We start from the raw sequence: 121896 nt of genomic DNA on the forward strand, positions 1-121896 counted from the left end.
TTGAGCATAGTTCCAAATTGCTCTCCAGAATGGCTGGATGTGTTCACAATTCCACCAACAATGTATCAGTGTCCCTGTTTTCCCACATCCCCTCCAACATTCTGCATTATCTTTCCCTGTCATTCTAGCCAATCTGACAGGTGTGTAGTGGTATCTCAGAATAAGACAATCCTTTCTTAGAAAGGCAAATTTATGTATAAACATTGTTAAACTCAATCCTATGTATGCAATTGAACTTTAAGTACATTTATCATTTAATACAAGACTTGTCATTAGCCAATACAAAAGTAGATTTTTTACATAAAAATTAGATATTTATTTTTGTTGATTGGTTAGGTGACTTTAAAAAATGAACTTCCATCCTTAGCAAGCACCCTTGTAAACTATCTTACCATTTTCTACTTCCTAATTATATATCTTCACTTTATTTTTATTTTACATCAAACTATGTTATAATAAATTTGATGTGGAGCCAAATTTATGTTAAGCCAAATATTGCAAACCTTTGTTCAAATAAAAAAGTCCAATGTCAAAATAATCTAATATGATTATTATATTGTTTTATCCACCTTCCAAATTGTAACTTTTTTCATTAAAGTGATATTTGTATTTAATGAAATTTGTAAAGAAGTGTAATATGAAGTCTTGCAGAAAACAATACACATTTAAAGTCTTGTTGGATTACTTCTTTTCAAATCTAATAGATATCCCTTTCAAAATATTCATAATTTTATATTTAGAGCTTACATAATTATAAATAAAATAAAATTTTTACTTTATAATTATATGTAATATAAATTTACATTTGGGGCTTTGGGAGGGATCAAAATTTATCATTATCAATATTGTAAATGCTTAATGAAAAAATGAGTATTAAATTATTCTAGGGAATTCACAACACATTCTTGTTGTTCAAAGGGGTTCATGTAACAAAAATTTTGAGAATCACTGCAGTGCACCATATAAGTCAACCCCTTGTCATTTGACCAGGGTATAAAGAGGTTTACAGCCATTACTCAATTGCCATTTTCTCAAGTTGAGAATTAGCTTAAACTTCTGTGCTGTTAAAGAACCATGTTTATGTGCTAAACTGTCATATCTATGTCAGTATGCAGCATAGAGAAAGCAATCAGAGAGAGAACCCCTGGAAAGAAAAGAGATTACTCTAGTTTGTTTGGGTTTTTTGCCAGCAATCTGCCAGCAGGAGATTCAAAATTCAAACTGAGAAAAGGGGAAGGTTTATTCTAATAATATCCGAGGACAGAGAGAGGAAAAATCATTCACTGGGGTTTTCTGGAATAATGAATTAATTTGCACTTGGTTATCATGCAGTGAGGTGAACTAGTAGCCATTATCTATTACACACACACATATACACACACAAAGCTTAAAGGAGAGAATCCCAAGGAAATTTCAGCTGTCAAAAGGAAGAGAAGAATTTATAAAGTGACACAGCCCAAATCTGGTTGATTGGCAGGACCTTTTCATGATGGAGCCTGTTAACCCATTGTGATCTCATTCTTCTCACATGTTCAGAAAACATTTTTAAAAATTTATTATTCTAGAATTTCATCAATGACTAAAGGTAAGCTCATTTGTCTTTAGTTCATAGAATCTATTCTGTTAAAGAAAACAACAGTACCATCTATGTTTTAGGTACAAATTTTTCATTAATATAACATTATCATTTGAATTATTTTTCCATTAGTTTCTATTGAATGAATATTCAACATTATCTATACATTCTTACTTAGAGAAATGTCCCAAACTGGCATGTCTTTCTCTTGTGCACATTTCTACCCCAAGATGATAAGAAGCAATATTTTTAAAACTCTTGAACAAGGAAAAGATTACATAATATATAAAATACAAGTTAAAAATACAGGTTGACTATATTAAATTACTTCCTCTCTTGGGGAGGGAGAAGATAAGAGAGGGAAGAAGGGGGAAAAAAATGAAACTTAAGATCTTACAAAAATGAATGTTGTAAACTATCTTTAAATTTAATTGAAAAAATAAAATACTATTGAATCAAAAAATATATAAGTTGGAGTTTATGTTCCAGAATAATAGTCAATATTCAAATTTTCTCTCTGTTACTCTTCTTTTTTTTTTTTTTAATAACTTTTTATTGATAGAACCCATGCCAGGGTAATTTTTTACAGCATTATCCCTTGCATTCACTTCTGTTCCGATTTTTCCTCCTCCCTCCCTCCACCCCCTCCCCCAGATGGCAAGCAGTCCTTTACATGTTAAATAGATTACAGTATATCCTAGATACAATATATGTGTGCAGAACCAAACAGTTCTCTTGTTGCACAGGGAGAATTGGATTCAGAAGGTATAAATAACCCGGGAAGAAAAACAAAAATGCAAGCAGTTTATATTCATTTCCCAATGTTCTTTCTTTGGGTGTAGCTGCTTCTGTCCATCTTTGATCAATTGAAACTGAATTAGCTCTCTTTATCGAAGAGAACCACTTCCATCAGAATACATCCTCACACAGTATCGTTGTTGAGGTATATAATGATCTCCAGATTCTGCTCATTTCACTTAGCATCAGTTCATGTAAGTCTCGCCAGTCCTCTCTGTATTCATCCCGCTGGTCATTCCTTACAGAACAGTAATATTCCATAACATTCATATACCACAATTTACTCAACCATTCTCCAATTGATGGACATCCTTTCATTTTCCAGCTTCTAGCCACTACAAACAGGGCTGCCACAAACATTTTGGCACATACAGGTCCCTTTCCCTTCTTTAGTATCTCTTTGGGATATAAGCCCAGTAGAAATACTTCTGGATCAAAGGGTAGGCACAGTTTGATAGCTTTTTGAGCATAGTTCCAAATTGCTCTCCAGAATGGCTGGATATGTTCACAATTCCACCAACAATGTATCAGTGTCCCTGTTTTCCCACATCCCCTCCAACATTCCACATTATCTTTCCCTGTCACTCTAGCCAATCTGACAGGTGTGTAGTGGTATCTCAGAGTTGCCTTGATTTGCATTTCTCTGATTAATAATGATTTGGAGCATATTTTCATATGTCTATAAATAGTTTCAATTTCTTCATCTGAGAATTGTCTGTTCATATCCTTTGACCATTTATCAATTGCAGAATGATTTGATTTCTTATAAATTAGAGTCAATTCTCTATATATTTTGGAAATGAGGCCTTTATCAGAACCTTTGATTGTAAAAATGTTTTCCCAGTTTATTGTTTCCCTTCTAATTTTGTCTGCATTTGTTTTGTTTGTACAAAAACTTTTCAATTTGATATAATCAAAATTTTCTATTTTATGGTCAATAATGATCTCTAGTTCTTCTTTGGTCATAAATTCCTCCCTCTTCCACAGGTCTGAGAGGTAAACTATCCTATTCTCTTCCAATTTATTTATAATCTCATTCTTTATGCCTAGGTCATGAACCCATTTTGACCTTATCTTGGTGTACGGTATTAAGTGTGGGTCAATGCCTAGTTTCTGCCATACTAATTTCCAATTTTCCCAGCAATTTTTGTCAAATAATGCATTCTTATCCCAGAAACTGGGGTCTTTAGGTTTGTCAAACACTATATTATTAAAGTTATTCGCTGTTTTGTCCTTTGAACCTAACCTATTCCATTGATCCACTAGTCTATTTCTTAGCCAATACCAGATGGTTTTTAGTAACTGCTGCTTTTTAATATAATTTTAGATCTGGTACAGCTAGGCCACCTTCATTTGATTTTTTTTTCCATTAATTCCCTTGAAATTCTTGACCTTTTGTTTTTCCATATGAACTTTGTTGTTATTTTTTCTAGTTCATCAAAGTAGTTTTTTGGGAGTCTGATTGGTATAGCGCTAAATAAACAGATTAATTTAGGTAGTATTGTCATCTTTATTATATTTGCTCGCCCACTCTGTTACTCTTCTTAAGAATTTTTTGAGTAATAATTTTTTTTTCCTTTTTGATCTGATTCTTCTTGTGCAGCAAGATAATTATATAACTACATATGTCTATATTGAATTTACATATATTTTTGACTATGTTTAACATACATTAGATTACTTGTCATTTAGGAGAGGGGAGTGGGGAGAAGGAAGGGGAAATTGGAACACAAGGTTTCGCAAAGATCAATGGTGAAAATTTATCCTTGCATATGATTTGGAAATAAAAAGCTTCAATTTAAAAAAAAAATTCTTTGAGTAAATAAAGCAACTGCTTCCTTCAGATCAAAGTCAATCCTTTCTGAATAAAGAAGCTGCTGGTCCTAGGCAGGTCTTAGTTTACGGCAGTCTCTAGAAGGGGAAAGAAGAGAGTGTGTAATAAAAATGTTAACTAACCTAAAGGTGGTATTTGTTATAAAGTTCGGTTTCATAACTCATATGTAAACATGCTGGTATGATTACATATGTACAACTTGCTTATTGGTGGTAATAGTCTTAAATATTTTTTTAATAATAGCTTATTATTTTCAAAATATATGCAAAGATAGTTTCCAACATTTACCCTTGTAAAACCTTGCATTCCAATTTTTTCTCTCTCCCTTTCTTCCCTCTCTCCCCTAGACAGCAATCCAATATATATTAAACATATGCAATTCTTATATACATAGTTCCATAGTTATCATGCTGCACAAGAAAAATAGATGAACTTTTGATCCAGCAGTGTTACTACTGGATTTATTCCCAAAGAGATTTTAAAGAAAGGAAAGGGACCTGTATGTGCAAGAATGTTTGTGGCAGCCCTCTTTGTAGAAGCCAGAAACTGGAAACTGAGTGGATACCCATCAATTGGAGAATGGCTGAGTAAATTGTGGTATATGAATGTTATGGAATATTATTGTTCTGTAAGAAATGACCAGCAGCATGACTTCAGAAAAGCCTGGAGGGACTTACATGAACTGATGCTGAATGAAATGAGCAGGACCAGGAGATCATTATATACTTCAACAACAATACTGTATGATGATCAATTCTGATGGACCTGGCCATCTTCAGCAATGAGATGAACCAAATCAGTTTCAATGGAGCAGTAACGAACTGAACCAGCTACACGCAGCTAAAGAACTCTGGAGATGACTATGAACCACTAGATAGAATTCCCAATCCCTCTATCTTTGTCTGCCTGCATTTTTTATTTCCTTCAAGCTAATTGTACACTATTTCAAAGTTCAGTTCTTTTTGTACAGCAAAATAACTGTTTGGACATGTATACTACTACTGTATTTAATTTATACTTTACCATATTTAACATGTATTGGGCAACCTGACATCTTGGGGAGAGGGTGAGAGGAAGGAGGGGAAAAATTGGAACAAAAGGTTTGGCAATTGTCAATGATTTAAAATTACCTATGCATATAACTTGTAAACAAAAAGCTATAATAAAAAATAAAAATTTTAAAAAAATTTTAAAATAGATCAAAAAAGGAAAATATTTGAGAAAAAAAAAACAAAAAGCAAGCAAACAACAACAAAAAAGCTATGTCGTGATCTATACTCAGTCCCCACAATCTTCTCTCTGAATGCAGTTAGCTCTCTCCAACACAAGTCTATTGGAATTGACCTGAATCACCTCATTGTTGAAAAGATTCAAGTTCTTTAGAGTTAATCATCACATAATCTTGTTGCTGTGTACAGTGGTCTTTTGATTCTAATCATTTCACTTAGCATTAGTTTGTGTAAGTCTCTCCAGGTCTTTCTGAAATCATCCTGCTGATTGTTTTTTATAAAACACTAACATTCCATAACATTCATACTTATTCATAATTTATTCTGCCATTCCCAAACAGATGGGCAACTACTCAGTTTCCAGGTTCTTGGGGGTCCTTCATTCTTGAACCATGTTATCATGGACATCATGGAAAGTAATGGCATGACTTGCAAATGAATTAGATTTAAGTGAGGGAGGACTGGGCAAAGTCAACAGACTCATTCTGGGTCCAGTGGCAAAATATAGATCAGTACTACTGGAGCTGGTCCCAGATATGTTGTGCATGATGGCACATTTATAACATATGTTGAATTGCTCACTGTCTCAGAAAAGGGAGAAAGAGAATTCAACTGAACTCAATTCAAAGTTGTTTTTTAAAAATGAATGTTAAAAATTAATTGTTTCACATATAATTGGGAATAAAAAATTAAATAATTTTTTTACAAATTTGGTTTTACCCTCAATCTGTTTCCTTAAGAAAACCTGTCAAAGGACACAAAGACCTTTTAGATCAGAGAGACTTTAAATTTTTTAAAAATTGTTTCTTAAAATTCCATTAAAAACATGTAAAATGTTTCTTAAAATTTCTAAAGAAAATGAAATGAAAGTTTTTAGAAAGCTACTACATTTCTTAAAAATCAGTTCAACATTTGCTCTTTTCCAATTTTGTGTTACTTCTGTTCATCACAATTTTTTATATATCAAAGTGATTCAACTATTATACCTAACTGATGGTATAGTTCATTTGAGCTAATGGACCTAAAGCCAAAAGCTCTGTTAGAATTTTACTTTTCTTGGTCATCAATTCCTTATTAGTTATCTTTTAACCTTTCGGTTAAATAGGCAAAATGAAACCATCAGGTTTGCCTTCTCTCTAATCAACATTGTTCTATCTATCCTAAATATGAATCCCATACTTTCTTTGATCCTCTTATTTTCCCCACTTTAGTGCTTAGTTAGTCTTTATTTAAGTTCAGTTCTTATTTTGTCCCTAGCAGACTCAACTCATTCTGACTTTATGTCTCTAACATAATCTTTACTTTGCCACTTTCCTATATTATTATTCTGTTATCAGCTCTTGCTTCCATTTTTATACACATCTTTTAAAAAGTTATTATTTAAATATTTTTATGCCTTTTGTCTTTACATTATTTCTGTACCTCCTAACCTTATCCAGAGTAGATCTTTTCGTATTATAAATAAAATAGTGAAATAAAACATCATATACATTAGCTACGTTTGAGAATGTGCAGCTTGCTAGGTGGGTCATGATTAATGTCAAGTTCATATAGAACAAAATTTGATTTAGAGAATATAAATGATAAACTGATACTGGGTCACATTTAATTCAAGCTACAATTTAATTAATGCAGTGAGTGTGAACTGGTCAACAGTTTTAACTCTAACTACTATCAATCTTCACTTGCCTATTATAACATGTGAAGGTGATGGGCTGTTGTCTACCCTACTATCAACAGTTGCATTTTTTTAAGAGTCCTTAACAAAATGGACAAAAAGAAAAATACTTTACTTGGAAATACTGCCAGTGCAAAAAACAAAAGAACAAAAAATTGATGTAGCAGAACATTATGAATGTGGGCATAGTAATTTTAAAATAGGATGAGATGTCAGAATGCCAGAATTGATAATTGCTATTGTTATTTAGTCATCTCTGATTCTTCATGACCCTCTTTTGGGGGCAAAGATACTGGACTGGTTTGCCATTTCCTTCTCCAACTTATTTTCCAGTTAAGAAATTTGAGGTAAACAGGGTAAGATGACTTACCTAGGGTCACACAGCTAGTGTCTGAGACCAAGTTTGTCCATTGTGCCATCTACCTGTCCAGCCTCTACAGTATAGGATATTATAAAACACAGATGACATAAAAGAAAAGAGTCAGTTATACCAGCTTTTTGTAATTTGTAAACAAGGAACAGAATTGTTACAACAATATGAAATGGAGTGTCTTTTAGCTGAATGGATTAAAAATTGTGATCAAAAACATATTTTTCTTGGGAGAACACTCATTCAGAGGGAATCTTCAAGTTTATTTTAAAGAAAGTAGAAAGGAAGGGGAAAATGAAGAATTTTTCTACATGTGTTTGTGGTATGGAGGAAATGGATAAAACCTATGTAGTGTGATTTGAGAAGGGAAACATTTGTTACACAGAAAAAGTAACCTTAAACTTAAAAAAAAACCTGAAACTTTGTTTCAGATTGTGTAAATAGAGACCTAAAAGCTGACCAGTCTAAGAAAAGTTTTACTGATTTCTCTCCTAACAGAAACTCTTTCTATATTAAATCAGGATATTCTGATTAATCTCCTCCGAAAAATGCATTATCACATAGGATTTTTTTACAACTCCTGAGACCCCAAAGTGAATGCTTTTTTCCCACAACTACCTGATGCATTTGTGCCCTATCTACATTTCTAGTTAGGTTAGTCAGGTTAAGCAGCCTAACCTGAGAGACTGATTAAACTTTCCCCTCTGCCACGTAATGTCTCTCCAAAACAGTATATATTTGAATCTTCCTTAATTACAAATCACCTGATAACTGCTGATCAGTTAATTAAACTTTTTATCTTCTAGCTTTGTCTCTTGATTTATTGACCTCCAGTGAAACAGATCAGATAAGAGGAATTACTTTCCAGGAGTTATTTTAAGACCCTTGGCTTGAATCACTTTAAAAATCTAGTTCAATTGCATAACATTAAAATTACTAGAGAAGTGGCCAACACAGATAAAAACTCTAAATATTCTAAAAATCCTATTGTTTTGAATAAAATAATCAAAGAAGGCACATATACTGCTCAACAAAACTTTAAGGTGGATAAAAGTCTTATTTTAGAAAAAGGAAGTTGTTCAACACTTAAATTTCTAAGAAAGAAAAAAACTCAACCTGGATTTAAAATTTCTAAGGACAAATCTAACATTTTTATTGAGAGATAATGTTTGTTTCTTTTAATAATAGCTTTTTATTTTCAAAATACAAGTAAAGATAGTTTTTAACTGAGAGGTAATGTTGACAAAGATTTTAATTTAAATCCAGTGTTTCATGGGTTTATGGGTTTTGAAATCCTTACACTTTATTGGACTATAACCATTCATTTCTTTTAATTCATTGTTGATAAAATAAGAAAACATGGGGGACTAAAGCATTTTTCAGACCAAATTTCAAATTATTTTAGCCTAGCTGTAGAAAAATATAGCAAAGTAAAGAGAACTAGGTGGTACAGTGGATAAAGCATGAAACTTGGAGTCAGGAGAAATTGAGTTCAAATCCAACCTCAGATGTTTATAAGCTCTGTGTTACCCCCAATACTTCCTCCCACCCAAGAGAAAATATTACCAATTAACAATCTCTCATTTAAAACTTTGCTAATTTTAGATAATGCCCCAGGTCATCCACCTAATTACACTTCGTGGGTCATTTATCAATATGAGCATTCATATTTATTGAGTAGATAAAGCTTTTTTGTTCCTATCTACAATTCTAGTCTTCTTACACCTTATTTCCCACTGTGTATTCTTAGGTCCAGTGATGCTGGCCCCTTACAGTACACAAACAAGACAATCCATCTCTGTGTTCCTTTGTCTGGCCATTCCCCAAGCCTGGAACACTCAGGCTCTCTCTTTATAGCTGCCTATTAACTTTTTTGGCTTCCTAAAATCCCAACTAAAATCTCAGCTTTTTGTTTCATTATTTCCCCTTTGAGATTCTAGACCTATTTTTTTCCAAAATGAATTTGTTATTGTCTTATCTAGCTCTACAAAGTCTTTAATAGATAATTACTATGCTGATAGTAATAAATCTGTAAATTAATTTAGCATTTGCTTAATAGAGCACTTGTTCTATCACCATTTATATTACATCAGCATGGTCCAACCCAGAATGGTGAATATTTCTCCAAACAATTAAATCTTCCTTTATTTCTATGAAGACAGTTTTGTAGTTGTATCTATATAAGTCTTAAGTTTATATTGGTAAATTAACTCCTGAATATTGTGTGCGTTTTGTAATTATTTTGAATGCTATTAATCAGGAAGAAATGACTAAAATAGAAATGCCATGCAAAATAATTGCAAATCCTGTATATTTTTATAATAATTTGGTTAGTTATCCATACATGCACATTATTCTTTTCAAACAAATCCCATTTTTCCTCTTTGTGAATGAGTGGATGAAAGAGCATTTATTAAACATTTACTATATGACAGCCACTGTGATAAGTACTGAATTTACAAATGGAAAGATGAAATAATATCTGTTTCCAACAGGAGTTGACCTCCCTATTGAGTAGGGAAGAATCTCAGAGAGTAGAACCCAACTATAGGGTGGATAGAAAGGCCTAGATATCTTAAAGGAGTCACTGAGGGGAGGATGGCAAGACTCAAGAATTCTTAAGGGGAGCTCAAGAATCTGAAGCTATAGCAACAGGTCAGAAAGTAAGCAATAATAGACTATAGTACACAATGGCAAGACGAACAGAAAAGTCTTGTTCTCCTCCATCTTTCATCCAGGAATGAAGTTGGTGATTCACAACTCATTCAAATAGCATCATTCCTCAGGGTAGAGGGCCTAAGGAGTCTGATCCATAACCTTTAGCAAGTAGGGAATTTGAATAGAATGAAAATTTTGGATTTTCCTAGGGATAGAAGTGGGATCATTTCTCAGGCAAGAGAAGGGAAGGGGCCACTGGCAGGGAACTTGAGGAAGAAAGATCCTTATGGTACTTGCTCTGTTTTCCCTCTAGCACCTTGACAGAAATGAGAAGTTCAGAATGGTGAAGGAGGTAAGAATTACTTCTGTTGAAAACTATTCCCTCCCATTGTTGGAAATACGTTTTTCTTTGGAAAGGGGATAGTTGGCAGAAGAAAGAGTAATTTTTGGTCATCAGAATTGGATCAAAGGTGCAAATGAAGGAAATACCTTTGACAAGAACCACTTCTTTGCTGGAGACTAGAGTAGAGGAGAAGAGAATAAAGGAGAATATCAAAGAGTTTTGAAGAATAGGGTAGGGGAGAAGATGTGTCTTTCAAGGAATAATGTGTTTGTTTTCAGGAAAGTGGAAAATGAGGTCCTTTCCTGTGACAGATGTATAAGAAATTTAAAAATAGAAGTTCTGGAATAGTCTCTCTGGAGAGTATGATCAAGAATCCTTAAGAATAATGAAAAACATTACCAAGAAGTAGTAAGGGCCCAGTTGAACTATGACATCCCCTAGGCTATCTTCAACAAGAGTAATTGTTACTCATAGGTTCTAAGGTAGCTCATAGGTTTATACTTCTAATGCTTGAGCTCATAAAACCCCCACCAATGACCATTACCTTAACACAAATAGCTAAAAAGCAAAGATGACAGAATAAAAATAATGGACTCGAAAGATTAAGACTCTAAACTTGAGGTACCCGTTCCCTGAAATAGGCACGATGTCCACAGTGAGAATATAAACTTAGAATACAGCAATATTGAGGCAAATATGAAGAGAATACATAGGGCCAAAGCAACTTGTGCCTCTGGTACTCCAGGGAATCAGTGATCTTTCTTTTCTTATAGAATACTTGCCACAGTTCAAGTCCCAAATCTCTTTGGAGTACATGCCCAGGTCTCTTCTCTTCTTTCCTGTAAGTGATTATGCTCCTTGAAGCTACTTCCTCCCTTGAGTGACTGCCTTTCTGTCTGTACAAGCATATTTTGTTTTATTGTGTTTCACTTTATTGTGCTTTGTAGATTGTGTGTGTGTGTATGTGTGTGTGTGTAATGTATTTTTTTAAACATGTTATGGCAATCTTATATCAAACAAGTCATTTGGGACATTTTTTCCAACAGCATGTGCTCACATCATGTCTCCATGTCATATTTTAATAATTATTGTAATCTATAAAATTTTTTTCATTATTATATTTGTTATAATGATCTGTGATCAGTGATCTTTGATGTTATTCTTATAACTATGTTGGGGCACCATATAAAATGGTGAATTTAATAATAAATCTTGTGTATGTTCTGATTATTCCATTGACAGCCATTCACCTCTGTGTCCCTTTATTTGGGCCTCCCTATTTACATTTTCATATAAAAAAAGATTAATTTTTTAAAAGTGTATATCTCTGCTCTACTGCCGGTTTCTACTTGAACTTGCCTGACCTGAAAAATTGTCATCTACTGAGCAAGTAACTCTACTACTAAACTTCATGGCTAGCGAAAGGGGAGGAGGGAATAAAAGAGCTCCCTCAAATCTATAAGCTCTCTGGAGAAAAAAAAATAAAGTTAAATTGGAAGTACAAAAATTCAGGAATGTCAAAGAAATAGGGAATAAAAATGCAAAGAAAGGAGATTCAGCAGTATCAAACCTTAAACTATATTCTAAGGTGAGAGCATTGTTGAAGTATGAAATGGGTAATTTTAATTATTTTTAAATTAAAAAGTTTTTGTATAAATAAAATCAATGTAGCCAAGAATAGAAGGAATACAGAAAATTAGAAAGGAACTTTCATACAGCATCTCTTAGATAGGATGTGATTGTGTTGGAATATTGCTGTGGTGTAGGAAATGACGAGCTGATTGTCACAGAAAAACTTGGAAAGACTATGTAGATGTAGATATCTATATATACATACATATATACATACATACACACTTAATTGTAGCCTTCTTGCGGGGGAGCAGTGTTTGTGTTGGAGAAATAAAGTAAAAAGTGCACAGAAGAGAACAAAAGAAAACCTAGAAAGGAAACATATTATACAAGTTTTCTTGAAATGGAAGTTTATTATTTTATATTGAATTTATATGCTGTGTACATTAAAGTGCTTTTTTTTTCTCATTTTGCATTTAAGTTTAAAATGAATAGAAAGTTTATCCAAAAATATACAAACAACAACAACAAAACAAAAAACTAGTGGACTCTAAGGAGCATGCAGTCTTAAGCTATATTATATAGGCTTTGGTTATATAAGCAAGAAGGATAGAATTTTAGAAAGGGAGAAAATAAAAGTTTATACATAAAAAAAAATCATACATCATTGGCTATAGCCAACTCAGGTTGGTCCCCTACTGGGGACAATAAACTGATTTGATGTGTTTCATAATCCAAACAAGTGTTTACTTTCTAAAAAGGGGACATAGAATTAGACTGCTCTGAATACTATTCTGATAGACATACCTTTTATACTGTTACCCCATCAATTAAAAAAAAATCTATTATATCTAGGACACTGTGGGTTTTGTTATCTTATCCTGAAACAGAAAAGAAACAGTTTTCAGAACATTTTATTTCATAATTTTTATAGCTAGCATTGCTAAAAAGTTAATTTTGTTTAACTCTTTAATTCAACGAAAAGTCATTCTTGCTCTCCTTTCTGAGATCCACTATAATAATGAAATGAGATACTTGTAGACCACTGAGTAATTGAATATGGTCATAACAGGGGAAGGATGTTCAACAAGAATATGCAGGAAAGATCACATAAAGTTGATTCAGAAGAATAAAACTCTTTTGCTTCTGAGTTGCTCCTGGTGGTTTTTCAAACAAATTTCTGAGATCATTTAGTGTTCCTTTGTCTACTTGCACTCAAGTGGACAGAAAGTAATGATAATTATAGGATATTATAGAAAATTCTTAAATGTCTTAAAAGCTTTTATAAACTAGATAGATATACCATCTTTCAAACCAAAACCTTGGCTCATCTATTTTATGTTTTGAAAAAAACAAAAAAAAATGCAAAACATTTAATCCTGATATAGTATACAAACTCAAATTTTATCAAAAATGTATTTATTGTTTGTATGGCTAAACCCAAAGCAAAGAATTAAGATAATGAGCATTATGTGAATAAGAGCAAAGACAAGATGGTGGGGTTGATCCAGGACAGTGATTTGGCAAAGCATAACCAGACAAGGTTTAATAGCCTCCTGGCTTCCATCTCTCTTCCTCTCTTCTCTCCATACAATTACCTAAGACAAAGACATATACATACATATTATATAGAAACACATATGATATATATACATATATGTCATTGATTCAAAATTTTTTAGTGGCTCAAATATTATCCTGGAGTTTACAGTCTTCACCAACATGGCTCCCTCTTATTTTTCTAGTGTTTTTTCATATTATCCTGTTTTATGCATCAACATTCCAGTCAAACTGGCTTTGATGGCTTTTCCCTGTATACCTACCTTTACTTTTGACAGTCCAGCTTCCTTTCCAGATAAACAATTTATATTATTCACCTTCAAATATTCTATATTTCAGGGAAACTTGACTCAACATTTCATATTCCCTCTCTTGGGATCCCCTGTCTTGTTCACCCTCACCTTGCAAAATACCTAGCTCCTTTCAAAGCACAGGTTACTTGAGACCTTTCTTGATTCTTATCTCTTCTTATTGAAATTACTTTAAATTATTTTATGTATACTTCATATTTACTTTTCTGTGTGCATATATTCTTCTATCAGAATCTAAGTTCCTTAAGAGCAAGGACTATGTCATTTTTGTTTTTTGAAAAAGATCTTTGAACATTGACTGTTGAAATGATTTGAAATGAATAAGCTTCTTTTTCTGAAATATGAACTAATCATCAAATATAAGATGGTTTGAGAAGGGAGAAAATAGGAACTGTGGGAATCAGGGAAGGCTTCTCATTCAATATAGTATCTGAGTCAAACCTTGATGAAAAGTAAGGATTCTAAGAGGACAAAGTTCTGGAGGAAGTGAATTCTAGGAATTCAAGATAGTGTGTAAGTAATGAAATGCTGAATTTAGAACCTGGTTTGGCTAAACTATATAATGTGTGTGAAGAGGAATTACAAAATTACAAGGTAGCCTTTCCAGGAGCCATTAGGAAGGATTTCAAATGCCAACCTCAAGAAAATTTTTTTAACATCCTGGAAGCAGTAGAGTCTGAAGGTGCGTGAAGGTAGACTCTACTCAGAAGTTTAAGATTATTTGGCAGCTGTCTGAAGAATGATTACATAAAGGAGCCTTTCCTCATCCCTTTTAATTCTAGTGTCTTACCTCTGTTAATTATCTCTAACTTATCTTTATATAGCTTGCTTTGTACATATTTATTTGAATGTTATCTCCTCCCTTGAGGACAGGGATTGTCTTTTGCCTCCCTTTTTATGTTTCTAACACTTAACACAGGGCTTGGCATATAATAGATGTTTAATAAATATTTGTTGATTGATTGATTATTGATTGAGATAGACTTGACAGAGGGATTCTAATTAGGATGCAATAATAAAGATAAGAGGTGATCAAGACCCAAACCTGGTGTCATATGAATGGAAAGAGAGACTAAGATAGAAAAAGTGTTGTGAAGATAGCAATGACAAGACTTATAATGGATAGGATATAGGGGATAATGGTTATGAAAGAATCAAAGATGACTCTGATGCTGCAGATGTGATGAGGTGTGAGAATTGAGGGTAAGAGATCTCCTCTGGTCAATGTCTCAGATCCCTTGCAAAAGAATTTGCAAACCCAAAGTCTGTGGCAAAAGGGGAATTTATTTTCACTAAAAAGACAGCTTGCTAAGACAGCTTTCTCAATGTGCAAAGAATCCAGTTAGGATGACTTTTGCAAAGGTGGACTTACACTAAGAAGAAAGTATCTTCATCAGTGGGCTAATTACAGAAGGATAAATAGCTCCTGATTAGGAATTAGGGTGGCAAAGATTCCAGTTTCAGAATCCTCTTTTATTAGCCCTCTGAGGCTTGGGCCTTCAATTCAATTCAAAATTGAATGAAATTATTTAACTGGGAGTTTGAGCCTCTCAAAAGGATGTTGACTGTGGCCCAGATTGAGATTTCCAATTAAATGAGATTACTTATCATGAATGGGTGTGGCCCCTCCCCAAGTTTGAGATCCAGGAACACCCTTCCCCCAAAGGGAGATGCAGTTTCAGGACACCCCCCCTCCAAAGGTTAAAGGGGACACAATTTACATCAGATTGATTGTTTTCTACACTTGTGCAAGGAATACTTCAAAAAGAACAACACATCCCATTGAAATAATAGGAGATAGTAAATATGTATATTTGCTAATAAATATATACAAAGCAATTTACTTATAGAATAAATTCTATATTTGGGAAATAATTAAAGAGGGAAGTTAAAAGTAATATAATAATATAATACACTTTTTGAATTGTACAAAATTATATATTGCAAATGGAGAGAATCTTATCAATCAAGTAATTAGAGACACTAAACCAGTAACAAAGAATGCATCTAGCCCCAAGAGCTGAGAAAAGACACAATGAGGAAAGGCAGCTTCAGAACAAAAAGAAGCATGACATTGAGGTTCTAAAAGAATCCTAACAATGCCCTTACTGGGCTCAGAGAGAGAAAGAGAGAGATCTCAGAGGATGAGAAGACTATAGGAAAAGAGAAAAGAACAATTATTTAATTAGAAATGTGCTCATATGTGTTCTCCAAATTAGAGCTTACCTCCCTTAGGAGAACATATGTGTGCAAGGGAAAAGTATGTCCCCAATTTGGAGGAGTGTTTTTATTAGTAATAACCTTACTATGTTACCCAAGTAAATACCAGTTACTAAAAACCAATTTATTCTGGTTGGCTATTTGATAGTCATTAGGGGCAGCACAGTGAATAGTGACTTAGAGACAACAGTAGTAGAAAATATATGTGGGACAGTATCAACCAACAAAACAACCAGAAACTCTCAGAGTAAGAGAAAAGCAAAAAGGAGTTTATTACAATCTCAGGAAAAAGGGCATCTCCTATCTAACAATATGTTTATTGGTAAAAGAAATGCAGAGTAAAAACTGCATAACACAAGATTAAATAGTCTGAATTCAGAAGCCCCTACTACCCTGCCTGGTCTTTTCTTCCATTTTGGAGGAAAGTTCTGATGGCTTACATTCAAATTTCTTAAATGCTAATTAAGAGATGGTGGGAAACAGGAAGAGAGAAACACCTGCAACTTTTTTTTTTTTTTTAGCTATAACTCTATTTGTTATTATAAAGTCTCAAGTCACAATTAAGGTACATTTTAAGGCTATATTCTCATGAGAGTGTCTTTATTTTATTTATTTCATATATACTCAACTCCTTTTCTGGAATCAGAGTAATGAGGGTGAACTCTGAAACTGTGTCTCCTTTGATCTATAAAAGAATCACTCTGAAACTGTGTCCCTTTCAATCTGTAACAGAAGGGAGATTCAGAGTCTCAGGCCCTCCTCTGGGAAAGCATATCTTTCCAGACAAGTTAAGAGGTGTCATTCAATTGGAAATCTTTGTCAAAGCACCTTCCATTGATCTTTTGGGGTGGCCCGGATCTTCAGGAAATTCCAGACCGAGAAAAAGCCTTCAAAATGATTTTATTCAATTGGGGATCTTGGTTAAATCACCCTCCATTGATCTTTTGGGGATAACCTGGACCCTCTTCAGAAAATTCCAGATTTTGAAAAGATCTTGGTTTGATAATCAACTGAAACTGCCCCCAACCCCGATTTGCTCATAAAATAGGTTGCTGTTCACACACTTTTTGCAAATCTCTTCATTAAGAATTTGTCCCTCTCTTCAACAATGAGATGAACCAAATCAGTTCCATTTGTTCAATAATGAATAGAACCAGCTACACCCAGTGAAAGAACTCTGAGAAATGAATGTGAACCACTACATAGCATTTCTAATCCCTCTGTTTTTGTTTTCTTGCATTTTTTATTTCCTTCTCAGGTTAATTTTATATTATTTCAAAGTCCGATTCTTCTTGTGCAGCAAAATAACTGTATGGATATGTGTGTGTGTGTGTGTGTGTGTGTGTGTGTGTGTGTGTGTGTGTATAATATTTAACATATACTTTTTAAAAAATATTTTATTTTATTTTATTTTATAATAACTTTATATTGACAGAATCCATGCCAGGGTAATTTTTTTTACAACATTATCCCTTGTTTCTGTTCCGATTTTTCCCTTCCCTCCCTCCACCCCCTCCCCAGATGGCAAGTAGTCCTATATATAACATATACTTTAACATATTTAACATGTATTGGTTTACCTGCCATTTGGGGGAGAGAGTCGGGGGAAGGAGGGGAAAAGTTGGAACAAAAGGTTTTTCAAGGGTCGATACTGAAAAATTACCCATGCATATATCTTGTAAATAAAAAGCTATAATTTTTTAAAAGGCATAAATAATTCATGTTTTTTTAGGACAGGGCAATTTACTTCTGTGAATTATTTCCATGTTTTAAGAGAGCAAAATGGAATTTGAAAATAAAATTTACAAAAAGTGTTAAAAAAAAAAAAAAAGATTTGCCTGCTAAGGAAATTCCTTCTTATCAAACAATTAAAGTTGCCATAAACAGATTTTGGGTTTGTGAATTCTTTCACTTTGGATCTGCCCCAAGACCAGAAGGGATTCTCACATCAATTCCCACATATCAGTTCTCTACCACTAGAGGGACTGACTCCAATTAACCTTAAGTGTTTAATCCTTCATGTTTGGAGTTCATCTGAATTTGTTTTTCTTTTAAAATTAGATCTACTTGTCCTAGCATCAATGAAGAGAAGTAGTTCAGGGGTGCTGAATGAAGTGAACTGTGAAAGTTATCTCACAAGATGGAGACAGTGTTCTAAAAATTGAGAGGTCAGCTGTGCCCCAGGGCCAGGTTTCTTTCTCCAGAGAGCAAGTGGGACCATATAGTCCTCTTTTTGTGAGACTAAGTTGAAGCCACCTTGGCACTGAAACTCCCATACAAGGTAATTTAGTAATCCTAAATATGTGGCTGGGTTGAAAGTTTTTCCTCATTTATAATTTAGAATATGAGGTCATTTGTCCTGACTAATCTGGGCAAAGATCCAGCCTATAGGGAGTGTTACCCAGACCCCTATATAATTCTTGTTTTTTAACTGGGTTCCACCTCTCCTTGCCTAACTGCTTGTTAAAAAGGAGATGCCTTTTCTCTCAAGATCATAATAAAATTCCTTTTTGCTTTTACCTTGAAAAATCTCCTTAATTTATTTGATTTGTTTAAGACACTGGTCTTTGTTCCACACAGTGCCAAATAGAAAGGGGGGAGGAGAATGTCAATATGTAAAGTTGTATAAGAATCCCTGCAGACTACATATTAACTTAGTTTTAAAATGTAATGTTATCTATGCTTTATTGTATTTTTATTTATTTTGTTAAATATTTCTCTGCAGTATCCCTTAAGGCTACTCTATCGGCTCACCCATTGGTGGCCACAACTAGGCCAGCTCATCTGCCTTTGGGCTCTAACCTGGATCACACAGAGCCAGACATACCAGGAGATGCAAACATCCTGTCTTTATTCAGTCATCTTCTCAGTGGGGGTAGCAGGAAGCAAGAGCACAGGAGTGCAAGAAAGAGAGTAAGAGTAAAAGAGTAAGAGAGCAAGCTCTGCTCAGGGCTGTCTATGCTGCCTCTTTTCCAGGATTGTCTGGGCCCAGCCCACTCAGAAGTGCATAGGCGGAGTCCCAGAGGGAGTCTTCTGGAGTTAGTGCTGCATCCCAGTAGGAGATCTAGCAAGAGGACACACCCCTCATCATCTCCAGAAACCTATAGCAGTTCCTTAACTCCTGCCAGACAACCTCCTGTCTCAGAGGCCATGCCCCTTTTTTACCTCCTGGGCCCACCCTCCCAGCAGACATGGTATACAGGCTCTGTAGTACATCGCAAAGGGAGAGCAGTGCCTCATTGCCCCTAACATCTCCCCCTTTTTAATTAATAAGATTGAGTGTTCTCATGTTGAAGAATGAGAAGCTCTTCCATAAGCATCTCTCTGGAATTTTTTAATATGTATAAAACATCTTAGCAAAATAGGCAAAAGCGAAAGAAGCAACAATACAAATATGGCTACATAGAGCCTGTCTGGCAAGGTTGGTCATCTCTCTGCTATGGCACTGTTTCAGGCATTTAAAGGTTGTCTCTTTCTCTTCTTCTTCAGCCCCTGTCTGAATAGGGGAAACTTTCCTTGTTCTTCTTTCTGGTATCCAGTGGCCTTCCCCACCAAGATCTTCAGGACATAAATATCCCAGTCCTCTCCAAAGTACTAAGGATGGACCTTGCCAATGTCCTTCCTCATTCTTTCAAAGGATCTTTTGAATGTTCTCTGGCACCTGAGGCGTTGTTTTCATGGGGCCTAGTTTTCTGTCCTGTCTATAAGATTGTGCCAAATGTATCATTCCTGGAGAGGCCAGTATCCCTATCCAGGTACAAAAATTTGTAAAAATATAAGGTCTTATCCATGTCTGCCTGTGTGAGCCATTGGGGGTTCTATCTACTTCCTCTCCCTTTCTGTTTAACAAGGGTAGCCTTTAGAGTATGATGGGCCCGTTCCACTGGCCCTGTGGATTATAGGGAATCCCTGTAACATTTAATGGAGAACGTGGAGAGGAAGGTAGCCATCTGCTTAGAGGTATAAGCTGGACCATTGTTGGCCTTTATGGTATTAGGAACTCTGTAAGAGGAGAATCAACTATACAAATGTTTAATGACCAAAGGAGTGCTCTCATGGGAGGCCATTGTAGCCCAAAGGAATTTAGAAAAGATGTCAATACAAACATGGATGGCCACACAGCTCCCATGTGTCACACCCATTTGCCACAAATCATTGGAGAATAAACCCCGGGGAATTAACTCCTTTACTATATCCCCTGGGGCCAGAAGGATGGAAAAGAAACAATCTTGTATGTCTGTTACTGTAATTGGCTAGCCAGTGGGTACTAGAGTAGGAGTTGGCATGCCAAGCTGTAGGGCTCCCATAGGGTCAATAGTAGCATTAATGGCCCTAAGGTCCACTAGCATTCTGAATTTTCCAGATTTTTTTCTTTATGATAAATACAGGACTATTCCATGGGCTGGACATTGGTTCTATATGTCCGACCTTCAACTGTTGTTGCACAATTTCATGTAAGGCTTAGGCTTTGTCCACTGAGAAAAGTATTGGGGTACCCAAATCTGGGTGTTAGATTTCCATGTTAATGGTGTGAGCATGATATGAAAGTAGGTGCCCTAATCCCCAATGACCCCAATTAAAAATCCTGTGGACGTGGTATATAAACCAAGGCCCCACAAGCCTATGTCGCTGTCTCATAGATTGTACCTGAGACCTGCAATCACCAGGGGTTGGAATATCCCCTGTTTGTCTGCAAATTGCCAGGGCAGGTCTTCTACTATAATCCCTTTAAATATAACAGCCTTAAGGGCATCCTTTGAAAGGCCCTAGAGCCAACATTCTCACATCTCTTTCTCATCTCTTCCAGGACAGCCTCCCCATCTACAGTAAGAATGGCCTTCTAGCAATTAGTATTAGTATTCTTCATTGCCAATTTCTGTATAAGAGGGCTGGAGATTTCTCCTCTGCCCACTGACCTCTCAACAGCCACCTGTAGGCGGGCCACAAAATCAGGAAAAGGTTCATCTGGGCCCTGTGTAATTCTACTCATGGAGGCCTTCTGCTTACCAGAAACTTGAATTTTGCTAAATGCTTGTTGGGCACATTGGGACATAGCTGCATATACTTCTACATCATATTTCATTTGATCCTCATTTCTTGCATACCTTCTGGTTTTCTGTATCATTTGTTCTAACCTTGTCTAGAAATCTCCAAAGCCTCCACAAGGGGACGCAGATGGAGCAGATGGGAGACATATCTCCTCAGAGAGGGTCGGGGATGGAGGAGAAGGTTCAGAGAACAGAGGTGACCTTCCCTCTGTTCGCTTTCTCCTCCTTCATCTCATCACCATCTTTTTTTCTCAAGGTCATATGTCCCTCTTTTTACTTTCTCATTCCTCATCTTATCCCTGCCTCCTCCTGTTCTGTCATATTCACTTCCTGCTTCTTCCTCACTACCCCTTTCTTTTTTGTCACATCTACCTCCTTCGTCTTCTTGTTTATTTCCTGATTCTCTCCCACAGCTAACTTCCACCAGCTCCATTTTATGGGAGCAGCTGGTCCCAGTGAGTGCTGGTTTACGACCCTCATTTGTTTTATGACTCTCCATTTGCACTTCATTATCTACTTTTAATGGATTGCGGCTTGCACCTCTTCAAGTACTTCTGATCATTTGATAAATAAGGTGATGCTGTTCTGGGATGGCTCCCAGCATTTTCTTATCATAGGAAGCCATCTGATTACTTACTACCTCCCACTTTTTAAAATCAATTTCCAATCCTGCTTGCTTTACTATTCTATAAACTTCTTTCCCTAGCCCCTCCTAGTCTGGGACCCTCACTATAGTTTGTCTCATGCCAAACGTTCCACTTACTAGAGCAAAGTTCTGTCTCTCTTCTCACCCTGTAGACTTGTTACACGGTGAGGTCCTAGCTGCATGGTACCTGTTAGGTCACCACTTGTAGTGTTCTTTAAGGCTACTCTATCTTCCCACTCCTCGATGGCCACGACTAGGCCAGCTCACCTGCCTTCCAGTTCCAACACGGATCACACAGAAACAGACCGACCAGAAGGTGCAACCATGCTGTCTTTATTCAGTCATCCTCTCAGTGAGGGTAGCAGGAAGCAGGAGCACAAGAGAGCAAGTTCTGTTTAAGGCTGTCTAAGCTGCCTCTCTTCTGTATCAGGGCAAAAATTAGGACAATTTTTTTTCCCTTTTAACAGAATAATTTCCAGTTGAAAATTAATAGAGAGAACATGAGCTAAACTTTCAATGATTTTCCCTAAGATTCCAGAGTGAATAGGCAGAAAGAGAAAGTTAGGTCTTTAGAAATCAAGTTTCCTGATACATGAACCTAAATCTGAGAGTTCTAAGAATGATTTGGGGATGGGGGAAGGGAAGTGAGTGCTCCCAGCCCTAGACTAGAAGCAAGATCTAGTTTTTACTTTTTTTTTGCTGAGGCAATTGGGGTTAAGTGACTTGCCCAGGGTCACACAGCTAGGAAATGTTAAATATCTGAGACCAGATTTGTGTGAAGTCTGGATTATCCCCCTGGAGGCCTCAGAATCAGCTGGAGTCAGTTAAGCAAAAGTCCTTGGTCTTTAGGAGGAGAAATGAAGGGGATGGACAAGATTGCCACAAGCTCTCCACAACCTCCCTTCTCTTTGTCCACCTCCAAAGTGACTTTGGCTCCTCTCATTCTACCCCCTAATCCCTCCTTACAATTCTCTTAACCCCAAGCACTGAGCTAGCATTAACTGTGAGAAGAGAAATTCCAAATATGCTAATAGAGTTATTGTCCAATAGGTTTAGCCTTAAGTGCTTGGTTGTCCGATTCAAGTGCACCTATTCAGAGTTTCAGCCCTTTACAGATTTGCATTCAAGTTCCTCTAGGGCTGGTGCTCTATCCATTGTGGCACCTTGATTTTTACAGTTTTAAATACAATAAAACTTTATTTTAAAATGTAAAAATATTCTTAACTTACAGTCATACAAAAACTTGCAGTCCTTGGATTTAATCCGCAAGTTGTAGTTTGCTTTAAAGGTTTATTATGAAAAATAAAAATGAGATCATATAAGTAAATAACTAATATGCATCTAGTATTTTAAAGTTATCAAAGTTAATTAATTTTATTCTATTTCTTTTTAATTTACTAATTTTTGGAGACAATCAGGATTGTGACTTGTTCAAGGTAACACAGCTAATAAACACGTGGGGCCAGATTGGACTAGATTCTTCTGAGTCCAGAGTCACTTCTCTATCAAATTGTAATGACAGGGAAACTGAGGCAAGTAGAGACTAGTTTAAATTTAAAGTGGAGAGTTTAATAATAAGTCTAGCTGACAGAAAGGGAATATTGTCCAAATCATTTGGTCCAGAGTGACTGGAGAATAGTGTTTATATAGCAAAGCAAGCAGGTGATACAGAAGCAAAAAAGAATGCAGTTAGGTCATCAAGCAGCAAAAATATATTTCTCATAGCTTAAAGCAATAACCAGATGCACACAATGATGGGAAGAGGTTTGGGATATATACAATAGTGGGAATAAAAGGATACATACAATTATGGGAATGGGTTTGGGATGTATACAATAATGGGAATGGGCTTCAGGAACTTTTCTATTTTAGAAAACATTTTGCAGATGTGTTGAAACAAACCAGCAGCAGAACAAAAACAGGAAGGGGCATTCTTCCACTTGTCATTTTGAGCTATGGCTAAGTTCAGGTACTCATGAGAAACTTACAGGATCCTTTTTGGTTCAACAATCCCCACTTCTTTTTGGGAAAGATTCAAATCCTAGAATCTTCTATATAGCTTAAAGTTTGCATAACCATTATTCTAATGGATTCGACTTGACGCTGAACAAATGAGACAAGGTTTGAAAGCATATAAGGACCAATTGTTACTATCAGGATAAAGAGTAGGAATAGGCCCAACAGGGACATAATAAAGGTAGTCAGCCAGAGGGAGGAAATGAAAAGGGACTGGTACCAGTTCTGTTCTACTGTCTGTTCCTTTCTGGACTCCAAGTCTTTGCGGACCAGAGCCAAACTTTCTCTGATCACCCCAGAATTGTTGGCATAAAAACAGCATTCTTCATTCAGGGCAGCACAAAGTCCACCCTGACGGATAAGTAACAGATCCAAACCTCTATGGTTTTGTAGTACCATGTCGGCCAAAGAGTCAACTTGTCCTTCCAATTTAGATATGGAGGACTTTATGTACATGAAGTCCTGGTTGATCTGGGCATTTAATTCAGCATACCTCATACTACTTTTGATGAGAGCTTTAGTACTCAGGACTGTGGTACCAGCCAAACCCAACCCCACAAAAAGGGGAAGGAGCTGGATTGCTTGGCATTGTCCATAAATTTCAGGGGAGGAAAAATGGGTGCTGAACCAGCCCCGACCGTCCTCACCTGGGAGAAGAGACAATTGCGGAAACACAGCCACAAGGATACAGAAAGGATTTGGGTTGCTGCGAAAAGTCCCAGTATATATACATTGCACCAGACCATCACGACATGCAAACCAGGAATTCTTGGAAGCTTGGTACCAGACCATGTCATCGGCTGTGGGTGTGGTAGGTATCACAATTAACGTACTGGGGTTACAGGATTGGAGGAGAGGGTCTGACGGATCTGTAGATGATGTAATTAAACAAGTACCAGTGCCCTGGATGTCTCCAAGAGTAATTTTGAATGGGTCCCACTCACATGTCAGCTGAGTCTGAGTCCCAATAATCTGGTCTGCTAATGCTAACCCAATAAAATAAGGAAGTTGGGAATCAAAACAGATCCAACAGTCACTTGCCAGCTGAGGATTGGTATAATTAAGAATGAGGTGGACACTGGAAAGCATGTTTAGAAAAGTGGCAGAGATTTCAGGGCTGTTAGGCTTTTGAACCTCGTGTGAGGTTAAATCTGCAATTTGGGAAGAGGAAATTGGGTTTTCCATAGATCTAACACTAGGTTCCATGGGTACCTCATCAGGTTTGGGGTTTAAGATGGAAGCAGTTGGTGCTAGTTCTACCATCCACGGTGCCAAAGGGCCTATGGGCCTTGGCTGGCGAAGATTAGATCTGGTAATTTCAATGAGACATCCAGAAGTTTGAGAAGCTAATCCAAAAGGACGAGGTATATTCCAATAGGGGTCATGTGGGCACCTAGGAGCAAAGATAAGGGATCTCTTGGGATATGGACCCCATTGGTGGGCAGTGGGTCCCCAGACCTGAATGGGGCCAAGGAGTTCAGGCTGATGTACAGGACAATTTAATGTTCCCCATCCTACCTCACAGGCACACGGAACTGAACAGGAGTAATTTTTGTCAATAGTACATCCCTCCATATCTGGGGCACAAAGAGTAGGACCCTGCCAAAACATTCCTTCCTTTCTAACTTCTGTTGGGCAACCAACATGGCTCAGGGCTTTTAAGTTGAAGGCTTGGCCCTGTTCAGCCTTGTCATTGTTAGGCAAGTTGGGATCAGTATCTATGAATTGGGCAACCACCTGGCCCCCAGACCCAAGAGTCCAAAGATAGGCACAATGTGAATGTATAGTCATAAGGAGAAGAATGCAGAAAACTTGGGGTGAATACATACTGTCTGCAGTCTTTAAGGATATCCCCAAGGAGTGATGCTGAATTCACACTTTTGGAGAATTGGCAGGAGGGGCCCCTGTGAAAAAGTCACAGTCCCATACAAACAAAAAGGGAAATTACAAACAGAAGGAGTAAGAAAAGAATTAGAAGGACCAGCCCACCCACAATTTTTCAACAATTTTCCATAAACACACAGAATCAAGAATTCAGGAGTGAGACAGTCTTAGTTTCAATGGGTCCTCCAAAATCTCTGTCGTTCACTCTGTAGTGACTGCAGGTTTTAATCTGCTGTAATGGATCCAGAAGAGGATGGATTCAATTTTCACAGTGGGTGTAATGAGGACTATAGTGTAAGGTCCTATCCACTGAGGTTTGAGACCAGTTGTAGAGATTTTCTTTGTCAGCCGGCTGATAGGAATGCGCTGGATCAGCCTGGAACTGGAAGAGCCTCTCAGACAAGGTGCAACAGGTCCCTCTGAGTTTTATGCAGGTTCTGGAGGAATTTGATGAGGGAGGAGTTAGAAATTTCATTAGTTAGATCCTCTATGACTAAAGGAAAGATGGGTGGTGGTTTACCAAACATGATCTCAAAGGGAGTTAGCCCTATTTCTTTGGAGTACATCTAAGAGGGCCAATGGTAATAATGAAACCCAAGAATCTTGGGTTTCCATGACAAGTTTGATAAGAAACTCTTTAAGTTCTGCCTGCATTTTTGATAGAAATTGGACATAGAGTCCAGAAGATTTGGATTCAAGTCTCACCTCAAATAGATAATGGCTCTATGCTGTTTGTCCTTTCTTCTCAGTGAGGACCAATGGCATTACATACAGATGATGTCTTGACTTTCTTGGGTGATGTCTTGACTTGCTCATAAATTGGAACTGAGTCAGAGGTGTGCAGTTTATCTTCCAGAGATATCAGATTCTACTGGCAATCCAAAAGTCAAGATGACTGGCAATGGCTCAGAATTCAGTAGGTGATGTTGGTCTTTTAAAAGTCACCGCCCCTTCAGTGATTAAGGGCTAAGGAAGAATTGAGACAAAAGATGACCTCCTTTGCTATCACAAAAGAATTGACTTTGGAGAGGCAAACCCTTAGAATTTCTGGCCAGATTAGAAAACAATTGCTATTTACACTCACTCTGAGCCATCAAAACCCAAACAATGAACAAAAGAGGCTTGGGTTGGGGCTTATCGTGGGCCACTCAATGAAAACCAGAGTGATTGGAGTTGTAATTAAGTAGCTCCATTTAAATCACAATAAACTTTTTCAAAGCTTGTTTTTTCAGGGCTATATTTCAAGATGAGATAAAGGAAAACTGCTTAAGACAAAGAATTAATCATCAAACATTTTGGAAACAAAAATAATAAAATAAATAAGTAGGAAAATTTTAAAAACCTAGTCTCCAAATCCTAAAATATTTTACAAAATATAAAGAATCAAAATTTAAGGGTATGACTTCTCATTTAGACAGAAGGAAAGAAGAAGAAAAAGAAAAAGAAATTTCCGCACTGGGGAGGTCCTTAAACTGATGAAATCACAGATCTAGTCTATATCTCTCCCAATATTAATAATCTTTTTTTTCTCAAGTCATTAATACTTGCTAATTTTCAGTTTTCTTCATAATATTCCAAACTTACCCACTAGAATTCAATCTTGATGTCAAATTAGCCCTTGGTATTCTTTCATTTTGCAAAACAAAAACATATTTACCCTGGAAATTTATTAACAAGCATTTATTAAGTACTTTCCGTGTGCCAGATATCAAATTAAGTGAAAGAGATACAAAGAAAGGTCAGAAGTCCATTCAAGGAGAGCAATGGGAGGAAACAATATGTGAAAATTATACATACATGATATAGAGTAAATGGGAGAGATCTCAGAGAGAATGTACTAACAGTTATGGTAGGAAGGAGTACAGTAGATAAGATTTAAGCTGTCTTTTTTTTTTTTAACATATTTTATTTTTTTCCCCTGTTACATATCAAAAAAATTTTAGCATTAATTTTTTTTAAATTTATTTTTAATATACATTGTTTTATGAATTATGTTGAGAGAGAAAAATCAGAGCAAAAGGGGAAAACCATGGATAGATTTTTTAAAAAGCACAGAAAAAAGAAGGGAACATAGCATGTGTTGATTTATATTGTCTCCTTAGTTCTTTTTCTGGTTGCAGATGGCATTTTCTGAGCAAAGTCTATTGGGATTGCTTTGGATCACTAAACTGCTGAGAAGAACCAAGGCTTTAATGGTTGATCATCACACATTCTTGCTGTTATTGTATGCAATGTATTCCTGATTCTGCCTGTTTCACTCAGTTCATGTAAATCTTTCCAGGTCTTTCTATAATCAGCTTGTTCATCATTTTTTATAGAACACTAATATTTCATTACCTTCATGTATACAACTTGTTTAGTCATTCCCCAATTGATGGACATCCTTTCCTTTTCCAATTCTTTGCTACCATAAAAAGAGTTTTTAACATTCATTTTTACAAGATTTTAAGTTCTATATTTTTCTCCTTCCTTTCCTTACCCTCCCCTCTTTCAAAGATGATAGCCAATTTGAAATGGATTATACATGTGCTATCAAAATATATTTCTACCTTAGTTACAGTTATGAAAGAAGAAACAGATTAAAAATAGGGGGAAAAAACATGAGAAAAAATAAGGTGAGAAAAATATATTTTGATCTGCATTCTAAATCCATCAGTTCTTTATCTGGTTATGGCATTTTCCTCTATGAGTCTTTTCTTGAATAATTGTGTTGCTGAGAAGAACTGAGTCAAACATAATTGGTCATCACACAATGTTGCTGTTACTGTATACATTGTCTTCCTGATTCTTTTCATTTTTAGGTTGAATCTTGAAGGAAGCAAAGAAGTCCAGGTTCAAGAAGGAAAGAATTCCAAACATGGAGAAAGCCAGTGTTTTTTCACTGACATGACACATGAAGTCAGAACTTCCTCTGTCCACTTGCCAATATGCAATAAGATGGAATAAAGAGTTCTGACTGGGCCCAAGTATCTCCTCCCAAAATACCTACTTCTTCCATCAACTCTGGGAAATTTCTGACTTGCATCAGATCAGTCCCAACTTTCAAAAGCCACTCAAGTTACTTTGTAATCCTGGCAGTGCTAACCAGCTCTCAGGTATACCTTAAGTATATTGTGACATGTCCTAAGTTAGGATGAAAGGAACTTTGTACTATCTTACAGACTGGCCAGCGTCCTCACTATATCATTTACTTGAACATTAATAAATCATGTCTAAGCAAATTTACTATGAGTGAAAGCCATATCTTGAACATGAATTGTGTCTCTCCTTAAATCTGAATGGTATGTATAAAATGTTAGAAAAAAGCAAACTTAAGGTATCACCTCATATTCATCAAACTGGAAGGTATGACAAAAGGAGAAAATGAAAAATGTTGAAGGAGGATGTGGGAAAATATTATGTTGGTACAATCATTCTGAAAAGTCATTTAGGCCAGGATGAAAAAAGTTACTAAACTGTGAGTACTCTTTGACCCACTGATACAATTACTAGGACTAAGTGCAAAAATATTTTTTAAAAGAATGTATGTGTACACAAATATTTATAGTGATATAAATTGTGTCCACTTGATCTTTGGGGGAGAGATGGACCTGGGTTAGAGAAACTCTAAAATCCCAACCCTCCTGACCTTTGGGAAGGGCCCCCACCTTCCTATTCATAGGGAAACTCCCAGATGGTGATCTCCACCTACAATTCAATTGGAGGTCTTGGCCTGGGGCATAATGATCACTCTTTATTGAATTGAAAATTAATCCCTCACATTCATCTGGAGATGGCTCCCTAACTTCGGGTCACAAAACCCAAATATAATCAAAGGCTGAAACTACAAACCTTTTCTAAAAATCCTAATAGGATTTGGCCTGCTGAGGAAGTTATTTCTCAATGTAAACCCATCTTTGCTAAAACCTAGCTTTGCTAATCCCTTTGGAACTAGCCCTCTGGGAAGTTATTTCTCAGTGTAATAAACCCATTTTTGCCACAAACCTTACCTATTGGAATTGTGAATTCTTTTGCAAAACCTGTGACCAGCCAGAAGATCTCAACCCTCATTTCTCACACCTCAACAATAGTAGCTATTTTTACAAGGGCTAAAAATGAGAAATTAAGATATCTTAATGGGGACTGTCTAAACAAATTACAACATATGAATCTAGTGCAATATTTTGTACCAAAAAAAAAAAAAAGACAAGATAATTTCAGAGAAAAATGGGAAGATTCTATCAACTGAGGAAGATCAAGGGGAGCAAACTTAAAAGAACAATTTGACAATAATATAGAGAAAAACAACTCGGAAAGACTTTAGAATTCTCATTACTCCTATAATATAGCTAGGAAACCAGAAGATAGAAGAAATATATGACTTACCTCCTGCTAGAGAAGTAATAAATGAAGAAAGAGACACATTTTTGTGTCTAGGCAATATAGGAATTAGTTTAATTAGATTATCTATATTTATGATGAGAGTTTTCTTTTTCTTTTCTTTTTCTTTTTTTTTTTTTTCTTTTTTTTTGGTTATTGTTCAAAGAGGTGAGGGAATGGGAAGGCCAGAATATAAATCTTTCTGAAAATAAATTTATTTGTTTTAAAGAAAGAAAAGCAAAGTCACAAGCAAGTTGGATAGATGTAAAATTGGAAAGATATTAACTAAGAAATACATGGAATAAGAAGGCATAGAGTTACAATTTATACAGGTAAAGAGAAGATCCATATCCATGAGACCAAAGACCCAGGATTGTGAAGACTTTTTTCATTTATATACAAGTGATCATCTCTGAATATGAATTGTAAAGTATGTGGGTGTAGGTATATGTGTTATAAACACACATATTGGCTTTTATTACCAAGTATAAAAATGATGCTAAAATCCTGTAATATGAATATATATCAGTACTAATTGCATATGACACATGTTTATTAAATATTTTGGTCTTCAATGCTTCCTATATATTCTACAAAAAGGTTTTTCCATCCTTCTCTTTCCGTGGTTCTTCTGAGTTTTTTCCATTCATGTGTAGGTAACTCTGTAGCTATATATGCAAGTCAACATCATTATGTTCTTTACTATACCAGTGGTTCTAAAACTTTTTGGTCTCAGGACCCTTTTATTTACCCTCTTAAAAACTGTTGAGGATCTTTCCTCCAAAGAACTTTTGTTTATGTGAGGTGTATGTAGAGACTGTATATTTCTTGAATTAAAAATTTAAATGATATAGTATTATGAAAATAGCTTTTACCTCAGAGACCCTCTGAAATATGCTCACATTTCTCTAACACACATTTTTAGAACTACTAAGGACCCTACAAGCCAGATTATACCCAACAGACTATGGACTATACTCTGAGAAACACTGCTCTAAACCAAAGCTTTTTAAATGTGGGTCTTGACTCCATATGGGGTCATACAACTGAATATGGAGGGATCATGAAATTGTGATTTATTTTCAGTAAATATTTGATTTGTATATTTGACTTTATACACCTATATGTCTAGAGTCACATATAAATTTCTTATGTGAATAGGAGTCATTAGCAGAAAAAGTTTAAGAAGCCCTGCTCTAAACAACTCCAACTTCATTTTTCTCAAGTAGCACTTCACAGACATTTTGTCCCTGAAATTTTTGATATTCAAGAGACTATTTTCTTGTTCATTGTATACTCTTTGGATAATGTACACTTTAAAATTATCTAATCATTGAAAGGGCAGCTGGGTGGACAGTAAATAGGGCTCCAGGTGTGTGGAGTCAGAAAGATTTGAATTTAAATCCAGTTTCTTAACTGCCTGACCCTAGACAAATTACTTAACCTGTTTGCCTCAGTTTCCACATATGGAAAATAGAAGGAAATGACAAACTATTCTAGAAGTTTTGCTAAGAAAATACCAAATGGGTTCATGAAAAATCGGGCATGACCATAAATAAACAATGACAAAATCTTTGAAAGAGACAGAATAGTCATGAGTAGAAATACAATGAAGAGAATCTGTTACATTCCTATTGTTTATCACATTTTCTCATTTTGTCATGTATGTTAGAAAAGGCCCTGTAAGGAAGCTAGCTATAAATTCACTAAGAGCAGGAACCATGTAGAAAACCTCTTTGAATTCCTCATAGGATATTCAGGACAATGCCTCAATAGAGTCTGTTCAACGAAAACAGTAGTACCTTTATTCACAAAGAGGATGCATTTCAAACTCATCTTTTGTTATCAGAAACTTCACGACTAGAGGTAGAAATAGCATTAGTTGTTAATGCAAACATTCCAGGATCTGTATTCCTTCTTTCTTCCAGTGGTTCCATAGTAGGGTCTCTCCTTCTCTCTCTGTACTCAGATCCCTTTTATTGAAAGGATCTTTGTTTCCAGAACTAGACAACCTCCTTATTATTCTTGTTAACTGATTTATTGTGGTTACAAAGCCTCTGTTTTGCCTCAATCTCTAACCTCTTTTCTCACCAAATTCATATAAAAAAAGTCATTGCTTTTTAATCTTATTTTTGATTCTTTTAAATTTATTTTTATTTCTGAATATATATCTCTCCACATGTCTCACCCAATAAACCATCCTTTTATATCAAAAAATTTTAAAGAAAGAAAAAAAAAGCATGTAAACAAAACCAATATATCAATCATATTTGACAGAATAAGCAGTATTCCATATCTATGGTCCCCAATCTTTGCAAAGAGGGAAGAATGATGCAGTTTCTCCACTTCTCCTCTGAGATCAACCTTGTCCATCCATGCTGATTACACAGCATGGATGTAATGGCTGTTTACATTGTTAGAGGGAGCATGAATATTGGTTTCCTGGTTCTGCTTGCTTCACTCTGCATCACTTCATATAAGTGTAAAAAAAAAAAATCTAGGTTCTGGCCAAAATGACTGCCCCAGTAAGTAGGAGATCATCTAACCCCAGTGGTATTCTAGTGCCCGCTCTAACTCCTCACAAAAGACAACTGCTGAATTTTTGGTTCCATTTCAGAAATCCATAAATGCTACAAAATGGCTTGATTTTTGTTTTCATTTAGATTTAAGAACATGCTAATAATGGGGATTAAACCTAAAAAGTGTGTTCTGTGTACATTTATTTTTGGAAAGTTAAAGTAAACTTTTATTAAGCATGTATAAGGATCTGATTTCATTGGTATAGGGACTTCCAAATGAATTCCATCTTTATAAAGGCAGCTTTTCCTCAGTTCAGATCTAGCCTCAGACACTTCCTAACTATATTATTTTAATTATTAATTATTCCTTTGTAAAAGTTACTATGGTCTGTAGACTAATCCCATGTCTTGAAAATTAATCCTAGCACCGGTTGACTGTTCCCATTGCCTACAGTCTGGTTGAGCAAAGTGCCCCTAAGTTGAGCAAAGTTAAAATATGGGGGTCACTCAGATTATTTTGCTAAATTGTTGACTTTGCACACAATCTTCACTACACATCCTACTGTAGCCAATATATCAAGATGATATCTTGATCTAATTTATCATTCAATAATCAAATATTTAAATATCTAATAGATGTTGAGGATGCAAAGACAAAAAAAGAAAGAAAGAATTTCACATTTCATAGAGGTCTGTTTTATTCCTACTAGAATTTTTTGTATGTATTTTAGACTTCCCTTTATTCCAACCCCCTGTTTATAAGTAAATCCAGCAGTAGAACTAAAACCAGATTCCGAAATGAATGTACAAACTTTATAGATCTCCCTGCAAACCCAGCTACCCCATGCCCTTTTAAAGATTTTTACTCAAACTTCTCCTATTGCCTTTCCTCCTTCTAAATATTGCTTTTAAGATTATTTACTTATTTATCTTTTTCTTCTTGCTTGTGTGGAGCTCACAATAAAAACAATTCTTCATGATGCTCCTTTCTTTTACTTATTTTTTTTTTTTTTGTATTATCAAGTATACAAACCTTATTTCAATCAATAAATGTCTACCAAGTACCTACTATGTGCCAGGCACCATACTATGTACTGGGGATATAAAAAAAGGAAGAAATTAGTTTTATCCTCAAGAAACTCATTCTACTGGCGGTTGTTGTTTGTCCTTTGTTCTCAAAGAGGACCATGATCCAGATGACTGAAGATGATTAAGATTAGTTAAGAAATGAGGTAGAAAATCAGTGATTGGATGTTGCCTAAACCAGATTGAGATTTGTTAAAGACCTTAATTAACAAGGCCAAGTGTAATGATCGCCTATTTAAAATCAGCCAAAGTCAGGAACTCAGGTTAAGGGAAAAATCTTCAGTCTTTATTCAAGTGAAGAGGTGAAAAAAGATTGCGATAGCAATATGGGCAAGAAGGATTGCGATAGCAATATGGGCAGCTGCGACAGGAAGCCAGCTAGCAGAGCAAGTGAGGGCTGAGCTCTCCTCCCCTTCCTTTTTCACTCCCCTGCCTCCACCCACCAGAATTGTCATTTCCTATACAACACATCAGGACTTGCACAAAGAGTGGGCGGGGCCATTCTTTCTCCAAGCTTATATATTAATAGAGTATGGTCCAATTACTATTTAGCCTCATGTGCTTGGGACCTCAGTGCATCAACTCAAGCCTCAGCCCATTACAGCCAAGATCTTCTATTGCATCTAATGCCATCTCCAGTCATCTTGATCTATATCTGCCACTGGACCTGATGGTTCTAGAGGACCAGATGATTCTAGAGGAGAAAGTGAATCTAATGACCTTGCACAGCACACCTTCATTTAAACTAGTTCACTTGCACATCAGGACATCATCTCCTTTATATATTGGTCCTCTTTGAGAACAAAGAATAAATTCCTCCTCATTGAAGAGGAATGGGAGCTGCCCCAAGAAAGATACAACTAAAATGGCCAATACAGCTTCTTTTTTCCCCCTTTATCTTTCTTCTTTTCCTAGGATATCATACTCTTTACCTTCTGGTATTTTGTCCAAAGGAATGTAAATTTTGTTAGAATAAACTTAGCTAAAATTAACCAAAATCACTCTAGCTTAAATTGATTGATTTACAATAAATCTCAGGCCAAGTTATATTTGGTCATTCTTTGAGCCCTGCTTGACTCAGAGTAATGTAAATAACAATTGTTTCTGTTAGGATTAGGAATTTTGCTACCTAAGTATAGATAGAGAGATAGATGTATATGTATGTAGTAGATTTTTGATAAAGTAAAAAAGGCTATTCTCTAGTAGGGGAAAACAACATGCAAACTAATATATACAAAGCAAGCTATATGTAGGATACATAGGAGATAATTAATAGAAGGAAGACACTGGAATTAAAAGGGGTTAGGGAAAGCTTCTTGTACAAGGGAGGACTTTTGTTGTGGCTTAAAGGAAGCCAGGCAAGTCAGTAGGCAAAATTCAGGAGGGAATGCATCCCAGGCATGGAGAAGAACCAGTCAAACTGGAAGGAGTCCAGTGATAGAGGGTTTTGTTTGAACAAAGACCTGGGTGCCAGTATCAACAGATGGGAGAGGACACATGGAGAATAAAGCAGGATGGGACTAGGAATGACTTTGAACATGAAAAAAAGGACTTTGTATTTCATCTTAGAGGCAATAGGAAGCCATTGGAGTTTATTAGGAGAGAGTGACATGATCCAATCTTCAATTTAGGAAAATCACATTAGCAGATAAATGGAAGATGGATTGGATTGGATTGGATGGATTGGAAGAGCTTTGAAGCTTTGAAGGCAGGGCCATCAGCAGATTCTTGTGTGAGGTGTTGAGGGTCTCTACCAGACTGGGACCAGTGTCAGGAGAGAGAAGGGAGAATATTTGAGCGATATTAGAAAGATGATATTGACCAGCATTAGCAGCTATTTGGGATATGGTAGCTGAGAACAAAATGGGATCTCTGGGGATAACATCTATTTTGTTAACCTGAGGGACTGAGAGGATGATGTTGCCCTCTGCTGTTCGTTCTTTGTTTTTGAAGAGGACAGATGACATCACAGGGTGATGTCTTGACTCTGGTATGAATTGGATTTAAATGAGGCAGTTACAAAAAATTGGCAGCCTCACTTTTGCTTCCAAGTCCAGTGGCAGGATAAAACTCAAGATGATTAACAATGGTCTCGGGATGCTGTGGATGGCTTTGACATCTTTTATGTTTGACCAAGTCTTAAATTCTCCACCTTGACTACTTCAGCTGCCTTTATGACCTTTGGAATAAACTGTTACCATGCTACCAAGGGAAATTAAGGGCTGTCTACCCCAAGCAGGTTGTTCTCTAATACAACAGGGAAGATAGGAAGGGGGCAAATGGGTAGCACTGGGTCTGGTGTCAGGAAGACATGAATTCAAATTTGGCCCTAGACATTTACCATATGTATGTTTCTAGGCAAGTCACTTAACTTTGTTTGCCTGGTTAATGAGCTGGAAAATATCTTTGCCAAGAAAAGCCCAAATGGAGTGATTGGAGAGTCAAATGAAATGACTGAACAACAAAAGGAGGGGGAGGGTCTGGGGGAAAGAGAATGAGTTCTGTTTTGGACATAATGAGTTTAAGAAAAATATATAACATCCAGTTTGAGATGAAATTAGAGCTCAGAAGAAAAGTTGGAACAGGGTAGATTTGAAAATCTATAGCACAGAAATAATCATTAAATATATGGTTGCTGATGACATCATTAAGTGAAGTAGGTAGAAGAAAAGAGGGCTTAGGAGAGAAGCTGAGGGAGACCTACATGATCTCATTCTCTCTCATCTATTATTTATGATCTTTACAGATTACTCCAACTGATCTCATTTCTGGCTTCTTAACTGAGTCATATTCTTTGTTGCTTTAAATTCCAGCACTTTAAACGAACCTTTTGGATCTTTAATCTGAAGTCCTTTTGCTAGCTCTATGGTCTCTTTCTCCAGTTACTTTCCCCAACAACTTTTCACTAAAGAAACTCTTGGCATTTTTGCTTGTGAAAAATAATATTCATGGTTAACTATCTTCCTTCCCTTTTCCCCCCTTCCTTATTCTGAGATAATTTCAGGGAAAAGAACTCCAATATACCAGATGGCTAAATGTGAATAAGTTTTCTAGGATCAACAATTCAAACCAATAAGCATCTCCCCAGTGCCAGGCTCTGTGCTAAGACCTGGGGATAAAAAGAAAAGCAAAAATCTAGTATTCCTGTGATGATGTCATCAATAATTGGGTTTAGTTGGCAGAGAGAGATTGGGGCATTGATGGAATTGTTCCCTGGAGCATCCAGGGAAGGGTACAGATAGAGAAACATATAATCTCTTGGTCCCACTTTCTGTGGAGGTCCCCCCCCCCCCCGTGGGTGGCCTCACTTTGCTGTCTCCAGCTAAGAAATCCAATATGTCAAACTCCTGAAGTTAAAAGTTCCCCCTATACATCTGCCAATGGCATCTTTGCTGAATCCTTCTTGAGGTTATAGCCCACCACAGCACTCTGCTTCATGGTGTCTTTCCCTTCCCCCTTCCCTCTTGTCATGTGTATTTCTCCTCTCAACCCTGGCCGTGTCTTAGGGGGAATTCCTTTTTTCTTGGCTAATTGTGAGTTCCTAGGGAATTTGTCTTTTCCATCATTAATTTTTAAAACCCTTTTTCTTACTATGTGCTCTCCCAACTCTATTTCATATTTACCATTCCTGATGTCTATTGTATCTGTTCATTTTGTTTGTAACTTCCTCTAAATAAATCTCTTTTGCCAAATAGAATGGCCATTGTAAATTCTTCACAGGACCCAACCCCAACATTTGGTGCTTTCCTAAATCATATCATTTGGTGCCTACAACAACATGATCTGCTCTGAAGAAGCCCACAGTCTAATGAAAGAAACATATAAACCACTCTGTACAAACTAGATAAAAACAGGAGATAATCATTAAGGGAGATCCCAAAAGGCTCTTTTCTTCCACTTCTGCTTTTTTAGTTGAACACAACAACAATGAAAATAAACATGCAATAAAGCCAAATGTAATTGTTATAAAGCTTTTCTCTAGAGTGCCTCAAAGCATTTTGCAAAATATTTTGGTGAAAATTATAATTATTTTACAGCTAGAGTCATGGGTGCACAGAGGTAGGATTATTCAGTTTGAATCTTAAATATTGAAGTCAGATATTCAGAACTAGTTGGTTCATTAAACTATCATTCCCTTTCTTTTAAAAACAATAAAATATTAGATTGTGATATCACAAAATTGTTACTGACTAAACTTTATTACTGGGGATAGTGTCTTGAAAAAGAAAAGTTTCAATGGCAGATTTGTTTCTAAATTTAAAAATTGCTCAGAGAAATGTTACAAAGTACAAAACTCAGAAAGAGTTGGATTAATATTAATCACTCAACAATTTTTTTTGAATACTGACCATATTACTTGGCTCACTGAGAAATATTCAAAGTTAAGATTTTAACTTCTGAAATATAGTCAGTTCTAAATGCTTTCCAGTTCAGGACACTCTTAGTTGCTCAAGTCAATCTGAATTTAAGAGAAAATGCCTAAGACAGCAAAACTGAGGTCTTTATTCAGGGCATGTAAGTTGCAGGATACCAGTGGAGGGAGTTATGAACAGGGTTTAGATAGAGTACTAAGTCAGGGGATTGATCAACATGCAGGTGGGAGAAGTTAGGCAGAGGAAATGGGGCTGCAGGTGGACAGAGGCTGGACATGCTTTCACAAGGTAAGAGTTTTGCATAACTATTGAAAAGCTCCAGAATCCAACAGGGGAGAATATAGAACACTTACAAAATAGTTGTACAAAATACAAAAAAAATACAAAAACAAAATGAGGCTGGAAGTGATAAATGTCTGATCAGCCTCAGACAATTCAGGAATCAAATGGGAACCAGGTCAAATTCAGTCTACTAAATTTGACACCTGGGTAATTTTCTGTAGGCATACTACATATGAATAAATTTATAAAAATAAAATTTTACTTTGACATTGTACACATGTAGATTTTTCAAGAAAACCTATTACTTGAAGAATCATGGTTACTATCATCATCATTATTGTTACCTGAAGAGCATTTCTTAAAATTCCTTCTCTTCAAAAATAACATTTAGAGGACAATAATCTTGTTAGGAAAAGATGTAGGGGCCTCTTCTGAGAAAAAAATGAGCTCGAAAGTCACCGGAATTTGAAAGAATGGAGCAAGGGGCTGGAGAGATTGCCTTGAAATGAAAACCGATTTTCAGCTTTCTCGAACACAAATGTAGACCAAGATTTCTCTTCCTCTTTGCATCTAAGATGAAAGTTGGATTTGCTCCTCCCATTCTGTTTAAAGTTGTGGGTGTCTTACGGCACGTTTAATTTGTCATTCTTAATTTCATTGGAGAAGATAGAAAGGACTCTCGCCATCAGGAGATTGAGGCTGGGAACAGCGCTGCAGGCAAGGCTGGGTAAACCTAGGTAGAATTCATGAGTAGACGTTTCTTAGCTGAAGGAGTCGATTATGACACAGCAGTTAGGACCTGGGGAGACCTGGGAGGGAGTTGTGGGGCGAAGCATCAGGAGCGCGCCGGGATGGACGTCCTAGACATTTTGACTTTAAAACAAGAATCTAACTGTTTATTTTTATGTTATATCAAATTTTATGTCATATCTGATACCGTATTTATTTTTGCTCAGCAATTGCAAGAAGGGATGTCATCTTAGATACGTTGACATTAAAACAAAGAATACGCAAATCAGGAATAACATCCAGTGCAATATATTTCTATCTATTTTTGCACTCGCCAGGCTTTCCACCCTTTAGGCTTCAACCCAGAGCTAGGAGTGATGAGGGGCTGGCGAGTGAGTATTGTACAGTTCCTGGTATAGACAGCCACTCTGGGAGGCGGGAGTGGAGGGGGGGATTGTAATGATGGTGAAATCTCTCCCATACCAATTTTTCCTTCCTCCCGGTCAGTGGCTCCCACTGGCGGGTTCATGCGTGGGGGTTGGGAGTGTGTCTGCGTCTGCCATCCCCTCGTGACTATGACCGTGACCCGAGGGGGGGGGCGAGTGGATTTAGGGGATTAAAGCAATGGGAGGAGGTCGTGGGGTTGGTGGCGGTGGTAGTGGCGGGGTGGGAAGATACGGCTTTAAAGGCTGGGGGCGTTGCAGAGTGTGCGTCAGCTAAAGGCGGAGGGGGCGAGCGGTGGGCACTGGCTGTCTGACAGACAGACTGACGTTCTGAGTGATAGACAGACTGACTGTGGAACTGAGCCAGCTGGAGAGTTGGGGGCGGGCGCAGTTGTGGACGCAGCCCGGGAATAGGACGGCGGGCCGGCGCAGTTGTGGGCTCCGGGCGCAGCGAAGCCTAAGAGCCTCGGTGTCCCTGCCGCCGCCTCCCCCGCGGCGGCGGAGGAGGAAGGGGACGGTCGGGCTAGAAGCGATCACAGCTGGCCTGGGGCGAGCCGGCCGGCAGCTCTAGCCCCAGCCCCAGTCGCGGCTCCTGCTGCAGCGCAGCCGCCTCCAGCTCCATTCATTCTCCGAGGCTCCGCCTCCTCCCTAGCTCTTCTCCCGTGAGTCCGGAGGGCGCGCCCAGACGAGGTGAGTGAGACTCGGGGTGGCTTCCTTCCTCGGGCCCGCACCTCCCCCCAACCCCCACATTCCCTTGGCCGTGTCCCCAGCCTTGGCACTCCGATCTCCGGGAAAAGCTCTCCACGCCCCTGGAGCGGCGGACTGACGATCCAGGCCGAGTCCGGGAGACCGCCCCGGCGTGGGAGGTGAGGGGCAGCCGTGCGTCCGGCCCCAGGTGCGCCCAGCTTCGTCCAGCTTCGTGGAAGCTCCACCATTTTGTGTGAGGAATTTTCTCCTCCATTCCACTCTCTATCTTCTTAGCTGGATCTCTGCAGCTAGTTACCCCTCTTGAGCATCCCTTCCCCTTTCTCCTTGTCACCCCTACTTGCCAACCCCCAGCCTATTCCCGGTGAAGGGGTGAACATACCCTATCCTTCTAGTCTCTGTCCTTTGGGGATGTAGGACTGGCCATGTGGATTTTTAGTCACCTTTAAATACTCTTCAGTTAGTCATCCAGAGCTTCTTTTGGATTTGCGAACTCGTTTTTAAAAATGTTGATAAATATTTGGATATATTTGGCATGCTTTGTAATCTTTATGTATTTTGTTTTATGCATTTTAAAACATTTTGGGAAAGGATCCATTACCTTCACTATACTTAGGAAAGAGACCGAGAATCTCTAGATTAATGGAGGGAAACTTAGGATCCGAAGCATTGATTTCTCTCCCCTCAACCCCCCTCAACTGTGATTTCTTGACCATTCTTATCTTTTTTTTTTTTTTTCCTTTTTTGTTTTGTGTGTGTCTCCGGAATTGAGCAGTGTTCGGCACGTAGTAAATACTTCTTAAGTGCTTGTTGACTGGCCGCTTCTTTAGAGTCCTATAAATAATTTATCAGGATCATCCTGCCCCTCAGGAAAGCAGTGTATGGAGCCTTGAGCTCACTAGATGACTTTATGGATGAACTTAAAAGTTGGGGTCATAGTTATTTCTATTTCTGTCGGAGTGTGTGTGTGTGTGTGTGTGTGTGTGTGTGTGTGGGCGATTGAGTAGTCCTTCGCTCAGCTAAAGCAGTCAGAATATAGAAAACGGATGTACATTTTCTTTTCTTTTGTATTCTCTCTTATCATTCCCTTCCCCCCTACTCTCCCCACCCTTCCCTAGATTTTGATATTCTTAAAAATAGAATGAAATGAATGTATACCTGGGTAGGGGTTTGGAGTTTTTTTTAACCTCCTGAAAAACGGGAGAGGGATTAGAATTAAAATTAATTGGTCCAAATTTAGAGACCGTTTAGGAAAAGTTTATGTATGTTTTAGTATATTAACACACCAAGTGCCATTTGTTTGGTTCCTGAAAATTTTCAATTCATGTTTATTTAAATGTAATATTGTTTATGTATCTTACTACATTTATTGGACTACCACAGAGAAATATTGTTTATTTGGGACATAATTTGGATTATATCTGGTAATATAGAATTGGAATGATGTGCAGAATTTAAATCCTAGAATGTTGATTAGTAGTTGTTGCATAATGCCTACATTTTGTATAGATTAATTTTGTGGAGGATTCACCAAAATTGGTCTGTTCCAGCCACTGCTTCTGTTATTCTACATTTCAAAGTTGACCTTTGTAAGTGATGATATCTTGGTTTTTGTCAGGAGTATTTACATGGCTATTATTGTTTACTGATAGGGTAGAACCTACCAGGGAAGATGTCAACTGGAGGAGAAGAACCTACTGAGATATATTTTGGTTTAGTTTTACTCTTTGGGGAAAGTGAGAGGAGTTGGGGAAAATTCCATTGTGATGACTTCCAGATACAATGATGAAAATTTGTAGTTTTGTTGTTAAAAGCTGCCATCTTATAAGCAACCCAAGAAATAACTAATAAGCTATGAATGATCACATTGACTTTTTACAGGGATAGTTCTCATAGCTCATAGGTTGTAGGTTCCTAAGAGGTTTTTATATTTTATATTTAAATTCATTAATAATATAAATTTGAAGTAAGAATGTAGAAAATTATATTCAGCACGTCTAAAAAGGAGAACTGATTAGCTTTTCCCTTAAAGCTGCCTTACTTCTAAAGTTTGCTAATATTTTTGCATGAGATTGCCCAGATCATAACCACAGAATCAGTCATCCTTGACTTCTTCCTATACTTCATTCTCCCTTCCCTTATTTTTAAATGGTCAAGTTTTATTCATATTAGCTCCTAAATATCTCCTATCCAAACCCATATTAAATCAGTCCTTTATCCCTTCTCTAGCATAAATTGTTAAAATAGAATTCTCATTTGTCACCAGCTTCCAGTCTTTGTTTTTCTTATATGAAGATTTCAACTAATTTCCCCAGGTTATAGGGCTGATCTCCCCTGATCAAAAAAACCTTTCATGACTCCCTATTTAATTAAAAATCTAGACTCTTTCTTAAAGAACTTATATTTTACTGGGAGAAAACATAACTTGTACATATATGCAACAAAGTAATTGGGTGGATGTGTCCCTAATATCTGGTGGATCAGAAATGGCTTCCTGTAACAAGACATTTGAGCTGAACCTTGAAGGAGCTAGAGCATTCCATGTCAAGGACACCCTGTGCAGAGGCTGGGATTTTGGCTAGATAAAAATTGGGCATGTGAATGTGGGAGTAATGTAGATTCTGTCTAGAAAGATAAGTTGGAGCCAAATTGGGGGAGGGGATGGGGAGAAAGAAGAAATGCCAGAGGCAGAATTTAGTATTTTTTTTCATTGTAGTAATAAGAACCTCCTTGAGCAAAAAAGTAACTTGGTCAGACCTGTGCTTTAAGAATATCAGTTTGGCAGCTGTGTGGGCTAGTGGGCTATTGAAACAGCTGTAATCCAGAGAAGAGAGGAAGAGAGATTCTTAAGTAAGGTGGTGTCAAGGAGAGAAGAGGATGAATTCTAGGGATGTTGTAGAGGCAGATTCAGCACTTGACAACTGAATGAATATGGGGAGAAAAGGAGAAGAAAAAATTAAGGATGCTTCCAAATCCCTCTCTGTAGAGAAGTTGGAAGGATATTGGTATTCTTGAAAGAAATGGGGAAGAGGGGTAGGTTTTAGGGAAGAATAACTTTTTTTTTTTGTTTGGAAAATGTTGAGATGTCAATGGGACATCCAGTTGGAGATTTTCAGAAGTTAGTTGGTGTAGGACTGGAATCATAAGGAGATGAGAAATGTAGATTTAAGAATCATTTGCATGGAGATAGCTTTCATTGAGTCAAGTTGGTGGTGAAGTAGATAGAAAGAACATTGCCTGGAAAAGTTCAAAGTTAATCTCAGATATTATTCATACACATTAGCTGTGTGACCTTAGGCAAGGTTTGTCTAAAATGGGGATAGTAGCACTTACCTCCCAGGGTTGTTGCAAAGATAAAAGGAGATACTTGCAAAATGCTTAGTAGCAAAGTGCCTGGCACATAGTAGACCCGTATATAATCAGAGTAGTATCACAAGAAACATACGGGTAGGAAAAAACAGTCATACAATTTCAGAGAGATCAAGAGGGTGAGTATTGAGAAAAGATTATTAATTAAGAATAGAACATTGACATCCAAAGCCAGAATACTAGGGATTGAGAGGAAATGGAACCCATAAGTATAAACAGGTTGGGGTTTTTTTTCCAGTGGGATATAGTGATAGAAGAAAGACCTACTCTATGGATAGAATACAGTGAGGGTTTTTTTTTTTTAAAGGGGAAGATCTGTTTGTGGATAGCAGAGAAAGAGTGGATTAAAAGAGATTGAAGCTTAGAAGAGGGAATGATTGAAGAGATAAGAGACTAGAAGCAATATCAAGGCATAAGTAGGTAAGTTGGCTTTGATAAAGAGAAGGATCACCTCTTTGTCTGAAGCTGAAACAAAGGAGCAGGAAATTGGGAAGTGATATTGAGGAAATTTAAAATGTAGAATTGGGAAGAAGAGAGAACTCAATTACACCCTTAATTTTCTCGATACATAGGTAATATTTTGTGCTGGGAAGAATGGAGATGATACGTGTGCAGGTGGCTTGGGGTGAATCAATTTTGAACATCTGTGGAGAATGCAATAGGAAGCCATTCAGGGAATAGTAAAAAGAATTGCTCACTGTATAGCAGTGAGGGCCCAGTTGAAATAAGATGATAAAAAAAAAAATTAACCATCACAGTTCTATGACTTCCTTCATTCTGAGATGGTGGACTGGTCAAATTGAAGAGCAAGGTGAGTATAGTGTGTTCAGCTGCGGCTGATCAGATCAATACAAGCTAGGAAAGCTCTACCATAGGTTGGGCACAAGTAGTCCTTGAGAACATTTGGAGTGAAGGATGTCTAAATTTGTAATTTCATATTTCTTTTTTGCTACTTCAATTCTGCTTTGCTCCTAAAGAACAGCACCGTCTTTGACACAGGCTCATTAAGCGGGAGTGTCCTGTGCCAGTGTCCCTGTGTCTCCCATTCGTTTCAAAGTTCTTCAGAAAGAATTTGATCTTGTCTTTGAATTGCTTCTTCTGACCTATATGAGCTTTCTCTAAAATAGTTTTTTAGGCTAATGTAGATTTGGCATCGAACAGTATGGCCAGTCTATTGAAGGTACATGGTCTGCAGTAGAGTTTGAATGCTCAGAATGGATCTTACTGTCCACTATCTTATCTTGCCAGGTGATCTTCAAAATTTAAAATGGTTCAAATGAAAGACATTCAATTTCTTGGGGTGGCACTGGTAGTCTGTCCAAGTTTCAGAGGCATACAGCAATGAGGTCAATGTAGACCTTCATTTGGGTAGTCTCTTCTCTCTTACACTTTTCTGTCTATGTATACTCTAATAATGATAAAGTTCCTAGAGTTGCAAGTATTATTTTCCCATATAGTAATATAAATGATTTTAATGTTATTGAATTCTTTATGATTTCTATTTCATATTTATCTTTTTATGCCTTGCTTGAGTTCTTTCTTTGGAAGTCATATTTTCTATTTAGCTTTGATTTTTTTCATCAGGAATACTTGTCCTGTATTTCATTAAATATCCATCCCCCCACCCCCCCAGGACTGTATTCAATTTTGCTGGTAGGTTATTAGTCCTAGCTCCTTTGCCCTCTGAAATATCATATTTTAAGCCTTCTTATTCTTTAATGTGGTAGCTGCTAAATCTTAGGTGATCCTGACTGTGGCTTCATAATATTTGAATTGTTTGTTTCTGGATGCTTGTGAAATTTTCTCCTTGATGTGGGATCTCTGGAATTTGGTCATAATATTTCTAGGAATTTTCATTTTGGGATCTCTTTCAGGACATTATCAATGGAATCTTGTTCCACTTTATATTTCTATTTTATTCTTTGATTCTAGCATATCAGGGCAGTTTTCCTTGATAATTTCTTGAAAGATATGTAGACTTTGTTTTTCTTGATCATGGCTTTCAAATGGTACAGTAATACTTAAATCATCATCTTTCCTTGAAATATGTGTGTGTATATTGTATTTCATAATTTTCCCCCCAAAGTGATTTTTAAAGATTAATAGCTTTATATTTATCAAAACACATACAAAGATAATCCTCATCTACCCCTCCAAAACCTTGTGTTCCAAATTTCTCTCCCTCCCTCTCTACCTCCCATCTCCTCCCAATGCAATGCAATACAGATCAAACATGTGCAATTCCCCCAAACACATTTCTACACTTGAACACAGTTATTTTTCCATTAAGATAGTTCCCATTTTTTTCTATTGATTCTTTTCAAAGTTTCTTAATGTCTCATGGTGTTACTAGGTTCCCATTTGCCCAATTCTAATTTTTAAGGAATTATTTTCTTCAGTCAGCTTCTGTACCTCTTTTTTTCCATTTGGCCAATTCTACTTTTTAAGGGGTTCTTTAGTGGATTTTTGAGACCAGGGTCCCAGATCCCTTCTGAGTGCCTGCTCACAGACACTCTTCTTTGATTTAGAATTATTTGTTTTGGCAAGCACTAATGCTCCTCTTCATCCCGAGATTGCTATTTAGAACTGCCTATGAGCAATGCAATAGAATCTTGAACCCAGTGTCAGCAAAGGGTTCCTTGTACTCTTTCTAACCAGTAGCACGACCCTTTTTAGAGTCTGTGCTGAGAATTTCTGAAGCTACTGCTGCTGCCATTGCCACTACCTTTTGACACAATCATCTCCAAGGCTTGTTGGAGTTGAGGAGGTAGTGTTATTGCAGCCTGTACTATGCTTCAGACTTTTCCTGCCAACTTTCTAAGTTGTCTTGAGTTGGACAATTATTTCATCCTGACCTTTCATTGGTCCTGCAGCTCCAGAATTTGGTTTAAGAAAATATTTTGACCATCAAAAGTTGTTTGGAGGGCAATTTGGGAGAGTTCAGATAAATTTCTCCCATCGTGGCTCTTCCAGCCTTAAGGTTTCTAAGAGAGGAAAGTAAGACCAGACATAGAGGGTGATGGACAGAGACAGAATAACCAGTTTTTGATGAGAACTAAGAATGGATACAACAAAGAATAGTTCAGGAGAATGGTGGATTATGGTCAAAGGTTTTTCAGTATTCTGGATGTTGGAATGTTCAGCATTCTGGAATACTGTCAAGGATATGATCATCTGTCCCTGTGTGCAGTTGAGATAGAATGAAGATGGAGGTCATTGAAGTTGAGAAAGCCGATTAAACTGGGAAATCACAATATATGGGGAAATTGACTTGTGTAATGAGGTCCCCAAGGATAAAGGCAGGAGGTGAGAGGAAAACTGTTGGAATCTTTACAAACTGCTAACTCATTAGAGTTGATAGATTATTGATCTGCTCTTACAAGAAGATGTTTTGGGCCAGAACCTGAAACAAGGTACTAAGTAGAACTAATTGATACCATGCTTGTGTTTGCACCTTTACTCATTGGAGTTCACACGTTTGGGAAATTTCAGGGTTCAGTATGAGCTATCTGAATTCACATCTCCCTTGAAGCTCTTAGGGCCAGAGAGCACTATGGGAGAAAACCCATAATCCCATTCTCTCTGAAGAGTCATATATAAGCCAGTGAAGAGTGATTCATTCCAGAATATTTTCCACTTGGCTGGCTGGTGGTGGAAGAAGAGTTTTCAGAAGAAGAAGCTATGAGTCGAGAGCTCAGTGAAGATTGAGAAGGCTCTCTCAGAGCAAGACAGATTCAATGTGGTGCTGGCTCTGGAGGCTGAAGGACAAAACCTTTGGATTTGGAGACATTCGGAGGGACCTCTTGGAACCAAGCAGAGAGAGAGGCCTCAACTAACCAGGCTACTTTGGAAGGAGAAAATAAACATTTGTATTTTTACCAGCTGGCTGCATTTGGTATAATTATTGATCTGAACTGATACTAAGGCTGCCTTCAAGAAAACCTCCCCCGAGAAACCTACCCTTTCCCCCAGAGAGAGCTATTCTATTTATTCTAAAAGAAGAAAATCCCCACAGAAAACCAAGCCTGATACTGAACTCCTTGACAAAGAAAAGAGAATGTTTTGGGGGGCTGCCATGCCACTGGAATTTGTGTAGTGATATATGTATATCTGAATGATGTGGATCTTGGAAAAGGAAAGGTAAATGAATGGAGCAGGAGAGGAGGGAGGGTCTGGCAGTAGAAATCAGGAGAAATTAGATGCCTTCTCCTTCTAGTTTATTGTGTTGGAGCTATGAGAGAGAAGGTACATCCAGTACTAAAGAGGGTGGTAATTCATACAGCCTTTTGGGGGTAAGACAGTGAAAAAAATAAGTCTGTTTATTGTAGAATAATGGTTCATATCTATCATGTTCTCACAATAAAATATAGTGAGATGCTAGTGATTATAATAGCATTTATATATTACTTTAAGTTTTACAAATTGCTTTACAAATATTATCACATTTTATTTGTCTTTGCAACAACCCAGGGAGATAAATAGTGTATTATCCCCACAGATTAGGAAACTGAAGCAGAGAATGATTAAGGATCACACAGAGTCACAGCTAGTGGTGTCTGAATCTGGATTTGGATTCGGGTCTTCCACAATCCAGATCTAGAGTTCTATCCATTCCACAGGGTGAGAATCTCATTATTTTTGCCTTTCTGTCCTTAACTCTTAGCATAGGCTGGAAAAGTAATAGTTCATATATTTGAAAAGGGGATTTATTTTTCAAATAACTTTTTATTGATTTTTGTTGTTATACCATTTGCATTTCAGTTCCTTCCAGTGAGTCATCCCATGTGACAAATGAATATTCAAAGAAGAGAAAGAATAAGAAAAAAAAAATCAACCTAAAAAAAGACATGTCTTTAAACAATAATTCCAGTAGCAAGCATTTATGTTTAAACAGTAATAACTCAGATAATAAAGATTTATTAATGCTTTAATGTTTCTACAGGATTGTACATATGTTATCTTATGATTCTTAAACAGTAAAAAAGATAGTCTTAGAACTACCCTGGTCTCCCAGGTATTCTCTGCATAAAGGCTGGCCCTGTGTAGGACTTTCTGTATCTGCGAGCTTTTTGTTCTCATTAAATTCCATGCTTTGTCAAGCCGTACCATTTCATCATATACCATGTGATAGAATGGCCAACATAATTAAATCTGTGTTATTGCATTGTCTGTGGGATCTGGAAATGTTTTTCTTAACTCTCTTAGAGATTGAGCATCATTTGTAAATGGATGGGAAAATAACAGTAGCTCACATTTGCATAGCATTTTCTTCATACAACTCTGAAATATGTGAATTTAGAACTAGAAGGAACTTGAAGGCCATCTGGTCATATTTATTAGGTATCTACTATATCTCAAGCACTGTATTTACAATACAAAGAAAGGCAAAAGATAAGAAATTGATGAGTTTCAGTATTTAATCTTAGATGTGATTTTATTTCTTGTGTAATAGTCTAATTGCTACTTATATTAATGTGAGAAAACTATCGTATAGCCAATAGTAAACAACCACAAGCCTGGTGGTAAGAATGTTATCTTTCCAATTGACTTTCTGTTACTCTGCTCTAGTTGTTACTTTATCTAGCTCTAGATTGGTTTGGATTAGTGTTGGTGATGGGACTCTTGGATAGTGAAGAATCTTAGATTTTGGGAGATAATTGGAACGTGATTATTTGAGAAAAGTCCTGAATCCCATTTTTATGGAGCCTTAGAAAGTGAATTCTGTCAAATCTTAAACTTATACACTATTGCCTTCCAAGTTTGGGAAGTAGGCTTTACACAATTATGACCTGTTGGTGCTTTGGATAAATTGTTGCACTTAAGAGTCAGAAAGTCTGAAATTCCAATCTTGACTCGGGACTCACTAGGTAGTTTTATGAACGTGGGCAAATCATTTAATTTCTCTCTGCTTTAATATCCTTGTTTGTAAAATGGGACTAAGAATGGAACCATTCCTTATAGGATTGTTGTAAGGATGAAATAAAGTATTTTGTAAACCTGAAAAGGTCTGTATAAATACTAATTCTAGTTGTTTTTTAGTTTTTTAGTTTAGAGAAATTGAAATTAGAAGTGAATAGCCTTGGGGCAGCTAGGTGGCTCAGTAGATAGTGCACCATCCCTGAAGTTAGAGGACCTGAGTTTAAACCTGGCCTGAGACACTTAATACTTCTTAGCTGTGCCATCCTTCAACTTTTGGTCCCAGGAATCCTTTTTACTCTTAAAAATTATTGAGGACTTCCCCAAAAAGTTTTTGTTAATATGAAGTACACCTATTGATATTTTATTTACTATATTACAAATGAAAAATCTTAGTAACTTGATATTTTTGATGTGGACCCTCTGAACCCTCCTTGGACCACACTTTGAGAACCATTATAATACCATATTGGTTTATTTATATATATATTTTAATTTTTTCAAGAAATAAACTGATTAGCTTCTAGAATTGCTCCACTGGAATGAAAAATCTGACATCTAATTAGGTTTATTTTTGGCTATTTTAATTGTGAGTAGTTCTATAGCAGAATTTTTTTAAAATCCCATAGTGTTTTTTTATATAAAGGTCTTAGCTGACAAGTTGACAGAATTTGGTCAGGTTTATTTTGCTTCCTTTGAATGTGTTTGACAGAGTGAAGTGATGATGGCTTCCTAAAAAAAAGACAGTGAAAATTTTATATCTAAATTCTTTTTCTAATTTTCATTTCATTGTTTTTGAAAATAGCACTTTTAAAAATATCATTTGAAATATTATGCAATTTTACATATTTAACATGTATAGGACTGCTTGCCATCTTGGGGGGGGGGTGGAGGGAGGGAGGGGAAAAAACGAAACATAAGCAAGTGCAAGGGATAATGTTGTAAAAGATTACCCTGGCATGGATTCTGTCAATACAAAGTTATTATTAAATAAAATAAAATTTAAAAAAAAAAGAAAAAAAAAGAAATATTATGCAATTTTGACTATTTTTGGATATTAGCAAAACATTTTCAAAATAATAAAAAAAGTGCATAAATTGAAGTACTGTCATTAGTTTAATCTAATTGAGATTTTTATTTGAAGTGATTATTCTATATTTGGTATTTTAAGAAGATGATGATGACATTTTTAGATTTGGGTAATTATCATGAGTTCTAAAAGTTTAGACACTATCTTTAAAAAAAAATACTATTTTATAGATTGTCAAAAGAATTAAAACCATTTAATGAGATTGACAATGAACACTTAGATTTGGAAATCACCTGTACTATTGCTGTCTTACCTCCATTTAAAGCTGTCAGTTCCCTATCCCTTTACCAAGTCATGTGCTTGAGTAAATTAATGTTAAAATAAGTTTTTATTTTATTTGCAATAACATGATATCCAAAATTTAATGGCTTATCTTGGAAATAAAATGTGAACTCCCTTAAGAGCAGGGAACTAGTTTTGCTTCAGTTTTGTTTTCTCATATATCACACAGTACATTGTTTTGTATGTAGTAGGCTTTTAATAAATGTTTAACCTGAAAGTAATTAAACTCTGGCTGTATCCCAGCCCTATGACCCTTCTCTCCCACTACCTTTTACTACAGTGTTTGGAACTCAATACTTTTTTCATTGAAACAATTTTTCATAAAACTTTCTGATTTTTAAAAAATTATTATTAACTTACCACACATCAATGACATAAACACTTCAATATACTAAGAAAAATATGGTGTAGTGGATGCCTTGATGGAATTAAGAATTAAAGAGAACTGGGTTTTAACTCTGTTTTACTCTGGGCCAAGTCATGCAGTGTATCTTTACCTCTGTTTATTCATTTATACCATTAGGGAATTAGACTCAATGACCCAGGGCACTTTTAAACTTTAAATCTACGGTTCTAGTTTAAAACATTGAAATCAAGAACTTGTTCCATTTCCTGGTTGGAGTTCCTGTCATGTTCTCAAAATTGATTTTTTATTAAATTGGTTTCTTTCATTTCTTCTAATACATGCCAAGACCACTAATTAGAAGGAAAGGAAGCATGGAAAGGCAGTGTGAAAGGCTAATTGGTTTTGGGGCTAGTGCTTTCTGGATTGAGTAGAAGAGACCCCAGCCCAGTGGGAAAGAGACGTATATATGTTGATGGGTTGGAGACTACCTGCTTTACTCATGAAGATAGAGGAAGTTGGGAAATCTGATTTGTTACATGGAAATTTTGTTTACAACCAATTTGTCTAGAATACAACCAGTCTTGACATTGAGAAAATACCTCTAGTTTGCTTTCAAAATTTTCTTGTTCAGTTTTGTCATAGTTACTATTGCTAGATTGTGTCTATTAGTCCTCTTGGTCAAGTTTCTAGCAATGGTCCCACCCAGTGTGTACCCCAAGGTAAATGAGAAAATAGAGAATTCTTATTGTGGGAGAGGAAAAACATTGCATTCATCTCTTAAAATAATATACCACGAAAAGTAATTAGTGCTTGGAACTTTACTATTTTACTATATAGCTATTATTGTAGCTATAAATTTTTTAATCACATTGGTGTAATTTACTACAAACTTATGAAAAGTCACACTTAGGTAAAGTAGGCCTTATTTTCTTTATTGAAAAAAATTCCTTTAAATAGTAGCTAGGTGGCACAGTAGATAGAACATTGGGCCTGAAGTCAGAAAGATTTGAGTTCAAAACCAGCCTCAGAGACTTTGTAGCTCTGTGGCCCATGGCAAGTTACTGAACCCTATTTGCCTGTTTCTTCATCTGCAAAATGAGCTGAAGAAGGAAATTGCAAACCACTCCAGTACATCTGCCAAGAAATCCCTAATTGGAGTCATGAAGTCAGATTAAAAGGATTCAACAACAGCAAATGTCTACTATGGAAGTACTGTACATTTATTTAAAGAGATAATAAGCTCAAGGAGCTTAACTGTGGGTGACATCACCCAAAAGGAGGCTGGAAAAGGGGATAGGGTGGGATGTGGAGGTAGTGCTAGGCCTTACAACTGGAAAGGACCTTAGAGCCCTCTAGTTAACTAACTCCTCATCATATAGATAAGGAAAATGAGAAGGTTTTTTTTTTTTTTTCCTGGCCAATGGTCATACACACTAGAAATAGCACATTGGTTCTAGAGTCTGGGTTCAAATCCCACCTCTGACTTTGGACTAATCACTTAATTGCATAGACCTCACAGAAGGGTGTTGGACTAGGTAGCCCCCAAAGTGGAGTCCAGATCTAAGTTTGTCCTTCTGAATTACAGAATCCAAGATGATATTATAATTGAGTGTTAAATCCTGTGGTGAACTTCACAATCTGGTTCCAATCTGTCTTTCTTGATTAATTTCACATTATTCCCCTTAGAGTTCTCTACAGCTTGGCCAAATTGGCTAGCTTGGTATTTTTCATATGTGACATTCCTGTTTCCATTTTTAAAAATGCCTTACTCTAGGCCACATTTTGTTGGACTTTATCTTTTAAAAATATTTTAATACATTTGTATATTTAATATGTTTGATGCATTTTTACATACATTTATAATCTACCCATCCCCTCTTCCCCTGGAAGGCAAGAAGCCTTCAAAACAACTCATGAATAGTCCAGAAAAACAAATTGCCACATTGGCCCTGCCTGAAAATTATGTCTCTTCATTTTAAGTCTTTCCATCTCTCTGACAGGAGGTGAGCAGCATTTTTGATTTTTGCTTTTTATAATCTCTTGACTTAGCATTTGTTTTGATCAGAGTTCTAGAATCTTTAAAACTATTTTTCCTCTGCAGTATTGTCAATATGAAAGTTATTTCCCTAATTCTGATCAATTTACACCACATGAATTCATTTTACCCCATATTTTATTATTTTATTTCATTGAATACTTCCCAATTTCATTTTTAAAAAATTTAACATTCATTTATTAAAATTGAATTCCATTTTTTCTCTCCCTCTCAGAAGAATATTTGATATATTATCAAATAATATATATCAGTTGTACATGTGAATACATGCAAAACATTTTCATAATAGCCATTATCAAAAAAAATACATAAAAAACAAGAAAAGTTAAGTGAAAAAAGCATTATTCAGTCTGCATTTGGAATTCATCAATTCTCTCTCTGGACATAGATAGCATTTTTCATCATGGGTCCTTTGTAATGATCTTGGATTATTTTGATCAGAGTAACTAAATCTTTCATAGTTGATCATCATTACAATATTGCTATTCCTGTTTACAATGTTCTCCTGGTTCTGCTCTCTTTACTTTGTATCAACTCATATGTTTTTCCAGGCTTTATTTTTTTTTAATAAAATTTCAATTATGTCTTTAAAAAAAAAAAATCACCAAAATTTTACAAAGTATCGAGAGCCATACTACATAATCTTAAACAAACAAACAAAAAAAACCTCTGCAATATTGACTAGTAAGCACATCAGCAGTCTGAAAATTTGTGCAGTATTTCACCCATGGATCTCTCACTTTTTAAAGAGATGATGTCTTCAATTTCTTTTGAAATTGTTTCAAGCTATACTTGTTCTTTGTAATTTTGCAACAATCACTTTTGATTTTTTTTTTTTTTTTGTAGTGGTTGTTTCTATTTACACTGTTTTATTAATCTTGTTATTGTTGTCTTTTCTCAATTCACAATCCATCAGCTCATCTACAAATTTCCATTCTTTTTTTTTTTTTCATGTTCAGTTATGTGTGACTATTACCCCATTTTTGGGTTTTCTTGCAGAGACATTGAAGTGTTTTGCCATCTCCTTTGGCTCATTTTACAGATGAGGAAACAGGCCAATCAGGTTAAGTGATTTACTGAGTCACATAGCTAATTGTCTGAGGCTGGATTTGAACTCAGGTCTTCCTGACTCCAAACTATCCACAGGATTATCTAGCCACATCTTTAATAATAAGTAATGTTTATATCATGTTTTAGCATTTGCAAAATGTTTTATACATGTTAACTCATTTGATCTTGTAATATTTTATTCAGTTCTTTTGTGTACATTATAGAGAAAATACTGATCAGCCAGAGAACTTCCCGAGGAGCATAGTTACTGTTAGTTGAAGTAACTGAGGGTATTTGGCCTAGAGAAGATAACTTTTCAATATTGAAGGTCATCCATGTGGAAGAAGTTAGATTTGACCTGTTGACTCTGCAGGGCAGAATCAGCAATAGTGGGTAAAAGTTAAAAAGAGACAAAATTAGAAGTCAGGAAAACTTGTCCAGAATTGTAATTGGTCATTTCTGTAGATAGTGGATTTCTTTTCTTGGTGATCTTTAAACAAAGGTTGAATAAGTCCTCATCTGGTCTGGTATTGTTGGAATTCCTTTTAGGGTATAAATTGGACTACATATCTTCAGAAGTCCCTTCCAGTTCAAGTCTATGATTCTGTGAAATGTCTAGACCAAATGGATCTTTGTGGAGAACCTTTAAATGCCAACGCAAAGAATTTTTATTTTATCCTTAGGCCAGTGGAGAGCTGTTGAAGGTTCTTGAGAAGTATGATCATAAGATCATAGTAGCTAGGATTCTCAGGTGTGACCTGGCCAGGGTCACATAGGGATAGAATTGGAAGCAGGCTTTGATTTGATGCTCTTTTCACTACTAAGTTACTTCACTAATGGCATAAACTTATGCTTAAGGAAGAACATTTTGATAGCTTTTGTTTTACCCATAGTTAGCTTTTAATAAGTATTTGGTAATATTTTGGTATAAATAATACTTGGTAATTAATATTTGGTGATATTCAATAGGTGTTAATAACATGTCTGTAGAGAATAGAGGGGAGGAAGGAGAGACTAGCCAAAAAATTCTAGGAAAATTAGAGAAGAGAGAGAGTACTGCTTGCCAGAAGTAATCAGAGAAGGCCACGTGGAGTAGGAGGAACTTAAGCTGAGTTTTGAGTGAAGACCAATCAACATTTATTTGGTACTTGCTGTATATCAGGCATTGTGCTATAGGTATATGTGGGGATTATAAAGACAAAATGAAACAGTTATTGTCCTCGAGGAGTTTATATTCTGTTGATAGTGAGATAGATAAATTGTAAACTTCGAGGAAAAAGCAAGTATGCCAAATATGAACCAAGAAAGGCAGTGAGTGATATGAAATAACTGGAGTGATTTTCAGATGGGCTTTTAATGCCCAGTTAGTAGTTATATTTTATCTTAGAGGTAATAGGGAGCCATGGAAGGTTTTGAAGCAAGTAATGGCATGGTCTAGCCTGTACCTTAGAGAAGTTATTTTGGTCAATGTGTGATGGACAAATTAGTGAATGATATCATTGAAGATACTGGAGGTATGGAGATATTTGAAAATCCAGGTGATAAGCTTCTACTTTGTGCTCATATGAGTGGAAAGAAGATGATTGTTGTAAGGTTCAAATTAGGACAAAATATAATTTAAAAATAATATTGATACCTTTTGTTGTTAACTATCATTTCTAAATTTCTAGGCATTCCTCTCTTCCCTGCTGAGTATTCTTTTTTGAAGAAGTCATTAGAGAAAAATAACCATACTATGGCTGTTTCTGGCACTGTATGTGTGCTTTGTGTCCTGCCTTAATTTCCTGCTTCTTTCCTGAGAAAGGGAAATGGGGGTATGTTTTGTTATTGTATTTATATTATACCAATTCACACCAATTTATTCTTGTTCTTCAGACTCATTATTGATTTTTCATTTCCTGAGAATTTGGCTTCCTTTTATTTACTGATCTTTGAATTTTCATAGTTGGAGTCATGCTGGATATTGTTTCTGATTCTGCTTATTTCATTCTACATCTTTCATATTTCTCTGAATTCATTTGTCATTTCTTCCTGCATAGTAATACCCCATTGCATTTATATACTGTATCATATTCAGCCATTTTCTAATCAAACAACATTTTGTTTCTAACATTGTTACCACAGAAAGTGCTGCTATGAAAATTTTGGTGTATATTGCAACATTTTGTCTTTGACCCTCTTTGGTCTATAAACCCATTAGTTAATCATCAATCAAAGGTTATACTTTGCAGGGTTTTTTTGAGCTTTTGGTATATATCTTTTGGCCATTTATGTATTAGAGACTGGCTGTTGGATATATATATATATTTTGGATACCAAACCCTTGTCAGAGAAATTTGAGCAGCTATTTCCCACTACATGACCACTTGTTATTCTAGAAGCATTAATGTTGTCTGTGTAACTTTTCAGCTTTTGGTTCCCTCTTCTGCTGTAGACATAGTATTATGTTTTTTCAGTTACTTTACTAAATAAAGTAGCACAGTGAGCTAATAGAGTGTTGTGCCTGATGTCAAAAAGACTTATCTCCCTGAGTTCAAATGTAGTTTCAAGATACTTATTAGCTGTGTGACTCTGGAAAAGTCACTGTTTCCTCACCTATAAGATGAACTGGAGAAGGAAATGGAAAACCATTCCAGTATCTTTTGTCAAGAAAACCCCAAATAGGTGTATAGTGAATCAGACACTGAGAAATGATTTCCTCTTCCTCTCCTTCAACTTGGGGAGTTTTTAAATTTCATTTTTTTGTGCTTTTCAAAACTTTTTCTCCCTTTATTATCCATCTTCTCTTTCTTTTCTACTACACCTTCATTCTCTGATCACCCTGAAATGATCTTTGTCTTCTTCATGGGATCAAATCTTCCAAAATAATCCATTTTGAGTTCTCCCCTCTAGATACTTTGTAGCACTGCGCTGTCAGGCTTGCTCCTTGGATCACCCTTTTCCATTGTACCATAGGATTAGAATGTAGTACATTATTGTAGGTATCATGGAATTTGGTGCTCTGTGATAGGGCCCCTCCCCCACCAGTCCCTTATTACCCAGCCCACCTAAGATCTATATTCCATTCTTGTTGCTCTTTTTTTTATATAGTTGCCTGGAAATCTCCTTTCAATATCTGTTCTCCAACTCCAGCTGTCTGTGTTGCAAGGAGTTTCAACTTTCTACTTTCCCCTTGCCCCTGAACAAATAGACTTTTAAAGCCCTAAATCTCCCAGGCCTTATCTGGTGTAGGTTCTCATTTCTCTTCACCTGTAGGACAATGGAATCGGCTCCTACCTCCAAAGTAAGGCTTTAGTTCCTTTTCTCCCCTTTTAAATTCTTACCCTTCTCCCTTCCCTCCCCAACTTCACTTCTCTTTCTGAGAACACAGAGTTCACCTTCCCCTCATTGCTAGTTTTTGATTTGACCTTCACAAATCATCTTCCTACTCCTCTACTTTTCCCACATTGTCATGTAGAATGTAGTCTGACAAAAGAAGTTTTCACCTGTCGACAAGATGTTCTTTCTATAATGTCCCCTATCTGCCTCTTCACTATTACCTTTACCAAATTTCTACCTTCACTCCTGTCACAGGTAGAAAAAAGTCTCTCACTGGTTGGTCTCTGTCACTCTATTGTAGTCATTGCCTGCTGAATTTGTTACTCCTGCATTTCTGGTGGTGGTGGTAGCTGAGAGGCAAAACAATCTCTTCAGTTCTGGTTTTCATTTTAAAAATGTTTTAGACTCATCCTTTATTATTGAATGTCCATCTTTTGTCCTTTGTGGTTAAGCTCAGATTTGAAGGACAGGTCTTGAGCTACTTTACTCTTTGAAAAACATTATGGAATAAACCTTTTTCTACTGGGTGCAAAATGTTAATTGAATATCTTTTTCTTTGCCTTAGAAGGTCTCTAAATGGCTTACAGAACTTATTGTTTCTGAATTGAATTGTTAAATTTAGCCACTATGTGACTTGAATTTGTAGTCTTGGTTTGTTATTTGTTTTTTCTCTGGAAAATTTCACTTTCTATATTTGAAGGTTCTAGGCAGTTTCCTTGTATTACTTACTTCATTATAATAAGGTATTTTTTGTCCTGTTCTCTTAGTTGATCTGTGTCTTTAGATTGCAACCTCTGCTCATCCTGTATGTTTTGTTTGCATAATGAGCATATTTTCTTTTATTGTTACTTTTTTGCTTTTCTTCTAGGTTGTCCTTCAGTTTTGTGTATTTGTCTTTCCATACTATCATTCGATTATTCATTTTTTTGAATCTTACTGCTGCAGATTCAAAATTTTCTATTAAATAATATTCTATTAAAAGTAGTGATTTTTGCTATCAAGGATATATGTTGGTAGATCTGCTTTTATCTTCATATCTCTTTTAAGCCACTCAGGAATAGCATTGTTCTCTATTCTTCTCAAATTCCAGAATTCTCTGTCTCATCAAGTGTTGGATCATTTCCCTTTATTAGGCATTATTTATTAATAGATGCTTGAATTTGTTTACTAGATTTGGAGTCCATATTTCTTTCTGTTATTCTTTTTTTCTATTGGTCTTTGAGTTTTCTTCTTTCTGAGATTTTAGTCTCCCCCCTCCACTTATTTTCATCACTCACTTCCTAACTGGATACTATGTATGTATGCAGCCTTGATGAAGTGCTGCATAGTCCTCACATACATAGTATCCTGTCTTGGTGACCTGTCCCATTCCCTCTGTTCTTCTGTTCTCTGATCTCTAACCAACAATTCAGAGTCTTGCAGCTTTGGTGTTTCTGAGTTGTTGCCCCTGACAAGCTTTTGATCCTGAAAAGCTGTCGTGGAACTAGCTTTTAAGGCTGGAGTAAACTTCCATGGCCTGAAGCCAGTGTCTCCATAGCATTGGAGAAAGGAAGGGAAACTGATTTGAAACAGTAGGTTTTAACCTATGGCTATGTCGTTTCCTTGGGTTTGCTAATGCAGCCTTACTGCTTCTCATTGAGGTAAGTGAGGGATGCTGAGTGAACTCAGGGTCAGTGAACATAGGTTCTTGGGTTTTTGGTTTGTTTTTATAGGTCTCCTAGATTAGAGAGTCAGATGAAGATCCTTTATGTTTGGTGTATAATTTCTGTGTTTTGTTTAGTTTTGTTTTTTGCTAAAGCAATTGGGGTTAAGTGACTTGCCCAGGGTCACACAACTTGGAAGTGTTAAGGGTCTGAGGTCACATTTGAACTCGGTCCTCCTGACTTCAGGGCTGGTGTTCTAATCACTGCACCACCACCTGCCCCTATAGTCTCTATTTTTGATAGGTTGTAGAGATCCAGAGGAAATGTCTCATCCTATATCTTGTTGCTTATGTAACCTGGTGGATCAGAAGTTAAAAATAGTTTAGTCATTTTTCTTTTGTACAAATGCAGATTTTTATCCAAAACTATTGGGGCTCCCCATAATCCCTCCACTAAGTGTTCCTCTATTCTTTTTTTGTTTTTCTTTGCTAATTTCTGAGTTGAGGTAGAACCCCTATTGTTTTTTGTTTTTTTTTTTTTTAATTTTTATTTAATAATTACTTTATATTGACAGAATCCATGCCAGGGTAATTTTTTTACAACATTATCCCTTGCACTCGTTTCTGTTCCGATTTTTCCCCTCCTCCAACATATATAGGACTGCGAACCCCTATTGTTTTAATAGACTTTTTTATTAGTGAGTTGGAGTATTGAAATGTATGCCCTTTTGCAACTTGTTAAATTATCCCCTCTATTTGAAAAAAATCTTTTAGTTATGCCACTTGAGTAGTTTAAATGTATATCATACTGTTTTGTTTTGTTTTTTGCTTGGTTTATTTGCTGATTTCTGTTGGATTTATGTTTTGATATATTGTGGGGGAAAATAGCCTTATTTCCCACAAAAAGCAGACTTTACTTTAGGTAGAAGGAAAAAAGAATTTTTCTAGGCAGGGCTATGTTTTGCAGTATTTAGATTTATAGATCCAATATTGAAAACAAATCAGTCCCATGTGCCTCTTTATCATTTGACATCCTAGATGTCATCCAATTGAGGCAGTTATTTTTCTCTCCAGGATTTTAATCTTCGAGGAGGAACACTCAAGGTGATATTTGGAGCATTCGTGAATGGAGTTACTAGTTACCTTGTTATATTCTTATTATATACCTTATCACCTTTCCTCTAGGCTTTAGGAGAAACTTCTTGGCAAATGAAGTTGACAGTGAAGCTGGGATTTATTGCCGCATAGGTGGATTCATTTGATGATTAAGAATCACTATGAAAGCTGATGGGGAGCTGAATAAATAGGATCTAAGCTGGGAGTGGGAGGAAAGAAAAATAGATAATTGGTCCTGAAAAGGGCAGCCTCAGACATTTAACTAGCTGTGTGATCCTGGACAAGTCATTTAGCCCACTTTCCTCATCTATAAAATGAGTTGGAGAATGGCAAACCACTTCAGTATTTCTTGTCAAGAAAACCCCAAATGGGGTTATGAAGGGTCAGGCATGACCAAAACTACTGATGATGGATCAGAAGATAGTCAGTAGACAGATGGCTGAGGAATTACTTTACAGCTATCTGCATTTATTTGAGTTAATACAGACTTTGTGCAAAATACTCATTGGTGAAATTTATCTTCTTTACCTTGTCTTGAGCTAGGCCTCCTGCAGTAATATAGTTAAGCATTAATTTTCTTTGCATTTTAGTTAAGGATTTGGTTTTTGCACAACAAAACCCCATAATTTTGTGTTTACAAACAATACATTTACTGTTTAAACTATTTAATTTTAAAAATGGTCCTAAAGTTATCTAAGACTGCTAAATATGCACACAATTCCTCCTGACTTTAGAGTGAGAGAGAAAGCATCGTAGAATCAGAAATACTGTATATATTTTAAAAGTCTGGGTATCCTTGGAGCTAGGAGAAAGAGATAATTTTAGATTAATTATATAACGTTGAAAAGCCCTGGGTAAAAAGGAAGGATGGAGTTTCATGGGGTGTTGGGTTTAGTCATTTTGATTTGGATTTTCTGAGCTGTTGTAAGCTGCTTCCAAGTGATTACATAAATAATATGCAGTAATCTAGGTCAGGCAGTAGTTGCTGACGTCTTCATTTTAAAGGGTGTTATTTTCATTTCGATAATATGCAAGCAAAGAATAAATGCAGGGCTATCCAGGTATAAAGTGCATTTTTCTAATTATTATGCATATTTTCTCTTATGATGTCTGTTATACTGGACACTGATTGCAACACTCATGCCAGTGTGACTACAGTAGAGTTATTTTGATTCTGTATGTCCTACTAATTGTTATCATAGTTATGAAATTGATTGATCAGGGGTTCACATATCTTGTAATGAAATCTTTAGATGGTCTAAACCAAATTCTGTGTATTTGTTCATCCCAGTAGAATATAAACTCCTTGTGGGCAGCACTTTTTTTTATATTTTTAGTGCCTTGTGCCCAGTAGCCATTTGTTAAAATACTCTAGTGGATGGTGACTAGCTTACAAAGTAGAAATTCCACATTTAATAGTTATTGTGAAGCTTTATCAATCAGAGCCTCATTCTTTTTCATCAATACATGGGAATAAAAATATCTGTAGTGCTTAGGATTGCTGTGAGGAATAAATAAGGAACAAATGAAATCGTATGCAAAAGGCTTTGTAAGTTTTAAAGCACAATTGTATATACATATAAATGTCAGTGATCAGAGCAGCTAGGTAACACTATGATAGGATGTTGGGCTTGGAGATAGGAAAAATTCAAATCCTGCCTCAGATACTTAATAACTGTATGATCCTGGCCAAATCATTCAACGGTTTTCTTCTTCTTTAGCAATCTATAAAATGGGGATAATTAGAGTACTACCTCTCAGGGGTGTTGTGAGGAGCAAATGAGATAATATTTGTAAAGTGCTTGGCAAAGTGCCTGATACATATAAAGTATCTTCCCTTCCTCCCCCCTTAATACTTTAAAATGTTTTAGGAGATCTAGGATAGTCAAAAGCTATTAACTCCCTCTGACTTGTAACAGAAGAGAAACTGGGTGATTGGGAACTATTTTATTTTATGGTTTTTATTTTTTGTAGCTTGTCTCAGCAGTGTTGTCCATTTATGAACTGTGGTCCTGGGGCCAGCATATTTGATATTAGGGGCCATGGAGAAGGATATCTTTGTACCCTACAGACTTCAACTTCTTAAGCTTCTCAAGAAACCTAAGGGCATTCGTAGGTTGAATTGAATGGATTGAATTCTTTTATGTGACCAAGAGTCACAATATTATGTTTCAATCCTAGGCATCACTTTTTAGGAAAAACAAATTAGACTTTGTCTAAAAGATAGGGACTGGAATGGTAAAAGGACTAAAGAGTATTTTGTGATGAGGTATTCAGCCTGAATAAAAGACTTAGTGTAAATAGACAAAATGACTATCTTTTGAAGGGCTGTCTAGTATCTTTTCCTTGGGAGTAGAATCCTTTGAAGTCCAGCTACTTCTCTAATACTAGAATTTATTAGAGCCACTTAGAACCTTGACAGCTGGTTATCAAATTTTAATTGTGAGAATTTATACTTCAAAAATTTCTTTAAGTGTTATAAATCAGGTCTCAGTTATTGTTCTCAGTTATTGTTTTGTTGATTGTTTAGGCTTAAGAAAAATGCTAATGATGCAGATTATATTAAAAGGGTACCATAAGTATTTTTTTTTCTTCTGGAGAGGCAGTTGTTAAACATTTGCTAGCTTAATGCTACTTATGGCAGTGCTTCCTATATTTAAGTGAAATTTATTTGCAAAATGTCATTTGATACATATAAATTTTTTTAATAAACTCTGATAGAATGTCATTTATGTATATTAATGGCTTAAGTACCCTTAAATGTTTGCTACGTGCCTTCTGGATAAGTGTTACTTACTGTCCTAATAAAAATAATAAACTCAAAACAACCTTATTATATAGTATAGTTTAATAGTACGAACAGTAGATTTGGTGATAGAATATTCAGCTTACGGCCTGACTCCAAGTCTTTTTCAGTTGTTCAAGGGAACATTTCAACACTTGCTCACTTTTTGCTCATTTTTATAATTCTCCTGTCTATTCTCTTATATGATCTCTTGTAAAGGAAGTATATATCGATTATAAACTATTATTTTATTTCATAAAGATTTCAGTATTCTTTGTTTTAGTGCCTTTGTATCATTTTTCATTCTCTTTCTTATAAGAATTTAAAGTTAGAAAGCACTTCAAAGATGGTCATTTTAGCTCAGCTTGAGGTGCAGTAAGATTGTTCTCTGTTAAAACCTCAACAAATGGCCTTTGTCTTGGGCATGGTTTTCTGAAGACTTCTAGAGAAGGGCAACCCACTCCTTCCTCCCCCTTCTAGCTAGCCCCTTCCACTTAGTTATTTATTTGTTTCTTTACTTATTTTTCCCCTTCCACTTTTGAACAGTTCCCACTTGTTAGGAATTTTTTCTTTACATGTGTCACCCTGTGCTACTCACCTATTATTCCTCGTTATGCCTGTAGACCAAGAAGAATAACTTATTTTTTTTAATCCCACAACTCTTCAGCTTCCTCAGAGCATCTGCAGTGCCCTCACTTCTCTTCCCTAGGTTGAAAATCCTTAGTTGTGGCATTGACCCACACTTAACATCATATGTCAAGATAAGGTTGAAATGGATGTGTGATTTAGACATAAAGATATTATAAGCAAATTAGAAGAATATAGGGTAGTTTACCTCTCAGATCTGTGGAGAAGGAAGGAATTTATGACCAAAGAAGAATCAAAATTCATTATTGAACAACAAATAGATAATTTTGGCCATATTAAGTTAAAAAGTTTTTGTGCCAACAAAACTAATGCAGATAAGATTAGAAGGGAAGCGATAAAAGGGAAAAAACATTTTTACATTTAAGGGTTCTGGTAAAGGCCTCATTTCTATCCAACTGACAAATGGTCAAAGGATATGAACAATTTTCACCATTACTAGTCATATGAAAAAGTGCTCTAAATCACTATTGATCAGAGAAATGCAAATTAAGATAACTCTGACATAACATTACACAGTTCTCAGATTGGCTAAACTGACAGGAAAAGATAATGATGAATATAGAAGAGGATGTGGGAAAACTGCGGCAATAATACATTGTTGGTGGAGTTGTGAACGGATCCAACCATTCTGGGAAGCAATTTGGAACTATGCTCAAAAAGTTATCAAACTGTGCATACCCTTTGATCCAGCAGTGTTTCTACTGGGCTTATATCCCAAAGAGATCTTAAAGGAGGGAAAGGGACTCATATGTGCAAAAATGTTTGTGGTGGCCCTTTTTGTGGTAGTAAGGAATTGGAAACTGAGTGGATATCCATCATTTGGTTAGTGGCTGAACAAGTTATGGTATATGAATGATATGGAATATTATTGTTCTATAAGAAATAACCAGCAGAATGATTTCAGAGAGGCTTGGAGAGACTTACATGAACTGATGCTAAGTGAAATGAGCAGAACCAGGAAATTTTTGTACTTACCAACAAGATTATATGATGATCAATTCTGAAGGACATGGTTCTTTCAACAATGATTCAGATCAGTTCCAATGATCCTGTGATGAAGAGAGCCCACCTAGAGAGAGAACTGTGGGAACTGAGTGTGGTTCACAACATAAAAATGTTGTAAACATAACATTTTCACCCTTTCTGTTGTTTGCTTACATTTTGTTTTTTTCCTCTTCTTGATCTGATTTTTCTTGTGCAGCAAGATAATTGTATAAATATTATATAAACTGTATAAATACATTGGATTTAATATATTTTAACATATTTAATATGTATTGGATTACCTGCCATCTAGGGGAGGGGATGGGGGGGAAGGAGGGGAAAATTTGAATACAAGATTTTGCAAGAGTCAATGTTGAAAAATTACCATACATATGTTTTATTTATATATATAATTTTTAAAAAAGAAAAAGAAAATTCTTAGTTCTTTGAATCAACTTTCCTGCATGGAATGTTTTCTAGTTCTTTTATCATTCTGATCATCCTCTTTTAGATGTGTTTCAGTTTGTGTTTCCTAGAACTTGACCCTTTAAAACTAAATGCAGGCCTGATTGGATTAAGGCTGAATATAGTGGAATTTCTGATGATGCCTATGGTAATGCAGACCAGAATTAGCTTTTTGCCTGTCATGTCAAATTGTCTTTGAGCTTGCAGTTCACTGAAACCTTGATCTTTTTCATAGGAATTGTCTTGGTTGTTGTTTAACTGACTTTTCGTGGACCATGGCATATCAATACAGTCCCCAGATTCTTCTTGGTAAAGATGCTAAAGAGGTTTACTATTTTCTTCTCTAATAAGTTAAAGTAAACAGATTAAGTGACATGTCCATGATAACAAAACTAGGAGGTGTCTGAAACCAAACTGGAATTCAGATCTTCCTGATTCTAACTTTGGTGCTCTTTCCATTAAGCTACCTAATTACCTTCATCTTTAAGCATGCATATGCTAAATGTAAGATTTTAAAGATGAGGAAACTGAAGCAAAGTAAAGAGCATAGGGTCACATAGCTTAATGAGTTTCTGAGGCCAGATTTCAACTCAGGCTTCCTGACTTGGTGTTTTATACATTGAGTCAACCTGCTAATTTGAAAATTGTTGGATTATATATTTTTCAGTCTATTTGTAGAGTGTTTCAATCCATTGGAATTGGCAATTTAAGAAATCATTGATAAATCAAAAGAAGATAGTTTCTGTTCAGTGATGAGATTTGAAGCAGAAGTGGAAAAGCAAATTTCCGCTCAGCGCTCTGATCTGTTTGGAAAAATAGAAACCCCAGTCATGACTTTAATTTAGAACCATGGCCATCCCTCAATCACTTGGTGGCTTTATATACTAAGTCCTCGGTAATTTTGAAGAAGAAATGAAGTAGAACAAACTATGCAAGGACATAGTTAAAAACCATTAGTGTCATCTATTGTCGTAATGATTATATGTTATTCTTGAATGAGATACACTCATATCTTAATGTTATTTTAATCTTGTAATTTTGTCTAAAAGGATTTCTTTCATAATTAATAAACCTGTCTTATCTTCTACCCATGAACAGGGAATATCCTCTCATTTTGTTAATAAAATCTTAAATAGTTTCATGGCAGATATTCTGCCCTTTTTTTCCCTCTGAATGCTTTGCCTGCCCCTCCTTCTCCTGTGAAATGTGTTATTTATCTATCCTAAGTTGCCACAAAATGCTGCTGATGTATATTCTAAGTGGGTGTGAAAAATTATTTAAAAAAACACATCTATACCTTGGAAAACTGATGCTACAATCAGAAGTCTTTTTTAGTTTTCTAATACATTTCTTTGCTTTCGATTTAGCTTTCTAACTCCTAACTTTGACCCACCATCACTGGGCTTCTGCTGACAAGTTTTTTGTTCATTTGTGATTCCATTTGCAGCTTTCATGACAAAGATACTGGAGTGCTTAGCCATTACTTTCTCTAGTTTTATGTGTAAGGAAACTAAAGCAAATAGAGTTAAGAGACTTTCTCAGGATCACTCTGCTAGTAAGTGTCTGAGGATGTATTTGAACCAAGGAAGATTAGTCATCCTAACTTCAGGTCCAGAACTCTGCACTATAGCAACACCTAGCTATCTATCTTTAGTCCAAAAGCATTGGACCTCTGTGGACAGGTTCTCCTCTTCCTAGGAGATCTTGTTCCTGTCAGTAGAGAGAATTCCCTGATATCTGCTATAGAAATTTGAAAAATATTAAGACATGGGGGTGGGGGTGGGGGGGTGGAGATGGTATTTCAAGTTCCAGTTTGTAAATTAAAGAGAGTATGTGTATTTTCTTGTTTTTCTGGTTTGATGAAATATTAACTTCATCAGAGGAGAAAAACATTTTATAGATTCTTCATCTGTAAAGTGAGTTGGAGAAGGAAATGGTAAACCTCTCCAGTATCTTTGCAAAAAAAAAAAAACAAAAAAAACCAAATGGAGTCAGGAAGAGTTGGACTGAACTAAAATGACTGAGGGCAGAAACTCTTAGAGCTTACTTGACTTTGAAATCACATGGACAGGAGTTGTGGCCCTTGACACAGCCAGAGGTAAAAGAAAGCCTGCAGAAAAAAAGAATAATCTGGAAAGGAAAGTCCCTCTCATAAATTGTAGCCTGCTAAATTCATATGTAATCTTACCCTTTGAATTGGTAAGGCTTTTAAAAATTATTTCTTCTCTCCTCATCTTAGCCCCATGAGGGTTAAAGACAACATTATACTTACTGCCTTTTCAACTCTAGGACAAATTTGATTGTTATTTGGGGGAATTGCTGTCTCTTTTTAAAGGATCAGTTTTAAATTGATAAGAGTCCTGCCCTTATTGATAGTAACAGAAAACCACTCTCCAAATCCTTGTTCCTTGTTGGAGCCAGATGGAGTGGGATTTTCCTATATGTTAAATATGATGCCTCTCATCATTGAATGAGGTCAGTGGGGTGACAATCAATGAATATAGTATTAGGAACCTCTTGCTACACCTGACTTCAGAAGGTCAAGTATTAGTCTTAAACCCTACTACTTTTCTTTTTCAATTTCATGACATCACTAAAGGTAGAGTTCAGTAGAGAAATAGTAATAAACTAAATGAAACTTGGAATAACTAAAATAGATCTCTAATGTGTATTTGGCCGTGACTCTTGTCATTTAATACAATAAATTTAAACGGTACACTTTTTCTTTTACCTTTTCTTAAATAGCTTTTTATTGACAGAACATATGCATGGGTAAATTTTCAATATTGACTCTTGCAAAAACTTCTGTTTCAACTTTTCCCATCCTTCCCTTCACCCTTTCCGCTAGATGACAGGTAGTCCCATATGTGTTAAATATGTTAAAGCATATGTTAAAAACAATATACATATACATATTTATACAGTTGTCTTACTACAAAAGAAAAATCAGATTTATAAAGAAGGTAAAAATAACGTGGGAAGAAAAACAAAAATGCATCTGGAGAGCAATTTGGAACTATGCTCAAAAAGTTATCAAACTGTACATACCCTTTGATCCAGCAGTGTTACTAGTAGGCTTATATCCCAAAGAGATTTTAAAGAAGAGAAAAAGACCTGTATGTGCAAGAATGTTTGTGGCAGCCCTCTTTATAGTGGCCAGAAACTGGAAACTGAGTGGATGCCCCTCAATTGGAGAATGGCTGAATAAACTGTGGTATATGAATATTATGGAATATTATTGTTCAGTAAGAAATGACCAACAGGATGATTTCAGAAAGGCCTGGAGAGACTTGCATGAATTGATGCTGAGTGAAATGAGCAGGACCAGGAGATCATTATATACTTCAACAACAATACTATATGATGATCAATCCTGATGAACCTTGCCATCTTCAGCAATGAGATGAACCAAATCAGTTCCAATAGAGCAGTAATGAATTGAACCAGCTACACCCAGCAAAAGAACTCTGGGAGATGACTAAGAACCATTACATACAATTCCCAGTCCCTATACTTTTGTCCATCTGCATTTTTGATTTCCTTCACAGGCTAATTGTACACTATTTCAGAGTCCAATTCTTTTTGTACAGCAAAATAACTGTTTGGACATGTATATTTATTTTGCATTTAATTTATACTTTACCATATTTAACATGTATTGGTCAACCTGCCATCTGGGGGAAGGGGTTGGGGGGAAGTAGGAGAAAAATTGGAACAAAAGGGTTGGCAATTGTCAATGCTGTAAAATTACCCATGCATATAATTTGTAAATAAAAAGCTATAATAAAAAAAAAAATGCAAGCAAACAGTAACAGAAAGAAATACATTTTCTTTTAAAAAAAAAATCTTTTTCTAACTAGTATGGCAGAAATTAAGCATTGACCCACAATTAACACTGTATACCAAGATAAGGTCAAAATGGGTTCATGATCTAGACATAAAGAATGAAATTATTAAATAAATTAGAAGAACATAGGATAATTTACCTCTCAGATATGTGGAGGAAGAAGGAGTTTGTGACCAAAGGAGAACTAGAGGTCATTATGGATCACAAAATAGATGATTTTGATTATATTAAGTTAAAAAGGTTTTGTACAAACAAAACTAATGCAGACAAGATTAGAAGGGAAGCAATAAACTGGGAAAAAAAATTTTACATTCAAAGGTTCTAATAAAGGCCTCATTCCAAATTATATAGAGAACTGATTCAAATTTATAAGAAATCAAGCCATTCTCCAATTGATAAATGGTCAAAGGATATGAACAGACAATTTTCAGATGAAGAAATTTAAATTATTTCTAGTCATATGAAAAGGTGCTCCAAATCATTTTTGATCAGAGAAATGCAAATTAAGACAATTCTGAGAAAACATTACTTACCTCTCAGATTGGCTAAGATGACAAGAAAAGATAATAACAAATATTGCAGGGGATGTGGGAAAATGAGGACGCTGGTACATTGTTGGTGGAATTGTGAACGAATCCAACCATTCTAGAGAGCAGTTTGAAACTATGCTCAAAAAGTTATAAAACTGTACATACCCTTTGATCCAGCAATGTTACTACTGGCCTTATATCTCAAAGAGATCTTAAAGGGAAAGGAATCCGCATGTGCAAAAATATTTGTGACAGCCCTTTTTGTACTGGCAAGAAACTGGAAACTGAATGGATGCCCATCAATTGGAGAATGGCTGAATAAATTGTGGTAAATGAATGTTATGGAATATTATTGTTCTATAAGAAATGACCAATAGGATGATTTCAGAGGGGCCTGGAGAGACTTACATAAATCGATGCCTATGAGCAGAACCAGGAGATCATTATACACAGCAATGACAAAAGACTATAGGATGATCAATTCTGATGGATGTGACTCTCTTCAACAATGAGATGATTCAAACAAGTTCCAATTATTTAGTAATGAAGAGAGTCATCTATACTCAGGAGAGAACTATGGGAAATGAGTATGAACCACAACATAGCATTTCCACTCTTTCTGTTATTGTTTGCTTGCATTTTTGTTTTCCTTCTCAGATTTTTTTTCTTTCTTTCTAGATCCGATTTTTCTCGTGCAGCAAGATAACTGTATTAATATATATACACATATATTGGATTTAACATATTTAACACGTATTGAACTTGCCATCTAGGGGAGGCAGTGGGGGGAAGAGAGGGGAAAAGTTGGAACAGCAAGGTTTTTTTAAGGTAATTTGAAAAATTACCCATACATATATTTTGTAAATAAAAAACTATAATAATAACACAAATAAAATAAAAAAATATTTTCTATATCTCATTTTCCAATGTGTCCCTACCTCTTTCTTCCTCCCCAAATCCTTTTTTAAAAGCAAAGAAGGGGTTTGGAAAAAGCAGTTCTGCAAAACTAAGTCATCAAGAGTTTTTTTCCAACTGTAGGAATCCCATCACTCCAGCAAGAGGAAGGAAGTGTATTTTTTCATTTGACCATTTCCAGACCATATTATTATCCATTTTCAATCGTGTCCTACTTCCTTTTGATCCCATTTGTTTTTGTTTTTGTTTTGTTTGGTTTGGTTTTGTTGGCAAAGATATTGGAATGATTTGCCATTTCCTTCTCCAGCCCATTTTACAGATGAGAAATTGAAGTAACAGAGTTAAGTAACTTGTCCTGGGATCACACAGTGTCTGACTAGTAATTGTCTGAGGTCAAATTTGAACTCGAGATGAGTCATCATCTCCTGATGATGATGTCAGTCCTGGAATTCTATCCAGTGCACAGAGTAGCTACACTCTTTCTTTCAGTCTTATCTGCTCCCTTAGCAATCTTCCTTAGAGCTTATACTCTACCCTTGGGACACTGGACTTTGACGTGGTATTTTTATTTTATTTTGCTTAGAACCTGATCTCCATACCACTTTTCAACCCATCCCTATATCATGCCTTCTCCCCAATTCCCTTTTTTACCTCTTCCTTCTCCTTTGTCTTTTGTTTTCCTCCATTAGAAAACAATCTTTTTTAAGGCTAGGAATGTCTTATTTTCAAGCAAATCACAATACAGATTTATTTATCTATTTGGCTGGACTTATTATCATTTAAATTCTTTTTCCCCATCCATTTATGTAGTTGCAGTCACTGCCTGTGTTATATATTGTTTTCCTGCATATGCTTAATTCATTCTGCATTGGTTTATGTCTTTTACTGTCTTCTCTTCATTTTTATTTACTGTTATGCAATAATTACCCTTACATTCATTTCTCACTAGTTGCTCAACTATTCCCCAATGAATGATACATCTATTTTGTTATCAGTTGGTATTGTTAAAAAATATTTTGGTGTATAAGAGACATTTCTATCTTTGACATCTCAAGAGGTTTTAATTTCCATCTCCTTGTTTACCTTCTGTAGTGCATATAACCAAGAAAAGAATTAATTTATTTTTCTTACTGTGTTTTCTTAGGAAAATGGATGAAAGTAAAAGATTGATTTGTATGTAAAGTATATACTAAAGCTAGTAAGCATCTTAACAGTCTTATGTAAGAGGTCTTGCATTGCATTTTTACCAGATTCAGATTTGTTTTAATGAGTTTTCCACTTGCTTAAAAATTAATTTGGACATTCTTTTACACTTCACTGGTCATTCCACATAAATACTTTTGATGAGTTAATTTGCCTAGGGCTACAGTGAGCTATTGTCATTCAGTATGAATTTAGTTGGGCCAGTTGGTTTATCTCAAACGTACAAAAAACAATACATGACAAACATTTGACCTGACAGATTTGCAGTCATGCAACACAGAAGCTTAAATATATAAAAGAAAGCAGAATGAGCAATGAGTTTTATGGTAACATATATTTGCTCTACAAATTATCTACCTTCCTCTCTTCCCTATTTTTCCCTTAAGTGAAGGTATTAAATGTCTGCTTGCTTAGCCGGCATCTTTAACTGATACCTCATTTACCTTTTAGCTCTTTAGATTGGGGGCATAATAATTCAGCCCCCTTCCCATTCCTGTTCCCATTTCTGGCAAATTAAATAGCAATAATGGATTGAAGTGGCTGCTTTGTTTTTGTTGTTTTGGTTAATAAGGCAAGGTGAGTTTGATTCAAAGATGATCTATATTTTTAAAAGGGATAACTATTTCACTGGTTCCTACATTTTAGCTTAGAATGTAGATTGCACTGGGTAGAGAGCTTCAATAAGCTCTTAAGATAATTACAAAATAATTTAGGACTTAAGGAAACAGATTTTTTTGTCTCTTTCTCCCCTCCTTGAACTTTATCCCTTTTTTTGTTTTTTGGGGAAAAAATGAGTAGGAGATAGCACTCACACTTTCCATAATAATAACAACAATATACAACTAGTACTTATCTATCTTGTCTATTTAGCAGGCTATAGCACTTTAAGGTTTGCAATACACTGTATATATGTTATCTCATTTGTTTTAGAGGTAGTACACTTTTGTGGCCTCATATTAAAAATCAGTCTAGCTGGGTCTATTAATTAAATTAAATTTTGCCTTATTTTCAGGAATGCTTACACGTATCCATTTTTAAGGTTACTGTTAAGATCTTGTAGATTGTCCTATGTTGTGATATGGGAGCCACCTGACAGTGGTTGCTGGATATCTAACCCAGACCTGTATAATGGATCTCTTCATGTGAGAAGATGATGATATAAGGAGACTGAGAGGCAGTTGCGTTGTCTGACTGGCAGTTGCATTGTCTGATCTCTCTCCTCTTCCTTCTGCTTCCAATTTATTTCATTCCCAATCCACAAGGAACATCTGTGAAGGCTGCTTTGTAACTCCTTCAAGTTTATGATTCATAGCTGTGGAGGCCCTCAGAGAATTGACCTGCCCCTTCACTTAGACATGGTCCTTAATAATTCCCATTTTTTGTTTTATAGAAACATGATTATTTTTCCTCCCAGCATAGTCAGTAAGTTTATGCATTAGCTGTTATCTAAATCCACCTGCTAAGGTATCTGAGTCCTCATGCTAGAGACTATAAATAGCACTATAGCGGGTGTTGAATCTTGTGAGATGTCATGGAGGCAAACTTTCAAACGGAGAAAAGGACTATAGTCAGAACAGGCATTTGTCTCTCATCAGTTTGATGGCTCAGCCCTTTGATGTGTTGGTCCCTTTAATTACCCTGACTAATAAAGTCTTACCCAGTCTCTTCCCCCTTTTCTTCCCCGAGGATTATGGAAGAAATTCTCTTGGGAGGATCCTACTCATGAACAGTGTTGAGCACTGCTGCTTCTTTATTTCTTATGCTTCTTGTAATTCTTGTGTCCCTGTTCGGGTACCATATGTTGTGATACAGGAGCCACCTGCCAGTGGCTGCTGGACCTGTTGAATGGATCTCTTTGTGTGAGAGGATGATGATGATACAAGGAGAGTAAGAGCCAGTTACCGTTGTCCAACCTCACCTCTTCCCTCTGCATCTAATTTATTTCCTTCCCAATCTACAAGGAACATCTTCCAAGGCTGCTTTATAACTCCTTCAAGTGGTGTGATTCACAACTACCTGGGAGAATTGATCTGTCCCTTCCCTTAGGCATGGTCCTTAGGCAAGGACCTTAGGCATGGTCCTTAGTCCCAAATTATAGGGGTTATTGTTTTTTTCCTTTTTTTTAAATAAGGGGTTAAGTTTTAAGCAGCCTAAATCTGCCTCAAGACTTTTGGGCCACCCTATAGAAAAGTGGTCTTTTAAAAATGGATTTCCTTGTTTTCACTGAGCTAGCAATTCTCCATTTTTAAAATATCTCTTTCCTTTACTTGAACAACATTGCCTGTTTTCTTTGGTGGTAATATATTCAGACTCTATTGCAGAGTGTTCCATTGGGCTGTCCACATTGTTCTGCTTGCCAAAAAGACTTATTTTATGGAGCACTCACACAAGGCAAGCACTGATATAGTGGTGATTAAAGGATATTCTATGGTCTGTCTTAAGAACTTTTGGAATTGATTGTGTGTCATGGGAGACACTGGCACAGGACTACCTAACATCGTGAGCCCTCATCAGAGAAGGTGATATGCTTTATAAACAAATCAAAATTGAAGTAGCTCAGAAGAAAGGCAAGAAGCACAGATTTAGAGAATCCACTCTAAAAATTCACTTGGACTATTTATGCCTGACCTGTGGTAGAACATTCTGAGCTCAAATTGATCTGATCAGCTACAGATGGCCTCATTGTAACTTGACTCTAACATAGCTATGTCATTTTGGTACTCCAGTGACAACCACCAATTCAGCCTAGAGTCCTGTTTTAGGTTCCTAGAATTCTGCTCATTTAACTTTCATTCCCTATTTATAGGACTGGGCTGTGTAAACAAAAACAAAAAGCCCCTATCTTTTAGGCACTTACTATCTTTTCATAAATAAGTCTAAATCCTAATCATTCTTTAAATGGCCTGAAATAGATCCCCTGCCCTGGTTTATTTAGCTTTTTGTTTAGGTTTTGCTGCTTTAGAATGAATTTAAATTTAATTAGCAACTTAAATCATTGATTGATATTTTGGAGATGGCAATTGAGCTGTGTTTTGTTGTTTTTATTTAGCCTTTAGTGTTTATCTCAGTCCTAAATTTAAGGAAAGACTTTAATTTAGAAAGGCTTGGGTCATCTACTGCTTTACTTTCTGGAATTGAGTGAGGCTGTGCAGCTTTGCCTCACTTAAACCCAATTCATAGAAGTCATGAAATTATCTTCTTAATATTGTTGAGGTGTGAGAATTGAGCAATGGGATCCCCTTCGCTGGTGGCATATTTTGCAAACGCCCAATAAATATAGGCATGAAGTTTGTGGCAAAGAATGGACTAATTTATGCTAAGAAAACAGTAAGCTAAGAAGACAGCTTTCTTAGTAGGTAAACTCCTGATTAGGAATTTAGCAAAGGTGGGTTATATCAGGTTAGTCTTGGCCTGGATCTGGGGAGCAGTTTGAGCCACTCTATAGAGGATGTTGACTATGCCCCAGGCTGATTTCCAATTGAATGAGATTACTTATCTGGGAGTTGTCTGGGCTGGGTGTGCCTCTCCAGAAGGGTTTGAGAGTCAGGAGCATCCTTCTCTCCAAAAGGGACACAATTTGCATCAGTCCCTCCTCCCCCGCCTGCCAGTTTAAAGGGGGCATAATTTACATCATTTTCATTGGTCCTTTTTGAGAAGGAAGGAAGAGCAACTGCAAATCAGTCTAGTACTAGATAATGAGGAAGGACTGATTTCTGTGGGGATGTTAGTGGGGCTGGTATTCAAGTTCATGCTCAAAAAAAAAATAAAGATTCTTAGATGAAGAAGGAGACTATTCTAGGTAGGGCAGATCAGTAAAAGCATGAAGGTTGGGCAAAGATTGCTAGGTCTAGAAATCAGGTGGTTTGATTGGAACATAATGAGTGAAAGGTAGTGATGATAAAGAGGGCTGGTCAGGTAAGTTTGAATCTAATTGTGGAGGACTTGAAATTTCAGCCTGAGGAATTTCATGGAATTTCTATGACTGTCACAGGCAATATGGAGTTACTGAAGATTTTTGAGTTGAGAAGTGATAGAGTCATATTTGTGCCTTAGGAAGGAAGATATACTGACAAGGGGAATGATTAGAAGGAAGCAGAAAGAACAGTCAGGAGAGTGTTATGTAGTCCAGATATGAGAAGAATATGGTCCAGTCTGGAGTGATTGGGAGCCATGAGTTAGAGCTAGTGTGAAGATAAAATCGAGAAGACTTGATAACTAGATATATAGGATAAAGGAAGAATCAAGAACAAACTATGATTTTTGAGGTTGTAGTTCTGGGTGATTCCAAATGTGGCAATAATAATTATAAAGAGTGGTTAAGTTTTACAAAGTGCTTTGCAAATATCTCATTTGATCCTCATAAGAGCCCTGTGAGGTACATGCAGGTAAGCCCCATTTTACTAATGTAAGACTGAGGCAGCGATTAAGTTACTTGCCAAAAGAGTCACATAGCTAGTAATATGCATCTAAATTCATATTTAAAACTAGATTTGAGTTTTAGATCTTCCTGAATCTAGTCTAGTCACAGTGTTAGGTAACACTTTACCCATGTTAAAAATGGTATCCTTGGAAGAAGTGTTTTGGGGTTAGATAATGAGTTGGGAGGGAAGGGTAATGAAGTCTTGCTTTGGTCATACTGAGTTTGAATCTAACAGTTGGTAATGTGGAACTTGCATTCAGGAGTTAGCTCTAGAATCAGATTTATGTATAGATAGAAATATATATACATATAGAAATCCTGGGAGATGTTTCTCACTGAGGGAGAGAAGAGAGTTCAGAGGTTCAAGAACCCCACACATGCTAAGAGGGCAGAAGCTGGATAATGCTTCCACAAGAGAATACTAAGAAGGAAGAGTTAGTGTGCCTTGGAAGCCTAAGGGAGAGATGGTCTCCAGAAAGAAGGGATGGTTAACAGTATCAAAAACTACAAAGAATTAAAGGAAGATGGGGAATGTGATGAGATCATTGAATCTAGCTGTTAGATTGTTGATAACTTGGCAAAAGAGCAATCTGGGAATGCTGAGATTGGGCTAAATTAAGTTAACAAGGATCAGGGTGGGTTGGGGGAGATGGGGATTGTTGCTGTTTGTTCTTCTTTCTCAAAGAGGACCCTGATGTCAGAGAGGTGGTGCTTTGACATTTAAGGGATTTAAGGGAGGGAAGGCTGTGCAAGGCCTCCTGCCTCACTTTCCCCTCTAGAGCCATCTGGGTCCAGTGGCCAGATATAGATCTGGACTACTGGAGATGGCCCTGAATGCAAATGGGACACCTTGACCTTTTTAAGCTAAGGTCTTCAACAAGTCTCAGTTTGACTAAGATCAAAATAGAAGCTGTGAATGTAGGTGAATGTGAAAAGAGAAGATAGACTTCTAGTTTGAGAGGATGACAGGTCTAGTGAAGTTACCTTGAAAGGCATTAGGGAAGGCACTCTAAAAAAGGAATGAGGATCCTGAAGTTCCTGAAGGAGACAAGAGGGGACAGAATTGAGAGGAAGCTCAGTGATAGCTTTTTTTTGCTCTGTCACCTTAATTTTCTTAATAATTGCATTTCTCCTGAGTGGAGAAGAGAGTGACAGTGGGGTTCTGCAGAGGACAGAAGTTTGGGGCAGAGGAAAAAGCATTGTGCAAGCAGGAGAACTCAATTGTGACAAGATAATATGAATTTGTAGTGTGTAGAGAGCCTTGTTTACATGACTTTAGCAGCAACACATCTATGATAGGAGCAAACATCTAGATAAGGATGATAATAGGATTTTTAAAATTTTTCAATAGTATTTTACTTTTCCAAATGTCGAGGCATGAGAGATACACTAATAGCAATGGAGTCCCCAGACCCGTATTGCAGGTTTTCATGAAAGAATTCACAGTCCTGATCTGCAGGCAGAGTTTTGGCAAAAAGTGGGTCTGTTACACTGAGAAATAACTTCCTCAAAGGGCTAGTTCCAAAGAGGAATTTAGCAAAGGTAGGTTTTTGGCAAAGATGGGTTTACACTGAGAAACAACTTCCCAGCAGGCCAAATCCCAACAGGAAATTATCAAAGGTTTGGAGCAATTAGAGACTAATTTTCAATTCAGTAAAGGGTGATGATCAGAACAAAGTGATTATCAGATCATTTGGAGGTGGGCGATTCCCATGGGAAACCAGGTAGCTTTCCCAAGGGAGACTCAGGTGGGTGGGGAAACATTTCCAGGAATTTTCCCAGGTGGCCTACACTCCACAAAGATCAGGGGGACATTTTCAGCATTTGCTTTTATAAGATTTTGATTTCCACTTTTTTCTCCCTCCCTTTTCCCCTCCCCAAGACAACAATCAGCATGATATTGGTTATACATGTACAGTCATAGTAAACACATTTCCAAATAAGTCATGTTGTAAAAAAAGAATCGGAACAAAAGGGCAACATCTTGAAAGAGAAAAAAACAAAAGTGAAAATAGACTATCAACTTTTTATTAGTATTTAAAACCCTTCAAACCGTTTTAAATTTGCATTCATATTCCATAGTTCCTTCTGATTTTCTGATAGTATTTTTTATCATGAGTCTTTTGAAATTGTTATAAATCATTGTATTACTTAGAAAAATTTAAGTATCAAAGTTGATCACACAGTGTTTCTGTGTACAATAATCTCCTGATTCTGCTCACTTCACTGCATCACTTCATATAAGTCTGTGGGTCAGAAAAAAAGACTGGAGAGATCTCTAGAAGCATAGCAAAGTTTATTATACCTTCTCGCGAGAATCAGGCATCCCACCCATCGAGCAGCTGGGAGTCTTTCCCTTTGCTTTGCTCTGAGTTTCTCCACTTCAGGCCCATTTACCTTGGGAAGTAAGGAGAAGCCCTGGACTCTGGTGGGCTGCCTAAATCATGGCAGGGCGCCACCCGCTCGCACCCCAAATGTTCACCTACTCACCACAAGTAGTGTAATCCCGGACGAGCCCCCATAACTTTGGGTCAGAAACCATTTAATAAAAAAGACTGGAGAGATCTCTAGAAGCAAAGCAAAGTTTATTATATGTTCTCGCAAGAATGGGGCATCCCACCCATCGAGCAGACAATTGAAGGGAGGAAGCACCTTAGGGGGCAGGGTCAAAGCTTTTAATCCCTAATGCAAATTCCCCTCCCACCACTGACCCTTATCCTTATTGGCTGAGGATCTTACATTCTAAATGGGGGGACTACCCAAGAAATTGAACTTGACCAAGAAGTACATAGTTGCCCATATTTGGTTGAAATAGGGAGGATAACAAAAGAAGGGGACTTAAGTATGCCCTTAAGGGGATAGCAGGGAGGCTTTAAGTATGCCCTTAGGAGAATAGGAGAATAGGAGAATACAGTGGAGACACTGTAAGTATGCCCTTGACTTAATGCTTAAAGTCCTTCAGGCCTACTCAAACTTTGAAATAGATGAAGCCTTACTCGATTTTCACAACTGTCTTGAAAGATCTCACCTTATCTTGTTCAAGTCTTACCAGGTTTTTCTGAAATGTGCCTGATCATCACTTTTTATAGAACAATAGTATTCCATTACATTTATATATTCATCTTTCCAGCCATTTCCCAATTTATGGACATCCCCTCAATTTCTTATTCTTTGGCACCATAAAAAGAGCTTTTACAAATGTTTTTGTACTTGTCTCTTTAGGATATAGCCTTCCCAGTGATATTGGTGGATCAAAGGGTGTGCACAGTTTTATAGTCTTTTGGGGTATAGTCCCAAATTGTTGTCCCAGAATGGTTGGATCAGTCATATGTTGCTTTAGTAATAATAATAGCATCTGTGTCTGTGGATGTATGTGTGAGAGAGAAACACTTTAAGGTTTGTGAAACTCAAACATAATTTATTTATATCTTAACACTGGGAAGTAGTGCAATTGTCATCACCCATTTTACAGATGAAGATATTTAGGCTGAGGGGTTACACTTTCCAATATGTGTGTGCAGTTGGTTTCAGCCTTCTATCTATTTCCTCACCCTGAATGCAGGAAGCTAGGGGATTTTAAAATGTAAAAAAGTAAAGTGCATTACTTGCTTGGGGTCATAACCAGGACCTCAAAATGAGAGGGGAGGAGGAAAAGTCTTGTGGAGAATTACAGCCAGTAGATCAATTTAGTTGGAATGTAGAATTTCTGCCTGAAGGGGAGTATTGTGAAATCAATCCAGAAAAATTGGTTTGAGAAAGGTTTGAAGAATTTAAAATGCTAATAGAAGAGTGGGTAATCTGGAATAGAGGAAATTGGGAGTCTCTTCTCTTTCTTTGGGAAGTTCTTTTTTTTTCCTAGGGCAACTCTATATACCTCATTTCTTTGGAGTACTTTGAACTGCTGCTTTTTTCATAAAGTACTGCTCTTATCCTCTTAAGGAAGAGTTTCTTCACCCTTAATTATCAATCTCTGGAGGTTCTTATCTGTCCAACCTTCTTTGAGTCATATATACTACAGTAGAAATTAAAATTGTAAATTAATGCCCAAGTTGATCTAGATCTTAGAATCATGGCTCATGGTAAGTACTTAATAAATGTTTATTGATTGATTAAGCTACATGACCAGTTTGAAAGGGTTTTTCTAAATACCCTGAGTTTTTATCACAGACATTCTCGTTTCTTATTGATTTTATTTTATTTATACCTTTTGTTTTTACATCACATTTCTTTCACTTCCTTAATCAATGAACTTGCTACATTGCTTGCTACAAAGAAATTCTTCACTTTAAAAAAAAGTTGCAACAAAAAATGTGCTATTTACCTCCTTTCTTCCTGCTTACAATTTGTAGTTGATAATATAGTGTTTTTACAAATTTTAATCTGTTTATTTTCTCTTTTTAAGGGGATGGCATTTCCTGTGGATATTCTGAATAACTGTAGTCATGAAGAATTAGAAAGTTCTGCAGAAGATTACTTGTTAGATCTCAGGTGTGGGGACCCAGAGAATCCTGAACAGTTTCCTCTTCTCAGTAATCTGGTAAGATGATCTCGTTATGATTTATATTTAATCTAGTTTTGAGGACTGGGAACCAAATGATGGAATTAGGGTTCCAGGTGGTCAGGGAATTAAATGATGAGGTTAGTGGCAGGTTTGGAGTTCATGGAAACAAACGAAGAGGTTTGGCTCCCCTAAATCCCCTTTAGGATTGGCAAAGGTAGGAAGTTTTGGGGAACTTCTGGTGGTGCAGAGGTCCTTTGTAAAGGAATTTATGAACTCGAAAAGCTAGACTGATAAAAAGAAGTTTATTATAGGTATTGGGAAGTCAGTCTTTGCTATGATGAATAGAAAGCTGAATTCCTTAGTGGTAAGGTCCCAACAGGGGAGTAAAGTTTCTAGTAGAGAAATACTGAGAGAGATATAAAGTCTCATTAGGGAAATAGGTGAGGGAGATAAAGAGAGGTTAACAGTGAAAGAGAATATTCCAGTGGGCAGAGTTTTCTGATATGCCACGGATGACGTATTAGCTCCTCTGCAAGGAGTAAATTTAAAATTGGTTCTTTTGTAATAGAAGCCTTTGGTTACAAGCCGAGGAGACCAGTAGGTGGAGTTTGAGCTGGACTCAGAACAGACAATCTTGGAAATGAATGGGTGTTCTCTTCATTTCATTAGGATTGGTATCTCCAGCTCCAAAGTCAACCAGCCTATAACAGAATGAAGGTATTTGTTTTCCCGCAAGGTCTTTTGCAGAGGAAGGATTCAAAGAGAATTTGTCCTTCAAAGACTTTTAGAGTTTTGGGGCTCCCTTCATCAAAACCATGTTGGGAATCTTTGATACTTTAACTAGAATTTGATGTGATGTTTTAGGCATTTGTGAATTATTAGACTGATTTTAAAAAGAAAACAAATTTGAATTTGAGATGTTGGGGAGAATTTTTTTAAAAATAGCTTACTTAGCTCATTAGAACAACAGAGCAAAATAGTATGTGACATTGTATGATAAGGGCTGCAGTAGACTAAGTCCTGGGCCTACATTTAGAAAGACTCATCTTTCTGAGTTCAAGTCCAGTCTCAGATACTGTGTGATAAAAGGCAAATCACTCCTGTTTGTTTGTTTGTAAAATGAGCAAGAGAAAGAAATGGTAAACCACTCCAGTATCTTTGCCAAGAGAATGTCAAATGAGGTCATAAAAACTCAGACACTATTGGAAAAAAAAATAACTAAATTGAATGTGCTAGGCATAATAACAATGTGTGATAAAATAGGAGGTAAAAAACCAAAAATTGGTTATTCTACTGCCATATTGGGTTAAGTCCCTGCTAGCCATGAGTGTACTGAGGAATAAAACATGCACACATGATATACTAGATATATTCAGGAAAGTAATTCTAGCCAAATGATATGTTTGGAGTTTAGTACCAAGTGTTGAGATTGATGTAGTTACCAAACAGGTAAAGAATTAATTCACAATGAATTGGCAAAAATAGTTTTATTTAGGAGAAAAGGTGGTAGATAAAATGAAGAGAAACAATAGATACCTGGAATGGTAAATACTCTGAGTTGGGAGAGTTTACAATTAGAAGGGAAAGAAGTTTTAACAATTAACAATAGGAAAGACAAATTCTGTAGCGGAACTTATAATTAATCAGAAGAAAGGGAATACCCCCATAAAAATGGATTATGCCCTTGACTGACAAGCAAAGAATTAGCTAACTCTAAGAGGGAGAAAGACATTATGAGGCACAGTGGGGAGAAAGAGAGTAAAGACACCATGTGGCATGGGGGAGGGATGAAGGAAGACAACACAAGACTATAACCCAAAAAGGATTCAGTAAAGATGGTGTGAGCCGTGGACAGATTTATAGAGGAAATTTAATTTCATGGGTTTGACATAACTTGGATTTCTGGCTGGACACAAAGGGTAGACATAGAAGATTAAACTGATCTTCCCTTCCCTGCTTACTTTAGGGAGTAATTTTATCCATACTAAAGACTCTCTCTGCCAGTCAGTCTCATCTTGTTAAATTAAATTTAATGTGCTTTATGAACATTTCCCCCCATTGCTTTCTTAAGACAGTCAACAAAATAATAAATCAAGCCTTGACTTGTAGTTTGCTGATTTCTGAAAATCTAAGAGTTAGCTCTTGGGAACCAATTCACGCTAACTACAGTACACACCTGCTTCTATGAAAATATGATGGACAGAACCCTCAAAAAGTAGAATTGTTCCTGAGGAAAGTACCTGGGAAGTTGATATAGTGTAGGGCAGCATGGTAGGCAAATATTTAAATTAGAATAGGTTGAAGGAGCTGGGGATGTTTCATTTTAGAGGATAATAATGAATGAGAGTGAAAATGATGTAATTTGTGTCCCTTTTAACCTTTGGAGGGGGCCTTGAAACTGTGTCCCCTTTAATCTGTGGGGGAAGGGTGATTCAGGATCTCAAGCTCTCCCCTGGGAGATTTTGTACTTTTTTCAAAGATCTTGTATAATTAAAATGAATGGGAGAAAAATTTTGTTAAAATTGAGTAGATGGCCTCTTTGTAGTAATAGCATTTTATATACTGTTTTAAAGTTTACAAAGCACTTTACTAATATTGAGTGATTTAATCCTGCTTGAGAAGTAGTTGCTATTATAATCCTCATTTTACAAATGAGAGAGCTGAGGCAGATAGCAGTCAAGTGATTTGTCCATGGTTATCCAATTAGTGTCTGAGGCAGGATTTGAACTCGGGCCCCCAGGTTTTCTTCTTTATGTATTGTGCTACCTATCTATGTGCCCGATCAAAATAAAATGTTCACAGATATAGTAAACATAGTTAGTATTGTGCCTCTTTGTATGCATTTGTTGCATTTTACTCTTACCTATTCTCATTTCTTTCAGATTCCAATCAGCCTGTCAACTGTTGGCTTTATTCCTCTTTATGGTGGTGATCAGACCCACAAAATTCTTGCTCTTTTTGCACCAGAGGACTCACTCACAGGTATATTTATTATTATAATTTTTTAAATGAATGAATGGATTTTCTTCCAAACTTTTAGAAACATTTAAAACTAGTTACATATACATCTGTAACAGTATATTTCTAACTATTAATATAGAGAAATCCTTACTTGCCTCATAATTGCACTTTTGGTTACTTCCTTATTTATTATTCAGTGTGTGAAATTGTTTCCTTAAGTGAGCAGAACTGGCCAAAATGACTTTGTTTTACCAAGTATTAGAATGAACCAATTTGATGATATAGACCAAACTTCCAAAGAAAATATTTACAGAATTGTAGTTTGTGGTTTGATTTTGGATTTCTTTAATAGTTTTATAGACAAAGTTAGAAAGCCCTAATACTAAATAGCAACTATAAGTACATAATGCCTTGGATTTAGTTACTAATATTTTTTATTTTATTTTTTTATCTGATTCCTTTGAAGCTGTGGCTCTCTACCTTGCTGATCAGTGGTGGGCTATTGATGATATTGTGAAAACATCAGTCCCTTCTAGAGAAGGGCTTCAGAAGGTAATAAGATTGAAATGTTCTAGTTATTTTGCTATGTTAAGACCTTTCCCCCAATATAGTGTTTTAATGTAGACTGATTATCTTCAGTGGCTTTGCTCTGCTTAATCAGATTAGAATCATGGGAGATCTTTACTTTAAAAAAGACAGCCTCTTGGAAACTTAAATCTGTTATGCCTCACTATTCTTCTGGGCCTAAGTACAGTATGTTCACCCCTTCTTTGTGACTGCCTGTCAAATATCTGAAAATAACTATCATGTGTCATCCCATTCCCCATTTCTATTCCCCCTCTCCTTCCTATCCTTTCCTCCCCACCAAAGGCATGATACTGAGGTTCTTCATTATTTTGGGATCTCTCCTTCTAGTTGCTCTGTTCTTATTAAATGTCCATTCTATGTGACATTCCATCTCCTGCCTTCTTTCCATTGTTTTTTAAAAGTTAATTTTATTTTCAGTTAATAGGTATATATTTTCCTCCCCATACTAACCATTATGAATTAAAGGAAAAGGGAAAAACTTTATCACAAATTGACCTAGTGATTCAAAATAGATTCCAACCATTTTGTTGTTGTATTAGAGATAGCAAGGAGATACAATGGATAGAATGCTTGATCTGGAATCAGGAAGACTCATGAGTCTTCCTGAATTTAAATGTGACCTCAAATACTTAGTAGATGTATGACCCTGGACAACTCACTTAATCCTATTTGCCTTAGTTTTCTCATCAGTAAAATGATCTAGAGAAGGAATTGACAAAACATTCCAATGTCTCTTCCAAAAAACTTTAAGTGGGATCACAAAGAGTAAGAAATTGTTGGAAATAAGTTTTATTTGTAATATTGTTGCTGAAAATGACAGTAACAAAAACAAAGCAAATTCCAGCCATAGTTATGTCCAAAAATGTATATATCTTTTTTTTTTTTTTGAGGTTTTTTGGAAATAAATGACTTGTCTGTGTTCATACAGTTAGTAAGTATCCAAGATCAGATTTGAACTCAGTCCTCTAATTCTAGGATTATATCCATGACACTACTTGGCTGCCCAAATCTACCTCTAATTCTCCATCTTTAATATAACACCTCTCTGTCAGAAAGTGGTTAACATGCATTGTCTTTAGTACTGTGGAATTGTAGTTGGGCATTTCATTGATTAGAGGTCATTTTTGAATAGAAGTTATTTTTGAATAATGTTAGTATTGTATAAATTTTTCTGCTTCTGCTCACTTCACTCTTGCAAATCTCAACTTTCCTTGCAACCTATTTCGTTGCTTATTATGGTACAATAATGTTCCATTACATTAATATAACATAAGATATTTAGCTGTTCCCCCAAGCAATCCTTAAGTTGCCTCCCTCCCGCCCTCCCTCCCTTTTCCCTCCCCCTCCCTCCTCCTTTTTTTTGCTATTGCAGAAAAACATTTTTGTCCATATGAGTTTATTTCTTTTTTGGTCTCTTTGGGATATAAACCTGGTTAGTGGCTATATTACTGAATCAAAGGATATGTACAATTTAATGACTTTGGGGGCAGAGTCTCAAATTGCTTTTCAGAAGGGCTAAATCAATTCATACTTGTAAGCAACAGTGCATTAATATGCCTGTTTTCCCTTAGAACTTCCAACAATTTGTCATTTCCTTTTTTGTTAATCTGATAGGTGTGAAGTGGAACCTCAGGGCTTGCTGTAATTTGCATTTTTCTAATTATTAGCAATGTGGTACAATTTTTCATATGGTTTTGATAGCTTGGATTTTTCATTTAGAAAATTTCATGCCTTTCCAATAATGCTTTAGTATAGTGGCTTGTTTATGCAGAAGAAAACATTCTACTTGCATTTTAGATAGATCTGTCAAAGACATTATTTATTTATTTAGAAAGAAGCTTGGCTAGCAGAGTTTTTCTTACTAAATCAAAAAGAAAAAAAAAAGTTCCTAAATCACATTTTATATCAATTGAGGATCAAAAGATGAAACGTCACAGAAATTGTAAAGCAAAAGTACAGTTTTGGGGAATGATGAAATAAAGAGATCAGGGTTGCTTTATACCACAGCTCTTTGATGACAATATCATGCCACAATTGCTTCATTTAATCTTTGTGCTGTGCAGTATTATAAATAGCCTTCCTTAAAACTTCTGAGGTCCAGGACTATTTTTGTTTTGTGCTGCCATTTAGTAGCAATAGTATGTGCTTAAGCACATTTCTGCTTAATAAATTTTGAATTACATTTTACATCTTTGATAAGCAATGCCATTTGTGTTTTCTTGTTAATAAAAATGTTAAATAGCAAAGTAGGTGGCACAGTGGATGGACCCGGAGTTGGGAAGACCTGAGGTCAAATGTGACCTCAGATACTTATTACCTGTGTGATCCTGGGCAAGTCACTTAATGCTGTTTGCTTTGGTTTCCTCATTTGTGAAATGATCTGGAAAAGGAAATTGCAATTCACTCCAGTATCTTGGCCAAGAAAACTCCAAATAGGGTCATGAAGAGTCAGACAGGACTGAATAACAGCAATAAAAATGGCACAGGCCTGTGGAAAATACACTGGAGTATTATTGCCAAATTTTGAAATCCCCAAATCAAAGAGAAAATTTTGCTTGAAACAAACAACAACAAAAAACCAATTCAGATATATGCTGGAGTTACAATTAGAATTGTACAGGACTTATCAGCAACTACAATAAAAGACTGAAGATCTGGGATCATATCTGCCTACAATCAAAAGAACTAGGCCCATAGCAAAAAATATATTCAGCAAAATAATCCATTATATTGAATGAGAAAAAATGGACAAACATATAAGAGCCAATATCAAAAATCAATTTCAAGGAACTCAACATGGATAAAGTATCTTTTTTTAATATGAGAAATGTATATCGTGTATTTAATATTGACATTAGCAATAGGGTAGTTAGTTCAAAAGAAAGATTGGGGTCAGATTTTAGGTAAAAATAGTAATTATGTCATATAAAATATAGTATATGTATAGCTGCAGAGGAAGTATAGATATGGGCATTACAGGGGGAAAAGGGCTCATAGTTCTGAAGATCTGTTCACATCAGAAATGGGTTAAATAGGCAACACTACATATAGCACAAAGAATATAGCACCCTCCAAAATCTCTAAAGAATTAAGGGGGCAGGGATAGGCAGATAGGGAAGCCAAGAGTTTGGGAAGAAAAGGGAAGTATCCATAGTTAGGAAGAAGTTAAGTAATAGTAACGTAATAATAGCTTCTGGGGGAGACAGCAATAATTTTAAGGTTCCCCTAACTTTAGGGGATATCTGTTCTAACAATAAGTCAGTGATTCTAAATCTTCTGGCTTGGGAATCTCTGACCTTGTGGTCCCCCACCCCCAACCTTAAGAATACTATTGTTCTAACTGTCTGTGTTGGTCCATGAGAATCAAATTCCTGAGACCCTTCTCTGTCCTTATCTCTGGGCAATAAATTAGTACATCTATAGCATGAAGAACTAGATAAATATGTCTCGTTACTTCTAATCCTTGGCTAAATTCTCTTGGAATTTACACCACTTCAGTGGCATTACAATTACAATAAACTTTGCCCCTTGACTTGGAATGAGTTTAAGCCTTCCAATTCTTTTGAGACACCTAGAGATACTGGTCTGTGACCCTTAATCTTTTGGGGTCCCTCCTAACCTTAACAGTAGCAAGGCAAGTTAAGGAATAGAATTAGAGCAAAGAGTCAGCAGGGATAACGAAAGATATTTGGAGGTTAGGGGGAAAGAGGAAGAGTAGGATATCTGTGTATATGTCTACATATGTATACATAAATATGTCCTTTCTATAGCCTGCTTGGGGGAAGTGAGGGGATGAAAGGGGAAACAGTATAAAGTAAAAAAGGTGCACAGCAGAAAACAAAAGAACAATTTACAAGATGGACACTCATGAATATAATTTTTAACATATATTTTCTAGAACTGAATTTGTTGTTATATACTTTGAATACTCCCTGATGTTCTGGTGGGCACATGATAGTGTTCCTTTTTATTATTATTATTATTATTATTATTATAAGCTTAAAAATATTATTATCAATAAATATATTATTATAAATATTTATATGTTTTTTAAAAAAAGGCAGCACCATCAAGGAGCCAGCCAGGTCAGTGCAATGGCAAGAATACTATTTGGACTTATAGCTATCCCTGTGTGACCTTGAACTTGACACTCCAAGACTCAGTTTTCTCATCTATAAATTGAGACATTTGGGGTACTTGAGGTCTAGATATTTGGGAAATTTCACCATAGACTAGGATTTGTTGGAGTCAATTCACATTAACTTGCAAAAGCCAGTTATATTTTTACCATGAACATTTTCACTTTGGAAATTAGTAAATGCTATAGATGGGACCTGGGTAATTGTTTTGTTGATTGTATAGACGGAAGAAAGTGGGCTGGGGCAGCTAGTTCTTCATCTTTTAGGAGCCTGAAGCTTCCTTCCATTCAGCAAAACTTTGCTGAGCTCCTAGGGGCAGTTAGGTAGCACAATGCACTAGCCCTGAAGTCAGGAGGACCCGAGTTCAAATGTGATTTCACTCATCTGATAAGTCATTTAACACCAATTTTCTCAGCAAAAAAAAAAAAAAAAAAGAAAAGAAAAGAAAAAGAAAAAAAGAAAAATCATGGGTGGTGGTGTGGGATAGGTGCTAGACCCTCTTACACAAACTGATTACTCAAAGACATCCTCAGATATAAAAAGGAAGCATTTATTGGGTCATTGCAAGGAGAGGCTCAAACATATTAGCTGAGCAGACCATAGAGCCTCTCAGGTCCCATTTCCTAGCATTGTGCCTGGCCCTAGCAAGCTGGAAATAACAAATTCAGCTAAATGGCAAAAGACCCAAGTCTTTTCATAGGATGGACTGAAAAGGAAGTAACCGTTGACCCATGGTCAGCAATGCTGTCAACTTCATATGGGTCACATAACTTCTTGAAACCTATACCTAGGAACTGACCTTTTCTGCCCTAAAGACCCCTAAGAATAGGGATCATGTGACTATCTGAAACTTAGGCCTAGGGTCTGACCTATTCCATCTCATAGACTTTTTGAGAAATTTTTGAGAAATCTTCACCCAGTCCCATTTAGGGGAAATGTTAATAATACCCATTAAACTTAAATGTCTGTCTTGCTCCCCTCTCTCTTTTGGAGAGCTAGTTGTTATTTTCTAGTACATTACTGATTGTGGAACTTTCATAGTGTCATTAGTCCACAATCATTCATGTAAATCAACCATCTTATTTCAACTTACTCGAGCTTTTTTCCCCCCATGTTACATATTGCATCTTATTATCATATCCACTTATTGTCTAGCTAGTATACATCACTTGTTTTCAAGGATAGTATGAGAGTCTGTCAATGGTTTGGCAAAATCTAGGTACATTATAGGGTAGCTAGGTAGTATAGAAGATGTGATAGGCTTGGAATCAGGAGAATCCAAGTTCAGAAGTTCTCAGATACTTCCTAGTGGCAAGTCTCCTAATACTTATCTGTAAAATGAGCTGGAGAAGGAAATGGCAATCTTTTCTGTGCAAGAAAATCCCACATGAAATCACAAAGAGTTGGATGCAGCTGGTTGACTAATTGACAACAGGTGCAGCACTTTCCTCATTTGTCAGTGTAGTGTTCCTGTTGAAAAATAAAAATGAGATTGATATAATGGAGCCTATTCTCTTTATTCTTTATGATCTCTCACTCCCATCTCTAATGTGTTATAGAATGTTGCCTGGAATTGAAATGAAGCTATTTTACACGCTTTACTCAACAATTTTTTTCAAAATTAGGACAGTATTTTCAAAATTAGGACAGTATTTCCTCCTCCCTGCTTCTGTGGTTCTCTCTCATTATCCAGGACCTTTTAAAGGTTACAAGTCAGTGTGTCAGCCTATCACACCTGTCAGATTTTTTTTTTTTTTTTTTTTTTTTTTTTTTTGCTGAGGCAATTGGAGTTAAATGACTTGCCCAGGGTCACACAGCTAGGACTTGTTAAGTGTCTGAGATCAGATTTGAACTCAGGTCTTCCTGACTTCAGAGCTGATACTCTATCCACTGCGCCACCTAGCTGCCCCTATCAGATCTTTTAGTACTCTGGTAAGGTGCTATATCTGGGCTTCTTGGATTTCAAGTTAAGCCTGCTATATTAAATAGAGTTCTGAACTTAGAGTTGAAACTTTAGATACCTTTGTAAAGAAGTGTAGTCTCCATATGAAAGCGGGATTCCCTCTAAATGGTGAGGTTCTTCCAATATTTTCTTTTTTACATAGCATTATGTTGACTTCATTGTGATCCAAACTTTAAGTCTTTCTTAATGAGATCCACAGTTAAAATCCACAGATAAAAATCAAAAGGATAGTAAAACATACACCTTGTTTCCAAATTGAAGTACAATTGTTGGGCTAGTTGATTGACTTGGTTCATCAGCATCTATGCGATAGGTCTTACAAATAGTGAGCATATTTTACAGAGAGGAGGTATTTGTCACAAGGACACATTACTCAGTATTGCATACCTGCTTTTAAACATTTCCTTCAGGTCTGTCCTATTTACCTGCTTTTCTCTTTATTTTATTGCCATGAAAAGGTCCCATTCCTCCCATTCTCTTTTAGTTTAAATGCATAATCTCAGGAGGAAGTAAAAGTCTCATTATGAGGGTTTGGGTTCGATGGGAAGGGATTTGGGGAGGTCCATTACAGAAGGTAGGCAGTTTAAGGTGGCCCCAAAATCAAAGCTGTTTGTAGTTTTAGTAGTCACCCTTAGTTGGCAGGCTCTGGACAATTTATAGTTATTTATGGTCTAAGAGAAACATAACTCCAGCATCTACTACTAACTACAATCATGGTCCCAGAAATGGTAGGAGCAAAGGCTGGAATTGCTTGTAGGATGGGGAATGTCACTCTCTGAGTTGGGAAATCGTGTAATCTTATTTGACAAATATTTATTAAGCACTTAGTATGTGCTGTGGATACAAGTACAAAGTCATTCTGTTAGGTTAGGTGACAGAGACTATTTTATTCATTTTCCTGTCAGGCAGCCTCAGTTCCTCTCTTCCTCTCCTTTCTTTCCTTCTTTCCTCCCTTTTTCCCTCCCTCCCTCTCTTCCTTCTTCCTTCCCTTCCTCATAGCAATGGGATCTTTAAATCAAAGGATATGGACATTGTAGTTAATTTATACATGTATTTTCAAAATGTTTTCCAGAATGATTGGACTGATTCATACTTACACCAACAGTGAATCAATGTGTCTCCTTTCACAACCATTCCCAAACTGATTATTTTCCTTCTTTTGTCATTAATGACATTAAAAATAACTCCAAACTATAAAGAACTTAAGTACAGTTTTACATACAATCCTCTTATTTGTTCATTTTTTAAAATTACTTTTAAATTGATAATTAAAATTTAAACAATAAGAAATAGAATCCAAGAGAAGTGACTTTCTGAGGCTATGTAGCAGCAAACACAAATGTTATATATATTTATTTGTGTGTCTTTTGTTTCTCCTGATAAAAAGTAAACTCTAAAGGGAGGGGAGTATTTTCTTTTTGTATCCTGAGCACCTAGCAGAGGAACCAACATGTTGTAGTCAGTTGATAGATACTTTAGCCAATATTTCTTTTTAAAAATTTCTGAATAAAGTTGGACATAGCTATTTGGCATCTTTATAGAAAATGAAAGTAAGATATGGAACAAAGCATGTTCAGTTTCTGTACTATCTAGCCATGGATTACATGGATGTTACATGGTATATGTTGACAAGTAGTACAAGATGTGCTCCACAGGTTGCCATCCATGCTGCCACCATCATCTAAACTGAGTGTTAAAATCTCTTTTTTGCATTAGATGTTAAGGATGGCAATAATGTCCTTTTAAGGCCACTGTGATATAAATGGGGAGGTCAAGTAGTCTCATTTGTTCATAGTAGCATTTATGCCAACATGAATAAATTTGAAATGAGTTCTTACTTTGGTAAGGTAGCAGACATCATACCTTCGTGGGATGGCACCTAAAATTTTTGTTTGAATGTAGGGCTTGGAGTAGTAGTGGAAAGAACATCAAGGACAACTAATGTAGGGACCTCTGGAGAGGGAGGCAGATGAAGACCTTGGCTATTAAAGAAGAAGAGGAGCATACTTAGGACAAACTTTTTTCTTGGATCTAAATATGATTGGTGCCTATCAGTCTATTAAAGTAGTGGTATTTAGAATGGATAATAAATAATGTATTTGTAATTTAGTGAAGTGTATTTTAAAAAGTGAGTTAATGTCTTTTTTAAAATATAGAACAACTATTTTTAGATAGGTCTTCCCAAAATCATCTCTTGGAAATTAACCCCTCCTTATAACAAAGTTAGTGACATAATGACCACACCTGATGATGTATGTAACATTTATTGTGAGGCCTTATTTAATTAGAACTGATAGGAATTTCAAGAAGCAGGAGCCAGGAACAAGGTGAGTAGCCACATTCAGTCTGCTAGAATTGATGTTTGACTCTTCGTTTTAGGTGAGCACCCTTGGGGAGAGAGTGGTGCTGTATGTTTTAAATCGAATAATTTATAGAAAACAGGAAATGGAAAGAAATGAGGTCCCATTTCTATGCCATAGCAGTACAGATTATGCTAAAATTTTGTGGAAGAAAGGTGAAGCTATTGGATTTTATTCAGTTAAACCTACAGGTGAGTATTTTCAAATATATTTATATCTACCAAAGCAGGTTGCTCTATTAATAAAAATATGTGGTTCTTATTTAATTATTCACTTGAATTCTAAATAAAGTTATTTTATTTAGTACTTGCTAAGGGCATAGTTCCCCCCACCCCCCAACTAATCCACAAAATTGAGAATAAGGAACCTTTTTTTTTCATCAGCAAGTTTTAAAACTTTTTTCTTTTAAACTCATTTAGTTGTTTGCTGTCTGAATTTCAATGAAGGACAGTAATATCAACAGCATTTAGGTAGAATTCTACACTCTATTAAATGGAAACTTTTCCTTATATTATATTTCCATTTTTAAAAATTTTAAGCTGCATATATTAAATATTTACCTTATTTTGGAATAAATGCAAAAGGAGGTAAGAATATATTAAAAAGTTATTTGTGGAACAGTTCTAATGACTGGGAAGGTAAATATTTTCTGTAATTGTTTTTGTTGTAATAGTTTTTTACACCATAGAAGGTATTTTAAAAGATAATTTATAATGTCTTTCAAAATGTCTTCATTTTGGTGTTAAGTTTAGACTTGTATTGCTGAAGAAAAATTCCCATGGAGATTTAAAGACTGGTTGTGTTATAAGTAGGTAACTTTGAACAAAGCAACTATATCCAACTTGGAATGAATCCAAGGCTGTACCTGGGTTCAAGTCTCTCATATTTCTGTTCATTTTCTCAGAATAAACAAGCCTACCTTTCTAGTTAATCATAGGAAGTATTTTCTCCTTATAATTTCCATAATCATCGGCCCCATTGATTAATCCAACTCCATTCTCCATTTTTCCTTTGTCTCTGTCAGTTTCTTGGCCCTACCACTTCAGAGATCCTCTTCCATGAATTTCTCATTGCCACTCTTCCAACCTTCTGTTCTTATCCCCTTATGACAATACCTTGTTTCCTACCTATTACAACCCTTGTTCAATGAGATCTGGATACTGTCTCCTAAATCGATTTTGATATAACTGGGTCTGTGGTTGAGAACTATTTTATAGCCATCTTCTCCTCATGCAGCTACACAGTTCTATAATCCTCCCTTCATGCATCTACACAGTTCCTTAATTCTGGCAAGTTAGACTTTTTAGTAAACAAAGGCCAATAGAATCACTACTTAGCAAACATGCCAAATAGTCGTTGAGCAACAATTGATTGCTTTGCTCAGTTTTCTGATTCATTGGGCTTAAATTAAAACCCCTTTGTTTTGATTGTTAAAATGTATATTAAAAGTGTATTTTTGCTTTAAACTGATTTTTAAAAAGTGATAAATTGATTCCCATTTTCATGATTGCAGGAAGCATGTGCACCTCCTATCTTACTCAAAGTTACCAGCTTCCAGTGCTTGACACAATGTTTGTAAGAAAGAAATACCGTGGAAAAGATTTGGGGCTACTGATGCTAGAAGACTTTGTTGATTCTTTTACAGAAGAAAAACTTGGTTTACGGTTTCCCCTATCTTCTTTTATGCATACAGGTAAATGTATTTTTTCTTTTAATTTTTTTTACTGTGGTCTGGAAATTTTTATACAATAAAAGCATCTCTTAAAATCTTAATTTTATCCCAATTTTAACATTTAGAATTTAAATTTCTCATATATATATATGTGTGTGTGTATTATATATGTATATGTATTATAGCCATGCTAGGTTCTTTGGAAACTCAAAGCTTAATTTATTTCCCTAGCATGTCATTATCATATTTTAAAACTGCCATTTAGGGTTCATTGGCCTTCTACAAAGATTATTATTTATAAAGTAAAGCCTATAAAAATAAAACTTTGTTTTTCATTGACTTCCACTATAATGTCAGAAATGCATTATCCTGAAACATTTTTTCACTGGAAACATTTTTCCCCTAAGGCAGTTCATCTAGTTGCTTTTAGAAGAGACAGAGGCACAGCCAACTTAGGCTGATAGCATAGGGATCAAGAGTGGAATGCCTATCCCGAACTCTGTTACTTTTGGGATGACATCTGGTGCTCTGGTAAACAACAGGTGCTCTAAACTTTTTGCTACAGTAATCCTACCCCCAGTGATTGATTATTTAGGAGATAATTCAGTGCTTCTATTACTTTTCCTTATAGTATGATTTCTTGATTAGCCCCTAACCATCCTAATCTTGATTTCTTTCTAGGAGTATAATAATTAATAAATTCAAAGAGTCTTAATAACAAATTATAAATTGAATTAAGTTGGTTTGTATGCTGCTGTCTTATTTTATTTTTTAAATAATACTTTATTCCCAATTGTATTAAAAAACAATTTTCAACACCTTTTTTTTTTAAGTTCCAAATTATTATTCTTTTCCTTTTTTGAGATGGGAAATAATTTGATATAGGTTGTACAAGTACAGTCATACAAAACACATTTCTGTTTTAGTCATAGTGTGAAAGAACAAAACAGATTAAAAAACCCAACATAAAAAAAAAAGAGAAAGTTAGTATACATCACTCTGCATTCAGACTCCATCACTTCTTTCTCTGGTGAGTGATTAAATCAGTAGTGATTTAATACTTTTTCATATGACTGTAGATAGCTTTGCTTATTTCATCTGAAAATGGCTTAGTGATATCCTTTAACTATTTTTCAATTAGGGAATGACTTGTGTTCTCATAAATTTGATTTAGTTCTCTGTATGTTTGAAAAATGAGTCCTTTATCAGATATGTGCTATGAAGACTTTTCCCCCAAATTAGAAATTAGTATGGCAGAAACTAGGCATTGACCCACAACTAACACCCAATGCCAATAAGGTAAGGCCGAAATGAGTTCATGATTTATACATAAAAGAGTGACATTATAAGCAAATTCAAGAACAAAGGATAATTTATCTCTCAAATCCATGGAGAAGGAAGGGATTTGTGGTCAAAAAGATCTGGAGTACATTATTAAATACAAAATGGATAATTTTGATTCTATTAAGTTAAAAGGTTTTTCTATAAATAAAACCAATACAGACAAGATTAGAGGGGAAGCAATAAACTAGGGGAAATTTTTTACATTCAAAGGTTCTGATAAAAGCTTCATTTCTAAAATAGGGAGAGAACTTACTCATAAGAATTTAAGATATTCTCCCAATTGATAAATGGTCAAAGGATATGAACAGACCATTTTCAGATAAAAAAATTAAAACCATTTCTAGTCATATGAAAAGGTGTTTTAAATCACTATTGATCAGAGAAATGCAAATTAAGATAACTCTGAAGTTACCACTATGCACCTCTCAGATTAAGATGACAGAAAAAGATATTGATGAATGTTGGAGGGAATGTGGGAAAACTGGGATACTAATATATTGTTGTATTATCACACATCTAGTAGAGTTGTGAACTGATCTAACCATTTGGGAGAACTATTTGGAACTATGTCCAAAGGGTTATCAAACTGTGCATACCTTTGATCCATCAGTGTTTCTACTGGGCTTGTATCCCAAAGAGATCATAAAAAAAGGAAAGGGACTCACATGTGCAAAAATTTTGTGGCAGCTCTTTTTGTAATGGCAAGAAACTAGAAACTGAGTGGATGCCCATCAGTTGGAGAATAAGTTATGGTATATGAATGTTAGAGAATGTTAGTGTTCTTTAAGAAAGGATCAACAGGATGATTTCAGAAAGGCCTGGAGAGATTACATGAACTGAGGCTAAGTGAAATAAAAGAAAACCAGGAGATCATTATACATGGCAACATCAAGATTACATGATGATCAATTTGATGGATGTGACTCTCTTCAACAGTGAGATGATTCAGGCCAATTTCAATGGTCTTATAATGGTGAGAGCCATTTATAACCAGAGATAGGACTGTGGGAACAGAGTGTCGATCACAACATAGTCATAGTATTTCTACTCTTTGTTATTGTTTGCCTGAATTTTGTTTTCTAAGTTTTTTGTTTTTTTTTCTTTTTGATCTTATTTTTCTTGTGCATGCTGATATTTGTGGAATTGCACATGTTTAAAAAAAGAGAGAAAGATGATATTTTATAGGTAGGAAAAGATATAGTTAAAGAGAAAATATTTTAAATTTTAGAGAAAGTTTTCCATGAAATAAATATATCTGTTGATTTTTTTTTTTTTAAGACCTTCCCCCACGTTACTATTTTTCTTCTAATGTTGGCTGCATTGGGGTTTTTTATGCAAAACAATTTTAATTTCATGTCATCAAAACTATATCTCATAATGCTCTCTAGTTCTTGTTTACTCAGAAATTCTTCCTTTATGTATAGATCTGACAGGTAAACTATTCTATGCCCTGCTAATTTGCCTTTGGGATCATCATTTATGTCTAAGTCATGTATCCATTTTGATCTTATTATATGGTGTGAGCTATAAAATTGGAACAAAGAATAGAACAGGGTAGGTGGGAAAATTAGACAATTGGCTATCAAGTTAACCATCACTGGTTACATGGCTGACTGACATAAAAAACAATATGCTTGGTTAGAAGTTGATAATGAGTCATGATCAACTATAAAAGACTTAGTTCTTCTCCATGGTTCAGTGATCCAAGGCAATCTCAATAAACTTTGGATAGAAAATCCATCTACATCCAGAAAAAGAGTTACGAAGATTGAATGTAAATCAACACATGCTATGTTCACTTCTTTTTAGTTTTTTTTTTTTCTCTCTCATGGTTTTTTCTTTGTGTTCTTGTTTTTCTCTCCCAACGTGATTCGTAAAGAAATGTGTATTTTAAAAGTTAACATACATGTATAACTAGAAAAAAATAAAAACAATAATAAAAGGAAAAAGAGAGAGGGGAAAAAAGTTGGGACTGAGACTAGTAACAGCCCATTCTTTCCCTCTTATGATTAAGAAGTCTTTATTATTTGAGTTCACCTGCAAGTTTAGATAGTGGACCAACCTCTTATGGATAGCAAATAATACATCTGTGAGGGTTAACTTGGTAGTGTAAAGATAATAGAACAGACTCCTTATATATACCTGAATTCACCCAGAATAGGAGATTTCATTGGTAAGAATAAAATAGTGATAAATAGGAGAACTGCATTTTTAAACTTAGTTTAGAAATTCAGCTGATCTGGAATGAGTTAAGTTCAGAGACAAAGAACAATGACTTGAGACAGTTAACAAGATAAAATCAATTAATTGTAAATGGGATTAATAAAAAATGATACATAATGAATTTAATCACAGTATACATTAAAAGTTGATCCAATAAATATTATCATTTGCCAATTCCAGTTCTATTGCTCTTTCTACTATGGCATACTTTGACTTGCACTGGTTGTCTTTTGTTGAAATCATTCATTCAAGGGTTATCATTCACATTTTTTTTTTCTTATTTTCACTAGCATAAACTCTCCCAAGTTTTGTTTTGAAGTGTCTGGATTTTTTTTAAAAAAGAAAAGAAAAACCATTATATATGTATTTTGTAGCTTGTAGACAGTATTTTGAGAAGTACCCAGGAGATCATGAACTTCTTTGGGAGATTGAAGGAACTGGACAGTGGCATCAAAGAATACCCATCACCAGTGCATTACAGAGAGAAGCATTCAGATGTGCAGGTAAGAATTTTTATAAGTTGATTATACTCCCACTCTAGCTTAGAAAGTGAATATCCACTGATATAATATACAACATGTACAAAACAATATGTACAATAGTAAATACTATAAAGTTATTCTACAATTTGACTGTTCTTATATTTAACCTTTAGGCTACTAATAATCATCTTTGTTCCGAGGGCTTCGTTCATCTTTTCAATTACTCAGTATGCTAATTAGGAATTGGTAGAGAAAGAACATATAACAAATATGTAGTGGTTATCTAGGATCCAAGGGCACAAGTCTCTATGAAATTCGTGAATTCTCCTAGAATTCACAAAATGCAGAATACTTACTTAAGAATCCTTTTTTTTTTTTTTCTTACTTCAAATTAAAAGAAAAGGACTCCTGAGGGTGGTTTTTATAATTTTGTAATATTACAAATGGTTGTAATGGTGATCTTATAATCAAATATGATAAGTGGGCTTGCTTTTCTTTTTTTTAAATTCTTCTAAGCACAGAGGTTTCTCCAAATGAAGTGAGAAAACTTACATATGAAGACTGTGACTCTACACCTATTCGCGAATGTGAAGTAGGAGGTGGAGACAAGCTGTCTAGGGAAGTGCAGGTAATTCTGGGTGTATATATTTGTTTCTAAAAATAAGATTTGTATGTATGTGTAAAACAGGGCTCCTCCCCCCCCCCAAAAAAAAAGGAAAAAAAGCACTTAATTCAGTTTATTATAGTTGTGAATGTTGTACAATATATCCAGCAAATACTTGCTGGATATATTATACCTTCAGTGAAAATGGGAAAGCATAACAAATTCAACAGATTTTCAACTATCACTGCTAAGCTGTTCAGAAATGATAGTGAGCTTACATCTTATTCTAAGAAAAAAATAGTAGAATTGAGAAATATAAACATTCTTTGCTTTAAGAAAAGTGAGTAAACCAAATTAACATTCTCTACAATAAGAGGGACTAATTTGCATTTGCAGTGGGTACCCATGGTCATAGTCACATCCTTTTCATAAATAGTCTTGAAAACCAAACTTACTGCAAAAGTTGTAGGATGGGTTTTTCTTTTGATATGGGTTGGACTTCCTAGCTTTTGAGAAAAATTTTTTTCCATCTTCTGAGATTCTATGAATTTATCCCATCTTCTTATTTGAAATTTGTAAGAAATGATAAATTCTTTTTATTTCTGTCCCTTGTAGAGTCTTTTTGTATCTTTCTATGCTTCAAATTGCTCTGTAACCAAAATATCAGGTTACAGTTATTATTTCTTAAATATTATGAGTCAATTAGGGACTCATATCTACTATGGGTTTGATTATAAGTTATATGGTATTTGGCCCTATGTTTATATAACTGACACTGAACATGCTGTTTTGGTTTATAAATATAGAAACTCCTTTGGAAACATTCCTTAAAATTTTGTTAAATTTTTGATTAGGGTACACTTAGTTTTTGTAAAGTCATTTTGTGCTTAATTTGAAAAAAAAACTTATAATTTTTTGAAATCCACTAACAATCCAAGATTTTTAGAAGTGGGAGTGTGGATATACATGTTGTAGGAAGAAAAAGATTTGCAGAGCACAGTGAATAGATAAAATATATATTAAAAGTCAACATAATATCATAATCACCTAAATTATGTATGTCTTAGAAAACCCAGGTTGATGTGCAATTGTACAGCATCATAAAGATACACTTAATAGTTTAAACTTTGATTTTGGAGAAGTTCATGTAACTCAATAACAGAAAAGCTAGGTAAAATCACTAGTGAAATCTAATCTACCACTCTTGTTTTAGGTTGATCCTGTAAGAGGAAAAGGTATCTCAGACACCAATGCAAGTACATCTGAAGGTAAGAAATATTACTGGTCAATCAGTTGCCAAATGTTTAAGACCCTCCTGTATTCTTAGCATTTCTCCATCTCTTCTTAAAACCTAGAAGTTTTTTCATTTCTGTTTATACTGCTAAAGCAGTGAATGTGAATTTGGGTCATCTAATTAATTCCTGAGCATCTGTTTCCTCGTTGGTAAAATAGATACTTAAACTTACCCTAGTAATCCCCTAACTTGGGGATACCAAATAATGAAATGAGATTTAAAAGCATATTGGTGATCAACCAGTTGTACTAATTTTTCTTTCTTTAAAAAAATTACTATTTGTCACATGGGATGGCTCTCTGGGAGGAGGAGGAAGGATATTTGGGATAACTAGGGTGATAAAAGAAACAAAAAACATCAATCAAACCTGATTTTTAAAAAATTGGAAACAATGAAGCATTGTCCATATAAGGTACATTATTATTGTTATTGATAGAATTGTCTTTGTTACTTTTGAACAACTAAGTGAGCATAAATGAGTAAGGAACATGAGAAATGTCGATATATAAACAAAACCTACTTCCTGTATGTTAGTGTATGCTAGAAGTGTGTCATCCTAGATATCTACTTTAGGATAGGTTTATTGTCTTTTAGGACTTGATAAAACACCTATTAACACTCAAACAAGAAGCAGTCATTTGAAGAGGCCAAAAATTGGAAAGAGATTTCATGATTCAGAACTTAACCCTCTTCAAGATGTGGATGAAAACACTCCTCAGGCTTCATCTGTGGCTCCAATAAGCAGGTAAAGGACCAACCACACACTTTGATTATATATTATAGGATGGACCAAAGTAGATCTTTTCAAGAACTGAATCCAAGTCCTACCTTTGACAGATATTAGTGAAGTAACACTGTGGCTATCCTTTCATCTCACAAATGCCCAGTGATGTCAATTTGTAGAGCAGATACTAATCATCCTTGGGAAGGTGAATTCTTACCAAAATTCCCTTCCATAAAGAATTTACAGGCTTAAAAATATTTTTAAAATGCTCCTACTTAAATCAATAAACATGTTTGCCAAGCTTTATGTTTGTGTTAAACACTGAGGAAAACAAAAGGAGGCAAAAAAATTTATACTCTTAGAAAATTCACAGCCTAATGAGGGAAATATTAGAATATCTTCTAGTATATGGTATATAAGGCCCAAATCTACTTCCTAAAAAGTCAATATGACCAAATGAGTCATATTATAAAGTATTAGTTTTGATTAGCATTTCTCTTAGTTATAGTATATACTACTAGTATATAACCAAATATACTACTACTAAGAGAAATGCTAATCAAAACTAATCTGAAGTTGTACCCAGGAAATTTTCACAAATAACAAAAATAACAAAAATGGCTGATTACCTATGAAACAATAAGCAAATTGAAATCAAGGTAAAGCTGTAAATTGGTCCAACTTTTCTGGAAAGTGGTTCAGAATAAAGTGAAGAAAATCTCTTAAATGTCCATCCAGCAGTTTTACTTGTGTATATATGTCCAAGGAAGTCAATAAATGAAAAGAAAGTCTCCTTATATATCAAAGTATTTAGTGCAGCCCTTGTTGTAGTAGAGAACTGAAAATAAAGTAGGCATCTATCAACTGAAAAGTAATTAAACAACTTAGGGGACATAAATTTATATTCATCCATTGAATGTTACTGTGCTTTAAGAAATGATGAACATATAGAATATTGGAAGTTGATATGAACTGATTGAAGTGAAGTTAGCAAAACTAGGAAAACAACATATAGAATTAAAATAATATAAATGGAAAGAACAATAATAACTAAAGCATTGCAGTTGAATGCTTCAAAATTATAATGGCCAAGGAGTAGCTAAGTGGATGATGTAATCCTCCCAAGTCAAGAGAATTTGACCTCAGGCACTTAATAGTTGTATGACATTGGGCAAGTAATTATACTCTGATTGCCTTCTCTCCCCCCAAAAAATCCCTTCACAATTATAATGGCCAGACTTAACCACAAAGAAGAGAGATGAGAACAAACTTCTTCCCTTTATGTTTATATCCCTCCTCATTCTCTATTCAGGGAGCCATCCATTGTAAGGAAGATTTAAGAAGCAACAGAAAAAGAAGAGTTCAACAAAATATTACCCAAATCTGATAGTCTACTCAGTTTTCCCACATCCACAGTCCATCTGTCCCACCTTTTTTCCCCCAATCTCTGCAAAGAACAAAAAGTAATTTTTTCTCATTTTTTTTTGGGAATAAACTTGATTATTATAATCTCTTAGAATTCATTTTGAGTTTGCTTTTGTTTTGTTCTTTCCATTTACATTGTTGTCATTATGAATTGGTTTCTTAGTTTTCAACTTAACTTTGCATCAGTTCATATGGTGTTTTTTCATGCTTCTGAATTATTTTTCTTTTTTTTAATGCATAGTAATATTCTATTATATTTATGCATCACAATATGTTTTTGTGATCTATTAATCTTTAATCCATGAACCATCTTGTTCTCATTTATTTACTCTTTACTAATAATGCATACTTTAATAGAAAAGAAAACTGGCTACTTTTTTAAAATGTTGATTTCCATTTATCTTGCCTATAGACCTGTTTTCTACTTCAGTAAATCACTATTGTAGGATTCCTTTTAATTCTCAAAATCCTCTACTATACTTATACCATTCAGATTTTCAAAAAATATTTCTGTACTTTATTATGAAAGCAGTCAATGATTTTGAATATGTATATGTGAATATTAAGAAAATTTTAGCATTTGAGTACCTGTAAACATATACAAATATGTGCATAGATATGTACATACATATATGTATGCGTGTTTTTAAATGCTCAAATTTTTATAATATTCATACATATATATGTATATATGTACATGTGTGAAAATGGAAGTTACATAAATTATGCATTTCAGTGAGTCATCAGTGCTGTGTGCCAATCTAATTTTTTTTTCCTGAAGCATTTAGGGTTAAGTGACTTGCCCAGGGTCACATAGCTAGAAGGTGTTAAGTGTCTGAAGTCAGATTTGAACTCAGGTCCTCTTGACTTCAGGAGTGGTGCTCTATCCCACCGCACCACCTAGCTGCCCCTTACTAATCTAATTCTAAGGCGATCTGTACTGTGCTGTTGGACTTTTCCTTTATGCTATCTGAAGTATTGTGTCAATTTGTGGGCATCATATTTTTGGAACAGTTATTAATATAATAGAACAGGTTTAAAAGCAGAAAACTAAAGAACTGAGGACACATTCTCTCAGACAGGCAGTTTAATCACATTTATTATGTCTTATATGAAAATTCTCAGATTTGCTCATTTAAGAGTACCATTGCTACATAGAATGGGGAGATATGATGACAGCCCATGTTACTTAAAATGAGTGTGTGAGTCAGCAGTGGTCAAAACTATTAGCAAATGACTAAGCATTCTTGTTTTTTACGTAAGTAAACCTCTCATTCAACTAGATCCTATTCCTTCCATCACAATTGACACTTAATTGAGAAAAAACAGTGCCTGCCAGGCAGAGTATATGTTCCAAAATTTTTTTATTAAGTTGTTGAGCTTACTGAGCCTTAAGCAGGGGAATGATTGATCTTGAATAAATTGTGTCTTGAAATCAAGCCATCTTAGAAATCATTTGAAGGAACTTGGAATTTTTGCCTGGAGGGGAGGGAGAACACAATAAAGACATCACTGTCTTTTAATGTTTGAGGGATTATTGTGGTAGGAGGGAAGGACTTGTGGGTGTGAGAGGGTATGCTTTATTGATAGCTTTGTTTTTATAAAAGTAATTTCCTGTTGTGTGCACATATCCCCATCTCCTCCTACACATAACTTCCACACATATTGAACCCTCCTTTTTAACATAGAAAAGCCATTTAAGCAAAATCTACCAAGTCTGTCAATATCTCATTCTGCATCCATAATATTCCTCCTTTCTCTCTTTCTCTCTGTCTGAACAAAAGGATTATGTTTTGCCATCTTGTTTGAGAGGTATAGATAAGATCATTATATGGGATAGAAAAATGCCATCTATATACAGAGAGAGAACCATGGAGACTGACTATGGATCAAAGCACAATATTTCCATCTTTTTTGTTTTTTTCTCATGGTTTTTCTCTTCTTTTGGTCTGATTTTTCTTGTACAACATGACAAATATGGGAAAGGTTTAAAATCAGATTACTTGCTGTCTTGGGAAGAGGGAAGGGAAGAATTTGGAACATAAACCTTACAAAAATGAATATTGAAAAAAAAGAATAAAAATGTACTCTATTTTCATTTTTGTTATTTTAATCACAACTCTCATTATTCTTTTACTTCATTTAGTACCAGATAATATAGTTAGTACCAGGTAATAGAGACATTATTATCTCCAACACATCACATTTGTTTCTTTTATTAATATACTATTCCAATTTATATGCTATTTTGTCTAATTATTTCCCAGTTGGTGAATATCCACTTTGCAACCTGTTGCTATGAGGAATCTGACATAAAGAAGACTTTCTAAAGAAAGATTTCTATTTGGTTGTAAAGAGCTAGAGCTAGAACCAATGCATAGAAGTTATAGAGATCAAAATTTTGTTTGATTCAGAAAAAGGAAAAATTATATAGAGAATATTTAAAACATGGAATGAGTTGTTTTGCAGTAGATAGTCCCCTATTGCTAGACATTAAGGAGTTTATTGTAGTTGAATAATGACTAATTTCCAGTAAGTCATTTGGAAAGTTTTGTAGAAAGAGATCCATCCATTTGTGGGGAAAATGAGGGTGGGACTACTTGATTTCTTGGGCCATGTCCAGTTCTTAAGATCTTTCTCTGAAAACCTCACCCTTTCTAAGGAAACAAAACTAAAATAACTTTCTTTCCCAGACTGGAATCTACTGCATATACATCTGAGAGCTCAGAAGAGTTAATTGAAGATGAACCTGATGAGAGTGCAGTTGATTTTGAACGGGAAAACATAGAAAAAGAACAACACATCCTAGAAACACAAGGGTTGAGTAAATCAGTCCTAGAGAAGAAAGATGACGAAGAGGTATGAGACTACAGCATAAAAGTCAAAATTATTTTGTTCCTCTTGATAAAATACAGTGAAGAAATAAACTTAAAATTTTACTGTTTGCAATTGTTTATCCGTGTACTGAAATTATATCCATATAATATAGATTATTCTGATTATACATACATATAATAAAGTTAATACAATAAGGAGGCAGAAATAGAGATTCCTTTATTTGAAGCAAAAAATAAAACCAAAATCCCACAGTACCTTACTAATTTGAATGAAATCAAAATATACCTGGGAGGAAGGGAGATAATTTTAAACATCTAATAAGATTTTCTATAGGATTTATTTGAATAGCGAGATCCCCAAAAGCATTTAAAATTTTAATTTACAAAAATCAAATACATTTTAGTACATCTTATAAAGTTTGAAACATATATCAGAACAGTATACAGGTACATGTGGGTGCACATCTTTATAGCAAATGACAGTGGTGTTATTCTTGTAAAAGGAAGTCATTTCTCCAGAAGAAAATTTTGTCATTTTTAGATTCATAACTAGATAACTTACTTTGGGGTCTTAAGTCAATATAAAGGAAAAATAATTTTGAGATGTGACTCACAAGTAAGTTTTTTCCATTCTTATTGCCCAAAGTGGCAAAGAACCCCAATAATAAGTGACCATAAAACATTGTTTTGTGATTTGCTATTTACAGAAATATATCGGCATAATAAGTGTTTTAAGAAAATAGATAAGGGCCTGTTTCTAAGCTACTTTTTAAAATCATACATTTTTATGGAAGAAACTTTTTTGTGGAATACAGATAGTAGCCATCAAACATTTTCATCCTTCATTGGTATCCTTATTTTGGTGGAAGGACATAATTAAACAAAGGATAAATTGCTATAAAAGGAAAGAATCACTTACCAGTTCTCTGGCATGACTTGCCCTCAATATCCTCACCTTTACTTGTCATCTTCAACATCTTCTCATTGTCTCTTCCCTCTTACTTTCTGTTCCCCATTTGCCCTCACTAGTGGAAGATGAGAGGAAGAAAGTGTCAGTCTTACTGCTAACTCTTCCACTTGGGCACTCCATATGGGGGGAATGTTGCAGTTTTTTTTTTTTCCAACTTTCTTTTCCTCTTTACCACATGCTCAAGATTCTATGATTTTGGGAAAAGTTTGTTTTCCTAATTACATTGATTTGTTTTTCACTTTTCCCCATCCTTTTCCTCCTTGTACTTCTCCTTCCATTCCCACCACTCTATTGAAGTGATATTAGACTTCTATTTTACTTAAACTAATGGTCTCTGGTCAACCTTTAATTTTCAAGAGTGGGCTACCCTCTTATCTACTTTGATTACCTTGCACAATATACTTTGTGGTTCTTTTTCCTCTCTATATTCTTCCACCTTTTAAACTGTTACCTTTTTGCTATTCTTGGCTATGGATATTTGCAAAGACTTGGTTTTTGTAAAAATGTTTGTCATCTTCTGGCTTGATCTCGGCTCTATGTGGATAGATTACAAATCTTTGCCTCCACTCCTGACCTGTGTTCCAATCTTGACATAGAACTGGAAGGGACCTTGGAGATCCTCTGGTTTAGAACCAAATAAGCAAATAAGTAAAGTGAGTAGAAGCGCTGGGTCCTGAACTTTATTATGTCTCTTATTTTGAATCAGGCCCCCCTTCCATTTCACCCTTAGCTGCCTCATAGATATTTTATGTCCTAAATTAAACTTCTCATTTTGCCTTAGGTATCCTTGGTTTCCACATTTCTTAACTAGGCTTGACACTTGGCTATATATATATTTTTTTACTTCCTCTCCCACTTTTTCATTATTTGCTAAATTCTATTATAGCTTTTATTTTCAAAAATGTTGTTTGTTTTTGTTCCTATTCTCATTCTGTTCTAGTATTTTATCACTTGGTAGTTGATTTATTGTAATATCCTAATTGGACTTCTAATCTGAAAGCAATGTGCATGATGGACTACTTTTTCTAAAATTTTATCATGTTACTATCTTGCGCCTTGTCATCATCAAGATAAGGTTAAATTTGCCCTGAATCATTTTGAGGTCCCATTTTGGAGCTTAGCTGTATTTCTCTTTGATTTTCTGAAGACCTTAATCTCATTTTAAAAATGGGTTTAAAATTCTACCTAGTTATATCATAAGAACATCTTATGGATTAACTAATATTAGATGTAACAAGAACAGTTTATTTTAAACTGAATTATCAGGATGGTTCTTCCATGTTTTTAGGAAGATAGTCTGTAATTATGTATGCTTTCACTTAAAAAAAATTAATAATGCCACAGGAATCTGAATTAGAACCTCTGAATGGTGAGGTAATGGAAGACCCCATAAAGGCCTCACTAAAACCTGAAGAGGACACTGATCATGATGCTTTGGATGGAAAGTCAAAATGGCCATCTGGTCATTCCAGTGAAGAAATTGGAACTCTCCTTGTTCCACCCATGGTTGAATCTACAAAGACTCCTGAGGATACTGCACCAGATAAGGTAGGGGAAACACATAACTTTGCTTTCCTGATGAGGAAGTGAGGTCATCACCATCATGTGTTTCTGATGCTATTACTCTTGCTTGATTCAGAATTTATAAAGCATCAGTTGGCCAAGAAAATAGATTGGTAGATGTTTCAACATTTTCAGAACCAACAGGAAATAATAGTGATCCCTTTTCAGTTATAATCCTTGTCCATTCTTTCTTCACAAGATCTCTTATGTCTTTCCCCTTCTTCCAATGAAGCAGCCATCATCAGAGATCAGATCCTATCACCTCTTGCCTGGGCTACTATAACAGCCTAATCGATCTCCCTACTTCTGGTCTGAATCTCCTCTCCAATCAGTCCTTTATGCAGCTCCCAGAATAATCTTTCTAAGAATTGGAGCTGATGATGTCACTGTCCTAATCAGAAACCCTCAGTGGCTCTTAGTTTGGCGCTTAAGACTGTCCACAATCTGGCTCCCACTTGCCCTTTTTTCTTCTTTCTTTTTGATGAGTTCTATTAATTCACTTCAGTTCAATTGGCATTTAAAAGGTTAGGTGTGCTAGAAAACCCAAAAGATCGAAGTTAAAAAATCTTTAAGAAACCTACAAATTCTACTGGCATGTGAGCATCTTTTTTTTAAAGTCAGTATGTATAAGAAAATGGATTGAACTTTAAATCAGTTTCAGTCAACATTTTGCAAAGAGATAGAAATAGACATTTGTCATTCAGTACAACTTGCTGTCTTATATTTGGCATTTGTTACTGATCCTTGTGCATAGTAGTATGTACAATTTTATACATACTTCTGCTTATCGATTTTTTTTTCCTGCTGCAGTTGTTCTTTCTGCCATGTGGTTGTTAAGTTTTATTTTGCTAAACAAATCTTTACTTTGTAGGAAATACAAAGATAAACTTAAACTTGAGTCTACCTACAGATTCCTATGAATTCTTTAGATAATTTAGATTCTATTTAGAACTCAGATTCTAATTTGTTTTTGTGGTCATAACATTTCTTTATGAAACTTACCTTTACAGAACCTTATTATTTCTTCATGGTCCTTCCCTTATATTTACATAGTTACCCTCTGAGCCACAAGTTTTTGAGAAAATTGGGATGGTGGTCAGTTTGAAGTTTAGGAAATGAGGGGTTTGGGGAGAATTGCTGGAATCTAGCTCTCTCTTTGAGAGTCACTAGGGTCTAAGAGTCAAAGTTCTTTAAGTTGAATTAATTTATCCACTTATTTAATGACTAATTTTGGTTTTGTTTTGTTTTTTAGGTCACAGATGTGATTGATTCCAAAATGGAGAAGGACAAAAGCTCACATGATGAAAAAGAAAGCTCCGAGGAAAAATCTCTCCCAACTTCACGAAAGAAACCCCTTTTGGAAGGTTCTGATAGTGTTGCCATGACCCCAAAGGAAGAAACATCAGATAATGGTCTTTCAAACTCTGTGGTAGGTGAAGCATCAGAAGAATCTGTTTCTGAAAATGTGTCACCCAAAACAACTTCCTCATTGGAAGATCAGGGGGAAGAAATGGTCCCTGATTCCCAGGAAAACCCAACGACAACAACCCCTCCTCAGAGTTCTCCAGTAGTGGTTGGACTTGAAGATGTTCAAAATATAGGACAAAAGAATCAGTCAGAAGACCAGTCTGAAGCATCTTCAGAGCCTCAGGATCATTTCACCCAGTCAACTGAGAAGGCTGCGGACAGCAGTTCAGAGGAGGTAGAAATTGAAGTACCAGTAATAGACAGGAGAAATTTAAGAAGAAAGGCCAAAGGGTACAAAGGACCCGCTAAGAAAAAAGCCAAGTTAGCTTGAGTGGAGGAAGAAATATCAGTCATAAAAATCCTCTTTGTAAAAAATTGGTATAGTTTTCTTATAATATGGCAGTTAACAAAAACCACATGGTATAGAAGATAAACATTTGTTGTTCCAAAATTTCAAGTTGGAATTATTTATGATGCATTCCCTCTTGTAGGAATCAAGATTAACCATTCTTCTTAATTTTTTGTAGACATTTTCTGCACTATAATTTTTTTTAAACCCACCACCTTCCTATTTTGGATCATCAAATCAGTGTAATTTCATCTTAAAAAAAAAAAAGATGATTTCATCTTTAGCAGGTGGAGATAGCCATTACTTTTTTAAAAACCTATATCATAAATACAAAGGCTGCTGTGAAAATAGCAGACTTTCCACTGCTTACCACAGAAATCATCTTTTGTACTTTTTATACTAAGACGTTTTCATACAAAATAAAAATGTTTCACAGTCTTACTCTTCAAAAGCAAAATTCATTTCAAGCAGTTTTTAAAAGATAGGAATGCATAAAATGGCAACAACTAATTAAAATATCACTAAAATAGAATTTAAAAAATAATCATCTTTAAGTGGCTGATAGCATGACCATAAAACTATATGAAGTCAAAGGTATATAAATCATATTTCTTTGGCTTCTAATTCTAATCACAGAAATTTATTCTTGCATCCATTTGCATATGTGTTGGTGTATAGTCACACACACACACACGCACACACACACACACACACACAATTCTTGAGTCAATCTTCTATGTTATGATCTGATATTCCCAGTGATGGGAGCATTAGTCCTTTGTGTTGGGTAAACAAATTATACTTAAATACAAATTATATTAAATTTGTTATTTTGCTATAAATTATTTTATTGTGGTCCCTAACACTTGAATTGATGAAATGCTATAAGAGCCTTAAAAGAGTTTGTTTCCACCCTAATCATGTACTATGTTAAAATTATTAATTGTATACTTCGTTTCAAGACCTTAACTTTGGTTTCACTAGAGTTATCTTACTTGTGTCAGATGGAGATAATGTCCCAAGTGTTGGGATTAAACACTATCTTTGAGTCTAGTTGTCAGCTTAGTTTGTAGCATAATTTTTCTTGCTCCATTATTAAATCACATAAATTCAGGAGAATGAAATCCTTTTGCTGTTATGAGGTCCCTTGCTCTGGCTATGGAACGCTAGTTAAATTTTTTTTTTCCCCATGGTTCTCAAATCACCTCTCTAATCCTTTGGTATGAATTTCCCTCTAAAGGAAAATTTCCTTCTTCTGGCATATAGCCAGAAAGGGTTTTGTCTTTGTCCCTCTATGATTTTTGTTCATCTGCCCCATGTCTTATAGTTATAGAATGGGGCTGACCTTAGTATGAATGGGGTTGCAGTATGTATCGTTGATGCCAGAATTATGCACTATGCTGGAAGCTTCAGACTTCACTCTTGCCCTGCTTAATGTTCCATTCTCCTGGTTAAAAGCTTGTAAGGCAGATGATGATGTGACTAATATAGTCACTAGTCACCTCTTATTGCTCATTTCATTTTAGGGAGTGCAGAATGTTTCCCACCCCTTAATTGGAACTTAGTTATTATAGCCTTTTCTATTAGAAGTGAAAATAATCTTAAATATCAAATCTCATGTTAATTACTCTTTGACAATATCAGTGATGTTTTGAATTATGCACATGTAGTGTAGACAGCACTAGATACATTAGAACAGGAACCTTTTGTTTGGTGAATGTGAGAAGTCATTTGGCCCATCTGGGGTTTAGGTTATGTTTTAATTTTGTATCATTAGAAGATGTATTGAAGTTTGGTTGGAAAGCTTTCTTCAATTTATATTTAGATAATGTTGATTAAACTCAATGACTTTTTACCATTTGAGGATTCATATTTTGGAAAGAGAATCTAAAAATTGCAGAGAGAGAGATATTCAAAGCAAGCAAACTATTGAACTGTTTATTACCTTTTTGGATTTTGAACACTCTCTGCCCTTTTCCTTGTTCACTATTTTTTGAACAGAGATGAGCCAAATTTTTGGCTTTATCTGTTTAATGGTTATTAATAAAATATCTTGAATGATTAAGACTTATAATGGTGTATCAATGCAAGATAAATAGCATCCATACCATGATTATGTGGCAATCAAAAAGGTTTGAGAGATGTAGTTTTTGGGTAGATATTTTTATTAATAAAAAGATGGTCATTTTGTTAAATTAAAGACTGTCATGGTGGTAGAACTGCCTCCTTTGATTTAAAAAGGGGGTGAGGGATTCGATTTCCCCAAATCATTAGTTATTAATAATCATTACTCATTTCTCCATTTGATTCAATTGAGTGCGTCAGCCTCCTCAATGAATCACTAATTGTTACAACAAACACTTCATCAAGAGTTTCTAAATATGGGACTTAAGACGAAAGACAAATCAAGATGGACAGGTACTTGCCAAAATGAAAGGGGGCACTTCTCTCTCTTATGTAGACTTTAGAGATAACTGCATAAAGGGAAAGAGTACAATAATTAAGCCAAAATCCCTATGGTTCTTTGGAAATATCTCTGGTTTGGGTATGCTCTCGGAGCAGTTCTCACCTGGTTCAGTTCACTTGTAGAGATGTTCTTCTCTGTCTACAAAATTGATTTTAGTATGATTTTAAATTTACTTTGCCATTAACCAGTTCAAATAATAAAAATGAGCTCAAACCTTAAATTCTATTATTAGCAAATCAAATTTGGAAGCTTTTAGACTAGGGAATTTACAATTTTAGGGTGACCAATTGCTATCTTAACATATATAGGAAATTCAGATACAAACAGAAAATTAGAGCCTAGTTTTTATACTTGGAATTATTCATTCCTTCATTAGAAGGATAAGATTCCACTAAGAAATTAATAATACTTGGTCTTTAATTCAAGAGTAAATCATTTAAGATTCCAAATTAACAAATGACTTCAGGATGGTACATATATAAATACATTGAGTGATTAATTTCAAAACAATACATATTAAATAAGTTGCTATAAATTACTCTCCTCAATGGAAATTGATTGGACCAAAATCGTTTCCTTCAAACAAAACTGAAGATAGTTCTCATCTAGCTTTAATAATTAATAGAATATGGCTTGACCCCATAAATTGCTGAGTCAATGCCCAATCATTCTTACATATTTTGAAACATTTAAGGAGATATGTACATGCATACATACACATACACATGTGTTACTAGTAACAGATGTGATGAGGTCAAATACTCATCTACTTTAATTGTTTAGCATATAGAAAGGACTAAAATTCTAAGCTCAAAAATACACTTGTATCTTACTATAGTATCTTCTCAGTATTAGCCTATAACATATAGATTTACTCTTGTGTTCACACTGATCATCTGACACAAATGTAGAAATTTGCCATAAAACAATCGGGACATAAGGAAAAATTCTTCCCTAACTTCTTATCAGCTCCAGGCAAAAATTATATAAATAGCCAAATGCATTGATCCAGGCTTAAAGTCAGATAGGTGGACTATTTTCCATTCAAAAGGAAATGTCATTTTGGGGTAAATTGAATCAAAATCATCCTACTTCACCCCATGCCAAGAGTTATTCTATAGCTTTTCCCATGAGAACTCCACCTGTCTGATTTCATAGATATAAACCCCAAAGGGTTGCTGGCATCATAAATTCCTTGACTCAGTAGTATTCCTTTATGGTCATACCTGGACTAAGACTCAGAATATCAGGTCCAATACCATAAATTCCAGTAATCATGATATAGATGGGTTCAGCTCTCAAGTATCACATATTTTAGATAACAGTATTATCTTTCATTGATATCAGCAAGAGATTTATCATGAAAAATCTTAACTTATCTTGATAAAACTAATACGTATGGTAAGTGTTTTTTTCATCCATAAGTTCAACAATTTACAAATGATTTCGTTTTGAGATGCTTAATAACAAATGACTTAAGATAGAATATATTATATAATCTTAAATGGTACACAGGGAACAGATTATATGAAAAGTTGTCTACAGTAAAATAGCTTTATTAACCATGTTCAAATGGACACACTCCTCAGATTCCCTTTAAAAATGGGAACATCTTTAAGGTGACTCTTAAGTAGTTTGTATGAATTTTTATACTTGTTCTAATCTCAGATTAAATAACATTAATAAAAATGAGATTTCCTATTAAAGTGAACAAGATAGCTCATAAATTAGAACTATTCACTAACATTACTTACTGACTGTACTGAAATCCTATTTAAATATAAACAAAAGAGGTTCCTGATTTTAACCTTACAAGTTAATTTGTCTGCTTCACAAACTTTACCTTTGTCTAATTATATCATTCTGAAAGAATGAGGTACTTCAGGAACTGAATATTATACATATGACAAGTTCAGGCACTAATCTCTTCCTTAGGTTATTGAAATGACAACAAATTCATATCAAAACAGCAAGATCTTTCCCACTTAAAGCTTATTTCAGTAATTCAGATACTGTAGTATTAATCTAATTAATAGATTCAGTATTGCAATAGCAAACTTCTACTGTCTACCCTGATACTAGAAATTTGCTATGAAAGTTGCAAGCAAGAACATGATTATGACAGCATCAAAATTGGTCCTCAACACCATTACCGTAAGTAACCTGGCATATGGGAACAAGTTATTGCAATAAATTTATTTGTAAAATAAAATTCAGTCTGCCTTCTAAAAATTAAAGTTGCTTTTTTTTTTTTACTTCATTTACTTTTAACATTTCTTCCTAAAAATACTTGTTTCTTAAAAACAGCTTAAAATTTATCCTGATGTTAGAAGGATAGTAACTAGACTTTCAGAAAGCAAATTAGTTGGAAACTTCTAAACTAACACCTGTTATTCAACCTTAAAACAAAAATAAATAGTTAAAATTAGAAATTATCAAAATTAAGTTGGTTTTAAAAGGTTTTTAAAGGTTTAAAAACAAAATAAATTTCTAATCATAAATTCCTATGTAGCACTCATCCATTTTCCCCCCAGTCAAAAAATCTTTGCAATGGAAAAGATGCAGTTTTTATAAACAAAGAACAAAAACAAAAACAAAAACAAAACCTCATCAGTGTTATCACAATAACAAAGCTTTACCAGACCTTTTAAAAAAATTTGCTTAATATCCTTTTCTTTATGTGTTGTTCTAAGGAATAAATTCAACCTATTCTCATATAAAGTATTCATTTAGATTCTTCTCCTGTCTCTCTCTCCCATAGATACTCATCACACAATTATCCTGAAAAAGATTTATTGCCCACAAATTTATATATTTCCTCCTTTCTTTTGAAGACATATACTGCAGATTACCAGCTCTTTGCAGTTTGATTTCACACCTGTAATCAAAGTACTCTGAACTGAAATATCCTAAAATTCTAAGTTAAATTGCTGCTTTTGGCAAGAGACCTAAGGAATTTTATTTAATGGAGGCAAGGTGTAGGCAGTTTCTCCAGACCAGAAACTTTTGAATAACTTTTCATAAAAGGAGATAATTAAATAATTGAACAGTACCAAGAAACATTTAAGGTTTTTATATAATAATCACAAATTGTAATAGCATTTCTATGTGTTTTTTTCTTTTTACCATATTTATAAAGGTAGGTGGACATGATGATCATCTAACTTTACTCTTTAGTGATTACAGCTTGATTTCGAAAAACTTTTTCCTTTGTAATATCCAGTTCTTAAGTCAAATCACTGCACTAGGACTAGATCCTGAAATCTTAAAATACTGTTAATTCAGTTACTAATCTTATTACTGACTTTTTTTTTCTTTTTACACACTTATATCAATCTTTTTACAGTTAAATCCATAACCCAAAAGAATTAAAAACTTCACATTTCTAACAATATTTCTAATATAACAAATAATCATTAATGGTAGGCACTTTGAACACATTACAGATCACTTTAACTGGGATAGCTTACTAACTTTCAGGTCCATATAGTATAATCATAACGATGCATATTTGGATCTACTTTCCAAACAATATTATAAAGAATCTTAATTTATAATTTCAATGATTTAATATTTTATATAAGGGCTATTTATTTCAAGCATTTCATATTATGGGATTCACTATTTCCAGCTAATTTACTACCAAAGATTTTAAACAGTATGTGCGATTTTAATTGTAACAAATTCTTTCACACTCAAGAACTGAGTTGTTCCTTAGATGGTCCCTGAACCCTGGAGTATTTGAAACTGGTGTGGAACAAGAGGGGCTTGGAACATGTGATATCCTCCATTTTGAGTGCCAAGCTTGTTGACTTTCTACTTAACAGAAACATTTCTTCAAATTAGAAATCAACTCGCCCTCCTTTCTTTCCTGCTGCTCCTCATTTTTAGGAATTTGGAAAGTTAACAATTTACAAATCAGAAAAGCAGTATTTCTTGCACACCTTTCAATAACATTATAAAAACAGCTTTACAGTGTTAATATGTATTTTAAATAAATTGCTGAGATCCTAAAATAATTGCATTTAAGGCTATGATAGAAAAACTTCTGATCAAAGTGTCTTAAAAGACAAAAAAACTTAGTTCTGCAGTTTTAAACAAATTGGCCTGACATTCAGACTTAAAGACAGTCTCCTGGATTTAATATAAACATAAACATAATCTACAAACTTTAGCTTTGAGATCCAATCAAATCTGAATTGATTCAATTTTACAATAACAAAAAAAAAATTCCCTTTTGCCAAGTGACTAAGAAACTTAGTTTTCCCTCACCAGCCCTTCAAACAGCTTATTCTAGATTTTAATTAGGTGCTAAATCCAAGAAAGGAAAAAAAAATAACCTTATTGTTTTTACAGAGAAAGAGAGACCCTGCAAAATGATAAACTCCTGAGTCTTAACCTGCTTTTTCAGTTACCTCTATCTAGCAAATACATGCCAAGCAAAGACAAAACAGAAAAAAGCATAAAGCAATCAAAGTTGAGATAAAAACTAGTTTGGGAAAGGTTTTTATGCTGCTTTTTTACTTGCTTCCTGTTTCTATTCAGAGCAAGTAGATTTTTTTTTTCAGTGCCACCCCATACTCAATCCTATATTTAGCTTAATTTCTTCTTAAAATTCCTTCTGACATACTTCCGCCTGAACCTTAAGGAGGCTTCTCTCCAAACCCTTTTGGGAAGAATTTTAATTTGCTCCCCAAGATTCATAGTTTACCAGAGTTGGTACTCTTCATAGCTTGCCTGTTTCATTCCACCCTCTTAAGGCTCTCACAATGAAATTTGCAAAAAAATTTTGGGTCATGCTTGTTTATTAACTCCCTAATAAGAGGACTTAATGGCCAAGTTTTTAATCCCAAAGTGAACCCCAGAATTTCTCAGGTGGGTCCCCATGTCTATGCTGAATATCTCTAGGCATCCCCAAAAGTCATCTTAAAAACAGGATTTCTTTTTTTAAGCTTTCTTCTTTGAGTCAAGGATTTCAGTTAGCGAGCTCTGTCCCTGTAAACTTGTTTGAGAGGACCCTATGGTGGTGAGAGTGAAAATTAGAGAGTTGCAGTATTAAAAACATAGACACAAAACATATAAATTTAATCAGATACAATTTAATTATTGATAAAAAGAAATGTTATATCACAGCTAGAGTCCTAACAAAGAACTCTCCTTGTGGAGAACTTTCCATGGGCCCAAGATAGAGTAATTTTTGGTTAAGAAACTAGAGTGCAAAGCTTTGATCCTTTGTGGTTGCCATAATTGGGGTAATTAAAAGGTTTTAGAAACAGTTTCTGGATAATGTAATCATTTTATTAATAAGGCTAGCATGTTTATTAATAAAAGGATTGTCATTTGACAGTCTCTCTTAGACCAAAGACCATCATGGTGGTGGGTTCACACACACACACACACACACATATATATATATATATACCCTTCAAAGAGTAGATGTTCCCCTAGTTGGGAATTAACCCTGTTTGGATAATAATGAAAGAATGAATATAGTAAAGAAGGGCTGGGCATAACCTTTGTTTAAGTCATTTATTTCTTAAATTAACCCCAGCCTTGGGCAATCTAGTCAAAGAATTTATGCCCCATCCAAGCCTGAGAAAACAAAATAGCTATCCGTAAATTTGGATGGGATCAGAAGAAGAAAGTCCAATCTCATTATTAGTAATGTCCTTCTAGAGATTGAACTTTTAAAATCAGGGACTTTAGAAAAAAGGAGGGCATTATGGGTTTTCTCAGCTCATTGGTCATTCATAATAATTTATCTCATATTTTATTAGAAATGTTGGTACTTTCACAATGAATGATACTTATTTAAGATCTGTTAATAGGTTAAATTTTTAATCCATGATTTCCTTTTCATTTTTAAGTAAATTTAAGAATGTGATTTTGATTTTATAGCTCAGTCATTTAAATTTTTAGATATTTTATACTTTATTCTTATATTTCTTAGTGAATCACACATTGTTCTTAAAGTATTTTGATTTGCTTACAAGTGTGTGGTGGTCCTTTCGGGATTCTGTCTTTGTTCTGTGTTCATTGTGCACATAGTTATTAAGTTTACAAACCTGGAAATTGGAAAGCTGCATTAATTTGAATTGTTTTTTTCAGTGTATATTTTGTATATGATCACTGATGATTAGAAATGTAAATCTATTCACAATTATTTTTATCTCTTGTATACTCAAGTGAATTGTAAGCATTTCTTTAGGGGAAAAAAAGCAAACCCTTTTTATTCAGCCCAGCCGAGGAGCTTTTGTTATGGTTTACATACTACTAATCATTTAAAATGCTACTTTTTATGTGGGGGGTGGGGGGAGAAGTAATTGTGTTGCAGGTAAAACCAGAAAGGTTGGTCAACTTTAGTAATTTTTATGGACAATGACTTTAAATGGGTACAGAATTTGATTGCTTTTTAAACTCTTTCTGACAATGCTTACCTTTATTACCTTAGACTTTATTAAAGAATTTTGTGAACTTAATTGGATACTTTAAGGTTTCTTATAAGGGAATACACAAAATTTTGCAGTTATGGAAAATGGAATCATAATATGAATCTCAATCCAAATAATGTCATATGTATTTTCTGTTGAATGTTTCTTCATGCCCTACTACTCCTTTATTAGTTGGTTTTCTTTAAAATATTCGAATTTTTGTGTGTGTGTGTCAAGAAGGGGCTTCAGGTTTGTATTTAAATATGTGTATACATACTTGAAAATGTTATAAATTCAAAAGCTAGTAGAAAATACTTATATCAAAAAAATTTTTTAAATGATGAAAATGCTAGTTATTTCAGAATACATATATATATACATATATATGTATATATGTATATATATATATACACACACACACACAGAGAAAAAGAATTTCATATTTACAGCCTTTCTTGCCATCATTAATGAAGATAGAGACTATTTTGGTTTTTAAAAAAATATACATAGTTTGATCTAAACATTAAAATTTTAAATTCTAAGACACTTCACTCTAACATTCTCAATGTTTCATGCAATACAAAGAATTATACTGTGGTAAAGATCAAACATCCTGATGTTTAATGGAGTTCTATATTTTATATAAACCCAAGGCTATAGGAGTACTACCTGAAATGCTTTTTATGTGTTTAGAAGAAAATGTGTGTGAAAGTTGCCACTTACATAGATTGAGAATTTATTCTCTTTGGATTTGGAATCATGTTTGAGTATTGCATAGGATTTATTTTGTCTCCTTTCTGTATTTTGCTTTACTAATTGGAGTTAAGAAATCTTGAGGTTTGGTCATAGCAGCAGTCAAATTGGAATAATACTCAATGTAAATAATTTCATCAGCATGATTCAACAGTGCAATAGTATTTTAGAAATTTAAAAGTATTCAGCATTATATTTGTCTTCCTTTTTTGATTAGGAGCAGAACAATATTTAACAAGTGCAATAGCCTCAGTTATGGATGAGACGACAGTTAAACATTTTGTACTTTGTTCTAATATTGGGAGTGGGGGGAGGGTCGGAACCATTTGCTGCTGTACCTATTGCCTTCTTAAAGGCTTTTTTTGCACCTTAGAAAATATTTAAAGAGGGGAAATGTTATACACATTAATTTGCTTTCTTTGATATCTATGGTCCTTAAAGGTCAACCTCAGTTCTCAAGAAGCCAATCTTGAAATATTCTTTTATCTTTAAACACAAAAGGATCATGACTGAACACAGCCTCTATGCAGCAGCAACATGTGTTTCATACAGTAGTTCATTTAATTAGATTTGCACATTACTTATCACGACAAAAGTACCTGTTAAGATCCCCTTGTAAGCAATAAAGATTAGTCCAAGTTTCAGCTTCTGTGCTTTATTGTAAAATAAGTGATTTTGTCATATTGGATCTTCATTTACAGATAACTTTTTCATGAGCTTCTTTAGGTTTTTTATAAACTTGTTGGTACCATCTTTATAATTCTTATTGAAAATATGTTACTATTCTCAATGATTACATCTTGTTAACGAATATTTAAGTTCCTTTACCTTCAAAGTACTTTTTTCTTTTGTGTTTTTTTTGTTTTTGTTTTAGTGTTTGAAATATTAATTAAATCTATATTTTGTAATTGTTTTCTGGTTTGTTTTGAGATTCTCTTCATTTGGTAGTTTTCTTGGCTGGACTTATTGTGAAAAGTGATTTTATTAACTTTTTTCAGCTCTTAATGATAACATCCTTATATAATTGTGCTGCAGATTTAAAAAAAAAAAATAAGGTAGGGGCAGCCCAGTGGTGCAGTGGATAGAGCACTAAGACACTTCACTCTAACACTCTCAATGTTTCATGCAATACAAAGAATTATACTGTGGTAAAGATCAAACATCCTGATGTTTAATGGAGTTCTATATTTTATAAAAACCCAAGGCTATAGGAGTACTACCTGAAATGCTTTTTATGTGTTTAGAAGAAAATGTGTGTGAAACCGAGTTCAGATTTGGCCTCAGACACTTAATATGTCCTATCTGTGTGAGTCTGGGCAAGTCACTTAACCCCAATTGCCTCAGCTTTAAAAAAAAAAAAAAAAAAAAAAAAAAGTGAATGTAAACTTAGGTTGTAGCTTAACTCCACATTAATTAGGGCAGTATTTGAGAGAAAGTGTTTTTGACTTGATTACCCAATTATCAAAAAACAAAATAACAAAAGACTTTTACCTGAATTATCTGGGAAGATGCTTTCCCAGATTCAGAGATCATGAATTGTGATTTTAATGAGATTTGTTTAAATATTAATTTAGAGGTAGTCTTTGATGGTAAGGAACAATTTAGCCCATAAAGCATAAGTCAAACTTCATTAAAAGGAACTTCATCTGGGGTCAGGATGGGATCCAAAGGCTTATTTTTGTCTGGATCTGACTGTATGATTGTATTCTTTGAAATGATTTCATCTGTAAAACGAAAGTGATACTTCCAAAGGTTGTGATGAGTATTAAATGAGATATTTGCATAATGCTTTGGAAAGCAAAATACCTGCCTTCAGGTAGGTAGTTGACTGGCTGTGTTAAGTAGGGTGGTACTTGTCAAGAAACTTAATAGGAGTGAGTGTGTGTGTGTGTATAAAAAGTAACTAAAAATAGAAGGCATTGAGGGCTATTAATTGGACTTTGGAAGAGGAAGACCAGACTGTTGATATGTAAGAAGGCATTTTCATGTTGGAATTGAGACTTGAGGTAGGCTTTGGAAAGTGGGCAAAGAAGGATATTTTAGGGGTGCAGGCAGATTGGTACTGGGCTAGGATGGGTAAAGTTGCTAAGAAGGTAATAAGGGAACTTTTCTAAAAGAATATAACTAGTTTACTTGAAATGGAAAGCTTTTATTTGGAGGAGGCACTGAGGTGAGCTAAATAGAATCCAAATAGAGTCTGGTAGAGCCTGAGTTCCAGGTGAGAAGCTCTGGCCTTCTGAGTAAGACAGCCACAGAAATATTTATCTTGTTAAATATTTCCCAATTGTATTTTAATATGGTTCAAGGCTTTACTTTGGAGTTTTGTGAGAGCTTTCTCCAGTGGATTGCAAATTTGACACCTCTGCACTGGTTTCTTATAGCTTTCTCCCCTCTCAACATTTGTTATTCTCTTATCTTTGCCAGTCTCAAAGGTACGCGGTAGAATCACAAAGTTGCTTTACTTATCATTTCTCTAATTATTACTCATTTAAGAGTATTTTTATGATTTTCATATGTATTTTCAGCATACTTTTGGTGTACAAAGATAATTTCAATGA

The 121896-nt window shown here is 35.3% G+C and overlaps 1 protein-coding gene across 3 annotated transcripts; it reads left to right on the forward strand.

Annotated features, from left to right (window-relative positions):
- The first annotated feature begins 39509 nt into the window (after window positions 1-39509).
- FAM169A (family with sequence similarity 169 member A) lies at window positions 39510-118633 on the forward strand. 3 transcript variants are annotated; one of them, XM_051992182.1, is made up of 13 exons: window positions 39510-40224; window positions 80624-80758; window positions 83605-83704; window positions 84150-84235; window positions 92753-92924; window positions 94247-94426; window positions 98347-98475; window positions 98976-99082; window positions 100272-100326; window positions 100947-101097; window positions 105195-105360; window positions 107653-107856; window positions 109124-118633. In XM_051992182.1, exons 2-13 carry the CDS (start codon window positions 80627-80629, stop codon window positions 109667-109669), a joined length of 2028 nt encoding a protein of 675 aa, XP_051848142.1. In that variant the 5' UTR covers window positions 39510-40224; window positions 80624-80626; the 3' UTR covers window positions 109670-118633. The 3 variants fall into 3 exon arrangements, with proteins under 3 accessions (XP_051848142.1, XP_051848152.1, XP_051848134.1); XM_051992192.1 differs by lacking the exon at window positions 39510-40224 and adding an exon at window positions 40231-40474; XM_051992174.1 differs by lacking the exon at window positions 39510-40224 and adding an exon at window positions 57391-57631.
- Window positions 118634-121896: the final 3263 nt, after the last annotated feature.

This window comes from Antechinus flavipes, chromosome 1, assembly GCF_016432865.1.
Source record: "Antechinus flavipes isolate AdamAnt ecotype Samford, QLD, Australia chromosome 1, AdamAnt_v2, whole genome shotgun sequence".
NCBI classification, from domain to species: Eukaryota; Metazoa; Chordata; class Mammalia; order Dasyuromorphia; family Dasyuridae; genus Antechinus; species Antechinus flavipes.

Coding starts and splice junctions, on each gene's coding strand:
- FAM169A (XM_051992174.1), top strand. CDS start 57,608: ATGGAATCGGCTCCTACCTCCAAA. Junction 94,427..98,346: donor ATCTTCTTTTATGCATACAG/GTAAATGTATTT, acceptor TGTATTTTGTAG/CTTGTAGACAGTATTTTGAG. Junction 99,083..100,271: donor AGCTGTCTAGGGAAGTGCAG/GTAATTCTGGGT, acceptor CTCTTGTTTTAG/GTTGATCCTGTAAGAGGAAA.